The 144,179-nt window shown below is 42.8% G+C and overlaps 3 protein-coding genes across 10 annotated transcripts; 1 reads left to right on the top strand and 2 right to left on the bottom strand.

Moving 5' to 3' along the window:
* Nucleotides 1-14,096: 14,096 nt before the first annotated feature.
* On the bottom strand, nt 14,097-49,127 carry LOC110504037 (G protein-activated inward rectifier potassium channel 4). The gene is made up of 4 exons (XM_036961824.1): nt 48,726-49,127; nt 34,788-34,870; nt 29,728-30,601; nt 14,097-16,016 (listed from the first exon to the last, which is right to left on the bottom strand). Exons 2-4 carry the CDS (start codon nt 34,848-34,850, stop codon nt 15,658-15,660), a joined length of 1,296 nt encoding a protein of 431 aa, XP_036817719.1. The 5' UTR covers nt 34,851-34,870; nt 48,726-49,127; the 3' UTR covers nt 14,097-15,657.
* Nucleotides 49,128-56,395: 7,268 nt separating this feature from the next.
* LOC110504036 (ATP-sensitive inward rectifier potassium channel 1-like) lies at nt 56,396-61,396 on the top strand. The gene is made up of 2 exons (XM_021582835.2): nt 56,396-56,628; nt 60,166-61,396. Exon 2 carries the CDS (start codon nt 60,183-60,185, stop codon nt 61,281-61,283), a length of 1,101 nt encoding a protein of 366 aa, XP_021438510.2. The 5' UTR covers nt 56,396-56,628; nt 60,166-60,182; the 3' UTR covers nt 61,284-61,396.
* A 20,498-nt stretch (nt 61,397-81,894) lies between these two features.
* On the bottom strand, nt 81,895-116,321 carry LOC110504034 (Friend leukemia integration 1 transcription factor). Of its 8 annotated transcripts, none has more exons than XM_036961301.1 (10): nt 116,166-116,321; nt 113,503-113,618; nt 105,345-105,556; nt 104,829-104,983; nt 103,850-104,053; nt 97,357-97,425; nt 88,160-88,219; nt 86,343-86,402; nt 86,149-86,196; nt 81,895-84,480 (listed from the first exon to the last, which is right to left on the bottom strand). In XM_036961301.1, the coding sequence occupies exons 2-10, from the start codon at nt 113,572-113,574 to the stop codon at nt 83,951-83,953; spliced, it is 1,410 nt and encodes a 469-aa protein (XP_036817196.1). In that variant the 5' UTR covers nt 113,575-113,618; nt 116,166-116,321; the 3' UTR covers nt 81,895-83,950. The 8 variants fall into 8 exon arrangements, with proteins under 8 accessions (XP_036817196.1, XP_036817195.1, XP_021438506.1 ...); XM_036961300.1 differs by having other exon boundaries at nt 104,829-104,986; nt 116,166-116,320; XM_021582831.2 differs by having other exon boundaries at nt 104,829-104,986; nt 113,530-113,618; nt 116,166-116,320.
* Nucleotides 116,322-144,179: the final 27,858 nt, after the last annotated feature.

Raw genomic sequence — 144,179 nt, 5'->3', positions numbered from 1 at the left:
CAAACGCCTGAAGGTACCACGTTCATCTGTACAAACAATAGTACGCAAGTATAAACACCATGGGCCAACTCAGCTGTCATACCGCTCAGGAAGGAGACATGTTGTGTCTCCTAGAAATGAACGTACTTGGTGCGAAAAGTGCAAATCAATCCCAGAACAACAGCAAAGGACCTTGTGAAGATGTTGGAGGAAACATGTACAAAAGTATCTATATCCACAGTAAAACGAGTCCTATATCGACATAAACCGAAAGGCCGCTCAGGCAGGAAGAAGCCACTGCTCCAAAACCGTCATGAAAAAGCCAGACTATGGTTTGCAACTGCACATGGAGAAAAAAATCATACTTTTTGGAGAAATGTCCTCTGGTCTGATGAAACAAAAAATAGAACTGTTTGGCCATAATGACCATCGTTATGTTTGGAGGAAAAAGGGGGAGGCTTGCAAGCTGAAGAACACCATCCCAACCGTGAAGCACGGGGGTGGCAGCATCATGTTGTGTGGGTGCTTTGCTGCAGGAGGGACTGGTGCACTTCACAAAATAGATTGCAGCATGAGGCAGGGAAATTATGTGTATATATTGAAGCAACATCTCAAGATATCATTCAGGAAGTTAAAGCTTGGTCACAAATGGGTCTTCCAAATGGACAATGACCCCAAGCATACTTCCAAATTTGTGGCAAAATGGCTTAAGGACAACAAAGTCAAGGTATTGGAGTGGTCATCACAAAGCCCTGACCTCAATCCCATAGAAAGTTTGTGGTCAGAACTGAATAAAGTTGTGCGAGCAAGGAGGCCTACTAATCTGACTCAGTTACACCAGCTCTGTCAAGAGGAATGGGCCAAAATTCACCCAACTTATTGTGGGAAGCTTGTGGAAGGCCACCCGAAACAATTGACCCAAGTGAAACAATTTAAAGGCAATGCTACCAAATACTAATTAAGTGTATGTAAACTTCTGACCCACTGGGAATGTGATGAAAGAAATAAAAGCTGACATAAATCATTCTCTCTGCTATTATTCTGACATTTCACATTCTTAAAAGAAAGTGGTGATCCTAACTGACCTAAGACAGGGAATTTTTACTCAGATTAAATGTCAACAATTGTGAAAAACTGAGTTTAAATGTACTTGGCTAAGGTGTATGTAAACTTCCGACTTCAACTGTAGCTCCCTTGACTGGCCTGTAGAAGCGAAGTGTGAGGAGGAGTGGATCTAATCGGACACTGAAGTGGTTCAGAATCCTACTACACCGGCTCTGATGCTTGTCGGATGTGGCAGGGCTTGCAAACTATTTCAGACTACAAAGGGAAACGCAGCCGCGAGATGCCCAGTGACGCAAGCCTATCAGACAAGCTAAATGCCTTTTATGCTCGCTTCGAGCCAAGCAACAATAAAGCATGCATGAGAGCGGCAGCTGTTCAGGACGACTGTGTGATCACGCTCTCTGTAGTCAATGTGAGCAAGACCTTTAAACAGGTCGACATTCACAGGGCCGCAGGGCCGACGGATTACTAGGACGTCTACTCAGAGTATGTGCAAACCAACTGGCAAGTGTCTTCACTGACATTTTCAACCTCTCCCTGACCTACATGTTTCAAGTAGACCACCATAGTCCCTGTGCCCAGGAAAGAGAAGGTAACCCACCTAAATTACTTCCGCCTCGTAGCACTCACATCGGTAGCCATGAAGTGCTTTGAAAGGCTGGTTATGACTCACATCAACACCATCATCCCGTAAACCCTAGACCCACTCCAAATCACATACCGCCCCAACAGATCCTCAGATGACGCGATCTCAATTTCACTCCACACTGCCCTTTCCCACCTCGACAAAAGAAACACCTATGTGAGAATGCTGTTCATTGACTACATTTCAGCGTTCAACACCATAGTGCACACAAAGCTCATCACTAAGCTAAGGACCCTGGGACTAAACACCTCCCCCTGTAACTGGATCCTGGACTTCCTGACGGGCCGCCCCCAGGTGGTAAGGGTAGGCAACAACACATATGCCACGCTGATCCTCAACATTGGGGCTCCTCAGGGGTGTGTGCTTAGTCCCTTCCTTTACTCCCTGTTCACCTACGATTGAGTGGACAAGCACAACTCCAACACCCTCATTAAGTATGCTGAAGACACAACAGTAGTAGAACTGATCACTGACGACAATGAGACAGCCTATATGGAGGAGGTCAGAGACCTGGCAGTGTGGTGCCAGGACAATAACCTCTCCCTCAATGTAATCATGACAAATGAGATGATCATGGACTACAGGAAAAGGAGGGCCGAACAGGCCCCCATTAACACCGACAGGTCTGTAGTGGAGCGGGTCGAGAGTTTCAAGTTCCTTGGTGTCCACATCACCAACAAACTATCATGGTCCAAACACACCAAGAAAATGATGAAGAGGGCACAACAACACATTTTTCCCCTCAGAAGAAAAGATTTGGCAAGGGTCCTCAGATCCTCAAACCATTCTAATGCTGCACCATCGAGATCATCTTGACCGGTTGCATCACGAACTGGAATGGCAATTGCTTGGCGTCCGACCTTATGACACTACAGAGTGTAGTGTGTACGGCCTAGTACATCACTGGGGCCAAGCTTCCTGCCATCCAGGAACTATATACTAGGCGGTGTCAGAGGAACGACCCAAAAATTGTCAAAGACTCCTGTCACCCAAGTCATAGGCTGTTCTCGCAGCTACAGCATGGCAAGCGGTACCGTAGTGCCAAGTCTAGGTCCAAAATGGCCACCCACTCATTGTTTTTACTCTGCTGCTACTTGCTGTTTATTATCTATGCATAGTCACTTTACCCCTACCTACATGTACAAATTACCTCAACTAAACTGTACCCCCATACTTTGACTCGGTACTGTTATCCCCGTATATAGCCTCGTTATTGTTATTTTATTGTGTTGCTCTTTATTAAATTGTTTTACTTTAGTATATTCAATAAATATTTTCTTAACTCCATTTCTTAAACTACATTGTTGGTTAAGGGCTTGTAAAGTAAGCATTCCACGGTAGTTGCCGCATGTGACAATTGTGACAAAACATTTGACTTGATTTAATTTGACTCCTGGGCCATGATGAAAACGGTCAAGACATAGTGGGTATTGGGGATGTGTCGACAGCACTTCTGTTTGCAAGGGGATACTGTGATGAAACTGAGCCAAGCAACCAATTGTCTGTGAAACAGAAGGCAGCAGTCACATAACTTGAAGGATGTGAGAGGGAATGGATTGACTGGATCCCTGACACAGCAGAGTGAGGTGGACTGTATCGAGGACTCAGGACTCTTGGAAAGGGAGAAATACTTTGCCACTGTGAGAGTTGCTGGTGTCTCCTGGCCAGAAGCCAGTGTAAATCTCCTACCATGGCTGTGTCAGCAGTGGTTTCATACACATAGCTTGGTGTTTTATGTCCCCTCCACTCCTCCTTCACCAGTTTATGAAGAAACCAATGAAAGAATTGTAAAAATACTACTGGAAATTTCACAGAGTAACTAAATGTGTGTTTAAACGCTACTCATCCAAAAACACAGGTGTTGCCTGTCATAACCAGTTGATGTATGACATGCTGACATGCTGCACAATGTGTCCTAGTCACCAGGCTTCCACATGATCTCATCTCCTGACATGAGGATTTTGTTATGCTGCAGATGGCTCGCTGTACCTTGGCCCATATAATAACACATGACAGGAAGCTCCCCACTGGGAATATTCTTGGATTAAGAATGACACAGATATGAATTGGAGCATTGATATACTACACATTAGTAGGGTAACACACTATACAATGATTGTGTGATGTCAATATCCCTGGTTGTCAAATAGTAATATCTTCACCATCTTGATAAATTGCACAAGCCAAAAGCAGTAGTTTGGAGCAAATCATTTCTAATAGAAAAATCATAATTTCTTAATGTTCTTTTTTGGAGTAATACAAGCTCTTTTCAATGTCCCTAGAAATAAAATACACACTTTAATAAATGACTTGAGCTGGGCCATCTTCCTTGGAGGATTCAGCATAGTTTAATTGAACAACCCAATAGTCAAATGTCCATCCATCTCCACTCTACTGCCTTCCTCTACCTTGGTTGTGTCTCTGAGGAGAGAGAGGCTGTACTAGCAGAGAACAGCCAGCCAGCATACAGGGAGCCGTCCAACTGTAAGTAAAGAGGCCTTAAAAGCTCATTCCTTCTCAGTCACTCTGCAGAGGAAGGAACCACACTGGCCAGGTCAAATCGCAAAGCCAATGGATAACAATTATTACACATTCAAAGACACACTTCCCAAAGAAAAGTATAAAATGGTGGGTGTAAAGTAAATAACACAACATTATAAAATAGCATTTTGGGTTAAAATGATATGTCCTAGCGCTGAATGGTGGAAGTGAGTCACTACTGAGTGACAACAGCAGGAGTTTGAATTGTCAGGTGTCACTAACGATTGACATCAAAGTCCATTCAGTGTTGAAATACTTGGGTTTCAACTTGGATCTTCTATGGTTTCAAATGGAGGTTCTTTTGAATCTTTTGTGCAAACTTTGAAAAAAGCTTTTGAAGGAATTGACATTAAAAGTCCTCTTGTGTAAGTTATTTTCTTGTGTAATAGGCATCCAATAACAAAACAAAACAAACAGCTTTATGGAGAAAACTTTCCCCCACACCACCACCTCACGGTATAAATATTAATTCACTGCCTAATTAAAGATGGTTTTTGCACCATTTTTCAGATGAACTTATTATGAATTCTCACCTCCAGTGTGGTGTGGTACAGTACTTAGGAAATACCTTGGAAATACTGCATACTGCATTGAGCAAATTCAAGCAGTCAATACAGCCATCTGCATAAATGAATCCAGATTTAAAAGAAAGCCATTGAAAATGATCCTGTGAAAACATGAATCAACTGTAACAATGTCAAACTAAGCCCCTCTGCATATGGTTGCATAACTGAACACACACTCTCCATACATACTAGGTTAGGTCAGGACAGCAAGAACAGTGCAGTACCAAAACATCCCAAGAGGGTCTGCCTCTGTCTTCCTCATGGAGCACAATGCAAGTGCCTCGCTTTACGTCTCCAGAGAGGCCTGGGTTTCAATTAGACGATGCTACAGCACTGTGTGCACTACGTGTTAACAGAGCTTACTTTTCAAACCCGGTTTCATGTTAATCAGGCATCCAGTGTTGTCTGATCCTAGAGCGTGTAGGCTAAACAATAGGATCACAACACAACAGGAAGCTAAAGGTAAAGTGAATTGGATGTGGGAATAAGACTGTGGACTTGGCAAGGAACAGTAGAAGCTATCATTAACATAAATGCCTTCCAGTAGCAAGGTGCTCATTACCATGATCGAAAAGGCCAAATATACTGTCGTCTTAATACAATGCTGAAGGGTAGACAAACAAATCACATTGCACAGCGCAATTACAGATGCACTTACACGTACAACGTTTCATTATTACTACTAAAACATTAACTATGGACATGAAATCCAAGGCGTTTTCTGACACTTAACATATGACCCTGTGAGAAGCGTTAAGTATGCTGCAGTGAGGCTGTGACTGAGAACCATGGCTGCAGGCTGGAGGATGTCAGGGGAATCTGTGGAAAGGTCACAAGCCTGTACTTTCTCTCTTTGAGATGAACAGCAATGGAGAAGAAACTCACGTTAGAGAAAAATAAAGTGTGGTTGAGACTGAGGCTTACAACCTCCTTTGTTTAGTTGTATAGAGCAGTGACAATTGTGTGAGCAATTTCTCTTCCATCTTAGCTATGTATGTGTAAGTACAATTCACTATACTAGTGCTGACGATTGAAGGATGACATCCAGCGGGACCTTGCAGCATGCTTCTCTATACAAGAGTATTTGTGTAAAGGGACTAGGCAATACACATACGTACGCAGTCAATGCAGTACGTGCATACAGTCAATTCAGTGGCTAAGGAAAATGATGGTTCCGGTTGTTATAAATGTGTTCCTTGTCATCCGGCGCTTCCCTTATAATCCAAATGCAACATACAGCTAGAGGTTTATAGCCAGAGGAGTCTGCCAGGGTTCACTCACTGAGGATTTAATCGGATGATCGGATGAGTAATCACTGAACTTTCACTAGAGTTTTTCCACTCTGGTCACACTAACTTTAACTTCAATAGCCTTTAACCTGGCCTGACTTAACCCATCAAATTTTCCCAAATTCGAGATATCCTGCAACTATGTAATAATGGTATGAAACTCCACTGAACATAAAGGGCCAATTTTATTCCTGTAATTGGCAGAGTCCGGGAACCGGTCCAGAATACCCGTAACCCTAAAAGTTAAGAGACATTGTAGCTGTATGGATATGTGCCCCAATAGAGCAGCACAGTAGACAAGATATTCCGCTTAATAAAATCAATTATGGAGTGGTTTTTGCCTTATGCAGAATATATCAAGCTTAATGTTGTAATTTAAATGAAATATATTCTATTTATGAGAGACGGTAGGTGTCATTTTGTATGGGTGAGCAGAAAAGGGAATACTGTTAAACTCCTGCAGTAGTGTGGAGTGTAAGTCAGTAGGAGGAAAAACTGTTTAGTCATCCAGAGATGCGTCACGACAGTAGTGAGAGTGAGGACAGTATACCTCTTGTGTTTTACACTGTGTTTTAGTGTGTAGGTGGAAATGGGGAACACATAGTCATGGAGAAGAACAGTAAGGGAACACTAGTAAACAAATAATAGAGCAACAGAAGTGTGGCTCATATGGTCACATGTCATTTGATCCCTGCAGTTATTTAATACCAATAAATAGCTAATTGCAAAGTAGGCAGTACATATTATTTTACAATTAAAACTGGCCATGAAAATGGTACCTCAGGGCATACCCACTGGGCACACACTGATTGAATCAATGTCGTTTCCACATCCGTTCAATGAAATTACGTTGAACCAATGTGGAATAGACGTTGAATTGACGTCTGTGCCAAGTTGGTATTTTGTCAACAAGTTATTCAAGTGTTCTTTGCAGATAGCTAATCAGAATATTTTTGGACACAGTGGACATTATCCTACTGTAGAGGCCTTACTACAGGTACAACTACTGACTCAGTCCTACTGTATACTGTGGTGGGTGTTTTGATGTTTCTGAATCAGATCTTAAGTAACCCAGAACCATTAGCTTACCTTTCGAAGTCTGTTTATCAGATTCCGATGAACAAGAAATTTGCATCCCAACTGATTGTAGAGTTTTAATATTGGTATAGAAAACTGTTTCGGCGCAGAATCAAGCCCTGCAGAAGCTCAGAACTTTGTTACCACAAAGTATCTTTTGATGATAGAGCTTCAAGACACAACTAACTGAGGCCTCTACTTGGAGCCATTGCTTGGGCCTATTGATTTACCAGCACCATTGATGTAGGTTTTTCTCACTTTGAACAGAACACTCCCTCTTGAATCACAAGAGGCCTCCTATGACAAAAAGAAGAGGGTCCTATCCCATACATCATTCCAAATGTGTAGTGGCAAAATGAGAGAAGGTGATACTCGCGACTAGCAACTGGCTGGTGTGGGAGCACAGCATGAAGACTCAATAAATTGTTTGGATGGATGGCTGTATATTTGCATCTTACAGGGAAACTGTGTTATTCTGTTCGTCAGACGGTGGACAGTTCAAAAGAGGTATCGGCACAGGAGTGGACTCCTATCATTTTAATTGAGTTGATTCGATTAGAATCTGAGTGTGTTGTTTCTGCCTGTTGTTTAAATTAGCAAAGTGCAAAGAAATGTTCCTTCTGGTTTAGCGTGAGTTTCTACTTGAATTTGGTTAAATGGGCAGTGAATTCGCTCATACTTGGAGAACATGCTTCCAAGCTCCTGTGTGTATCAGACTCACATCGTTTTCTGTTTTAGAGATTAAACTGAAAACACGTGTAACCACATCAAGTCTTATTTAGTTGATAGTCATTTACTCTGTGTATTCTGTAATGTATCATGTATTTCATGTACACTGTCATTGTTTGAATGTTAATTATTTCATGACTAATAAATTCCATAAGTTAAATTGAGTAAATGCATTCCTCCATGTTCAGAATAATAATTTAATTGACTATATGCTCAGAATTGAGTAAGTCTATTGGTACATATTGTTTATACTACACATAGTACAGTAGGCTTGGGTTTCACTTTGATATTCCTGGTCTACTTGACTGAGTAAATTAATGTCAGAACATTGGTCGCCAGGATTAGCTATTTGTATCTAGCCTCTCAATAATTGCAAAACGGTGACACATGTTCATTATAGTCATACTGAGAGGTGATGAGAGGATTGCTACCTTGACTAGATCCTCGAGAGACGCACAAGGCCTGTTGCATTTATTCACAAAATAATAGAGTCAGATTGATGAATGTAGTTTATTAGTATATTCAACATAATTCTATAAATGTACACAAATCAAACTGGAAAGAAGGCAGCAGCTCCTGTTTTATTTACCATCGTTATAATCCTTCGACTTCAAGTTCATAAGGACATGTTTAACATGTTTTGCTTCATCCTCATTTGAATGTTCCTTCACTAAAGATGTCCAAATCATTAGGGAGATGTAGTCTTTTCTCCAATAACCATCTGGATGCCCTTTTCCTTAACTACATGTTATGGGACTAAAAAGCTCAGAGACAGAAGGTACTAGCAGACGGTCCTTTATTCTTTCCTGTCTAACAAACAAAAATTGCCGTCTGTCAGCGAAAGCATCACTCAAACTCTGCAGACATAAACTACATACATTTTGATTCAAAATGTAACTATTTGCGTTCCAAGCAGAAAAGGACGCATTTCATCAGGGGCACAATTTTTACTGGAAACGGGGAGGACATGTCCCCCCCACATTCTGAAATTGCACCCCCCCCCCCCCCCCCCCCCCCACAGTTTTATCATTGGAATGTGATGCAAAACAGGGCAATGGTGTGCTTCAGGACCATGCGGACACCTCCGAGCGGTCGGGTAGGCTGTTTGGAGTGCTTTCTTAACTGGATAATAAAAAAGAAAAAACATGTCCCTCCCCCACTTCTAAAACCAAAGTTGCACCCCTGCATTTCACTACCCATAAGCACCTCACATATTTTCTAGTGTAGTTAATAATGCCTAGCTACTGTACCTCCCCACCACATCAATAATGTTACAGGCTCAAGGTTAATCTAAATAAGCTCATGATCTGTCTTTCAGAGTTTGAGCTCATGCTCAGAGAAGTGCTGAAAAAGCCACAGAGCCCAAGACAAGTTTGCTGTTTATATACAATGTCCTCCCTCTGCAAAAAGGTATCTAATTCTCAAGTCTCAGTCAGAAAATGAAATACCACCAGCCCCAAGAAGATTTCAACCCTGCCATGAGGATTCAATCCCCACGGAAACAGATAAAGAAGTCCCTCTCACATGAAAAATATCATCTCACATTGCCTTTTACCCCAGTGGCTGATATCCCTACCTGTGGGTTGACTGTAGAGCTTGTAGTTCCATATATGATCATGTTCCTGGGGATGTACGGTCATGTAGCACAGCAGGTGACCCGCGCCTCACGACAGCTCTGTATGAGATGGCTCCCACTGCTAGGAGAAGGGGGCTGTGACATCCCATCAAAGCCCATCGCCCTGACACATCAAAGAGCCAGACCCAGGCTCTCTCTCGCCTTCGTGGCCCCTGGGTGAAGTCACAGGCCTGTATGATGGAGCGATAATCACATCCACCGGTGGTGCACTGCAACACTTGGAAGAGAACATTGAAACCAGGGGCTCAAAGAGGTAAATCAAACACGTTCACATTACATCTACACAGCCTTTACGCCAGCCAATTATGGGGGAGGTTGGATCAAACACATTCACATGACATCTACACAGCCTTTATGCCAGACAGGTATGGGGGGAGGTTGGATCAAACACATTCACATGACATCTACACAGCCTTTACACTAGCCAATTATGGGGGAGGTTGGATCAAACACATTCACATGACATCTACACAGCCTTTACGCCAACCAGTTATGGGGGAGGTTGGATCAAACACATTTACATGACATCTACACAGCCTTTACACTAGCCAATTATGGGGGAGGTTGGATCAAACACATTCACATGACATCTACACAGCCTTTACCTTTTCTCTATGTGTCAGGGGAGAAGCTCCAGGTGGTATCCGATTTTAAGTACCTTGGCATCATACTTGATTCCAACCTCTCTTTTAAAAAGCATGTGAAAAAGGTCATTCAAATAACCAAATTCAACCTAGCTAATTTCCGATTTATACGAAATTGTTTGACTACAGAGGTAGCAAAACTGTACTTCAAATCTATGATACTCCCCCACTTAACATACTGCTTGACTAGTTGGGCCCAAGCTTGCTGTACAACATTAAAACCTATTCAGTCTGTCTACAAACAGGCTCTCAAAGTGCTTGATAGGAAGCCCAATAGCCATCATCATTGTCACATTCTTAGAAAGCATGAGCTCTTGAGTTGGGAAAATCTTGTGCAATACACCGACGCATGTCTTGTATTCAAGATCCTTAATGGCCTGGCTCCCCCTCCACTCAATATTTTTGTTAAACAGAAAACCCAGACATATGGCAGCAGATCCACAAGGTCTGCCATGAGAGGTGACTGTATAGTTCCCCTAAGGAAAAGCACCTTTAGTAAATCTGCATTCTCTGTGAGAGCTTCCCATGTCTGGAATACACTGCCATCAGACACACATAACTGCACCACATATCACACTTTCACAAAATGCTTGAAGACATGGCTAAAGGTCAATCAGATTTGTGAACATGGTCCCTAGCTGTGTGTTGCCGCTTTCCATGTTGTCTGTTGTCTGTAGCTTGTGAGGTGTGGAAACACTTTGTTGCTTTTATGAATTTTGTCTTGCTGCTTTTTGTTTTATGTTGCTCTGTCTGTATGCTACGTCTTGCTTGTCCTATGTTGCTCTGTCTGTATGCTATGTCTTGCTTGTCCTATGTTGCTATGTCTTGCTTGTTCTATGCTGCTATTGTCTATATTGTAATTGTTTTTAATAACCTGCCCAGGGACTGCGGTTGAAAATTAGCCGGCTGGCTAAAACCGGCACTTTTACTGAAACGTTGATTAATGTGCACTGTCCCTGTAAAAATAAAAAAATAAACTCAAACTCAAACACTAGCCAATTATGGGGGAGGTTGGATCAAACACATTCACATGACATCTATACAGCCTTTACACTAGCCAGTTATGGGGGAGGTTGGATCATACATATTCACATGACATCTACACAGCGTTACTCTAGCCAGGTCTGGGAGGGAGGTTGGATCAAACACATTCACATGACATCTACACAGCCTTTACACTAGCCAGGTCTGGGAGGATCAAACACATTCACATGACATCTACACAGCGTTACTCTAGCCAGGTCTAGGAGGAAGGTTGGATCAAACACATTCACATGACATCTACACAGCCTTTACACTAGCCAGGTCTGGGAGGATCAAACACATTCACATGACATCTACACAGCCTTTACACCAGCCAGGTCTGGGAGGGAGGTTGGAGGAAGGGAATGATCGGATTGCTATGAGTAGACAGTTACCTAAAGCATATCAAGCTTAGTGATGCTCTTCTCTCTGGTTATGGTCTAAATATAACAAGCCTCATTGTAGGAGGTTATGGAAATGACTGTAGATATTTAGATCAGAGAAAAATAACACAAGACAATATGTCTACCAATTCGAAATGAATACATTGGCAGATACAGGCTATCTCTAAAAGTGGAGTGTGTGCGTGTGTTCCGTAGTGCGTGGGTGTTGTTCAGTGGGGTCAGAGATAGCGTCGGCCCACTCCATTGTTTTGGAACAGATGCCAAGTGAATTCCTCCTACTTTCTTTTCCCTAAGTTAAATTCTCTTGCTTAAACAGTATGTTCTGTTCTGGTTCCATGTTAGTTAATGGATGCTGCACTTATGTTCTTAATGAGCCGGTCTTGCCCCTTAGTCCAGGTATACTGTCCAAGAGACTTTTGCCTTATTTTTACAGTGTGTGTCCACAAGCACACACACACACACACACACACACACACACACACACACACACACACACACACACACACACACACACACACACACACACACACACACACAGTCTTCTATAGCTAATCTTTGGGGTCACTCAATTCAGTCCCATTCCAAATCCTATTTTCCCTTAACCCTAACACTAACCTTAACCCAAAAACCTAACTAACCCTAACTCTAAACCTAATTCTAACACTAACTAATTCTAACCTTAACCCTAAACCTCCTAGAAATACCATTTGACCTTGTTGGGACCAACAAAATGGCCCCAGTTGGTCAAATGTGTGTTAGTTTACTATTCTTGTGGGGACACGTCCGCACACGAACACGCACACACAGTCGCTCATGAATTTTCAGGACTTTTCGGGGAGTAAAAATGTATTCCTCATACAAAATCCTATTTTGCCTAAACCCAACCCCAACCCTAACCCTAACTCTAACCTTAACCCCAACTCCCTTAACCTATACCTATACCCAACCCCCTTAACCTATACCCTAACCTCAACCCCAAACCCAAAACCTAACCCTTAAAAAAGTCCTGACTTTTCAAAAATGTTCTTGTTTTCTAACCTTGTCAAGACATTAGGTGACTGGTCAGGACTTTTGTTCCTGATAATGTAGGAAAAAATATACACACACAAACACACACAGACACATGCAAACACACGCACACAGTTTCATGAAAACAGTAATGAATAATTTCATGAAACCTTTGTTTTGTCATCATTTCAGGTTATTCAAAGTCATATTAGAGGCCAGCAGATATTTGAAATTCGAGGTTCTGAATTATTAAAAAGCCCAGTCCATGAATAGCCTTGGCAATGAACTGTCAGGCATTTCTATGGGACCCAAGATTAAACCATGCAACCTTGTTTACAAGTTCGAACACTGGAACACTGGAATATGAGATACAATCTACACCTCGATTAGGATGATAGATATCCGCATTATTATTTTTGTGTAATTATTTCTATAAAGCCTACACTTTCTTGTTCTGAACATCTAACACCAGTGGGGCGGATGTTGCTTCATGACAATGATTGCAACAGCAGCTGCTCACCGATTTGACAGCTCCAACGTGCCAAAAGATCCTCTATGCGGGTGTTTACTATTCCTGGTTGCTTGATCTGATTGGCCTAGTGTTTGCTTTTAACCCAAGCAGAAATTTGATTAAGCAGAAATTTGATTATGTCAGTGACTTTTGTGATGGGTCTGTTCACTGTTAATAGCTGTGATATCTTCATAATCGCTTGGCAGGGGAAAACAATCTCCCAATACACTGAAGAAGCTGACTCAGAGACGGTGTTACACTGCTGGGTGGTGAGTATAGCTATTTCTGTTACCAGGGATTCTTACTCAATCGGAAATCATTTAGAAAGGCAACAGTGAATAAGCTGGGAATAATATAGCCAGGATTTGGCTCCTTTCCCTGGTACCCTATGACATTATGTTTTTGGTCAATAATGATGACAGAAGAACAGTATCACCCACATAGTTCTTGGCAGTCATACAAAAAATGGTGGTTCAATGCATGCTGTATTTACAGTACAGACGGTACTAAATTCATACATTGCCTTGGATTTCTATTTCTTGTTTGTACTGTATCATTATTCTCTACCAGCTGCCTGTGCTTAGTAGTGTGTTTGTGCCCAGAGCTTCTGTGCAAGATGAGATTGTTCCACACCAATTACAAATGGTTGCTTAAGTCTGTTTCTCATGATTCGATGCACCTCTAATCCAGTTGTCAGGTAGCATGTGTAAAAATCTCAACTATTTTACAGAGCCTTGGGTGAAATCAGGACTTGCTCATGCAGCAGCTTGTGCTGTATACTCTCACTTCCACTAGCTCTCTCTGTCAGGAAAATAACTCCTAACCACACATACTTACAGAGGACTAAATCAATTAACAAACTAACAAACACACACACACACACACACACACACACACACAGACAGTCAGACACAGACACCCACATAAACGTGCACACACACGCACACGGTTCTCTAACAGTAACATACTGTACTGTGCTTTTGGCCATATTAGGTTTATTCCAATGAGAACACACATAAAACAGATGACATTCCACCTATGGGAGAAGTTATTTTCTCTAATGATAAAGGATCTTTATGCAAATGGCATAAATATGATGCTACAATGTCACAGTGAAATAAAATACATTGTTGGGACAAGTGTTTGGAGAAATGCAAATAAATGTTATAGAAGGGGGAGAAGGGTTCAATTTAAGAGATTTGTCATCTTAGCTATCATCAATATATTGGTTTACAATATCTGTAGAAATTGTTCATTGTAGTTTGCATGCCTAGAAAATACCCTGTATTATTAGCAGTGTATTAAACTTGCTATGTCGAGGGGACAGTTCATTATCATGCAAGCTCTGTCATACACATCCTCAAAAGAAAAGTGTAGAAAATGTGACACACAGGACAAGCGACAGAGTCATACACTCTCTCAAGCAGAGACAACAGTAGCTAGCTGAGTCCAGACCAGGACTATGGGTAGAATAAAACTGAATCTGGACATCTGCAAAATCTGTGTACGCGACCAATACAATTGCATTTAATTTAGATTTGATTTAAACAGAACTAACCAAAGGTGAAATAAGACGAATAGCACAAAAAGCTTATGTCACAGTGCAGGGAAGAAATACTTATGAGCGTACATATCATTATAAACCTGCTTGTATCATCAGTAGCCTATACTCAACACCATGCACTAAAATATGCACCAGTCAGGGGCAGGAGGGGGGACAGGGATGGAGGGAAGGGGGGCATATCAGGGTCACAGGGCTTGTGCTTATGTATCATGAATATCAAAATGAGGTACTGCCCGTTCCTCTGGGTCCAATACTGAGGGACTCTCTGGGTTCTGTGTTTTGCTCTAGTATATTTGTCACACGTAATGCGATTAAGCATGACAGTGGAACCGCACGGGAGATTGGACAAAATACGAGGGTGATTGGACAAAGAGACAACGCTTGATCTATAGCGGCGAGCTGAACTGAGCTGAGCTCTACTTCCTGCCTACAGGTACGAAGGAGGGCTAAAGCGCGGCTGCGTACATATTGCCTTCAGTTAAGAGATTCCATAGTGGACTACTGTAATAACAAAGCGTGACGGGATTGAAGATAATGATCTGGTCCGCACATATTCTGTCGGAAGCGGAATCAACAATCTCTAAATTTAGGATATTGGATCATTTGTAAGCTGTGATATTTGTTCGTCATGGCTACCTGTTCCACTTCAGGTTATACAGTATATCACTTGAGCTATTACTACTGTAATGGAAATATGTGGTCGCCGCAAATATAAAAAGACAATACGACCAATCTGGAGCATATTATGTGTATTATGTGTTTGTATAATTGTGTATGTGTGTGCTTGTTTGTGTGTATTTGTGTCTGCAAAACAAATATATACTACAGATTGACACTCTAGAGAATTATTGCATGGGGAGGGGGGGGGGGGGGGGGTCTTTTATCTCCAAGCAATGCAATGGAACAAGCTGGCCATTGACTAAATGAGGCATAGTCTTTAGTAACTTTGTCTCTGGTTTGGCTTATCTGAAGTAGTCAGTCCAGTCCGGGCTGGTCTTCCAGAGCTGCAGCCGAGCCGTTGATCTCTCCCCTCTCCTCCTCCTCCCCCTTGTCCACCTCTTTGGTGAGTGGGTTGTGGGTGGACAGGGGTTCCAGGGTGTAGGGTTTGGGGGGCTCGGGCGTCAGCGAAGAGAGCGTGGGGAGCAGCTGGCCCTCTCGTAGCGTAGCAGCTAGCTCTTTAGCACTGCATGACGGAGTGTTGGTCTCGTAGATGTCGTGGAAGCTGTTGTAGTCCACCTCGTAGAAGCCCTTCTCCAGAGACAGGACCGGGGTGAAACGCCAGCCCCACAACACCTCTTTGTCCAGATAAGAGCTCCGGGCCTGGCAGGTCATCCCTGTTAACACACACAGACGCAATCACATGTGCACACACACAAACGCACACGCACACACAGAAATACACACACACGCACACACACACACACACACGCACACACACACACACACACACACACACACACACACACACACACACACACACACACAAACACAGAAAGGGAAAGCCAGATGGAGGGAGGAAGAGGAATAGTAAATTATTCACAAACAACACTCAACTCCAGAGTCAATAATGGTCTGAGGTCTCAGGATCAACAAACAGGGAGGATCAGTGAGAATAAGATATGAGGAGCATCAGGACTGAGAGGTCCAAGAAGATATGTTCCACCTGGGATTCTCTGTGTGTCTATGCTAATGTCCATACCTCTGGAGAATCTGTCTCATAACCTGATAGGAATCCAAAGTGTGCTCTACAAAGCATTGTTAGATCTCACGAACCATACAGCTTGCTGTAGTGTCCAACTTAATTGATGGGGAATACAGTATCTATCCAAATTGAGTATGTAGCATATACTGCCCTACCAAGCAAATGGGCAGTAACTGCACATTTGGTCCAAATTTTTTTTTATACATTTAAACCATGCTTTATCATGTGGACAAATATCCTGCCTCCATTGTGTTGTGTTATGGAGAAAATGGGGGGGGGGGGGGGGGGGGGTCATCACTTACGTCAGTTACTGCCTTTTACCTTGGTTTCACCGAGCTTTGCGCTGCAGTGTCTATGGTTTACCTTGGCACTATTGATTGTTCTTTGCTGATACGAGTATCAAACTATATGAAACTGACAGACATATACAAATAAATATCTGAACATAAGTTGGTGTAAAAACAAAATGTAATTGAAACGTATTCCAGTGGGTGTACCGAGGTCAAAGGTCATGTCAGAGGTCAGGGTCAATATGAATAAAAAATAAGACAACAAATAACCACATATCCAGTGATCTGCCTACAACTAATTTGGTTGGACAATAAAACAACTTTAAAGCCATTTTTATCAGTTCCACTCAATCAGCTGCTCTTTTTTTTGGTAGGGGTGAACACTGGAGGGTCCTCATGGTAATTGACAGCACACAGCGCCCTTGATAGACAATCAATTGATCTGAGAAGCCAACTGCTTCTTTAGGGAACTGGCATAGGATAATTTTTTCTTGGTGAATCACTGAATAAACATCTCTTGGTCTGTTGGGGAAAACAAAGACCCACCTATCTGCTGTGATCTAGTACTAAATAACAGCATCTTGAGGAGCCTGCTACACTCCTGCTGTGATTACATCAGGGCATAGTAAATCCATTACTCTGAGTGGGAAGAAGAAGACAAACACTGTCTATTCTATGGGAAGGTTAGAAAGATGCGATATGGTCCTGTTGACTCAGCCTGGTCTTATAGACAAGAAGTAACATCGTAAAGGTACAGCCGGGACACTCAAATTAGTATGATATGCTATGTTTGGTATGGTTGCATAAGACAGGTGATTACTTAAGGCAAAAACAAAGGTTGCTAGCGTTAGCCACCTAGCCACCTAGCTAGAATTCGTAACATATCATACATTCCATTTAGCAAATTTGAACCATCAAATCAAATCAAAGGTTATGTCACATGCACCGAATACAACAGGAAATACTTACTTACCCTTAACCAACAATGCAGTTCAAGAAATAGTATTAATAACAGTTTTACTAAATAAACTAAAGTAAAGAGTTGTACAATAAAATAACAATAACGAGGCTACAGTTGAAGTCGGAAGTTTACATGCACCTTAGCCAAATACATGTAAACACATTTTTTCATAATTCCTGACATTTAACCCTAGTAAAAATTCCCTGTCTTAGGTCAGTTAGGATCACCACTTTATTTTAAGAATGTGAAATGTGTCACGAGCGTTTGTAGAATTAACGGACCAAGGCGCAGCGTGCGTGGAGTTCCACATGTTTATTCAATGAAACTCACAAAAACAATAAAGAGTAATGAAACGTGAAGCAAATGCAGTGCTCAGAGGCACTACACAAAAACAAGATCCCACAACCTTAACTTTGTTGTGCTTAAGCCATTTTGTCATAACTTTGGAAGTATGCTTGGGGTCATTGTCCATTTGGAAGACCCATTTTGCGACCACACAGTTCTATTTTTGTTTCATCAGACCAGAGGACATTTCTCCAAAAAGTACAATCTTTGTCCCCGTGTGTAGTTGCCAACCGTAGTCTGGCTTTTTATGGCGGTTTTGGAGCATCGGCTTCTTCCTGCCTGAGCGGCCTTTCAGGTTATGTCGATATAGGACTCATTTACCTGTGGATATAGATACTTTTGTACCTGTTTCCTCCAGCATCTTCACAAGGTCCTTTGCTGTTGTTCTGGGATTGATTTGCACTTTTTGCACCAAAGTACGTTCATCTCTAGGAGACAGAACGCGTCTCCTTCCTGAGCGGTATGACGGTTGCGTGGTCCCATGGTGTTTATAGTTGCGTACTATTGTTTGTACAGATGAACGTGGTACCTTCAGGCATTTGGAAATTGCTCCCAAGGATGAACCAGACTTGTGGAAGTCTACAATTTTTTTTCTGAGGTCTTGGCTGATTTCTTTTGATTTTCCCTTGATGTCAAGCAAAGTACATCCACAGGCACACCTCCAATTGACTCAAATGTTTATATTTTATTTAACTAGGCAAGTCAGTTATGAACAAATTCTTATTTGCAATGACGGTCTAGGAACAGTGGGTTAACTGCCTTGTTCAGCGGCAGAATGACCGATTTTTACCTTGTCAGCTCGGGGATTTAATCTTGCAACCTTTTGATTACTAGTCCAATGCTCTAACCACTAGGCTAACTGTCCCTGATGTCCTTACACAGCACTCTGGTCTTGGCCATTGTGGAGAGGTTGGAGTCTGTTTGATTGAGTGTGTGGACAGGTGTCTTTTATACAGGTAACGAGTTCAAACAGGTGCAGTTAATACAGGAGGAATTCTTAAAGAAAAACGAACAGGTTTGTGAGAGCCGGAATTCTTACTGGTTTGTAGGTGATCAAATACATATGTCATGCAATAAAATGCTAATTAATTACTTAAAAATCATACAATGGGATTTTCTGGATTTTGTTTTAGATTCCGTCTCTCACAGTTGAAGTGTACCTATGATAAAAATTACAGACCTCTACATGCTTTGTAAGTAGGAAAACCTGCAAAATCGGCAGTGTATCAAATACTTGTTCTCCCCACTGTATGTAGGTAGGTGTAAAGTGACTATGCAGATACTATATACTATGTCTATACATTTTAAAAAATTGTTACATATTGTACGTTCAGTAAATTTATAACATGCTGTATAATATGGATTATAACTCGTGACATATATGAAATGTGTGGTGGACATCCACAAATTACGTACAGAATAAAACAAAATGCTCTGAAACCTGGTTGGTTGACTCTGAAACCAGTGTTTGTTCATGTTTCAAATTAAGCATTAAACCCACCTTATAATGTACAATGGATGTTTTTCCATACAATTTCAAAATCTAGGTTAACATGTGAATTATATGTGGGCTGAGTGTGCATTATACAAATGTGTCTGGACTACACGAGTAAACTATATGTGATTATTTCATGCAAATGTTACATTTTGTTACATAATACAACAACAATATAATATATTTGACATATTCATGAATCTGTTAGTAATTATTTTTTAAGTTTGACGTGCTCTTCTTTGAAATCGCACAGAAGGAGAGATATTGGGGAAGAATGTTCAGTAAACAGACAAAACTGTATTTTATCTCTCTCCCCACCCTCCCTCCCTTTCATATCCCTAGGACTAAGTTTCTTCTCTCTTTTAAAGCGATGCATACCCAAGGACATCTTTATATAGATTTCAACATTTACACAACAACAAAGATGTTGGATAAAGGAATAAAACAGGCATATTTGGTCTATAAATAAGGGGAAATTGTTTCATCCCCCAACTCTTCTGAGAACATTAAAAACAACAGCAGTGCATGTAGGCAACAATAAACACAACAGGAAGCTCTTTGATGACTAGGGTCTTTGGGCGTAGCAGCTCCACTAGCTACATCATTATCAGCAGGGCATTCTTATTTGTGATTAAACACAAAAATACTGTATATTCCACATTTCAAAAAATGACTTTGAAGTAAACCAGTGCATGTTGTTCACCACCGTTTTTCAACAGCTCTTCTCAGAGTTGGGATTGGAACAATCCATGGACTTTTATAACACTATGCCACGGGGGTCTCTACACACCCCTCCCACCCCTCCTCTCCATCCCCATCCACAGTCACTTCTCAGGGCCATCAAGCTTGAAGAGGCATGTGTGGGAGAGAGATGTCACCTCTCTGCAGCATTCATTTAGCATCCAGCAGCAGCACAACAGAGCCCATTCACCCACATACTGGACCTGGATCCCTCTTAAGCCTGGGAGTCAATAGAACACTGGAATGTGTTTCTGTCCCCTTAAAAACACTGGCCATCACCTCAAGGCCAGGGTTCCTCTGGCTATTTTTATCTAAAGAGCTGTGTGTGTGCTGCAGTGAGTTCAGCTGACACAATGGAACGCTCGTACGCGGGCACACATGCACACACAGCACTGGGTAACACAGTTTCTCTGGACCAAATAATATAGTCAGTCCACCCTCAAAACATTAGCTTGCTAGGGATTGTTTCATTATAATGTGTCCTATCTATAGCTACTTTATATACCATATTTAGCTGCTATTTATAAACGTTTTATAAAAATTACATATCAAATAGCCTAACTGTGGAAAAAAGTAGTCAGCTTGATGATATTTTCGACCACTATTTATTGTTGAATTTAGCGGGTTTTGTCTGGCTAATAGCCTACACAAATGGGCTGCAATAATCAAGGTAATTTAAATTACATTAAATTCAATCCAACTTGCTTTTTTTGTGTGCAAATGTTTTCACCGCTGGTTAAAGGTCCAGGTTGTGAGCAAGACTGTTTTCTATACTGAGTATTGCCAACCCAGAGAGTCTTTCCTGAGACATTATGGGCCTATGTCCATTGCACTACACACAATTTTAACTTAGTGTTGAATAATGCATCCCAAGAAATACCAGAGATAAGGGACTATTGATATTTGCAACCACACAATTCAAACACCGATTCACCAGTATGAATGAAATCAAGCCCTCAAGAACTGTTGTCCGCCAAGTATGATAACCTCCTTGCATCTGTTAATTTATTGGCTGTCCCGTGTCCAGACGACCTGTCCCCAGAGCTTCCTATACAGTTTATCTCATTCCATAACGTGTTGAGGCCAGCAATTAAAGAGAATGAGATGCTCAATTAAAGATCTTGCAAAACTACCGTATTTGAAGCACAACTCCCTTCTACCCAGTTTCCCTGATGGTGCTACTGCAATCCTGCTGTTTTCACCATCCCTGTAACTTCTACAGGGAGATTGTTTTCTAAACAAAACATCATAAAGAACTACCTAAGAAGCATTAGGCTCTCAGTCTGAAAATGAAAAAAATCACTTTCAAGGCCCAAGGCACTTTTCCAGTCACATTCCTGAAGCCCAAGAAACAAACACTTAGCTTCCTAGTACATATGGACATTAAACAGTTTTATGAATGACTTCTTGTAGGGTTACTATCAAAATGATTTAAAAAACAAAATAATAATAATAGACGTTGATGATAGGCTCGTGGGCCCCCCTGCCGTGCAGGGGCTGCGGGGGTGTCCGGTACGACAGTGACGCACACACACACACACACACACACACACACACACACACACACACACACACACACACACACACACACACACACACACACACACACACACAGAGAGAATGAAGGCTGGTAACACGATGCAGGCTGCACGGGGACACAAAACACCCTGTTTTCTCTTGTAAATTGCAATACCTGCCGATGTGTGTTTTCTGCTCAGTTTGTCAAGGAGGATTAAAAAATAAGCGTATTCGCTTAGCTAGGCTTGAATTGTAAATGGTAGAGGGTCTCATAAGATGTTGATTTGTGATACTGTATTTGAAGCAGGTTCTAATAAACAGTGTACTGACATATTAATAATGTGCTGAGAGAATGATAATCAGAGTATCTTACAAGACCATTTGATGTATTCCCTTTATATCTGTTGCTGTTGCATTGACAAAGACATGGATATAATATTATTTGACAAGATAAATCATCATCTTGTTTTCTAATTATCTGAAATGCTCAAGGTGAAAGAAATTACATTTGTCAGTGGTATAAGTGGCTGATTCAGTGTTTTTTTATCTTCAGGGTGGTAGGTTGTCAGTGATATAAGCAAATGTCAGATTTTATTTTTGTCACTGAGATTATGCTTATGCAATCAGATGCTTGCTGCAGGGCTATACATGTCCACGGTGCAAAAATGGTACATGAAAAGGGCAGTTTACTGTACTTCAAGAGATGGATATGTGTTTTGCATTGGGGGCTGTTTAGCATGCCCTCGGCTTGGCTATAGGAATGGATCCCACGAACCGTCCAGATGATTCCACTATTAATCAAAATCATTACGATTTTGTCAACAGCACATTAACTACAGTACAAGCCTAGTAATTTAGCACTACAGCAGAGAATGTACCCCATCTAGAAGCTATCTAGCCATAATAGAGCAGAATAACAAACTCATACATTTATAATGACAAGTGTGGACATAAATTCAAAAGTTGCTGCAGCATGGGGGTTACTGTAATGGTGTCTTTGACCTTATAATACATCCACTGGTTGTTAACTCTGAGTAACGAAATGAAAGTGAGCTATCATTACCCAGTCCAGGTACTGTGGGCTTCGATCCAACAGTGAGAGTTGTAGGCTTATGCTTTCTCTGGCTTATAGCCGACACCAAGATGACTGATCAATTGGGCCATTCGTCAGATGCAGTACTTTGTAATTTACACAAAGTCCACAAAATCAATGTCATTAGCAAGAGCCGACCATATTGATTTCCTCTCCTGCAGATGAACAACATTTAATGCAAAATGGTTGAAGGCCACAATTCCCAGGTCAGGAGAGGTCCTTCTGTTAATTCCTGTGAGAAACGCTTGTGATTGCTTGTGTAAGACCCCTTTAGTATCATGACATAGTGGAGGAGGGATTACTCAACGACCAGTGATTGTCATGACGACATGGGCCCATCGTGGCATGCTCCTACTGGTCAAGAGGAAAGCAATGCGATTTACTGCCTGAGTCTAGGCATCAGGCACGGTGTGAGTGTGAAGGTTGACTACTTGTGGTATGGGAAGAAAAATGAAATAAATAAAAATCCTAAAAGAACTAGAGCAGAAATGTTCAGATGCATGAAAAGCCGTGCCAGATCAAATTAGAGGTTGGAGATTTCTGTATTTTAAAAATAGGGGAAGATGAAACGTAAACTGAAAATCCTCTGTCCACCGATGAAAATATTCCTAATTATGCTACTATGTATTTCTTGTAGTCACTGCATTTACACTGTATTTACAAGATGGGGAGAGATACAGAGCATTCAGAAAGTATTCAGACCCCTTGATTTTTTCCACGTGTTATTACGTTACAGCATTATCTAAATTCTAAATTTGATTAAATCGTTTTTCCCCCCTCATCAATCTACACACAATACCCAATAATGACGAAGCAAAGACTGTTTTTTTTTAGAAATGTTTGCAAATCTATTAAAATGAAAAATAAACGGAAATATCACATTTACATAAGTATTCAGACCCTTTACTCAGTACTTTGTTGAAGCACCTTTGGCAACGATTACAGCCTCGAGTCTTCTTGGGTATGATGCTACAGTTTCTCCCATTCTTCTCTGCAAATCCTCTCAAGCTCTGTCAGGTTGGATGCACAGCTATTTTCAGAGCTCTCTAGAAATGTTTGATCGAGATGTTTGATCAGGTTCAAGTCCGGGCTCTAGCTGGGCCACTTAAGGACATTCATAGACTTGTCCCGAAGCCACTCCTTCGTTGTCTTGGCTGTGTGCTTAGTGTCATTGTCCTGTTGGAATGTGAACCTTCATCCCAGTCTGAGGTCCTGAGCACTCAGGAGCAGGTATTCATCAAGGATTTCTCTGTACTTTGCTCCCATCTCCGCAGAAGGACTCTAGAGCTCTGTCAGAGTGACCATCAGGTTCTTAGTCACCTCCCTGACCAAGGCCCTTGTCCCCCATTTGCTCAGATTGGGGTAGGGTCTTGTCCATTTTCTCTACGAAGAAGAAGCCTGCTCCGGCGGGAGAGGAAGAGGGACGGATAAATCCATCAGCTAGGGAGTCCCCAATGTAGGTATCCATAGCCTTGGTCTCCGGTCCCGAAAGAGAGTACAGACTTCCCCGGGGAGGCATGGTGCTAGATAGAAGGTCAATCCTGCAGTCATAGGATCAGTGGGGCGGAAGCGACGTGGCCCGGGCCTTGCTGAACATCTCCCAGAGGTCCTGGTGCTCCGCAGGAATGGCTGAGATGTCTGGGGCACCTTTCGAACCACCAGGAAGACGTCCCGGGCAGGTTGTGCAGACTTCAGGCAATGGCCGTGGCAGAACGGGCTCCAGCACATGATAGCACCAGTAGACCAGTTAATGAGGGGATTGTGTCATTGGAGCCAGGATAATCCCAATATCATGGGAATCAGAGGGGACTTGATGAGCAGGAACTGGATAGCCTCACTGTGGTTCCCTGATATCCGTAGGTGGATGGGAGTGGTGTTGTGGGTGACTCGGCCTATAGAGCGCCCGTCCAGTGCTCTAACATCCATGGGAATGGTGAGGGGCTGAGTGGGGATGTTCAGCTCGGACGCAGGGTAGCGTCCAAAAAAGTATTGTCTACCCCAGAGTCAATGAGAACCCAGAGAGATTTGGACTGGTCTCCCCACAGCAGAATGGCATGAAAAGGGGTGTGAGCAGGGGAAGCAGGAAGTCCTCCATTTAGCCCACCAGAGTCCTTGCTCCTACCGGTGAGCCTGGCTTCTTTAGAGGACAAGAGGATACGAAATGACCAAGAGTCCCCCTATACAGACAACTCTTTGTGTCAATCCTGTATTGCCGTTCCGCTGGTGACAGCCCAGCTCTGCCTAGTGGCATAGGCTCAGGAAGCGGTGACCCTCAGGGCAGGTCAGGAAGACTTTGGTCCTCTCGGCAATGAGACAGTCGGGAGCTTCCGGGTTGACTTGGAGGCAAGGTGGGTTCCCTGGGCGTGCAAAATCGAATTTCCTCTCCCTCCGTCGTTCCCGTAGTCGCCCATCGATTCAGATGGTCAAAGCGATGAGGGAATCGAGATCCATAGGTAACTCCCAAGCAGCAAACTCGTACTTGACCTCCTCCAAAACGAAGTGCAGGAACATATCAAACAGTGCTTTCTGGTTCCAAGCATTCTCCGCTGCTAACGTGCGCAAATCGACAGCATAGTCAGCCACACTGCAGGAGCCCTGCCAAAGCTGGATTAGCCTCTGTGCAGCTTCTCTCCTGGAGAACGGGGAGTGAAAAACCTTCTTCACCTCTGTCAAGAATTCCTCCAGACTAACACATACATTCCCATACAGCAGTAGCCCAGGTGAGAGTCATCCCGGGCATCAGCGTAATGAGATGGATCTCTCCAAGATTAAAGCATTCCGGGAGGGGGGCGGGCAAGCAGAGTTTATTACAGCAACAGAGCTAAGGTACCGGACAGCAGGCAGGCTCAGGGTCAGGTCAGGCAGAAGTCGGAAATTCAGATAGGGGCAAAGATACAAGACAGCAGGTTGGCTCAGGGTCAGAGGCAGGCAGAGTGGTCAGGCGGGCGGGTTCAGGGTCAGAACAGGCAAGGATCAAAAACCAGGAGGGTGAGAAAAAGAGAGTCTGGGAAAAACAGGAGCTGACAGGACACACACTGGTAAGCTTGACAAACAAGACGAACTGGCAACAGACAAATAGAGAACATAGGTATAAGTACACGGGATAATGGGCGACACCAGATCAGGGCGTGATAGTTAAGAGTCTTGCTCAAGGGCACATCGACACATTTTCCACCTAGTCTGCTCAGAGATTCAAACCAACAATTTTCAGTTACTGGCCCAAACCTTTTAACCACTAGGCTACCTGCATACACTTCAAACAGACATACCACAATGGGTTTCTTCACTGTACCCAAACCAAAACCAGATTTAATGAGTTGCTCAGTTATTTATAGAGCCATGCCATTGTGAAATGCTCTGCCGCAAGAGGGTACTCAGGCAAAAAGCATGTTTATTTTTACATTTTTTGAAGACAACTTGTAGCACAGCTCCCATCCTATTTCTACTGTATATAAGAATGCTAATATGTACACTACCGTTCAAAAGTTTGGGGTCACTTAGAAATGCCCTTGTTTTTGAAAGAAAAGCACATATTTTGTCCATTAAAATAACATAAAATTGATCATAAATACAGTGATGACATTGTTAATGTTGTAAATGACTATTGTATCTGGAAACGGCTGATTTTTAATGGAATATTTACACAGGTGTACAGAGACCCATTATTCACAGAACAGCACAAACTGGCTCTAACCAGAATAGAAAGAGGAGTGGGAGACCCCAGTGCACAACTGAGCAAGAGGAAAAGTACATTAGTGTCTAGTTTGAGAAACAGACTCCCCACAAGTCCTCAACTGGCAGCTTCATTAAATAGTACCCGCAAAACACCAGTCTCAGAGTTCCTCTGTGTTCTTTTGCCCATCTTAATCTTTTATTTTTATTGTCCAGTCTGAGAAATGGCTTTTTCTTTCCAACTCTGCCTAGAAGGCCAGCATCCCAGAGTCACCTATTCACTGTTGAAGAAACTAGCCACTAATGTGCTTGTCCTCTTGTGGTTACATGTGGTTACCTAGGTTACATAAATAGTCTCACAGCTAAATCCTTGCCCCTTTCAAACACAATTTTCTTGTTGTCTGCTTGATGTTGTCAATTTCAAAACTATATTTAAGAAAAGTATATGTCTAAATATGACTTTCAACATTGCCTGCTCCCGAGAGTTCTCTCTACTTCTAAAAACACGATATTGTAGAGCTTCCCTCATGTCCCTTTTCATTAAGGTGCTTGCAGCCACATGAGTGAGTGCTAGCTAGCTAGCTACCTATCGGAACATTAAGCTAGCCAAGATCAACAACACAAGCAAACAGACTATACTCACAAGTAGTGAGTGGAGTTACAAACAGATTATACTGTTAAATGTCTTAAAAAAACGATTTTCCAACTTTTTTTTAACTTCTCTCCATTAAATCGAGTTAATGAGGAAATCGACACCTTTGCAGCCTGAATGGAGAATGTTTTATATACAAACCGGTCCATGGGGATACGAATATATAGCAGGCTGCATTCATTTCCTTTGGGGACGGTAAGATGAAACGACTCAATATCGCCATCTGCAGGCCTTTGGGCTCAGCCATCAAGTAGTACAAAAATATAATTGTGTCATTGTAACTTTGTACTCCCTGACGAAGGCCATACTGCCAAAACATGTCAGAGTTTTAAAATATTTGTTCAAATCAAATTATAGTTTATTTGTCACGTGTGCCGAATACAGCAGGTTTAGGTAGACCTTACAGTGAAACGCTTACTTACAAGCCCCAACCAACAGTGCAATTTTTAAGTAAAAATATAGGTATTAGGTAAACAACAGATAAGTAAAGAAATTCAAAAAATGTAATATGACAGTGAAAATAACAGAAGCGAGGCTATATACAGGTGATACCGGTACAGAGTCAATGTGCGGGGGCACCGGTTAGTTGGGCTAATTTAGGTAATATGTCCATGTAGGTATAGTTAAAATGACTATGCATAGATGATTAACAGAAAGTACCAGCGTAAAAGAGGGGGATGGCGGGTGGGGGGTGGTGGGACACATTGCAAATAGTCCTGGTAGCCAATGTGTGGGGAAACCGGTTAGTTGGGCTAATTGAGGTAATATGTACATGAATGTCTAGTTAAAGTAACTATGCATAGATGATAAGCAGAGTAGCAGCAACGCAAAAGAGGGGTTGGGGGGGACGACACATTGCAAATAGTACCTGTTCAGGAGTCTTATTCCATTGAACATGCCATGCAAATAAAGGCATTGTAATTACACGAAGAGTGCCCTGTTTCTCCTTTCTTTAAAAAAAATTAACTTTCACAAGGAAGAAAAAACATGACCCTACTGAATAAAATAAGCAAGTGACCCGTATAATGCATCGTATTTAGATTAGTGCATTATAACCTGCCAGTATACGATGCGTAAGGCTTGCACGTACAGTGTTTATGAGTGAAATAATACACCACAGGAATATATTAGGACAAGCAAATAAGGAAGCCAGGACTCTACAAGTTCCTCTGCTACTATGATAAATAAGCAGATTTCCTCAATCAATATTCCATACAAGGATTTCCAAGGCTATCAGGAAGCTAGCTGGGGGATCTCGTGAATGCAATTAATTAAAAAGTCTCTGGGACGCAACTTCGGCATCTGCCCCTCATTAGGCATAGGATAGGTATTTTACAGCTTGAATTTAAATGTTGCAAGAGAAAAAAGTGAAATCTTCTTATCCTTAGACATCTGTATAAAACTGTGTTTTTGTGTTTTTGTGTTTCCAGAGAAGAGAAGGCGCTAATAATGCTTTGGCCAGGCCAATACTGTCTGAAACCCCCCTGGAGCGATTGCTTTCATCATTACACCGCCTCTCCCCAAATACAGACCGCCTCTCCCCAAACACAGACCAGCATAGGCAGCTAATGTTCTTTCCTTTTTGGAACAAACATCTCAAAGAGGTCTCTCTGATGCACCAACATAGGGTAGATGTGGGCCTAAGTGTGGATGTGGAAACATATGCATAACTGTAACAACCTTCCTAATAAAGACCCTACCCACTGTTTTTTTTGTGGTAATTTATCTTTGTAGAAAATTACAAGGATGGTCGTGGCAACAAGATATATAACCTATTGTCATGGATCCCTCCGGAAATGTCATTACGCACACCTGGTCCCTATTCCCATTTGATTGTATAAGTGTGCCCTTTGTTCACCATTGTCCTGTCGATTATTGTTCCAATGTCCGTTGGTCGTGTGAGTACCTGTGCTGTGATGTTTTGGCTTTCGTCCGACGTGTATTGTGCAGATGATTACGGGTCTCGTCCCATGTGATAATCATTGTGCGATTGCGTATTTTTATAGTGTTTGTTTGGTCTTTGTCCCCGTGCCTGTACATGGCACGCTGTAATTTGGGTAAATAAAAACCCCTGTTACGCATTCCTGCGCCTCCCTGTCGACCCTTTATACCAACGTGACACCTATGCTCTCAAAAAGTGTTGTTTCTATTTTTTTAATGGTCTTATGAAACTTATAACAGCCATATTGAGTTGGTGAATATATTTATTATATGCAGATCCGTACCACATGGTGCCTCTAGAAATTGTGTTTGTATGGGTTTGAAATTGTCTGGTTTGTAGAATGAAAGATATTACAATATCAATGAATATGAAGAACCTCAATGGATTAACTGAACAGACAATAGTTAAAATGGAATTGACCAAGGCCCAATCCAGAAACAACTCCTAGCTAGCCCCTACTCCCTATGCATTTGTGTAGGTGCAAAAAGATTGGACAATTCCACCAAGCCAATCAGAAGACAAGGTGGAGCTACTACCATATTGCTTATGCCTATCAAATTATTTCAGGTCTACATGAAGGGTCTATGGGCTAGGGGTCCTGCTGACCAATTAGCCTTGTTTCAAGAGGACGTACCTGTAGCTTCAACCATGCCCTCCAGGATGACCACAATCTCAAACTCCTCCTTGTCCATTTGGGCCTGGGACAGCTCCCAAAAGGGGCTCTTCTCGTTGATCTCGTGGGAGATTATGAGTGGGGACACCAGGAAGAGCCGGTCGTCTCCCGTGTCGAAACCGATGTTGATGTCCGTCTGGTTGAGAGGGATGAACTCCCCCTCCTTGGTCTGCTGTGAGCGGATCAGCTTGGCCCGGATGGAGGCCTCCACAATGTGGGAGTTGCGCAGGTCCCCGACTCTGAACATCAGACACAGCTTGTTGTCCCGCACAGAGATCACCGCCTTGTGGGAGAACATGAGCGTCTCGGCACGGTTCTTTGGCTGGGAGATCTTCACGAACATGCAGCCCACCATCATGGCATTGACGATGGAGCCCAGGATGGCCTGGATCAGCAGCAGGATGATGCCCTCAGGGCACTTCTCTGTGATGACGCGGTAGCCGTAGCCGATGGTGGTCTCCGTCTCAATGGAGAAGAGGAAGGCAGAGACGAAGCTGTTGAGGTTCTCTACGCAGGGGGTCCAGCCCTCCTCGTCGCTGTGCCACAGATCCCCTCGGATCAGGGCGATGATGTACCACAGCAGGCCGAAAAACAGCCAATTGACCACATAGACCAAAGTGAAAATGAAGAGGCTGAAGCGCCAGCGCAGGTCCACCAGGGTGGTAAACAGGTCGCTAAGGTAACGGTAGGTTTCCTGCACATTGCCGTGGTGAACGTTGCATTTGCCGTCCTTCTGGACGTAGCGTTGTCGGGGCTTCTTGATGGGGTCGGCGATGAGGTGGGTGCGCTCAGTGGAGATTTGGGCCTCCCGCATGTGTTTGGGAAGCTTTTTCACCTGGAGAGACAGAGAGGAATAGAGACAGTTCTGCTGAGATGTTGGTCACATTATCATCGTCTTCAAAAGTTAATGTGTGTAGTCAGGAGTGACCTGTTCAGGAAGAACTCTGTGCTCTCATTACAGTCTATTGCTAGAGGCCATTGTTTTCCTGGTCAGGTCAAAAGGTCAACAAAAACGTATGCCTCTATTCATGTGCAATGTCCTCATATTACCCTTGTTACGACAATGTGTGAAATGTCCTGATTTTACCCTTGTTGTTACAATATGTGACATTTCCTCACATTACCCTGTTGCTAAAATGTGTGAAATGTCCTCATATTACCCTTGCTGCTACAATGTGTGCATTATATTATGAGAAAATACACATTCTAAAGCTTTTAAGTAATTTCTTTGCATTCATCCTCAACCACCTTCAACTGCTACCCTCATTGACCACAAATAAACTGTAAGTCAATGCTACAGATACAGTTGAAGTCAGAAGTTTACATACACCTTAGCCAAATACATTTAAACTCAGTTTTTCACCATTTCTGATATTTAATCCTTGTAAAAAAAATCCCTGTTTTAGGTCATTTAGGATCACCACTTTATTTTAAGAATGTGAAATGTCACAATAATAGTAGATAGAATGATTTATTTCAGCTTTTATTTATTTCATCACATTCCCAGTGGGTCAGAAGTTTACATACACTCAATTAGAATAAGGTAGTATCACCTTTAAATTGTTTAACTTTGGCAAAACTTTTCAGGTAGCCTTCCACAAGTTGGGTGAATTTTGGCCCATTCCTCCTGACAGAGCTGGTGTAACTGAGTCAGGATTGTAGGCCTCCTTGCTCACACACACTTTTTATTCTGCCCACAAATTTTCAATAGAATTGAGGTCAGGGCTTTGTGATGGCCACTCCAATATCTTGACTTTGTTGTCCTTAAGCCATTTTGCCACAACTTTGGAAGTATGCTTGGAGTCATTGACCATTTGGAAGACCCCTTTTGCGACCAAGCTTTAACCTCCTGACTGATGTCTTGAGATGTTGCTTCAATATATCCACATAGTTTTCCTGCCTCATGATGCCATATCATTTGTGCACCCGTCTCTCTTGCAGCAAAGCACCCCCACAACATGATGCTGCCACCCCCGTCCTTCACGATTGAGATTTTGTTCTTCGGCTTGAAAGCCTCCCTCTTTTTCCTCCAAACATAATGATGGTCATTATGGCCAAACAGTTCTATTTTTGTATCATCAGACAAGAGGACATTTCTCAAAGTACAATCTTTGTCCCCATGTGCAGTTGCAAACCATAGTCTGGCTTTTTTTATGGCGGATTTGGAGCAGTGGCTTCTTCCTTGCTGAGTGGCCTTTCAGGTTATATCGACATAGGACTCATTTTACTGTGGATATAGATACCTTTGTACCTGTTTCCTCCAGCATCATCACAAGGTCCTTTGCTGATGTTCTGGGATTGATTTGCACTTTTCGAACCAAAGTACGTTCATCTCTAGGAGACTGAATGCGTCTCCTTCCTGAGCGGCATGACGGCTGTGTGGTCCCATGGTGTTTATACTTGCGTACTATTGTTTGTACATATGAACGTGGTACCTTCAGGCATTTGGAAATTGCTAAAAAGGATGAACCAGACTAGTGAAGGTCTACATTTGTTTTTTTTGAGTGCTTGAGTGATTGTAGCTGCACTGCTCCCCTAACATTGTGTGAGAGAGTGTCTCTCCAAGCACATGTTGCACCATGACTGTGGGAGGAAGAAGGAAGGGGAAAAAGGGAATAAAAGCAGAGAGAGAACATCGGGGTACAGGGCCTTTCTTCCTCACTGCTGGCCCAGCAGGCGATCTGGCTCCACAGCTGTGCCTCCCCTGTCCCTCGTGTCCCCCTATGGGACACTGGCAGGTCTGGATAGGAACATAGGAACACCCCACTGTCCCGTCTCTCTCAGCTCCTACTCTATCCCCCAGCACACACAGGCCAAGGGTACATTGGCACTCTGTATCCTGATCGGTGGAGACGACGAGCTCAGTTGTTAATTGAAATGTGGTATTGCCGTAGTGGTGTTGCCCCTCCTGTGCCCTCTGAAAATCAGAGTGTTAATACTCAAAATCAGTGTGTTAATCAGGCACCTGTGTTCACTGCTCACCCTCTCCCCAGAGTGGCGTGACATCCGAAACTGCCACACTACTCTTTTTTTTTTTACAACCTGTATTGAGTATTATTCAGCACCAGCTCCAACACTGAAATAATGGCCTCCGATTGAAGGAATTCAAATTAAAGACACAACCTTCAAAATGCATGCTATAGTCCTGCAGATGATTTAAATAAAGATCTGAATACTGTTGGCAGGTTTCCTTTGACCCAGGTTTATTCGACCAAAGCAATGCTCAAAATAAATCTTTGCAAAGTGTAGTGGAAGCAGAAGATATTGGGGAAATTTTGTTTAATTATGATGGCAACAGTGTTTTTTAAAATAAATTATGATTGACGAATACACAGGGCACGTGATATCAACACATAACTATGAAGCTCCACTCCACATTTAATTTTAAATGCCTACCTCCTGCTAAATCTTTTTTTCAGCTATAAAAATAAAGTTTGTTTGCAGGATCCTTGTCCTGACTTTCAACAATGGCTGATTTGCTTCGACTTGCTTTCTGATTTGCTGGACGCAAGTTTCCCCATCCAATAATGTCAGATCTACAGGAGTGTACGTTTCACCATGGCCTGGACTGTGACAATACATTGACACGAGAATTATTACAATATGGCAAATATTTGTGAATTCCTGGATTCTATCCATGCTGGCTTTTGCGGCCTACCTGAGACATGAAACAGATAGGTGGGAGGGCATACAGCCTGTCACCAATTTATTAATCCGCAATTTGCCTAAATGGGTAACGTAAACACATCAACCTCTTAATTTGTATTCAACACAGTTGTTTTTTTCTTAGGTGTGACGTCATTTCGGCCAGCTGTTTTTATAAACACAAGACAGCAGGCAATTGTTGAATCTGTTTTCTATGAAAATGTTCTAAATGTCGACAAAGAAAATCACTGGACAAGTTAATGTAAACATACACTGTAGCTACTGTTTGAAATTCTAGCTAGGGTCTCTTCATTGTAGTTCTATGTACACACACATTAGGAGAGTATTCCATGTATCAGATGTTGCTTTATTTCTGTACATATTGATCTTTCTCTATGGTAATTAGAGGTTTGACAGTGAAGTGAAAGACAATACCCATTGACAATTACAGCAATTAGTCACTCAATGACATTGGGATCTTTGACCTGTGTTTGGGAGAACGCATGGGTCACTTCAACATGTATTTCCTTGGGAGAAGGTAGCTTTTAGACCCCCTCCTACAACAAGATCAGTTTATGGTTCCTCAAGGACTTTAATTGTACATATGTGGGATCTTAATTTGAAACAGTTTGCTACAGCAGGAAAATAATCCTGCAGCAACAGGAAATGTGAATTATTATGTGATTAGAATGGACATTTTTAAACCTTCAACACACTACGTTTTAAATGTCCTGCATTGCAAGTTCTCCTGACAATGGACCTTTTTGTTTCTATTTGAGAATGTTGAAGAAATGTCTAATTGAGTGACTGATGAAGCCATCACAGACAGTGCTACAGTAGTTCAGCGAGCCCACGTTTGGCCATCCCAGAGTCAATGATGTCCGCAGTGCTGACACTTCATAAGCCAATTCATTAGCAATTGCTGTGTGCTGGTATTTTTCCACAGTTGGTTTGCCTCACCACACTCGGTTAGGAAGAATAAATGAAATCGTCTCTGGAATGAAGACAAATAACCTGGACTATTTCACCATCCATTATCAGGACGTGTGAGTCGTTTTCTCACAATCCTCTCCATGGTAGTGGGATGACCCATCCATCCATCCTCTTCTGCAGAGACAGACAGGCACACACACATGATCACCCTTCTTATAGGAAACTCATGATCCACAATGGTTCCCTCTCGTTCCCTTATATTTTTCCCTTACACCAGACACTTCCATCTTTTACCCCCCCTCTTTCTTTCCCTCTTCCTTGCTCTGCCCCCCCCCCCCCCCCCCCCCCCCCCCCCCCCACCCCTCTCTACCTCCCAGCACTGTTACACAGGACAATTGGGGGAGGGAGAGGGCTGTATGTGCGTATGGAAAACATGTTCTTACCGCTGTGGGTGTGACTCCTATCTCCATGTCGTGGTCCATGTGGACTTGAGAATCTCCTGCCATCCTCAGGTGGAGCTCACCACCTGTGGGGAGAGAGGGAGGTGGAGGTTCAACAAACTGTGAATCCCCCACTACACTATCTCCACTCAGCATTTCACTTTCATTAATGTTCAGAATTATGCATCAATCAACTCTCAACAATGGAGGATTTTTCACAAAACATCCCATAAGATCACTCAGGAACAATCCGGGATCAGGAAAATTTTGCGTAGTCAATACTACATTGCGTGATAACCCCGCAATAAATAGGTTTCTACACATATCATGTCAATCACTTTAATGAAATCAATACTACTATGCCAGTCATCTGTTTGAATAGGAGCCACTAATAACAGCGAGCCTGAGTCCTAACAATGCTTGCTCAGGTCTCCATTTTCATGTTAAATCTAGGCTAAAACACTATGTTCCAACAACCATACTAGCATGCCAATAAGAATACATAGCCAGTATATTAATGAATTCATTACTCCATGCTACAGTAGGTGATATGTGACGACAGTGAAGTCAGTAGTGAGGACATTAGAACAGATTCTCAGTTCATCATAATAAGACAGACCTTTCTCACCAACACAGAATGCTAATGTGTGGATTATCTCTAAACTCACATGGGAAATGGGACTCTGTTCAAAATGTGCATCACTCTGTTAGCTAATTTGTAATCTCTGAGTGAAGCAGTCTCAGCTGTCTGTAGCTACCGTGTTCAACCTTTGTTATCCCCCCGAGGAGGAGAGGAGGAGAACACATCAGTGCCAGTACGCTGCCTGGGCTGAACACCAACCCAACTGTTAAAAGCCCTGATGCTGCACGGACACGCTGACCATTACTTGAATCACAACGATCACCAGCCTGGACCTTTCACATTCTGTCCACAGCACATTTTAAAGCCTTAATTTTGTTGTTTAAACTTCCCATGTGACTACAATAATAGCTCTTTGGCTTTTTAAAATAAAGTAACACTATGAAAGGTGATTTGATGTAGTTTCGAAGACTTCTTTCGAACCCTAAATGTGGTTTCTTTGTTGCTATTTTAGGTATGTTGGTGTAATACAGTGATCTAGTGACAGACTGCAGTATCTGTGATCTGATTTTAAAGTGCTGGAAATTTTATTTTTAAACATCAATTACAATGACTCAAACTGACAGAGGGAAAAAAAAGAAAAAACAATATTTTGGCAATAGGATGAAATAACACATACAGGAAGTCAGAACTACAGATATGAGAGGCGGAGAGGGCACATCGATAGGGACTAATTTTAGCAGCAATTTCATAACAACACCTTTTCAGTTATATAAAAGCATAATAACTGATAGGGTCACTGGTGTTTGAAAATAAACCAATAGAGTGACAGAGAGTATGAACTGTGTGTTCCATAATCACCAATCAGAAGAGGTGTGGACTCGAATCGCATTACTTGGACTCAAGTCTGTCTCGAGTCACAAATTCGATGACTTGAGACTCGATTTGATAGAAAAAATATAACTTGATATTTGACTTGGACTTGGAGCGTCAAGACTCGGGACCCGACTTTGACTTGAGACTGTGGACTTGAAATTATCTGGCCACGTTTTGTCACTCAGTCTCCATGGATTACTCTCCTCACAGTCAGAGACTGTAGCCGCAGCATTCAGTTGCAAATCCAAAACAACTGCAACAGATTGGCTAGGGGAATGCATGCTCGGCCCTCTGATTGGACCAGAAAACTGTCAATCAACACAGGTCGGGTGAGATAGCGCAATGGTTCTCAAAGTGGGGAGAAGGTTTTTGGGGGGTTGCGAGTGTGAAACTGAATGGGAAAATACATATTTTTCATACATATTTTAATAGGTTACATGTAGCCTACCATTTGTATTTATATATACTACATGACCAGAAGTATGTGGACACCGGCTCCCGAAATCATGATCATTAATATGTAGTTGGTCCCCCCTTTGCTGCTATAAAAGCCTTCACTCTTCTGGGAAGGCTTTCCACTAGATGTTGGAACATTGCTGCGGTGACTTGCTTTCATTCAACCACAAGAGCATTACTGAGGTCGGGCACTGATGTTGGGCGATTAGGCCTGGCTCGCAGTCGGCGTTCCAATTCATCCCAAAGGTGTTCTCGACAAACCATTTCTGTCTGGACCTTGCTTTGTGCACAGGGGCATTGTCATGCTGAAACAGGAAAGGGCCTTCCCCAAACTATTGGTAAAATTTGGAAGCACAGAATCGTTGAGAATGTCATTGTATGCTGTAGAATTAAGATTTCCCTTCGCTGGAACTAAGGGGCCTAGCCCAAACCATGAAAAACAGCCCCAGACCATTATTCCTCCTCCATTGGGGCAGGTAGTCTTCTCCTGGCATCCGCCAAACCCAGATTTGTCCGTCAGACTGCCAGATGGTGAAGCGTGATGCATCACTCCAGAGAACGTGTTTCCACTGCTCTAAAGTCCAATGGCGGAGAGCATTACACCACTCCAGCTGACGCTTGGCATTGTGCATGGTGATCTTGAGCTTGTGTGCGGCTACTCGACCATGAAACCCATTTCATATATACAGTGCCTTGCGAAAGTATTCGGCCCCCTTGAACTTTGCGACCTTTTGCCACATTTCAGGCTTCAAACATAAAGATATAAAACTGTATTTTTTTGTGACGAATCAACAACAAGTGGGACACAAAAATGAAGTGGAACGACATTTATTGGATATTTCAAACTTTTTTAACAAATCAAAAACTGAAAAATTGGGCGTGCAAAATTATTCAGCCCCTTTATTTTCAGTGCAGCAAACTCTCTCCAGAAGTTCAGTGAGGATCTCTGAATGATCCAATGTTGACCTAAATGACTAATGATGATAAATACAATCCACCTGTGTGTAATCAAGTCTCCGTATAAATGCACCTGCACTGTGATAGTCTCAGAGGTCTGTTAAAAGCGCAAAGAGCATCATGAAGAACAAGGAACACACCAGGCAGGTCCGAGATACTGTTGTGAAGAAGTTTAAAACCGGATTAGGATACAAAAAGATTTCCCAAGCTTTAAACATCCCAAGGAGCACTGTGCAAGCGATAATATTGAAATGGAAAGAGTATCAGGCCACTGCAAATCTACCAAGACCTGGCCGTCCCTCTAAACTTTCAGCTCATACAAGGAGAAGACTGATCAGAGATGCAGCCAAGAGGCCCATGATCACTCTGGATGAACTGCAGAGATCTACAGCTGAGGTGGGAGACTCTGTCCATAGGACAACAATCAGTCGTATATTGCACAAATCTGGCCTTTATGGAAGAGTGGCAAGAAGAAAGCCATTTCTTAAAGATATCCATAAAAAGTGTTGTTTAAAGTTTGCCACAAGCCACCTGGGAGACACACCAAACATGTGGAAGAAGGTGCTCTGGTCAGATGAAACCAAAATTGAACTTTTTGGCAACAATGCAAAACGTTATGTTTGGCGTAAAAGCAACACAGCTGAACACACCATCCCCACTGTCAAACATGGTGGTGGCAGCATCATGGTTTGGGCCTGCTTTTCTTCAGCAAGGACAGGGAAGATGGTTAAAATTGATGGGAAGATGGATGGAGCCAAATACAGGACCATTCTGGAAGAAAACCTGATGGAGTCTGCAAAAGAACTGAGACTGGGATGGAGATTTGTCTTCCAACAAGACAATGATCCAAAACATAAAGCAAAATCTACAATGGAATGGTTCAAAAATAAACATATCCAGGTGTTAGAATGGCCAAGTCAAAGTCCAGACCTGAATCCAATCAAGAATCTGTGGAAAAAACTGAAAACTGCTGTTCACAAATGCTCTCCATCCAACCTCACTGAGCTCGAGCTGTTTTGCAAGGAGGAATGGGAAAGAAATGTCAGTCTCTCGATGTGCAAAACTGATAGAGACATACCCCAAGCGACTTACAGCTGTAATCGCAGCAAAAGGTGGCGCTACAAAGTATTAACTTAAGGGGGCTGAATAATTTTGCACGCCCAATTTTTCAGTTTTTGATTTGTTAAAAAAGTTTGAAATATCCAATAAATGTCGTTCCACTTCATGATTGTGTCCCACTTGTTGTTGATTCTTCACAAAAAAATACAGTTTTATATCTTTATGTTTGAAGCCTGAAATGTGGCAAAAGGTCGCAAAGTTCAAGGGGGCCGAATACTTTCGCAAGGCACTTTACATACAAAGGTATGTGGACAATTTTTTGCCATTTTAGCATTGACATGAAATCAGTCAAAACACCCCAAAACAAGAGATGGCATCAATAACAAGCTGAAACTAACTGAAACGAGTCACTTACGATTCCCCACATGGCAGTTTCTTGTCATTGTTGGTAGTTATCTGGCCATCCAGAATCACAACTCACAGACTTCTGCCCCATTGAAGTGTGCACATTGTTTTTGTTACATTGTCAGCTAATCCATCAATAAAATACCATTTAGAAATCTACTACTGAATCATCTATGCCGGAACAATAGGCTACCTGGCGATTTCATTGATAATTTTCATATTTCAGATAGCTTTAAGGGTAGCTGTAATATCTCACTGTCTTCAATATTATGGGATGAATATTGAACATATTCTGGTGAATTAAATACAGTATTTGTGAGGAAGAAAAGGGTTACCCAATTGACAAGGAGTATTCTGGAGAAGGACAGACCTTGAAAGGGATAGTGTTTGGTGTAGACAGACCATGCTTTCCATTCGATCCTGCAACCTCCACTGCATACAGGTAGGTTGGCCGTATGATTCTGCTTGCTCTGGCCTCCAGAGAAGTGACATGATATGCCTTATTGATATTGGCTGCTAAGATGAATGACTTTCAGCTCAAAATGCAGGTGTAAAACATGTACGTGCGTCACAAGCTTTTAACCACTGCTTTTTGGGGGTCAAGGGTCAAACATTTTGAGAGCCATTGAGCTAGCGAACAGATTGCTGATTTGCTATACAGCTATAGGATCAGATGCAGCACAAACATCACATTTTATGGAGAGGATTGCCATAAATAAATATGCAGCTCCAAAAATTGTTTGGTGATATTCACTGTTTACTTTGCAAGCTCACCAGCAATGGGGCATCAAGCAACAATTACTAGCGTACGCCTACTGGTCTTTTGGTGTGTCAAACATTTTTTGAAATTGATAATTTACTTATGAAGCTTGCATTTGGAATTTTTACATACATCAACATATGTTTCAGACAGAATAATGAAAAAAGCTATCTGGTAGTCTCAATAAATAGACAAAGATGTGTAGTTGAACAACTCATTGCATGTATAGCTTTTTCTTTACTTGACTAAACGATTTGCTCCAATGTATGATTGGACTTGACTCCAGACTCAACCCATTATTCTTTTATTTTACCAGGCAAGTCAGTTAAGAACAAATTCTTATTTTCAATGACAGCCGAGGAACAGTGTTGTTCAGCGGCAGAACGATCAATTTTTACCAGCTCGGGGATCTTGCAACCTTTTTTGATATTGCAACCTTTCGGTTACAGCGCTCTAACCACTAGGCTACCTGCAGCCCCATTCTACTTGGGACTCAACTTGAGACTCGGACCTTGTGACTTGAGACTTGCTTGTGACCAAAATAATAGTGACTTGATCCCACCTCTGCCAATCAGAGAACAATCACCAGATTTCTTCTACAACACCATCTGATTAGTCTCTGTCATCCTGCTCTGACATTGATCTGTTTTGATCAGTGAGATGGAAGGCAAGGCATCATGGAGAGAAATTGCAAAGCAGGGTGGAGGAATGAGGGCTCACGTCACACAGGAGATCCACGCAGGAATACAGTGTTGACATTGACGGGTTTAAAGCAAAGGGCAGAGTGACGTGACAGGCATCTGAGATGTAGAAAGACAGACAGACAGAGGAATACAAGACACACAAAGCCCCAGAAGAACCCTGGGTGAATGCATTATAGTGTCACCAGGTCCTGCTTTCCAAGTCAGTTTAGGCTTTCATGCATTAAACATCTCCCCAGTGACTGGTGAACCCAGGACCTGTGTGCATACTCTGCCTGCGTTTGATTGCCGCTTTGCTCTCGCTGCAGACTCACCAGCGGTTGTGCGAACACAGATTCCAGCTCAGTGTTTTATCTTTAAGAGGGTAACAAGCGTTTATCTTGTTACTTGAAGAGCGACAGGATGCTTTGGGTAAATTGTGTTTAGGCTCTGATAGTGTGAGCGCTCATCTGTCGTGTTTAGAGGCAGGGTGACAGTGGCAGAGAAGTAAACCTGCCCCCCCCCCCCCCCCCCCCCCCCCCCCCGCCCCCCCTCTGTCTATCTTTCTCTGTCTCTCGCTACAGCAGCTGTGTCAGGCTTCTGTAGTGTTTCCACCTGTATACTTTCACATTGTGTTTTTTGAGGACAGTCCAAGTCTTTGTTTGAGTTACACAAACAGCTATTGTAAGGTTGAATTATCTTAATTAAAGGCACTTCTAAAATGTATTCGATATCAGCCCTCAGTGCAGTTTGGAAAGGTGAGGGCTAGCCGTGAGGAGCCAGGTGGCCAGGCCAGGATGGGGCTTGTATCAATACTAATTACTGCTCCAATAACACGGCCGTCGCCCAGCAGAGTTAAACCGGCCTCTGGAGGACTGTAGTACAGAGGCCTTAGATTACCCCCTAATCATTACTCTGCCTGAGAAGACAAAGAACTTCATCAACAAGATAACTGAGTTTGGATCACTTTCTTTTCTCGATTAGCTTACATTTTCTCATAATTTGAAGGTAATCAAAGCTCTTTAAAAGAGCAAGTTTAGGGAGTCTGGGAAACAAACACATTTTCTGCCTAAAAATATCCATGAGACATGCATGTTTTGAAAATTGTTTCAAGATAGATCTGTGAACAAGCTACAGTATACCACGGTACTGTCCATTCCTCAAAGAATGATGAGTGCAGTGAGAAACTGCTAATTCCGCAGTAAACCTTCAGTTTACCATACAAATTCTGCTATGAGAGGGCAATCATCCATATATTCCGAGGTCATACAGAATCTTCACGTTTTCCACTGAAAGGCAATTCTGAGGAGACATCAAAACAGAGCACAGATCTGGCAGAGGAGAGGAGAGAGAGAGCTGAGTTTTAAACAGTATCTGCACTGGGAGGATCTGCACAATCAGTGCAGAAGATAGATATCTCCTCTAGTGGAATAATTTGCTCCAATGTCTCTTTCATCTCTGTAGCCCAGCATTGGGAGCGTACCGGAACTTTCTCTCAGCAGCGTCATGGTTACCAGGTTCTCATGCGTGCGTTCGTCTCAGGCTAAGACAAGTGGCCCACAGTGCAGCGCTTCGTCCCTATCTCTATGACACTTTGAGGTCGGGCAGGGCAAATGACTAAAAACGTCTCCAAAGCCTGCGGATGCCAGCCAGCTTGGCTCCAGGCCCAGACTGCCTTTTCCCCTCCCCATGGCTGATAGCCGGCCTTGAGAATATACAGTACATCTCTCACGGATCACCTTCTCCAGAGCAATAGACACTGCCTCAGCTAGATGTCCTGCCCACACTGGAGACTATTAGTCTAATGAATTGACAAAAGACAAATAAAACACCACACAGCCTCAGCCAGGAATAGCTGTCGCAAGTTGAGTCTCTGCTGCTTGCTCCAATCTCGTCCTCTCTCGCCCCTGCGCCAAGGGTACGTGTATTTATAAAAGTGATGCCCCAGACTCCCCAACACTGTTGAGTGATGCTGGACGGACTGAGCACCGGGCCAAGCCAAAAACACCCACTCTACTGGACCAGAGCAGTCCTACAGGAATGAATGTGGCGGGGGATGGGGGTTAAAGAGAGGAAAGGAGCACCAACACCCTGCAACACCCTGTCCCGCTTTTATCAGGTGGCTCGTCAGCCTCTTGTCATGATTTACAGCCCAGACCCCACATTTCCTCTCTCACAGCTCCATCGCTGTAGGAGTGAGAGAGTGAGGGATGGATGGACGAGAGGATGTAGAGAGCAGGAGATGAAGAGAGGAGGGGGTGCGAAGTGCATGCAGGAAGAGCCAAAGGTCACACAGACCTAATTAGAATTCCTGCGGCACCTCGCTCTGTCCTTGCTCCAGCCCTATCAGGAGGCCGTTCCACTCGCCACCACCATACCACATCATAACATCCATGGTGTCACTCAATAGGCCTTGAGCCTGTTATATTAAACATATGTCTCTTTTCTCTGTGTTAATGGGCTATGACTGAGGGCAACTTGTCACCTGGGTGATGAATAATCAAGCTTGCCTCCATAGATAGATGTGTATGCAAAGAAAAGCTCCTCTGGAGATGGTTAAGTCAACAGCATATTCAGTTATTTCACCTTAATGATAGCTTTGGTAGTAATTATGATTCTCCAGCATAGACACGACTACTGCTTTATACCACCGTCATATTATAGAACAAATAATACATTATTATTGTCATGTGAAAGGAAAGTGAAGATTATTGTCATTATCCTCTAAAAGTCAAATTATGTCAGCTAGATTGTTAAATACGTGTGTCAATCGACTCTTAAGGATTTGAATGTCATCAAGGCTGTTCTGAAGTAGATACAAATACAATGGTTTTATCCAAACGGACTTACGGAGAACACATACTGAGAAACGATTGATGCACCAGTCTCACCCTGAAAGATAAGGTTCAATTGACTTGATTACAAAGTGTAAATAGGATCATTTTGGTCATACAGTCAGTCGGATACAAAACAGACTTTGAAACGTAAAACAGGGTGGGTTTGTTTCCATCCTGCACACATGCCCACAGCTGGCAGCACACAAGTAATCATCAATTCGGAGCGCAGCTTTACACAACCCACTCGTAATGCCCGTGGATATTCCAATGGGGCTAGTTAGGGATAAAGGACATCACTGCTTTAATAAGGAGCTCTGTCTTTAAAACCTCAATGTCATCCCAGATTGTTCTCCAGTCAATGACACTGGACAGATTAGAGCACGGCCAACTATTACTCTCCTCCCACCTCCACCTCGGTAACGGCCAATTAACCTGGACAAGGAATGCTCTTCCCATTCTGTCTAGGTGAGTGGCTTTACAGGGAAGGAGAAAATTATTGTACTGCACTGCCAGACACGGTAGTAGAGACTGAAGGTGATCTGCTTGCTCTGTCTCTGCTGTACGAGGAGGTCTGGCTGTGGGCAGAGAGCTGAGGGGCATAGAGGACAAAAAGGTGATCCCTGCAGCTGCCCGACCTGCATCTGTTTACAGTCTGCTGGAGGTGCGTTTGATCTGCTTACAAGCAGCGTTGACTTCCAACTTTATGTTATGACAGAACCAGGCAATAGCAATAGACAGAGCATATATACTTTTACAAGGAAAACTCAAGGAAAACTCACCTTCATTAAACATGTACGATGTCACTTTTAAATACAGTATAAACACAGAGCTCTTTCCATTACCAATGGCCAAAGATTGCTGGAAGAATACCTTTAACATTCGAGTCATTTAGGAGACAGAGCAACTTACCCAGAGCAACTTACAGTACTGAGCATGTACATTCTTGTACTGGCACCCCGTGGGAATCAAACCCACAGATATCTAGTCAGTTGTACAACTGAATGCATACAACTGAAATGTGTCTTCAGCATTGAACCCAACCCCCTTGTATCAGAGAGATGCAGATGACTGCCTTAATCGACATCCACAGTGCCCGGGGAACTGCCTTGGTCAGGGGCAGAACAACAGATTTTTACCTTGTCAGCTTGGCGAATCAATCCAGCAACCTTTCGGTTACTGGCCCAACGCACCTACCCACCAGGCTACCTACCGCCCCATGCTCTACCAAGCATCATGCTCTACCAACTGAACCACACGGGACCCTCAATAATTTTCTTCCCGTGCAAGATTTGGAATTGTATTTTAACAGAACAGAGCTCAGTGTCGACTATATATTTCAATGACAGAACACGCTATAGGCTAGAGAAATTCTACAGTAGATCACTTTTTAATTCCGCTAACTAATTCAACAACACAACAGGTATCAGAAGAGAGCACTCCTTTCATCCACAGTTGACCATTACACAATATATAATATAGAGTATAGCTTTCTATTTTAATCATAAAGAATACAAGTTTAATACAACAAATTGTTCACGCTTGGCTAAGCTCCTGACACAGATGCATTGCTACAGTGCAACCGGAAAGTATTTAGACCCCTTAACTTTTTCCACATTTTGTTACATTGCAGCCTTATTCCAAAATAGATTAAAAAATAAATAAATCCTTATCAATCAACACACAATACCCCATTTTGACAAAGCGAAAACAGGTTTTAAAAAATCTTTGCTAATTTATAAAAAATGTGAAACAGAAATTCCTTATTTACATAAGTATTCAGACCCTTTGCTATGAGACTCGAAATTGAGCTCAGGTGCATACTGTTTCCATTGATCATCCTTGAGATGTTTCGACAACTTGATTGGAGTCCACCTGTGATAAACTCAATTGATTGGACATGATTTGGAAAGGCACACACCTGTCTATATGCATGTCAGAGCAAAAACCAAGCCATGAGGTCAAAGGAATTGTCTGTAGAGCTCCGAGACAGGATTGTATCAAGGCACAGATCTGGGGAAGGGTACCAAAAACTGTCTGCAACATTGAAGGTCCCCAAGACCACAGTGGCCTCCATCATTCTTAAAAGGAAGATGTCTGGAATCAACAAGACGCTTCCTAGAGCTGGCCGGCTGGCCAAACTGAGCAATATGGGGTGAAAAGCCTCGGTCAAGGAGGTGACCAAGAACCTGATGGTCACTCTGACAGAGCTCCAGAGTTCCTCTGTTGAGATGGGAGAACCTTCCAGATGGACAACCATCTCTGCAGAACTCCACCAATCAGGCCTTCATGGTAGAGTGGCCAGACAAAAGCCACTCCTCAGTAAAAGGCACATGACAGCCTGCTTGGAGTTTGCCAAATGGCACATAAAGACTCTCAGACCATGAGAAACAAGATTCTCTGGTCTGATGAAACCAATATTTAATTATTTGGCCTGAATGCCAAGTGTCATGTCTGAAGGAAACCTGGCACCATCCCTACGGTGAAGCATTGTGGTGAAAGCATCATGCTGTGGGGATGTTTTTCAGTGGCAAGGACTCGGAGACTAATCAGGATCGAGGGGTAGATGAACAGAGCAAAGTACAGAGAGATCCTTGATGATAAGTGTGCTCAGGACCTCAGACTGGGGTGAAGGTTCACCTTCCAACAGAACAACGACCCTAAGCACGCAGCGGGACAAGTCTCTGAATGTTCTTGAGTGGCCCAGCCAGAGCCCGGACTTAAACCCGATTAAACATCTCTGGAGAGACATGAAAATAACTGTGCAGCAACGCTCCCCATCCAACCTGACAGAGCTTGAGAGGATCTGCAGAGAAGAATAGGATAAACTCCCTAAAAACAGGTGTGACAAGCTTGTAGCATCATACCCAAGAAGACTCAAGGCTGTAATTGCTGCCAAAGGTGCTTCAACAAAGTACTGAGTAAAGTGTCTGAATACTTATGTAAATGTGATATTTCCGTAGTTGAAAAAAAAAAAATTGAGCAAAAAATACAAAAAACTGTTTTTGCTTTGTCATTATTGGGCATTATGGGCATTGTGGGACATTGTGGGGCATTGATTAGATTTTTTGTATTTATTTTTTATCCACTTTAGAATAAGGCAAGGGGTCTGAATACTTTCCAAATGCACTGTATAATATAAGCGGGGATGGGCTGCTTTTTAACTTATGTCTACCACCTGTACAGATGGATGGACTGGTCAGAATGAAGTGATGCCTATATGGATAGACTGGTCAGAATGAAGTGATGCCTATATGGATAGACTGGTCAGAATGAAGTGATGCCTATATGGATAGACTGGTCAGAATGAAGTGATGCCTATATGGATAGACTGGTCAGAATGAAGTGATGCCTATATGGATAGACTGGTCAGAATGAAGTGATGCCTATATGGATAGACTGGTCAGAATGAAGTGATGCCTATATGGATAGACTGGTCAGAATGAAGTGATGCCTATATGGATAGACTGGTCAGAATGAAGTGATGCTTATATGGATAGACTGGTCAGAATGAAGTGATGCCTATATGGATAGACTGGTCAGAATGAAGTGATGCCTATATGGATAGACTGGTCAGAATGAAGTGATGCTTATATGGATAGACTGGTCAGAATGAAGTGATGCCTATATGGATAGACTGGTCAGAATGAAGTGATGCCTATATGGATAGACTGGTCAGAATGAAGTGATGCCTATATGGATAGACTGGTCAGAATGAAGTGATGGCTATATGGATAGACTGGTCAGAATGAAGTGATGCCTATATGGATAGACTGGTCAGAATGAAGTGATGCCTATATGGATAGACTGGTCAGAATGAAGTGATGCCTATATGGATAGACTGGTCAGAATGAAGTGATGCCTATATGGATAGACTGGTCAGAATGAAGTGATGCCTATATGGATAGACTGGTCAGAATGAAGTGATGCCTATATGGATAGACTGGTCAGAATGAAGTGATGCCTATATGGATAGACTGGTCAGAATGAAGTGATGCCTATATGGATAGACTGGTCAGAATGAAGTGATGCCTATATGGATAGACTGGTCAGAATGAAGTGATGCCTATATGGATAGACTGGTCAGAATGAAGTGATGCCTATATGGATAGACTGAGAGAAAAAAACTGCACATTGTATCAAAAGGTCAAAAGGTCAAAAGGTGAGCATAGAATAAAATATGTGCTATGTGCTACTGGTCTGTACCATCCTTCTCCTGTAGCATTTCCCTGTTAGCCCTGCTTTTACACTGCTCAAGGGGAAATGTATGATCACGTACACATTCTGCATGAATACTGAACGCTACTACACCACCTCTGCATTCCCTGCTGAGGACATTCCCGGGAACACTGCGTAGGAAAAAAAATATTGTTGTCCATGGCCACAGACCTGATTGTCATGAAAGTTTTACAGTGACAACTCTCAAGATGTTTTGTGCAGGGTACACTCTTCCAGGACAGCCGATAACAGGAGAGCTTACGGAATCAGCAGACAATAGTATATCACAATGGCACTGAAATCAGACTCTCTAATGCCCGGCTCAGAGACACATCAATGGAATCAATACAAATGATTTGGTCAACATTTTTTGATAGTCTCTAATATTCCAGCGGAAAACTACAGCAAACAGATAATGGCCTCTCTCTATCCCTCTTTCTCTATCCCTCTCTCTCCACCATTCTGTAGCAAACCCCCACACTGTTGGCTGCTGCACTCGTAAAACTCCTGCATTGTACTATAGGACAATTACAGAGTCCTCTCACACCAGACAACTAGGCAGGCACACAAAGGCAGTAGCATCAGCAGCCTCTCACGGTGGTCTGACAGGGCTGAAAACCCATTGCTTTTTGATTACCTAGCCCTCGCATTGAGGGCAAACAAATGCATGGGTGATCTATCACTGCAGTGACATTAGTGATATAGAACCTAGGCAGGCTGTGATGGGACAGAGGTCGCAGGCAGGCAGGCATGCATGCAGGCAGGCAGACAGGCTAGCAGGCTGGAGGAATCTGAGGCAGCTGAGCTCCAGCACAACACACCGTATCAGTCTCTCTCTTGGGGAGCATAAGAGCCATACTATATGATTTTAATTAACATACACTCTTTGATCTGTCACGCGGCTAAATGGACGATGTCAAGGTGAAGAATTACGGAAGGTAATGACAGCACAGCACAGCACTGCATTCATAGGCAGATCGAACAACTCAGCTGCAGCCTGAGGGTACCCTATAACCACAGCGTTAGGCTTGCATCAGCGCTATACTTTCTCCACCCCTCTCTCTGCTCTGCTCTGTCCGTGTCTTCCCACTTTTCTCAGTGTAGCATGAGTCTTACCTTTAGGTGGCCACAAGAGTAGCTGGCAGGCTCCTGTTGAGGCATTTCACAGCTGCTGCTCTCCCCTGGACTCCACTCTCCTTCCCTTGCTTTGTTCAGCAGCCCTCCTGCCTCCCAGCTCTTCTCTTCTCCTCTTCACCGCTCTAGTCCTGTGTGTGTGTATTTTTGAGTGTGTGTTTGAGTGTGTATGAGGTAGAGAGGGAGAGCATTTGAATATGTGTGTGAGTGTTTCCTCCCCCAACCACCCCCCTCCCCCTCTTGCTCTTCTCTCACTTCCACACAGAGCTCTTGTCTCTCAGGATTTGTCCTTTACGTGTGTGTGTTTGTGCATGTGGTGTGTGTGTGTGTGTGTGTGTGTGTGTGTGTGTGTGTGTGTGTGTGTGTGTGTGTGTGTGTGTGTGTGTGTGTGTGTGTGTGTGTGTGTGTGTGTGTGTGTGTGTGTGCAGAGAGCGTCTATGTGTGTGTGCCTGCCTACCACATGGCTCGTTTCACTCTGCAGGCAAAGGCATAGAGGAATGAGCTTGGAAGAGAAAATACTGCGAGAGAGAGAGAGAGGATAGGGAAAGAGTGAGGGAGAGAGAGAGGATAGGGAGATAGAGGATAGAGAGATTGAAGGAGACAGTGAGGGAGAGAGAGGATAGGGAGAAAAGGGATAGGGAGACAGATTAGGGAGATAGTGAGGGAGAGAGAGAGAGAGAGAGAGAGAGAGGATAGGAAGAGAATGAGGGAGAGACAGAGAGATACGCCAAAGGGAAGTGCTGTATAATCAATTCCTCTAAAATTGCAGTTGAGGAAAAGGCCCTAAGGGCTTGAGAGAGAGAAGGAGACAAAGAGAGAGCGTGAGAGAGAGCGAGAGAGAGAGAGAGAGAGAGAGAGAGAGAGAGAGAGAGTATTAGCAGGAAGAGGTGTAGGTACAGTGAGAGGAGAGGAGAGGGAAGGAGGATCAGGGGAGCGAAGTTTGGACCTGGTGTTTACCCAACTCCAGAACCGTGGTATTATGTAAATGTGTTCTGGGTGACAATTGAGTTGCACTATTTTTGTTAGCTACATTGGATCCCAATAATAAACAGGAAAATACAGTACAAACATTTCCTTTCACACATCTCCTTCACAACCAGCTACCATCTGTCTGACCCTTTACTCAAGCCCTGTCCTCATTTACCTTGGACTGATGGGAGGTTGGGCCACAGGGTTGACGGATGTGTCCCTGGAAAATATTAATTACCCAGACTTAGGAGGCACAAAATTCTGAATGAGTGAGTCATTTATCTCCATTCCTTCCTTCCTTCCTTCCTTCCTTCCTTCCTTCCTTCCTTCCTTCCTTCCTTCCTTCCTTCCTTCCTTCCTTCCTTCCTTCCTTCCTTCCTTCCTCATTTACATTCCCCTGCCTTGTCCCAGAGTTCATTAGTTGTGATTGACACCTCAATGAACTGAAGTGTTACCAGGCAGAAGGACCAGGCAGGAGGATCAGGCAGGAGGAACAGGCAGTAGCAGAGCAGGGAAATCAGAGCGAGCCAAGGACTTACACAAATAATAAACTCCTCATCATGGAAGAAACAGGACTATGGAGTAAGGGAGGGAGGGACTGTAAGGGAGGGAGGGATTGCTTAAAAAAATCGAAATACTATTCCATAATCACTCTGCCTTGTTGGCTAACTAAATAGTGCAGCAGGTTTTAACTGCTTTTAAGGTACAGTACCTGCGTTAATGACTACAATATTTATCATTTTCACTAAATTATCATTTTCATATTAAGCAGAGAGGGCCAACATGAATAGCATAGTAATGATATATTCATAATGAAGCATATCAATTGGCGCCAGAAAATGATTAAATTATTAATTTATCGTCTGTGCTGGGACCGATTTGTTTAACTTCAATAAATCACCTTGTCAGCAAAGCAAACATTTTGGCATTCAGATCGTGTAGATCATTAGACCATCCATTTACCAGCCAACCATCAATATACAATGAGCAAAAATGTCAATGCAACATGTTGTGTTGGTCCTATGTTTCAGTTGGTCCTATGTTTCAGTTGGTCCTATGTTTCAGCTGAAATAAAATATCCCAGAAATGTTCCATATTGCACAAAAAGCTTGTTTTTCTCAAATAATGTGCACAAATTTGGTTACATCCCTGTTAGTGAGCATTTCTCCTTTGCCAAGATAATCCATTCACCTGACAGGCTTGGTATATTAAGAAGCTAATTAAACAGCATGATCATTATCCAGATGCACCTTGTGTTGGGGACAAAAAAATGGCAGTTTTGTCAGCATGTGTATGGGATCGTGTAGGAGAGCGGTTTGCAATTTGAGTGCACAGAGATACAGTGACGAGATCCTGTGGTTCATTTTCATGCCATTCATCTGCCGCCATCACCTCATATTTCAGCATGATAATGCACGTCCCCATGTCGCAAGGATCTCTGTACACAATTCCTGGAAGCTGAAAATGTCCCAGTTCTTCCATGGCCTGTACACTCACCAGACATCTCACTCACTGAGCATGTTTGGATGCTCTGGATCGGCGTGTACGACAGCATGTTCCATTTCCCGTAAATATCCAGCAACTTCACACAGCCATTGAAGAGGAGTGGTATAACATTCCACAGGCCACAATCAACAGCCTGATCAACTCTATGTGAAGGAGATGTGTCGCGCTGCATGAGGCACATGGTGGTCACACCAGATACCCACTGGTTGTCTGATCCACGCCCCTACCTTTTTTAAAAAGGTTTCTGTTACCAGCAGGTACATACAGTATCTGTATTCTCAGTCATGTGAAATCCATAGATTAGGGCCTATGAATATTTTTTCAAGTGACCGATATTCTTATCTGAACTGTGAAATCATTGAAATTGTTGCATTTTGAGTTTATATTTTTGTTCAGTACACGTACACATGTTTGATGCACTAACTAATTTATGGGAAAGATAACTTCTATTAGTGTTTAAATTATGAATTATTCTATGGTGTGTGGATCTACTTCTTTTATGAGGATACATTATTCATCTAGATCTACTCAAGCTCATGTCATGCGGTTTAATCCTATTGTTTAGGACATTTTCAGTTCCTCTATGGGGCTCTTAACATAAATCATAAAACGGGCCGATAAACGTTAACATTCCAGGACCACTGAACTATCTCTGACACCGCAGTTAAAAAGATTGTCAATGCTTTTGAAGAACTGGTTAGATTCTCCAACGTTCTACCTCCTATCAAGCACAATATTTAAACTGAGAGAACTGCAACAATTTCTTTGGAAGAGGTTTGGATTTCAACTTAAAAACAGGGAAGCAAGGATGCACTCTACTGGAAGACTAGACCATTTGCCCATGATGGTGTGTTGTGCGTGAGAAGGACAGCCCTGACACACAGACACTGTGTGGAGAGAAGCAGTAGCAGTAAACCATTGAAGAATTGCCCTGACTGCTGCAGTTCTCTGTGTGAATGTACAGTGTGTAAGTATCGCTGCACTGTTGTTGTAGAGGTGAATAACTACAACAGGACAGGCTGTGGCTGTTGGCTGGGCTGGAGAGTTAGGCTTGTTGTAAGCCATATCTTGTAACAGTGTTGTCTATACAAATGTTCATGTTGTCTGCTGGGAGGTCCTGTCATGCTTAGAGGGGAAAAAAACACTCCAGCCGGTGTTTGGTCTCTGGAAGTGGAACAGTGTTGGATTGGCACCAATGTCTGATAGTAATACCTCATCAAGCTGACCAGCCCTGTGGTTCTCAGGGAGGCCTGGCAGGGTTAGAAGGATCAGTACCTCCACTTTGTAGGCTCATTCTGACCCCAATCAGCCTCGTGTTGTGGTAGGGGAGTGAACGTAGGGGAGTGAAGTGCTGACAGAGAAAAATAACACAGGCTGAAAGGAAATGTTCAGCAGTGGGATAAGGTGGTCAGACAATGTTTCTATTATTTCACAACAACCAGAAATGGAAGCTTAAATGTAAAGGACTGTACCTGTAATTATAAATTAAATGGGAACTAACTATGGTGCGGTGTTATCTACAACAGCAGACGTGGCAAAACTAAACCAGACAGGGGGGACAATAGAAAGAGCTTGCAGAAGGCTTTAACTTAATGTTCTCTCTTACAAATGGTGCTCTTTCCACCTCTTAGTGTCACATAACATTCTACAGATGTAGGATCTTAATTTGAGCCTGTTTGCTACAGCAGGAAAATAATCCTACAGCAACAGGAAATGTGAATTGTTTTGTGGATTATAATTAATGGACATTTTTTTAGGGGTAGATACATTTTTTGTAAGGGAAAATCAAGTCAGAAAGTGAGAATCACAAACTTCAGAAGCTTTTTAAACCTAAAAAAAACGACAAGTTTTCCTGCATCAGGGTGATCAAATTAAGATCCTACATCTGTAAGAAATTACATTGGCACTCATACCATAACACACGCCACTGCACCCCTTATAGAACAGAACAGGATGAAAAAGGCCGCTCGAGAGAAAATAATAGATTTTCAGCTTTTCATAGGCTCAGATTTAATTTAGGCCTTTTCTTTCACTTCAGTGTAATTACTTTCTTCAAGCTAGACGGCTGCTTAATCGTCATGAAGTCTTTGGAGGGGAGGACATGCAAGGGGAGGACATGAGCTAGGTAATGCAAGACAAGGGAGGAAGAAACGCGCACGCACACACCCACACCTCCATGTGACCCTGAGAGTCTATACCTGCTCTTGTTAGATGCCAGCATGGTAACCAGCAGCCACAGCGTGTTTGAGGAAAGCCTGAAAGCCACATCAAGGTCTAACTGGAACAGTACCATTGACATGTACAGCCTCACCCACCTCATCCACACAAAGATATCACAGTATGTCTCTGTCCTACAATCATATTGATAAAAGCTTGCTTCTCTGAATGTTTAAATTTTTCTCATCTGTCAGCTAGAGGTGAGCATCGATGCGTGCAGACAATGAGGCAGCTACATGCCAAACAAATCATTTTGAAGGACTATTTGTGTGATCAAAAGCAGCCAATCATTTTTGAGTACGACCCAATTTTCCACGTCAGACATTTGAGAGCGTAGCAGCCTACCATTTCTGCCAGAGACTCTGCAGGGCAGACTGATGTTTGAGGAACTTGAATGTCCCTCAATATGATGACTGCAGAAAGCTTCCCTGTAGAGAAACGGACCCCTTGCTGAAAACCATCATGAAGAAGCCTAAATTATCCTCCAACTTGAATTAATTCCAAGTCTTTGTGGACTTCCTCTGACCTAATTTTTCGACCAAAACGTATAAACATTCCATGAAAAAGAGCTGAAAATCTAATTGATTGAGGGATATTGCAAAATGGGACAGCCGAGTGTTAAATTACGTAACGCATAAAAATCGTCTGTCCTCGGTTGCAACACTCACTACCGAGTTCCAAACTGCCTCTGTAAGCAACATCAGCACAATAACTATTCTTCGGGAGCATCATGAAATGGGTTTCCATGGCCGAACAGCTGCACACCAGCCTAAGATTTCCTATGCGCAACTCCACGTGCCGGCTGGAGTGGTGTAATGCTCACCGCCATTGGACTCTGGAGCAGTGGAAACGTGTTCTCTGGAGTGAAGAATCACACTTCACCATCTGGCTGATGAATCTTGATTTGGCGGATGCCAGGAGAACGCTCCCTGCCCGAATGCATAGTGCAAACTGTAAAGTTTGGTGGTGTAGGAATAATGGTCTAGGGCTGTTTTTCATGGTTTGGGCTAGGCCCCTTAGTTCCAGTGAAGGGAAATCTTAACTCTAAAGCATACAATGACATTCTCAACGATTCTGTGCTTCCAACTTTTTGCCAATAGTTTGGGGAAGGCCCTTTCCTGTTTCAGCATGACAATACCCCAGTGCACAATGCCAGGTCCATACAGAAGTGGTTTGTCGAAATCAGTGTGGAAGAACTTGACTGGCCTGCACAGAGCCCTGACCTCAACCCTGTCAAACACCTTTGGGATGAATTGGAACGCTGACTGCGAGTCAGGCCTAATCGCCCAACATCAGTGCCTGACCTCACTAATGCTCTTGTGGTCCCCAAAGCAATGTTCCAACATATAGTGGAAAGCCTTTCCAGAAAAGTGGAGGCTGTTATAGCAGCAAAGGGGGGACCAACTCCCTATTAAACGAGATGTTCGACGAGCAGGTGCCCACATACTTTTGGTCATGTAGTGTATTATTAACCTTATATTAAGGTAATGCTGGCTCATACATGCTTTTAACAGGTAATAAAGCAGTATAGCTTATACAGTTTCAGGAGTAATGCTGGGAAAGGTACATTCTTGTGTACTGGAGCCTCAGAGTGGAATGAGTTGCCTCTGCCCATAAAAACAACTTCCTCTCTGGGCAGCTTTAAAAATAAAGTACCAAACTGTTTGATGTCTTCTGTGCCCAAGTGAATGTGCCCTATGATGTAACTGCAGTGATGAGATGGATGTTTTTCTTCTTTGTTTTTATGTTTTATTATTTCAAGGTCATTCTGTGTGCAACTGTGTTTGATCTTGTCTTAAGAGGACCACAATGTAAATAAGTCCAAGATGTTATTGTGTGTTATCCTCTATGATTTTACTAATGTGCATGTATGGCTTTTTCAAGTTTTAGTTGTTAGTTGTTTAATAAACACAACTAAAAAATGACCTGGTTGTCCCTAGTTTCCCCAGCCACAAAGTCATAAACCTTGCCTATTTCTTCAATTTCTCTTAATGTCTCTTATTAAAATGTGATTTTGAACCTAAACCTAACCTTAACCTCACCGCTAACCTTATGCCTAACCCTAACCAGAAATGAAGACCAAAAAGCTAATATTTGTTTTAATTCATTTTTACGATTTTTACGATATAGACAATTTGGACTTTTTGGCTGTGGTAGCTAGTGGAAACCATTATACCTAGGAAGATGAAGTAATCATTTTTGTCAGCCATGAACCCTTCTTGTGTGTCAACAGACATGTAGACTTGGAAGATAAAAACACAACTTTTTCATGGAAACAATACGAGGTGAAAGACGACACAAACAGCAATTCACACCATGTCTACCCCCTACCCCACGCATTCACACATATCCTCCACGATCATGAACAAAGATAATACCAGTCTTACCCAAGAGAGCTATCTGCTATCTGATCTAGGACATGGTCTCTTTCTTTCATCTCGTTTCTCTGTGTTAGTCTAACCTACGCATGTTGCTAGGTTTACTTTTCCTTCACAATGGGGATGAGCTCACCAGGCCTAAGAAGTATTACAGTAATCTGTGAATAAGAAAAGGAGAAAGTGCAAGTCACAGCACTTCAGGAGCTGTGAGCTACGGGTAGATCAGGGGAGCTGTGTGACTGTGCGACTGTGCATCATAAATGCAGCATCACTGTTTGACTCAGGTTGACAATTCAATAGCAGATACAACTCAAATCCTATGTCACACGTCTTATCAGAAAATCTGTCCCTCGATTCAAGATCTTTATTTTTCCCAGTGTGTGTGATTGTGTATGTGTGTGTACAGTAAACAGTGGCACACAGCTTCCTCTTGATCTGAACATTGAGAGCCCTGCCCCAGACACAGGTGGTGTAGCAGGGGGTAGTCAGGCTGGACCTGGGTACCAGCGCAGTGTGGGGTAAACACATGCCCACTCAACAGCCCTGCTCGAGGGCTGTATGGGTAGCCTACTTCATGTTTGTGTGTGTGTAAACATCACCTGAAGTGATTCCAATCCCAACAGTACAAGGCTTTATAAAAGCACACACAGCTGTAGCACTGAGACACTACAGTTCAGAGGGCACACCATCAGAGACTGGCTGAGAGAGAGAGACAGAGACAGAGGTGATCCAGGGTGCAACACAGTTTCCACACTCACAGGAAAACTCAGTTTGAGTGAGGAGCTCATCTTCTGTAGTTGGACCATTATCATCCAGTGAGTACTTTGTATTTTCCTGTTATAACAACAGTGTAATTATAATATCTATCATGTTTAAATGTACCCACTTTGAGCCTAGGGTGAGCTTGTCGTGTTAGAGCTACTCTCTCCTACAAATATGTGATGCATATATTTTTAAATCGGCATTCCGTTAATGTTCTTCTTCCTTAATAAAAGAAGCGCTGCTTCCCAAAACACTATGAGTGAAAGTGTCATGTCTGCCAGTGAGCATATTGTATGTAGTATGACTGATATGACTCCACTCCTAACTTTGTGTGCACGTACATGTATGGGCTAGTTTGTCGTCTTGTAAATTGTTGAGGATCTTATCATTAAAAGGAAATGGTCTTGGGAAAATAAATATATATTTTTTTATATATTTTTTTGTTATTGTTATTACCTTTCTCACCAAAGGTAAAATAATTTGCGGACTTTCTGACCTCTCATTGCAGAAGCAAAGTATACAACATGTGTTTACATTTGTCAGTGTAAATATTGAGTGAAGTATCTAATTGGCTCAAACATTCAAATCTGAATAAGTGTAGTCAAAACATCGCAATTAATCACAAACTGATGATTACAAGGGTGGAAATGGTCCCTATTACCATGGCATTGGTTGCAGAGCAGTGTGTAATACGCCTAAATTAATTATTATAAGATTTCCTTGAGGAAACCATTCATTGTTGAAGAGTTATTACTGACAATGACAACTGAACCATACAATACTAATAAAAGTATCACTATTTCAAAAGTAAATTACTGAAAAGCATCAGCCAAGCATCGTATCAAAGTAAACCTAAAATGAGCTCAGCATTCATTACATCACGATACAGTAATGGGGAAGAAATAATGATTAGTGGTAAAATGCTTTGTGAGACCCAAACAAGAAAAGCTTCACAACAAAGCATGGTGTGTGATTATCGGGTTTTTGTTTGTGAAATACAATACAGGACGTTTCAAAGCTTTGAGCGTAGAAACAAACGCACAAGCTTACGGCACAAGCTTACGGCACTGGTCATTTTGTACACACCACCCCCTAACAAGCGCACCACCACCAAAATCAGTATTTGGCATAACTTGGCAGCAGGACAAGACCAATTTATTCAGAAAACTCCTATGCCTTTCATATTGCCAGAGGTCATCCATCAAATATTTATGTGCTATACCCTACCAGTGATCACTATGAAAGTGCCAGTTTATATGCAGCTACAGTTGAAGATGGAAGTTTACATATACCTTATACTTTAGAATAGTTTATTTCAGCTTTTATTTCTTTCATCACATTCCCAGTGGGTCAGAAGTTTACATACAGTCAAAGAGTATTTGGTAGCATTGTCTTTAAATTGTTTAACTTGGGTCAAACGTTTCGGGTAGCCTTCCTCAAGCTTCCCACAATAAGTTGGATGAATTTTGGCCCATTCCTCCTGACAGAGCTGGTGTAACTTAGACAGGCTTGTAGGCCTCCTTGCTAGCACACGCTTTTTCAATTCTGCCCACACATTTTCTATAGGATTGTGGTCAGGGCTTGTGAAGGCCACTCCAATACCTTGACTTTGTTGTCCTTAAGCCATTTTGCCACGACTTTGGAAGTATGCTTGGAGTCATTGTCCATTTGGAAGACCCATTTGCGACCAAGCTTTAACTTCCTGACTGATGTCTTGAGATGTTGCTTCAATATATCCACATAAATTTCCTGCCTCACGATGCAATCTATTTTGTGAAGTGCACCAGTCTCTCCTGCAGCAAAGCACCCCCACAACATGATGCTGCCACCCCCGTGCTTCACGGTTGGGATGTTGTTCTTTGGCTTGCAAGCCTCCCCTTTGCAAGCCTCCAAACATGACGATGGTCATTATGGCCAAACAGTTCTATTTTTGTTTCATCAGACAAGAGGACATTTCTCCAAAAAGTACGATCTTTGTCCCCATGTGCAGTAGCAAACCATAGTCTGGCTTTTTCATGACGGTTTTGGAGCAATGGCTTCTTCCTGCCTGAGCGGCCTTTCAGGTTATGTCGATATAGGACTCATTTTACTGTGGATATAGATACTTTTGTACCTGTTTCCTCTAGCATCTTCACAAGGTCCTTTGCTGTTGTTCTGGGATTGATTTGCACTTTTCGCACCAAAGTACGTTCATCTCTAGGAGTCAGAACGCGTCCCCTTCCTGAGCGGTATGGCGGCTGAGTGGTCCCATGGTGTTTATACTTTCGTACTATTGTTTGTACAGATGAACGTGGTACCTTCAGGCATTTGGAAATTGCTCCCAAGGATGAACCAGACTTGTGGAGGTCCACAATTTTTTTCTGAGGTCTTGGTTGATTCATTTTGATTTTCCCATGATGTCAAGCGAAGAGGCACTGAGTTTGAAGGTAGACCTTGAAATACACCCACAGGTACACCTCCACTTGACTCGAATGATGTCAATTAGCCTATCAGAAGCTTCTAAAGCCATTACATAATTTTCTGGAATTGTCCAAGCTGTTTAAAGGAACAGTCAACTTAGTGTACTTCTGACCATCTGGAATTGTGATACAGTGAATTATAAGTGAAATAATCTGTCTGTAAACAATTGTTGGAAAAATTACTTGCCAAAACTATAGTTTGTTAACAGGAAATTTGTGGAGTGGTTGAAAAACAATTTTTAATGACTCCAACAAGTGTATGTAAACTTCCGTCTTCAACTATATATGGTTGTAGTAGGCTAGATGATAATGGTTTTAGGGAAGTTATGGGGATCTGACTGATTTGGGTCAGTGTAGTGATATATTTCAACAATGACTTTCTTTCTGTAATGACTTCGGGTCTTAACTATGCCATGTGCCCAGGATTACAGGATTTAAGTGTGGATTAAAATGTGCAAGTGATGCATAGCAACTGCTAGTAACTAGAGCAACACTTTACAGTTAAGTAATAAGACTGAGGGTTGGGGCAGGTGAAATCATTTCATTGATCATAGACTGGCTGAGGCGTTTGTGCTACTAAGCTGTTTCAAATAATGATATTTTGATGAGAATTAAGGTCAGTGGGACTATTAACTTGTGTTTTACCTAATTAGTTTAATAACGATGTGTGAAATTAAGAATTAAAGAAGGTAAAACATTAACTTTTTCACAAGTCTGAATCCAAGAGTGAATGTTACACAACTCCATTCTCTCTTACAGCCTCTTATAGACCAATGCTTGGTTTGTCATTATCGCATTTAGAAAGTTGTGAAGGGCAGCTATTTCATCTGAAAAACAATGATTTCAAAGGATAAGGACATTATTAATCATTGAATTCTGGTTCATAATACTTGTTCCATTCAATTCAAAGCGTCCAAGAACCTTAAACAACTGGCATAGAGGGAGGGATTGGTTACAGGGTGGGATGCAGGTTAATCTTGGAAGATTAAACATATTAATGAAAACCCCCAGTATTCTGTATTAATAGTACTCAGTCTGTATACATCTAACAGTTTGTGGATGACAAGGATATTTGATTTATTTTGCTGGGTGTGTACTAAATTTAAATTAACACATTGTCCTCTCTAACAGACGACAGGAGCTAGAAAATGGTGTTTGGTATCCAGAAGCTCATCCAGGACCACCTGGTGGAGCGAAGAATCCGCAGAACTCGGCTGGTGACCAAAGATGGCCGCTGCAACATTGAATTTGGCAACGTCAAATACGGCAACCACTTTGCTTTCCTTGTGGACTTCTGGACGACCTTTGTGGAGTTCCGCTGGCGCTTTGTCCTTTTCTTCTTCATCACCTCCTTCACCCTGAGCTGGTTCATCTTCAGCCTGCTGTGGTTCTGGATTGCCCGGAACAACGGGGATCTGAAGTGGCAGAACCCCTCAAACGATCACACCCCATGTGTGTGGAACGTCGTCGGTCTCACTACAGCCTTCCTTTTCTCCCTGGAGACCCAGACCACCATCGGGTATGGTGTACGCGCCATTACCCCTCACTGTCCTGTTGCTGTAGCCCTTATCATTATCCAGACTCTCATAGGGGCCCTCATACACTGCTTCATATGTGGAGTCATCGTGTCCAAGATATCCCTCCCTAAGAAAAGGGCCAAGACCATCACATTCAGTGAGATGGCTGTCATCTGTCCTAAGAAGGACTTCCTTTGCCTCATGATAAGAGTGGCCAACTTACGCAAGACCCTGATGATCGGGAGCCAAATCTACGGCAAGCTGTTGAGGACAACCGTCAAGCCCGATGGGGAGACAATCATCATGGACCAGGTGAACATTGAGTTCCTGATGGACGCTGGGAAGGACAACCTCTTCTTTGTGTGCCCTCTCACACTCTACCATGTGATTGACAAGGCTAGCCCTTTCTTTGACATGGCAGAGGACACCTTCCGTAAACAGGAGTTTGAGCTGGTGGTATTTCTGGACGGCACAGCCGAGACCACCAGCTCAGCCTGCCAGGTCAGGACTTCCTTCATCCCTCAGGAGATCATGTGGGGTTACAACTTCCTGCCCATCATCTCCCGCAGTAAAGAGGGCAAGTACAGAGTGGACTTCTCCAACTTCTCCAAGGTGGTGGCGGTGACCACTGCACACTGTGCCTACTGCTTCCACAACATAGTAGGACACCACATCTCCTCCATTAATGGAATCGACAACGGTGGATTTGGAGTGATTGGTATCCTAGAATAACTTAATATGACCAAGTTGTGAACTTTTGGAGGAAAAATGTATAATATGTACAGTTGAAGTGGGAAGTTTACATACACTTAGGTTGGAGTCATTTAAAATAGTTTTTCAACCAGTCCACAAATTTCTTGTTAACAAACTATAGTTTTGGCAAGTCGGTTAGGACATCTACGTTGTGCATGACACAAGTAATTTTTCCAACAATTAATTACAGACAGATTATTTCACTTCTAATTCACTGTATCACAATTCCAGTGGGTCAGAAGTACACATTCACTAAGTTGACTGTGGCTTTAAACAGCTTGGAAAATTCCAGAAAATGATGTAATGGCTTTAAAAGCTTCTGATAGGCTAATTGACATCATTCGAGTCAAGTGGAGGTGTACCTGTGGATGTATTTCAAGGCCTACCTTCAAACTCAGTGCCTCTTCGCTTGACATCATGGGAAAATCAAAATGAATCAGCCAAGACCTCAGAAAGAAATTGTAGACCTCCACAAGTCTGGTTCATCCTTGGGAGCAATTTCCAAACGCCTGAAGGTACCACGTTCATCTGTACAAACAATAGTACGCAAGTATAAACACAATGGGACCACTCAGCCGCCATACCGCTCAGGAAGGAGACATGTTGTGTCTCCTAGAGATGAACGTACTTGGTGCCGAAAAGTGCAAATCAATCCCAGAACAACAGCAAAGGACCTTGTGAAGATGCTGGAGGAAACAGGTACAAAAGTATCTAGATCCACAGTAAAACGAGTCCTATATCGACATAAACTGAAAGGCCGCTCAGGCAGGAAGAAGCCACTGCTCCAAAACCGTCATGAAAAAGCCAAACAATGGTTTGCAACTGCACATGGGGGAAAAAATCATACTTTTTGGAGAAATGTCCTCTTGTCTGATGAAACAAAAATAGAACTGTTTGGCCATAATGACCATCGTTATGTTTGCAGGCTTGCAAGGGGAGGCTTGCAAGCCAAAGAACAACATCCCAACCGTGAAGCACAGTGCGGCAGCATCATGTTGTGGGGGTGCTTTGCTGCTGGATTGACAGGTGCACTTCACAAAATAGATGAAATCACGAGGGAGGAAAATTATGTGGATATATTGAGGCAACATCTCAAGACATCAGTCAGGAAGTTAAAGCTTGGTCACAAATGGGTCTTCCAAATGGACAATGACCCCAAGCATACTTCCAAAGTTGAGGTAAAATGGGTCAAAGACAACAAAGTTAAAGTGTTAGAGCGGCCATCACAAGCCCTGACCACAATCCTATTGAAAATGTGTGGGCAGAACTGAAAAAGCGTGTGCTAGCAAGGAGGTCTACAAACCTGACTCAGTTACACCAGCTCTGTCAGGAGGAATGGGCCAAAATTCACCCAACTTATTGTGGGAAGCTTGAGGAAGGCTACCCGAAACGTTTGACCCAGGTTAAACAATTTAAAGACAATGCTAACAAATACTGATTGAGTGTGCAGTATGTAAACTTCTGACCCACTGGAATGTGATGAAAGAAATAAAAGCTGAAATAAATCATTCTCTCTACTATTATTCTGACATTTCACATTCTTAAAATAAAGTGGTGATCCTAACTGACCTAAGACAGGGAATGTTTACTATGATTAAATGTCAGAAATTGTGAAAATCTGAGTTTAAATGTATTTGACTAAGGTGTATGTAAACTTCTGACTTCAACTGTAGATATACATACAGTAGGGTACGATATTAAATATACCCTTGATAAAGATGAGCAATATTGACTGTATAAAATAACTTTAAAAAACTGTGCTAAATTCAATCCAACTTTTTTTGAGGAAAAAACCCTATGCCAATATATCATGCTCAAGGAAAGCACCTCGGGATAACAAGGGCAGTAACTAGAGGGGATTCCATTGTCTGTTTTCAACACAGTAAAATCGGTCAATCGGCCTTCTCTGTTATAGCTACAGTATACTGGAATGCAATGCCCATGGACATGAGAAGCCGCAATGGTTATTGTATTTTTAAAATGTAATTTAAAACATGGCTCAAATCTATCCAAACCTGTACACATGAGTTATCTGTGGTTCCTCGTACGTAAGACGCCAATTGATGATAGTGTTGTTGTTGTTAGAATTATATATTATTGGATGTAATGTATTTGTATTTTGTATTACTTTAGTGAGAATTTGTATAGTGGCTGTGTAAAGACCCTTACATGTCCAGGGACTACGGGTGCAAATGAGCTTTTGACTAAACCCGGCCCATTTACATGGATGTTTCATTATTGTAATATTGATGTTGATTAATGTGCATTGTCCAATACAAATAAATAAATACAAATAAATACATTTCCACAACTGCTCAGAGAAAGATAATATATTTTTTCTCAATAAGTTACCAATAAGATTTTTATTTGGTCCCAATTCCTAGCATGCAATGACTACATGAAGCTTGTGACTCTACAGACTTGTTGGATGCATTTGCAGTTTGTTTTGGTGTGTAAGCGAATATTTTGAGCCCAATCAAAACGAATAGTAAATAATGTCTTGTGTCATTTTGGAGTGACGTTAATTGTAAATAACAATAGATTATGTTTCCAAACACTTCTACTGTACATGAATGTGGACGCTACCATGATTATGGATAATCCTGAATGAATCGTGAACAATGATGAGTGAGAACTTTACAGAGGATCGAAGATCATACCCCCAAGGCATGCTAACCTCTCGCCATTACCATCTTTGACACTCTGACCCTTTCCTTCGTTGGAGAGACTTAAAAAGCTGCAATATAATATGCCCTGCAGAGACATGGCTGGATGACTCTGTACATAGAACTCCATGCACTCCATGGTTTCTCCATGCAGTGGCACAATCGGACAAAGGTGGCCTAGAGTAAGTCCAAAGGAGGAGGGGTGAGTCTCTTCATGAACGTTGCTTCCAGTGTGAAGGAAATCTCAGGAAAGCTTTTGCTCACCTGATATAGAATACCTCATAGTAAGCTGCAGACACTTTTATCTACCAAGAGAGTTCTCATCCGTAATCATCACGGCTGTATGCATCCCTTCACAAGCCAACACCCCTCTGACATTTCAGCCGGAGCTTGTGACTTTCTCTTCCTCCTTCGGGTTCCTACGAGAGTGATAGCAAAAGACTTGAAAAGCAAAAAGAAAACACAAAATATGACAGGCAGTAATGCATTAAGCTATGCATATTCATATATAACAAAAACCGAAGTTTGATAACATGACGATTCCCACCTTCCTTAACCTTCGGGACACTGTTCTGCTGAGGTACACAAAAATGAATTCCCTAAAAACTTCCTCCTGCTTTCCCCCAGTCTTCCCTGTCAGGTAGAAGGTGGCCTCGGTCAATTAGATTCAGAGACAGGCTGCTGCCGGCCACAAATATATTTGCATATAAATCATTCCATCTAACCCAATAATTACTACTGCTTGGCCACTTATATAGTTACAAACATACTAAAATAGTGCTCAAGTCCATTTCCCTCATTTGGAACAATGATCACTCACATTTCACACAACCTAGAAACCTTATTGACTTTCACAGGGAAGAGAGAGAACACATGTTATAACAGTTTCACACCAACCTTGTTAAGAATGAGATTGGGGCAAGGACCACAAAGCCTCTACCGTCATCATCCCAATTATGGATAGCCCATGCTACAATCTAGTCGATTTTCTGATAACCTCCCTAGACTCAATGGATTTCCACAAATACTTAATTAGTTTCAAAAACCACCTGCAGGATAAGCAGTGCACCCTCCCTTCACTTTGTGCTCTCCTCACAGTTTAGGGGCAGCTGTCTCTCCTTCTCGCCTTTCCAAATCATAATTAGACCTATTGGTACAGTGGGGCAAAAAAGTATTTAGTCAGCCACCAATTGTGCAAGTTCTCCCACTTAAAAAGATGAGAGAAGCCTGTAATTTTCAACTACACTTCAACTATGACAGACAAAATGAGGAAATAAAATCCAGAAAATCACATTGTAGGATTTTTAATGAATTTATTTGCAAATTATGGTGGAAAATAAGTATTTGGTCAATAACAAAAGTTTATCTCAATACTTTGTTATATACCCTTTGTTGGTAAATGACAGAGGTCAAACGTTTTCTGTAAGTCTTCACAAGGTTTTCACACACTGTTGCTGGTATTTTGGCCCATTCCTCCATGCAGATCTCCTCTAGAGCAGTGATGTTTTGGGCTGTTGCTGGGCAACACGGACTTTCATCTCGCTCCAAAGATTTTCTATGGAGTTGAGATCTGGAGACTGGCTGGGCCACTCCAGGACCTTGAAATGCTTCTTACGAAGCCACTACTTTGTTGCCCGGGCGGTGTGTTTGGGATCATTGTCATGCTAAAAGACCCAGCCACGTTTCATCTTCAATGCCCTTGCTGATGGAAGGAGGTTTTCACTCAAAATCTCACGATACATGGCCCCATTCATTATTTCCTTTACACGGATCAGTCGTCCTGGTCCCTTTGCAGAAAAACAGCCCCAAAGCATGATGTTTCCACCCCCATGCTTCACAGTAGGTATGGTGTTCTTAGAGGGCTAACCCTTAGGGAGACATTCCGACCATACAGCTGACCTTATCTGATGAGATTTGTATTGAAGCAAAGACAAAAACAGAACAACAAAAAACAATCACAGCAATACACTTCTTCATATTTACCAGAATGTACATAATATAATTAAATCTCACCCAATGTATCTAGCCTTTCTGGTGAGGGTGATCAGGTCTCACCAGAAAGTCAGAACAGAGGTCATTCAACACCATTAAGTGAGTGTTCTTTCCCTTTTTTTCCCTGTACTTCAGACTCATTATTTAAAGACATTTCAAACATTCTGTGCACCAGGTTTACATTGGGATTTTCAGCACATTTCTTATCAAGAGAATGTATGTGTGCAACCAAAATTCGGACAATGGATACCTCAGAAAATTTCATTGGTGTGCCCTTTAAGGTACATCCTTTCTAACCTGTGAAGAACCAACTAATACCAAATAAATCACAAACAGTATTAACATCACTAACAAATATTCATAACAGGTGGGTTGTGTGTGGTAACACATAGGGCAAAAACAAACAAATGGCCAGGCCTTACTTGATTGGGAGCTGGGTACACTTATACTAATAGAACTGCAGAATTTTACTAACTGCTCTCCCAAAGCAATAGCCTCGGGAAACATTTCAAAGGGAGAGATATGGACACCCCATCCTCTTCTAAAAGAGAATATGTATATTTCGTTAGTTTTTACTTTGCCAAATCTTAATCAGCAACAAAAAGGTTTTAATTACAGACAACACAAAACATGATAACTTCTGTTCACAAGGAGGCCAGTGTGTGTTTTAATCTACCCCAACGTTTTTTTTACTCTGTGATTACAAAAATCGAGAACTATCAGGTTCTGAACAAATTGAATAAAAATATCAAACCAAGTTTATTCACCCACTGGGTCGTACAGCTGCAAAGACAAGACATGATTACACAAGCACAAATAAAGTTTTTATAACCTCCTAATAGGCGTGGTCAACTCCTTACACATCTAGACAACCAATACATCACTGTTGCTTGGCATGAATGTAATTGGTTTCTCTCACTGGTGTAGCCGCAGCCCTGAGTGTGGAAGTGTATCACAGTGCCATCTGTTTTGTCACCAAAGCCCCATATACGACCCACCACTGCGACCTGTATGCTCTCGTTGGCTAGTCCTCGCTACTTATTCGTCGCCAAGCCCACTGACTCCAGGTCATCTATAAGTCTTTGCTAGGTAAAGCTCCGCCTTATCTCAGCTCACTGGTCACCATAGCAACACCCACCCATAGCACGCGCTCTATCAGGTATATTTCACTGGTCATCCCCAAAGCGAACATCTACTTTGGCCGCCTTTCCTTCCAGTTCTCTGCTGCCAATGACTGGAACGAATTGCAAAAATCACTGAAGTTGGAGACTTACATCTCCCTCACTAACTTTAAGCATCAGCTGTCAGAGCAGCTAACCGATCACTGCAGCTGTACACAGCCCATCTGTAAATAGCCCATCCAATCAACTACCTACCTCATCCCCATATGTTTTTGTTTTTCTGCTCTTTTGCACACCAGTATTTCTACTTGCGCATCCTCATCTGCACATATATCACTCCAGTGTAAACAGCTAAATTGTAATTACTTCGCCACTTGTAATTACTTCGCAATAACTAATTACTTATTTATTGCCTTACCTCCTTACTTCATTTGCACACACTGTATACAGATTTTTCTAATGTGTTATTGACTGTACGTTTGTTTATCCGATATGTAACTCTGTGTTGTTGTTTTTGTCACACTGCTTTGCTTTATCTGGGCCAGGTCACAGTTGTAAATGAGAACTTGTTCTCAACTGGCCTACCTGGTTAAATAAAGGTGAACTAAAAACAAAAAAAATAGTACTGCAGTAGGAGAGTCGTTGTGGTGGGCCTCTCTGACCCCCTCCCAGAGGTTTCTTCTCACTTCATCTGTTGATTTGACCTCGAGAAACATTCCTCACTCCTCCCTACTTCCACAGCCAGCCTGCCTTATCAGAGACTTTCGCCTCCCTCATCAGAAACATGGAAGAGAAGATTACGTTTCTTAGTTCCACATCTACCCGTCATTGACCCCAACACATACATTCCATGTACATGTCAAGTATTTCACGAGTTCTAGTATAGCAACATGAATCAGTACATTTCAAGCTAGAACTTAACACTGCAAAGAGCTACAGAGGGTGGTGTGGACAGCCCAGTACATCACTGGGGCTGAGCTCCCTGCCATACAGGACCTCTATATCAGGCGGTGTCAGAAGAAAATGTCAAAGACTCCAGCCACCCAAGCCATAGACTGTTCACTCTGCTACCGTCCAGTGAACGGTACTAGAGCATCAGCTCTCAGACCAATAGGTTCTGAGACAGCTTCTACCCCCAAGCCATAAGAAGTAGAGCTCCAATCACCTCTCACTCACATGGCTGAATCACGTGATCGTGTCTTTCTCAGAGGCTACAAGTGAAGACAGACACATCGGGGACACAACTGCGCGCGTCCTTATCCAATTCCGAGGTGCATATTGAAGATATTGGAAGAACTGTCCACATTTACTTTTCGTCAGCCTACAAGATGAGTCAGCCTAACGAACAGCAAAAGCACTAGCCTATGTCAATCTACTATCCCCCATAGTGCAAAAGTCAACCTATTCTCTTCTGTGCGAGAAATAAATATTACAAACATAGTCTGGGAAAGTTGTAGGATGCGATAGATACCAAATTAATACAACTAGCATAAAAAAAATGTTTTACACCATGTGGCTGACGCAACAGATCAGAGCATTTAGCTTAAAATGTTGATAAACTATTAGGCTATTTCTTCACATTATATGCGCTGCAATAAACATTAATATAAGCACAATTGTTCCATTAGCAGAAAAACACCATTATCAAAAGTAATGTCATGCTTTCATTATAAAGTAGCATTTTTATGGTGAAAATTATCTTCCCCAAACTTGAAACTCATGTGCTGCTTATGTATGCCAGTTAAGCTCTACGGCCATTGTAAAGCGGATTAATGTGCCTAAATGTGCCTAAAGTTATTTGGCCACTTTAGTTGTGATACAAACCTTAGCAAAACATATAGGCCTATGGGCTAGGCAACATGAGGTGTGCGACTGTGATTAGAAAAAGTCTTTAAAAAAGGCATTGTGTGTATAATTAAGACAAAACAAAATGAAAATAAAACATGGATCGGTGGTGACTAGAAAGCCGGTGACGTTGATCGCTGAACGCACACGAACAAGGAGAGGGACCAACTTCGGCAGAAGTCGTGACACATTGTTTCTTCTGCTGGGCGTCATTCACAAGTGGTAATATATAATTCACAAGTGATAGGCTAATATTGTCACCAATCAGACTCTTCTTGATTTAATCTTGCCTTACATATGTACTAAATAATATATGTGTGCATTCTTTTGGGATTTAGAATGGACCATTATTATGCACCGGTCTCAAAACATGGGCAGCGGGAAAAATACATGTCATCTATGCACTTAAATAGCAAATTGCAAAACAGCAAAATGCAGTCACCACAACAACCCTAACCATAAGACTGCTAAAATAGTTAATTAATGGTTACCAGCACTATCTGCACTGAGCCTATCTTGCACTGACTCTATGCAGACTCAGAAGATACTGTATGTGCTAGCTGGGTACTGAGTGAAGGCCGATACATGCACATGATCCTACTGTATGTGGGTTATTAAATATATCTCTTGCATTAAACATCATATAATTGTGGAAAGTGTTGGCCCAGAATGTTGACCGTCACTGAAACTGCATTGTAAGTAGGCCTTTTTTTAAATATCCTATTTTCATTGGAAGGTTCTTTGATAGGACAAATGACAGCATCAGTTGGTGGTTGTATTTGATTAACGTTTATTGAAAAGGTAATGATTTCAGCAAACAAAAAAAGGCACCTACAGAGGACAATCATAGGTACAAGGCAAGCATTTCATCGTTTTCATTTTTTGTTTAAATTGACCTCGGGCGAATCGATGTAATCAGATCTGAATTACATAAAGCCTGGTCTCTGCTCCACTTCGTTGTGGAGTTCATCATAAACTTCCTTCACCATGGAATGGAGATTAGTCAGCTATCATTAGCATTATCTTTACATTATGATGGAAACCAGGTGAAGAACATCTCTCTTTGAACAATATCACACCGTTGTATTGGCTACGGAATAGCAAACTGTGCTTTCATTTTAGAAGAACAAAATTTTTTTTCAACCAACCTAAATTGTCAACACAGTGATAGCGTTTTAATAACACAAGAATTGAATGTGCTTCCATGCCAAATTGGCTACTGAACTTGAAGACAGAGCTGTCCATTGCTAAACGCTACATGCAATTCAAAATCCTTGGGACGTCCCTACCGCATTGAAGCTGAAATGTAAAATGGTTAATGTAAGGGTTAGGGTTAGGGTTAGGGAAGGGTTAGGGTAAGGTTTAGGTTAGAGTTTAGGGTTAGGGTTTAGGGTAGGGATGTTCCAAGGATCTCGGATAACACTGACATTGCTAAATAGTCTTTTTTTCCCGACTATGTGCACTTTATCGCAAAAATAAATGTTTTTGTGACTACTGAGAAAACAAATATAGGGCAGGGTTATTCAACCGGGAGGTACTGCAGTGGGTCCACAAAAATATATATACAGTATCAGTCAAAAGTTTGGACACACCTACTCATTCAAGTGTTTTTATTTATTTTACTATTTTCTACATTTGTAGAATAATAGTGAAGACATCAACATTTTGAAAAAACACATGGAATCATCACCAAAGAAGTGTTAAACAAATCAAAATATATTATAGATTTTAGATTCTTCAAAGAAGTCACCCTTTGCCATGATGACAGCTTTGCACACTTTTGTCATTCTATCAAAAAGCTTAATGGGGAATTTTTTATGTTTTGATTTTTATTTCACCTTTATTTAACCAGGTAGGCTAGTTGAGAACAAGTTCTCATTTACAACTGCGACATGGCCAAGATAAATCAAAGCAGTGTGACACAGACAACAACACAGAGTTACACATGGAATAACATGGAATAAACAATAAACAAGCCAATAACACAATAAACAAGTCAATGACACAGTAGAAAAAAATATACAGTGTGTGCAAAAGGCATGATGAGGTAAGCAATAAATAGGCCATAGTATCGAATAATTACAAGTTAGCAGATGAACACTGAATTGATAAATGAGCAGATGATGATGTGCAAGTAGAGATACTGGTGTGCAAAAGAGCAGAAAAGTAAAAGAAACGGTATGGGGATGAGGTAGGTAGATCGGGTGGGCTATTTACAGATGGATTATGTACAGCTGCAGTGATCAGTTAGCTGTTCAGATAGCTGATGTTTAAAGTTGGTGAGGGAAATATAGGTCTGATTTTTGCAATTCGTTCCAGTCACTGGCAGCAGAGAACTGGAAGGAAAGGCGGCAGTGTGAGGTGTTGGCTTTGGGGATGATCAGTGAGATATACCTGCTGGAACGTGTGCTACGTGTGGGTGTTGTTATTGTGACCAGTGAGCTGAGATAAGGCAGGGCTTTACCTAGCATAGACTTATAGATGACCTGGACCCAGTGGGTCTTGCAACGAATATATAGTGCGGGTCAGCTGACTAGAACATACAGGTCGTGGTGGTGGGTGGTAAAAGATGATTTGGTAACAAAATGGATAGCACTGTGATAGACTGCATCCAGTTTGCTGAGTAAAGTATTGGAAGTTATTTTGTAGATGACATCGCCGAAGTCGAGGATTGGTAGGATAGTCAGTTTTATTAGGGTAAGTCTGGCAGCGTGAGTGAAGGAGGCTTTGTTGCGAAATAAGAAGCCGATTCTAGATTTGATTTTGGATTGGAGATGTTTGATATGAGTCTGGAAGGAGAGTTTACAGTCTAGCCAGACATCTAGGTATTTATAGTTGTCCACATATTCAAGTCAGAACCGTCCAGGGTGGTGATGCTAGTCGGGCGGGCGGGTGCGAGCAACGAACGGTTGAAAAGCATGCATTTGGTTTTACTAGCGTTTAAGAGCTGTTGGAGGCCACGGAAGAAGTGTTGTATGGCATTGAAGTTCGTTTTGGAGGTTAGTTAGCACAGTGTCCAAACAAGGACCAGAAGTATACAGAATGGTGCCGTCTGAAGAAGAGGATCAGGGAATCACCAGCAGCAAGAGCGACATCATTGATATATACAGAGAAAAGAGTCGGCCCGAGAATTGAACCCTGTGGTACCCCCATAGAGACTGCCAGAGGTCCGGACAACAGGCCCTCCGATTTGACACACTGAACTCTGTCTGCAAAGTAGTTGGTGAACCAGGCGAGGCAGTCATTTGAGAAACCAAGGCTATTGAGTCTGCTGACAAGAATACGGTGATTGACAGAGTCGAAAGCCTTGGCCAGGTCGATGAAGACGACTGCACAGTACTGTCTTTTATCGATGGCGGTTATGATATCGTTTAGTACCTTGAGCGTGGCTGAGGTGCACCCGTGACCGGCTCGGAAACCGGATTGCACAGCGGAGAAGGTACGTTGGAATTCGAAATGGTCAGTGATCTGTTTATTAACTTGGCTTTCGAAGACTTTAGAGAGGCAGGGCAGGATAGATATAGGTCTATAGCAGTTTTGGTCTAGAGTGAAGAGGGGATGACTGCGGCAGTTTTCCAATCTTTAGGGATCTCGGACGATACAAAAGAGAGGTTGAACAGGCTGGTAATAGGGGTTGCAACAATGGCGGTGGAGCTGATTTGTACAGGACCAGGTTTTGCAGCTCTTTCAGAACATCTGCTATCTGGATTTGGGTGAAGGAGAAGCTGGGGAGGCTCGGGTGAGTAGCTGCAGGGTGGGCGGAGCTGTTGGTCGGGGTTGGAGTAGCCAGGAGGAAGTCATTGCCAGCCGTAGAGAAATGCTTATTGAAATTTTCGATTATCATGGATTTATCGGTGGTGACCATGTTACCTAGCATCAGTGCAGTGGGCAGCTCGGAGGAGGTGCTCTTGTTCTCCATGGACTTTACAGTGTCCAAAAACATTTTGGAGTTAGAGCTACAGGATGCAAATTTCTTCTTGAAAAAGCTAGCCTTTGCTTTCCTGACTGACAGCGTGTATTGGTTCCTGACTTCCCTGAAGAGTTGCATATCGCAGGGACTATTCAATGCTATTGCAGTCTGCCACAATATGTTTTTATGCTAGTCAAGGGCAGTCAGGTCTGGAGTAAACCAAGGGCTGTTCTTAGTTCTACATTTTTGGAAAGGGGCAGGCTTATCTAAGATGGTGAGGAAATTACTTTTAAAGAACGACCAGTCATCCTCGACTGATGGGAAGGGTCAATATCATTCCATGATACCCGGGCCAGGTCAATTAGAAAGGCCTGCTCCCAGAAGTGCTTTAGAGAGCGTTTGACAGTGATGAGGGGTGGTCGTTTGACCACGGACCCATAGCCGATACAGGCAATGAGGCCGCGATCGCTTAGATCCTGATTGAAAATAGCAGAGGTGCATTTGGGGGGCAAGTTGGTCAGGATAATGTCTATGAGGGTTCCCATGTTTACAGATTTAGTGTTGTACCTGGTGGTTTCTTTGATAATTTGTTTGAGATTGAGGGCATCTAGCTTAGATTGTAGGACTGCCGGGGTGTTAAGCATATCCCAGTTTAGGTCACCTAACAGAACAAAGTCTGAAGCTAGATGGGGGGTGATCAATTCACACATGATGTCCAGGGCACAGCTGGGAGCGGAGGGGGGTCGATAACAGGCGGCAACAGTGAGAGACTTATTTCTGGAGAAATTAATTTTTTAAATTAGAAGTTCGAACTGTTTGGGCATTGACCTGGAAAGTATGGCAGAACTTTGCAGGTTATCTCTGCAGTAGATAGATCAACGAAGTCAACAAATGGGGTTGCCTGGGGACACGCAGGGCCTGGGTTTACCTCCACATCACCCGAGGAACAGAGGAGGAGTAGGATGAGGGTACAGCTAAAGGCTATCAAAACTGGTCGTCTAGGTCATTTTAGAGCGTTGGGGACAAAGAATAAAAGGAGCAGATTTCTGGGCGTGGTAGAATAGATTCAGGGTATAATGTGCAGACAAGGGTATGGTGGGGTGCGGGTACAGAGGAGGTAGGCCCAGGCACTGAGTGATGATAAGAGAGGTTGCATCTCTGGACATGCTAGTTATACTGGGTAAGGTCACCGCATGTGTGGGAGGTGGGACAAAGGAGGTATCAGAAGTATGATGAGTGGAACTAGGGGTTCCATTGTAAACTAAAACAATGATAACTAACCTAAACAACAGTACACAAGGCATATTGACATTTGAGAGAGACATAAAGCGAGGCATAAAGCAATCACAGGTTTTGATTGGGAAAGCTAGCTAAGACAACAATGGGTAAGACAACAACAGCTAATCAGCTAAGACAAAAACAATAGGTAAAATGGCAATGAATAGGCAGAGAGGGTCGGTTATCTACACATGAGTTCGTGGGCTGGGGCCGACAAATAAACAAAAATAAACAGAATGGAGTACCGTGATTAATGTACAGTCCAGCAGGCATCAGCTATGTAGCCAAGTGATCATAGGGTCCAGGGGACAGCAATAGGGGGCGACAGGGTAGACTAGTTTTTTAGAGCGTTGGACTAGTAACCGAAAGGTTGCAAGTTCAAATCCCCGAGCTGACAAGGTACAAATCTGTCGTTCTGCCCCTGAACAGGCAGTTAACCCACTGTTCCTAGGCCGTCATTGAAAATAATAATTTGTTTTTAACTGACTTGCCTAGTTAAATAAAGGTAATAAAAAAATTAAAAAAATAAAAAAATAGATGGAACAGGGAAGCCGCTACTAACGGAGTAGTCGCTAATATGGTAGCACGCGGGCGACACAGCGTTTAAAGTTAGCAGCCCGGGGCTAGAATAATTACAAGTTAGCAGATGAACACTGAATTGATAAATGAGCAGATGATGATGTGCAAGTAGAGATACTGGTGTGCAAAAGAGCAGAAAAGTAAAAGAAACAGTATGGGGATGAGGTAGGTAGATCGGGTGGGCTATTTACAGATGGATTATGTACAGCTGCAGTGATCAGTTAGCTGTTCAGATAGCTGATGTTTAAAGTTGGTGAGGGAAATATAGGTCTGATTTTTGCAATTCGTTCCAGTCACTGGCAGCAGAGAACTGGAAGGAAAGGCGGCAGTGTGAGGTGTTGGCTTTGGGGATGATCAGTGAGATATACCTGCTGGAACGTGTGCTACGTGTGGGTGTTGTTATTGTGACCAGTGAGCTGAGATAAGGCAGGGCTTTACCTAGCATAGACTTATAGATGACCTGGACCCAGTGGGTCTTGCAACGAATATATAGTGCGGGTCAGCTGACTAGAACATACAGGTCGTGGTGGTGGGTGGTAAAAGATGATTTGGTAACAAAATGGATAGCACTGTGATAGACTGCATCCAGTTTGCTGAGTAAAGTATTGGAAGTTATTTTGTAGATGACATCGCCGAAGTCGAGGATTGGTAGGATAGTCAGTTTTATTAGGGTAAGTCTGGCAGCGTGAGTGAAGGAGGCTTTGTTGCGAAATAAGAAGCCGATTCTAGATTTGATTTTGGATTGGAGATGTTTGATATGAGTCTGGAAGGAGAGTTTACAGTCTAGCCAGACATCTAGGTATTTATAGTTGTCCACATATTCAAGTCAGAACCGTCCAGGGTGGTGATGCTAGTCGGGCGGGCGGGTGCGAGCAACGAACGGTTGAAAAGCATGCATTTGGTTTTACTAGCGTTTAAGAGCTGTTGGAGGCCACGGAAGAAGTGTTGTATGGCATTGAAGTTCGTTTTGGAGGTTAGTTAGCACAGTGTCCAAACAAGGACCAGAAGTATACAGAATGGTGCCGTCTGAAGAAGAGGATCAGGGAATCACCAGCAGCAAGAGCGACATCATTGATATATACACAGAAAAGAGTCGGCCCGAGAATTGAACCCTGTGGTACCCCCATAGAGACTGCCAGAGGTCCGGACAACAGGCCCTCCGATTTGACACACTGAACTCTGTCTGCAAAGTAGTTGGTGAACCAGGCGAGGCAGTCATTTGAGAAACCAAGGCTATTGAGTCTGCTGACAAGAATACGGTGATTGACAGAGTCGAAAGCCTTGGCCAGGTCGATGAAGACGACTGCACAGTACTGTCTTTTATCGATGGCGGTTATGATATCGTTTAGTACCTTGAGCGTGGCTGAGGTGCACCCGTGACCGGCTCGGAAACCGGATTGCACAGCGGAGAAGGTACGTTGGAATTCGAAATGGTCAGTGATCTGTTTATTAACTTGGCTTTCGAAGACTTTAGAGAGGCAGGGCAGGATAGATATAGGTCTATAGCAGTTTTGGTCTAGAGTGAAGAGGGGATGACTGCGGCAGTTTTCCAATCTTTAGGGATCTCGGACGATACAAAAGAGAGGTTGAACAGGCTGGTAATAGGGGTTGCAACAATGGCGGTGGAGCTGATTTGTACAGGACCAGGTTTTGCAGCTCTTTCAGAACATCTGCTATCTGGATTTGGGTGAAGGAGAAGCTGGGGAGGCTCGGGTGAGTAGCTGCAGGGTGGGCGGAGCTGTTGGTCGGGGTTGGAGTAGCCAGGAGGAAGTCATTGCCAGCCGTAGAGAAATGCTTATTGAAATTTTCGATTATCATGGATTTATCGGTGGTGACCATGTTACCTAGCATCAGTGCAGTGGGCAGCTCGGAGGAGGTGCTCTTGTTCTCCATGGACTTTACAGTGTCCAAAAACATTTTGGAGTTAGAGCTACAGGATGCAAATTTCTTCTTGAAAAAGCTAGCCTTTGCTTTCCTGACTGACAGCGTGTATTGGTTCCTGACTTCCCTGAAGAGTTGCATATCGCAGGGACTATTCAATGCTATTGCAGTCTGCCACAATATGTTTTTATGCTAGTCAAGGGCAGTCAGGTCTGGAGTAAACCAAGGGCTGTTCTTAGTTCTACATTTTTGGAAAGGGGCAGGCTTATCTAAGATGGTGAGGAAATTACTTTTAAAGAACGACCAGTCATCCTCGACTGATGGGAAGGGTCAATATCATTCCATGATACCCGGCCAGGTCAATTAGAAAGGCCTGCTCCCAGAAGTGCTTTAGAGAGCGTTTGACAGTGATGAGGGGTGGTCGTTTGACCACGGACCCATAGCCGATACAGGCAATGAGGCCGCGATCGCTTAGATCCTGATTGAAAATAGCAGAGGTGCATTTGGGGGGCAAGTTGGTCAGGATAATGTCTATGAGGGTTCCCATGTTTACAGATTTAGTGTTGTACCTGGTGGTTTCTTTGATAATTTGTTTGAGATTGAGGGCATCTAGCTTAGATTGTAGGACTGCCGGGGTGTTAAGCATATCCCAGTTTAGGTCACCTAACAGAACAAAGTCTGAAGCTAGATGGGGGGTGATCAATTCACACATGATGTCCAGGGCACAGCTGGGAGCGGAGGGGGGTCGATAACAGGCGGCAACAGTGAGAGACTTATTTCTGGAGAAATTAATTTTTTAAATTAGAAGTTCGAACTGTTTGGGCATTGACCTGGAAAGTATGGCAGAACTTTGCAGGTTATCTCTGCAGTAGATAGATCAACGAAGTCAACAAATGGGGTTGCCTGGGGACACGCAGGGCCTGGGTTTACCTCCACATCACCCGAGGAACAGAGGAGGAGTAGGATGAGGGTACAACTAAAGGCTATCAAAACTGGTCGTCTAGGTCATTTTAGAGCGTTGGGGACAAAGAATAAAAGGAGCAGATTTCTGGGCGTGGTAGAATAGATTCAGGGTATAATGTGCAGACAAGGGTATGGTGGGGTGCGGGTACAGAGGAGGTAGGCCCAGGCACTGAGTGATGATAAGAGAGGTTGCATCTCTGGACATGCTAGTTATACTGGGTAAGGTCACCGCATGTGTGGGAGGTGGGACAAAGGAGGTATCAGAAGTATGATGAGTGGAACTAGGGGTTCCATTGTAAACTAAAACAATGATAACTAACCTAAACAACAGTACACAAGGCATATTGACATTTGAGAGAGACATAAAGCGAGGCATAAAGCAATCACAGGTTTTGATTGGGAAAGCTAGCTAAGACAACAATGGGTAAGACAACAACAGCTAATCAGCTAAGACAAAAACAATAGGTAAAATGGCAATGAATAGGCAGAGAGGGTCGGTTATCTACACATGAGTTCGTGGGCTGGGGCCGACAAATAAACAAAAATAAACAGAATGGAGTACCGTGATTAATGTACAGTCCAGCAGGCATCAGCTATGTAGCCAAGTGATCATAGGGTCCAGGGGACAGCAATAGGGGGCGACAGGGTAGACTAGTTTTTTAGAGCGTTGGACTAGTAACCGAAAGGTTGCAAGTTCAAATCCCCGAGCTGACAAGGTACAAATCTGTCGTTCTGCCCCTGAACAGGCAGTTAACCCACTGTTCCTAGGCCGTCATTGAAAATAATAATTTGTTTTTAACTGACTTGCCTAGTTAAATAAAGGTAATAAAAAAATTAAAAAAATAAAAAAATAGATGGAACAGGGAAGCCGCTACTAACGGAGTAGTCGCTAATATGGTAGCACGCGGGCGACACAGCGTTTAAAGTTAGCAGCCCGGGGCTAGTAGAAGCGTCTGCTCTGACATCCGACAGAGGCTGGTTGAAAGCACAGTGGCTGGAGTATTCGTCGGCAGACCAGTCGTGGTGGTGCGGCGGGGCGCCGTGTCGACAAAGGATCGAAGCCAGATGGCAAAAGAGGTGTTGTAGTAATTGACTTTGCTAGCCGGGAGATGCACCTGGCTCATGGCTAACTTGTGCTAGCTTCGGGGCAGGGGCTTTAGCCACTATAGCCACTCGATAGCAGCGGTGATCTGGTGCCAAGGTCCAGAGCTTACGGCAAGGATCCGGTAGTGGATTCTAGCCGTGTTTGGGTGGAGTCCGGGTGAACAACTGAGTAGGCCCGGGAGGTGGGCCTGGCTCAGGGCTAGCTTCGGTACTGGGTCACTCGGTGGCAGCTATCTAGCTGTGAAGATCAGGAGTAATGGTTGTGGAGAAACCGATACTGGTAGGCTGGCAAGTATTTTCCAGGCTACAAAAGAAAGGGCTGGAATCTGTGCAGAAGGTAAACACGAGCACTGGACACCAGTGGAAAGCTGTCCTTTTGTCTGACGACTCCAAATTTGCGATTTTCGGTTCCAAACACTGTGTCTTTGTGAGACGCAGAGTAGGTGAATGTTTGATCTTCGCATGTGTGGTTCCCACAATTTTGGACCTTGCAGCCAGAACCACCTAGCCATCAAAGCTAACCAGCTAATTAGCTACTAGCTATTAGTCATTGTTAGCCACTGCTGGTTAAGTGTGTCTTGAATTCTAAATAAATCACAGACAGTGTCACCAGCAAAGCACCCCCACACTATCACACCTCCTCATCCATGCTTCACGGTGGGAACCAAACATGCGAAGATCAAACATTCACCTACTCTGTGTCTCACAAAGACACAGTGTTTGGAACCGAAAATCGCAAATTTGGAGTCGTCAGACAAAAGGACAGCTTTCCACTGGTGTCCAGTGCTCGTGTTTCTTGGCCCAAGCAAGTATCTTCTTCTTATTTGTGTCCTTTAGTAATGGTCTCTTTGCAGCAATTCGACCATGAAATCCTGATTCAAGCAGTCTCCTCTGAACAGTTGATGTTGAGATATGTCTGTTACTTGAACTCCGTGATGCATATATTTTGGCTGCAATTTGAGGTGCAGTTAACTCTAATGAACTTATCCTCTGCAACTGAGGTAACTCTGGGTCTTCCTTTCCTGTGGTGGTCCTCATGAGAGCCAGTTTCATCATAGCGCTTGATGGTTTTTGCGACTGCGCTTGAAGAAACGTTAAAAGTTCTTGAAATTTTACAGAATGACTGACCTTCATGTCTTAAAGTCATGATGGACTGTTGTTTCTTTTTGCTTATTTTAACTCTTCTTGACACAATATGGACTTGGTATCTTACCAAATATTGTCACGTTCTGACCTTAGTTCCTTTATTTTGTCTTTGTTAGTATGGTCAGGGCGTGAGTTGGGGTTTGCAGCCTATGTTCGTTTTTCTAGGTTGTGTTTATGTGTTTGGCCTGGTATGGTTCTCAATCAGAGGCAGATGTCGTTTGTTGTCTCTGATTGAGAATCATACTTAGGTAGCCTTTTTCCACCTGTGTTTTGTGGGTGAATATTTTCCGTTTCAGTGTTTGCACCATTCGGGACTGTTTCGGATTTCATTTTGATCCTCTTGTTCTTGTTTTTGTATGTTGTATTAATTCTCATTAAAATACATTATGGTTACGTACCACGCTGCGCATTGGTCCGATCTCTCCTACTCCTCCTCAGAAGAGGAAGAGGAAATCCGTTACAGCTATGTTCTATATACCACCCGTACCTTGTCACCACACAACTGATTGGCTCAAACGCAATAAGAACAAAATAAATGGGACTTAACTTTTAACATTGCACACCTGTTAATTGAAATGCATTCCAAGTGACTACCTCATGAAGCTGGTTGAGAGAATGCCAAGAGTGTGCAAAGCTGTTATCAAGGCAAAGTTTGGCTAAACATACAATTTATTTTGATTTGTTTAACACTTTTTTGGTTACTACATGATTCCATATTTGTTATTTCATAGTTTTGAAGTCTATTATTCTACAATGTAGAAAATAGTAAAAATAAAGAAAAACCATGGAATTAGTAGGTGCGTCCAAACTTTTGACTGGTACTGTATATATATTAAAAAAGTGATTTTGTGTATGTTTATATCAAATTTCCTACAGTAGATAAGAGGGGAACATCTTCTTTCTAATGATGTTAACTTTATTTCTCAAGTCCTAATATTGAGCTCATTACACTCACTGGAGTCTCTGACATAGGCTTTGAAAAAGCACCCACGAGAACGGGTCTTGGAAATAATGAAAAACTATCGACCAAATCTATTCACTTTAAAATTTTAATTACTTCTCCCTGACATTATCATTCACTAGGTGATAAGACAAGATGTGAAAAAAAAAGACTCCTGTTCGAGGCTGATTTACACAGTGAATTGCTTCGTCAATTGCATTGGCCTGTACTAGCCACATGGTGGCGACAGTGAAGTGTTTTTGCTCGTGGTAATTTGCATGACTGCAATTGTCGATATTAAAGGTGGTATGGGATGGATGTGATGGATGTTGCCTTCTCTGTTTAATGGTATACAATAAATGTTTATCATTCACAGAATATTTCACAGCTGTTTAAAATCCATGCAAATAATCAAGGCTTTCAATGGACATCACATAAAAAACTTGATATGGAAACTTATAGCCTGATGAGACCTGCATTGCTTGACCGACTGACATGATACATCGATAAATGAGTATGACAGTATAGGATAGGAAAGTGTTTCTCTCCTTTCTTTCTCTCTCTCTCACACACATGCACGCGTTGTCATTTTGTACGACTCAATTGTACGTAGGCTGATGGGGTACACTGAATACATTACTGTAAATAACCCAGTTATCATAAACACACTTGACATCCTCTATGATAACAAGAGGACAAAGGTCTCTCCTCACATCCATGTACCTCTCAAGTTGAGAAGAAATCACAACATACTCTTCTGAGGCACTTACATAACACCCCAACAACCCCAGTAGTCATCTGATATTGTTAGCACATGTATTGGGACTTGGGTCGATGTGTGTTGTCATTATACAGTATATAAGAAACATCAGAGAAACCAATAAAGTATTTCCTGTTACAATCTCGTCTCCACAGGAAATGTATTTTCTCATCAAATAATTTTGTATAACACTGAAATTATAAAAATGAATGAAATTGTGTTATAGTCTGGATAGTATTGCTAGTAATGATGATTACGTATTGATTGAAACAGAGCTACACATTAACTAGATTTCTTATAGTGATGCAGATTAGAGGAAAAATATACAAATTATGTTGTAACTTTGCCTAGTAGCTAAAGATCAGTATCCTACTTTCTGGCAGACAATGGACCAACAGAAGTAAATATGTTCAGAAGTAAAAACTTTTATTTTGTCAAATTTCTTTCCTATACAAAAGCCCTTTTTCAAAAGTTAGTACTTAATACATGGCAGGAATTACGATAATAATAAAATGGTTAATTGCAAAATTACATTTATATATTTAATATCCAAAATACATTGCATATACGAAGTAGCACAGCTCCCCTTTCATTGAACATTACTGTTTATGAGAGGTGGATGTAAAGGGTACATTTTAGATTATTACCTTCATGCTACATCTAACAAATTCCCTTTAATTCACACATCTAAAGCAATCGAGCTTAAAAGAGATGCTTGCTGTGAATATAAGGGGTGTCTGTGCTCTTTTGCATAATATACCAGGCCAATTTAAAGGCACAGACAAAAGCTGGCAATTTCTGGGTGGTTGGCTTAATGATATGAGACATGACAAGTATTGTTGGCCTATTTTAGAATTGAAAGCAACCAAAAGCATGGTATATACAGAATAACAGATTGACTATAAGTATAGGATTATGATTCAAGCAGGCATTTGTGGTTTTTGGTAATAACTAGCTAGAACAAATCTTGTGTTCACTCCAAGGCACTGAGGACATTACAAATTGAATTTCATAAAATAAAATAAAAATCATGTAAAAATGGACTGCCCAAATGTACAGATATAAAACGTTTAAAAATGTTGAACATACTATATATCAGTAACGGACTTAACAATGTTTGCATTTTTGACCGAGGTCAACTCGTATTAATTCTCTTGACTTTTTAAAACTGTCACATATGAAAATAACTCTGCATAATTTATACAGTAAGTTGCTTTAATGCCTAGTTGACCAATGTTTACAAAATAATAGAAAATAGGTCTGACGAACGCACAGCATTCGCGAATCTGAGGATTTCTACGTTTTCATCCTTTCTTACTTTATTGGTTTTGTTCTTTATTTAGTAAACCATTTATTTTCAAGAAGTAGTGAAACAAGTCCATATTCAGCTGTTTAAATACAATTATTTCTTTCATACAACAAACTTTAAACATCTGAAAATGCACGTTTTGAAATGGCAGTGCAGTATGAATGCACAGAGACACTTGACTGGCCTGGACAGACAAACAACTGTGATTGTCAAATTGAGGATGTGTTCCATGGACCAGAGGGCATTCACATTAATAATGACTTGGTCCAACAAAACATCTGGAAATGGAACGAACCAATGGCTGAAGAGGACAAACAGCATAGTTCCTATAACAACAGCCAACCGGTGTGTGGCCCCCTGAAAACATAGCTACAGCGCTTCACTTCCAACTCTGGTCTCCAATTCGCCAACTTCCAGTTTGGAGGATAAGATAAGTGTGAATCAATGGCATATTCCAGTTGCCAACATTTCATTTTCATTCAGTGCTGAGAAGTCCTTTTCTTTAAAGCCCTACCTATACCGGATGCAGATGGACGGACTGATAACAGAACATGAGACAGACGAACATGATGTTGATCTGAGACCCCATACAGGACTGGAACGAGGAACAAGGCAGGAGCTTTATCATATGAGGGAAATGTAGATTGAGACACATGGAGAATGGGTCCATGTCTGTGATCAGGCACAAAGTAGGTATGAGAGCCTCTATGGTCTCTCGATAAGGCTGCGTCTGTGTGGGTAACGTGTCTAGATTTTGGGGGCACTCTGAACTGGCCCATGGGTGCTGTTTTCAAGGGACACATGGCACAAAAAACACAGACAAACTGAAAAACTGAACAAAACAAACATGGAAACAGTCTCTTGTCTTGTAAATAAGTAGTACTCCATTTGGAACATCCAGTTTTTTTTATCCTTCAAACATTCCTTCAGTTAGATCTCTTCAGTTAGCTTTCTTCAGTTAGCTTTCTTCAGGTAGCTTTCTTCAGTTAGTTTTCTTCATCTTGCCAGTTAAGAGCAGACTTTGGGTCCAGGCGGAGAATCGCCCTTTCTCTCGGTCTTAGTTGGTTTGGTTTCATTGTGGTTTCAGATCAGCACTGGTGGGTTTGGTTGGGGGGAGAGAAGGTTGGGGAAGACGTCATGGTGCAGTGGGGTTTAGTAGTAACTGCCTAGGTGGGAGGGCACGTGGGAGTTGGGGTGGCGGGGGACGCTGTGGTTGGGGTAGATGCCCCCTGTAGGGGAGCTCCAGTACGGAGCAGTGGGTCCAAAGAAATTAGAAGAGGTGACGGGCATGGAGGGGGGATGTGGGGACACGAAGTTGACCTTCTGCTGGTGGGCATGGTAGGAGGGCACGTATGCAAGGTCCGAGGGGTACTTGTACATGGAGGACTCGGTGGGGTGGGGCTGAAGGGCCTGAGCGATACCGTGGAAGTCAAACTTGTAGGCGTAGCGCTTGCCGTGCACCTTGGTCATGATGTTCTTGTCGTAGTAGTAGCGCAGGGCGCGGCTCAGCTTGTCGTAGTTCATGTTGGGCTTGCTCTTCCTCTCGCCCCAGCGCCTCGCCACCTCGTCTGGGTCAGTCATCTTAAACTCTCCATTGGTGCCCTCCCAGGTGATGCAGCCAGCATTGGTGCTGTCTGACAGGAGCTCCAGCAGGAACTGCCACAGCTGGATCTGTCCTGAACCTGACCAGGAAACACACACACACATAGGTCAAATCAACAGCTGTTCTATCCCTGAACACCTAACAGCCGATTGATCAAAGACCCATAACTCATTATGTACAGTCGTGGCCAAAAGTTTTGAGAATGACACAAATATTAATTTTCACAAAGTTTGCTGCTTGAGTGTCTTTAGATATTTTTGTCAGATGTTACTATGGAATACTGAAGCATAATTACAAGCATTTCATTAGTGTCAAAGGCTTTTATTGACAATTACATGAAGTTGATGCAAAGAGTTAATATTTGCAGTGTTGACCCTTCTTTTTCAAGACCTCTGCAATCTGCCCTGGCATGCGGTCAATTAACTTCTGGGCCACATCCTGACTGATGGCAGCCCATTCTTGCATAATCAATGCTTGGAGTTTGTCAGAATTTGTGGGGTTTTGTTTGTCCACCTGCCTCTTGAGGATTGACCACAAGTTCTCAATGGGATTAAGGTCTGGGGAGTGTCCTGGCCATAGACCCAAAATATCGATGTTTTGTTCCCCGAGCCACTTAGTTATCACTTTTGCCTTATGGCAAGGTGCTTCATCATGCTGGAAAATGCATTGTTCGTCACCAAACTGTTCCTGGATGGTTGGGAGAAATTGCTCTCAGGGATGTGTTGGTACCATTCTTTATTCATGGCTGTGTTCTTAGGCAAAATTGTGAGTGAGCCCACTCCCTTGGCTGAGAAGCAACCCCACACATGAATGGTCTCAGGATGCTTTACTGTTGGCATGACACGGGACTGATGGTAGCGCTCACCTTGTCTTCTCCGGACAAGCTTTTTTCCGGATGCCCCAAACAATCAGAAAGGGGATTCATCAGAGAAAATGACTTTTCCGCAATCCTCAGCAGTCCAATCTCTGTACCTTTTGCAGAATAACAGTCTGTCCCTGATGTTTTTCCTGGAGAGAAGTGGCTTCTTTGCTGCCCTTCTTGACACCAGGCCATCCTCCAAAATTCTTCACCTCACTGTGCGTGCAGATGCACTCACACCTGCCTGCTGCCAATCCTGAGCAAGCTCTGTACTGGTAGTGCCCCAAATCCCGCAGCTGAATCAACTTTAAGACACGGTCCTGGCGCTTTCTGGACTTTCTTGGGCGCCCTGAAGCCTTCTTCACAACAATTGAACCGCTCTCCTTGAAGTTCTTGATGATCCGATAAATGGTTGATTTAGGTACAATCTTACTGGCAGCAATATACTTGCCTGTGAAGCCCTTTTTGTGCAAAGCAATGATGACGCCACGTGTTTCCTTGCAGGTAACCATGGCTGACAGAGGAAAAACAATGATTCCAAGCACCACCCTCCTTTTGAAGCTTCCAGTCTGTTATTCAAACTCAATCAGCATGACAGAGTGATCTCCAGCCTTGTCCTCATCAACACTCACACCTTTAGCTGCAAATTTCCATCATACAAACTGAAGCAGAAGACTTTGTGAAAATTAATATTTGTGTCATTCTCAAAACTTTTGGCCACGACTGTACTTACTGAACACTGCAATAAAGTAGAATGCAAATGTGCACAATTCTCAGCAGATTTTTTTTTTCAGAGAAATCCACCAAGGCCATAATGAAGCAATGTATGTTGGGAAATTTAGTTTACATCTGATATATGATTGGTCTCACACATCCTCCTGTACCTACCTGGGTTGGCCAGTCGACTGCTGGTGGGCCCCAGGATCTGGTAAGGATCTGTGGAGAGAGAGGTCTGTTAGTCTGTATGTATACTATACATTAGGCTGATCCTCATCCTTGTGAGATGGGTGTAACCAACTGCGGCTGTCTTAAGTGGAGCACACACACATGATGGTAGGAATGAGCAGGGTGAAATACATTACCTGGCTGAGGTCTGGGCTGTTCAGTGGACTTGGACACGTTCTGTGTGACCACCGGCGAGCCTGAAGAGGGAGAGTTTAGGAGGGGAAAGAAACAGGAGGGAAGAAAGCCAGTTGGGCGGTCATGGATAAACCACAGTACACATCTTAATGGCATGTCAGCCCCGTTCCAAAGAAAACAGGCCAGTAACTGGTGGCTAGGGTAAGTGCTTAAAGTTCACAGATTTCAGGGTTGACGACTGAGGATTTAATCATTGGTGGTTTGCCTTGCATGCTTGGGTTGAGTGGGCTCTCACACGACTCTCTATGAGCTAGGGAAGAATGTAAAGTGCATTAGGAAAGTATTCAGACCCCTTGACGTTTTCCACATTCTGTTAGGTTACAGCCTTATTCTAAAATGGATTACATTGTTTTGTTCCTCATCAATCTACACACAATACCCCATAATGACAAAGCAAAAACACGTTTTTTTAAATGTTTGCTAATTTATAAAATACAAGCTTGGCACAACTGTATTTGGGGAGTTTCTCCCATTCTTCTCTGCAGGTCCTCTAAAGCTCTGTCAGGTTTGATGGGGAGCATTGCTACACAGCCATTTTCAGTTCTCTCCAGAGATGTATGATCGGGTTCAAGTCCGGGCTTTGGCTGGGCCACTCAAGGACATAGAGACTTTTCCCGAAGCCACTCCTGTGTTGAATTGGCTGTGTGCTTAGGGTCATTGTCCTGTTGGAAAGTGAACCTTTGCCCCAGTCTGAGGTCCTGAGCGCTCTGGAGCAGGTTTGTCAAGGATCTCTCTATACTTTATTCCATTCATCTTTGCCTCGATCCTGACTAGTCTCCCAGTCCCTGTCGCTAAAAAACCCATCCCCACAGCATGATGCTGCCACCACCATGCTTCACCGTAGGGAGGGTGCCAAGTCTCCGCCAGACGTGAAGCTTGCAATTCAGGCCAAAGAGTTAAATCTTGGTTTCATCAGACCAATCTTGTTGCTCATGGTCTGAGAGTCTTTAGGTGCTTTTTAGCAAACTCCATGCAGGCTGTCATGTGCTTTTTACTGAGAAATAGCTTCGTCTGGCCACTCTACCATAAAGGCCTAATTGGTGTAGTGCTGCAGAGATGGTTGTCCTTCTGGAAGGTTTTCCCATCTCCACAGAGGAACTTTAGAGCTCTATCAGAGTGACCATCGGGTTCTTGGTCACCTCCCTGACCAAAGCCCTTCTCACCCGATTGCTTAGTTTGGCCGGGCGGCCAGCTCTAAGAAGTCTTGGTGGTTCCAAAATTCTTCCATTTAAAAATGGTGGAGCCGGGCCTCCCGGGTGACGCAGTGGTTAAGGGCGCTGTACTGCAGCGCCAGCTGTGCCATCAGAGCCCTGGGTTCGCGCCCAGGCTCTGTCGTAACCGGCCGCGACCGGGAGGTCCGTGGGGCGACGCACAATTGGCCTAGCGTCGCCCGGGTTAGGGAGGGCTTGGTCGGTAGGGGTGTCCTTGTCTCATCGCGCACCAGCGACTCCTGTGGCGGGCTGGGCGCAGTGTACGCTAGCCAAGGTGGCCAGGTTTGTTTATAAGCATTTGAAAAAGTTTCTAAAAACGTATTTTTCCTTTGTCATTATGGGGTATTGCATGTTGATTGCTGAGGAAATTGTTTTATTTAATCCAATAAGGCTGTAACGTAACAAAATGTGGAAAAAGTCAAGGGGTCTGAATACTTTCCGAAGGCACTGTATGTGATGATGCATGATGAGTTGGACCATATGCTAATTCCTTGTGTGGTTAGGCTACAAGTCTTTCTGCGACTCAGTAAAGCAAAGCGCTTGCTTACCTTTTCCACTGTGCATGTTGTTCGACCATCCAGTCCGCCGTACAGCATCATATGAAGGGTCTGAGAAGTGGAGAGCGACAAAGAGAGATTTGTCAACATTAAACACTCTACTGCACTTCCTAACATTTAATATCGAAGTATTGCATTTATTTATCCTATAGATGAGTTGGCTGACATCGTATACGAAAATGATGCCCACGCATCGATGAGGCAGAAGGCTGTGGGGTGTTATGACTCTGAATGGTCAGATAGCTAGCAACAATTACAAGAAGCTGCCATGTGGGGAACCGTTTGTGGCTCGTTTTAACTCAGTGTAACTTGTTTAATTTTTAATTTTCAAAAACAGGGAGCCGAACCAGCGACCTATCGGTCACCGGCCCAAGCTCCCAACCGCCAGGCCATCAACCATCCAAGATCCCCCTACAGTTACGTGAGAGCTGCCCCTTAACCATTCGAACCCCCCCGAATAAAACAACAACCTCTCCCTCGACACCCCTCCCGCCCCCGCCCCCACCCCCAAACCTTGCAGACTGAATATAGTTTACATGTTGTCAACAATCTAGGCCAACCCAATCTTTTTTGCCTCATGGTTGCGCACAAGTCGGTTTTGTTGCTAAACAATCAAGCAGCCTATGCACGAGTGGGAAATTAACTGATTCTAGCTTGAGAAGATGAACCCTCCACTTCATCTCATAATATACACTAGTCCTGAATTAAAATGTGGTAGTGTCTCTTTTTGGTATGTGGCTGTGTATGTTCTAGGCTGTGCTCTCTACCTCCCCACCTGCAAGCGAACCCATCTCAGGAACACAACTTGGCTTTAAACAAGCAACGAGATTGTCACGGAAATAAGGCAGAGTAGTGATGCCAAGAGCTGGCTATAAAAAGGTTTGCCTGCCTATCCAAGCCCTGTCCAAGAAACCTTGTGCAGCAGGATATCTGGCCACGGTTATGTGGGTTTATCTGACATACAACTATGTCTCAAAACTAAAGGAACCAACAAGATGTCTTCGATGAAATGACAGTTTCATGAGCAGGTTGCACCATGGTGACCACAAACGGGAGGGGAAAATACACACAAACTGACACACAAACAGACAGATAGACATTCTAGTAGTTTATGATTGTAAGATGCTGCAACTGGAAAGAATTGCCTTACGTTTGTGAGGTTCCCAACTGATTGAATGCTGTCTGGGTACCTGAATTGCTACCAGTTGTAATCAATCTCCTTGACGTGCAGATAAAACAAGATGCATATTTTCTCCATCAAGGCATCAAAAACAGTACTGCACATTCCCATCTAAATTGAAAGTAGATGCAATTTCACCTTCATTTGGCTGGCAACGACTATAGCAACCCTGACATTTAGCTTTGTTATCGGCTAAGACTGTACCACATGCAAAGAGTCACTAGACAGGAGGACATATAACAGCCAGTGAAGCAAGACACACATCTAACAGATGTAATTTCCTACTAATATTACATAAGCTGATATAATGTCTTACTAATATTACATATAGCTGATGTAATGTCTTACTAATATTACATATAGCTGATATAATGTCTTACTAATATTACATATAGCTGATGTAATGTCTTACTAATATTACATATAGCTGATATAATGTCTTACTAATATTACATATAGCTGATGTAATGTCCTACTAATATTACATATAGCTGATGTAATGTCCACTAATATTACATATAGCTGATATGTCTTACTAATATTACATATAGCTGATATAATGTCTTACTAATATTACATATAGCTGATGTAATGTCCTACTAATATTACATATAGCTGATATAATGTCTTACTAATATTACATATAGCTGATGTAATGTCTTACTAATATTACATATAGCTGATATAATGTCTTACTAATATTACATATAGCTGATGTAATGTCCTACTAATATTACATATAGCTGATGTAATGTCCACTAATATTACATATAGCTGATATGTCTTACTAATATTACATATAGCTGATATAATGTCTTACTAATATTACATATAGCTGATGTAATGTCCTACTAATATTACATATAGCTGATATAATGTCTTACTAATATTACATATAGCTGATGTAATGTCCTACTAATATTACATATAGCTGATATAATGTCTTACTAATATTACATATAGCTGATGTAATGTCCTACTAATATTACATATAGCTGATATAATGTCTTACTAATATTACATATAGCTGATATGTCTTACTAATATTACATATAGCTGATGTAATGTCTTACTAATATTACTTATAGCTGATGTAATGTCTTACTAATATTACATATAGCTGATATAATGTCTTACTAATATTACATATAGCTGATGTAATGTCCACTAATATTACATATAGCTGATGTAATGTCCTACTAATATTACATATAGCTGATATAATGTCTTACTAATATTACATATAGCTGATGTAATGTCCACTAATATTACATATAGCTGATGTAATGTCCTACTAATATTACATATAGCTGATATGTCTTACTAATATTACATATAGCTGATATGTCTTACTAATATTACATATAGCTGATGTAATGTCCTACTAATATTACATATAGCTGATGTAATGTCTTACTAATATTACATATAGCTGATGTAATGTCCTACTAATATTACATATAGCTGATATGTCTTACTAATATTACATATAGCTGATATGTCTTACTAATATTACATATAGCTGATATGTCTTACTAATATTACATATAGCTGATATAATGTCTTACTAATATTACATATAGCTGATATAATGTCTTACTAATATTACATATAGCTGATATGTCTTACTAATATTACATATAGCTGATGTAATGTCCTACTAATATTACATATAGCTGATGTAATGTCCTACTAATATTACATATAGCTGATGTAATGTCCTACTAGTCTTCCATCATGTTATAATGACTACATTAATATTTTTAATGTTTCAAATCTCATGATGTCACCACTGTTTTTATGTTTGGTCACATAAGTGGTGCTCATATAAGCCCCTGCTGAGCTCAACATGCAGTTAAGAGACACCGCAGGTGTCTAATGTGAAGACTTAAGGCTCTAAATCATGTGTGTCACGCTACATATACAGCCAATGGGACAGCTAGAACTTAACATGCTTCACCGTGGTGATGCAGACACCCACCTATTACAGGAGGGTTTGTCACAACTAGCTCCGTCTGACTCATCAGTGACCTCCGCATCTACAACTGGTTGAGAGCCATGTCATGGCTTCTCAAAACATTATCCAACACTGCCCTCTCGTGGTCAGAAACATGTCATTTCCTATAAAACAAACATTTGGAAATGCAGACCGTCCACTGGTTTACTTCAACCAACATTGAATAAATCAAAATGCACATCTACTTTAGTGTTGAGTACTTCTCAACCACAAACTTGATTTAAAGCTGTAATAAAAAATTAAAAATCAGGCTTTCTAAGAAGCAATGTCACTAGAACTTGTTTTATTGTCTAACATAAATTACATATCTACAATAAAAATAATTACAAACAGTGTATTTAATCACACTTTCACAGGATGTTATTTCAACTAATTTCCTTTTGCTCATGTGTGTTTGTGCTTTATAAAACCGTCCTTCAGCAGAAACATTTCCCTAAAAAGAGATTTCATGAACATCTCACTCTTTCTGCTTTTTAAACTATTAACCCCAGAGTTGACTCAATGGGCCTGAACCTGGAAGAACTAAACAAAGAGTGGGTCTCTCTTTTCTCTCACTGTCAGATGGGTCTGGGGTAGGATGGAGGGAGCTGGGTGGAGTGGTAGAGAAAGAGGGGGAGGGAGAAGAGAGAAGTCAGAGAGAGAGTGATAGAAGAAAGAGTGAGAGAGAGAGAGACAGAGTGAGAGAGGAATAACAGTCGGGTGGCCGTCGCTCAGCAGAGGCTGTCAGGTCCAATCTGCAGTGGGCTGGTGGGATAGCCAAGTAGCAACGACTGGGGGAGAGTCCTCGGAGAGTTGCGTTTCCTGCTTGCCTTGCCTGCAGACAACCTCTCTTTGTTTTACTAGCCCTTTTTTCCCCTCTCCCGCTCCCCCTCCTCTGCGAAAAAACACACAGGGGCTACCTCCTTCCAAGAGAAGGGTCACAAACAGAAGGGGGAGAGAGAGAGAGTGCGAGAGACAGATACAGAGAGAGAGAGAGAGAGAGAGACAGAGAGAGAGAGTGAGAAACTCAAGAGACCCAGACAGACGAAACACAATGTTGGAATCTGAAAAGAAAACAATGGCGTTGAATCCCGCTACTGTCTGATAAAGAGCAGAGGAGGTGGTTGGATAGACTACACTCGGCTCCACTATGTAGCCTTTAGACATGAGAGAGGGTCACATCCCTGCAATATCCTCATATTAAGGGTTCACCGCTATAGACAGTGGGGAAGTTCCTATTCCTGATTCGATTAGGGTCTGAGTCAGACCAGAAGGGCAGGGGTGGACATGAGACCTATGCGGAGCACCATTCAGCAGAGTAGACGAGAGGAGACGGAAGGTGAGGAGGAAGGGAAAGGGGAATACTTAGTCAACTGGATGATTTCAAACTAAATGTGTCTTCCAGATTTAACCCAACCCCTCTGAATAAGAGAGTTGCGGGGGGCGCCTTAATCGACATCCACTTCATCGGCAAACGGGGAGCAGTTGTTGTGGGGGTTAACTGCCTTGCTCAAGGGCAGAAGAGGAGAGGAGAGGAGAGGAGAGGGTACGAAAGGAGTAGAGAGGAAACGAGAAGAGATGATAGGAAAGGGGGAAGCCAGGCAGACAGACTGGGAAGGACGACCAGAGTCCAGATGAGCACACCAGGTCAGGAATACAGTCAGCCATGCAAACTCAACAGACACCCCAGAAGTATGGAGCCTCTCTCTCCCTCTTTTTCCAGGCCCTCTGAGTAGAGCCAGTTTCCACTCTGGGCTGGGGTGTGGTGCAATGCTTGCTCCTCCTGGGAGACCTGACTGCAGACCAGCTATTCAAAACAAGGGCTGAGCACCAACGAGAGAGAAGCATAGTCATGGACCGCTTTTAACCCACAGTCTAAGCCAAAGACAGACTCAGACAGAGCAGGGCTCTTTATACTGTATGCAGGTGCTTTAAAAGCCATCTGTGTGAGAAAGGAAAAGAGCTGACTATATGAGCTTGGCAGAGGCAGCTGCCAAGCTTTAGCAGACACAATGTACATACAATGGATAGAGTACTGTATGTATGCTTGGCTATACAACCAATGTAAATCAGCAGTTCTCCACTTGGGAGGCCATAGAGGGAAAGATAAAAGACAAAGAATAGCCCATCAATCGCTAAAGCTTCCCTCTCTGTGACTACTGAGGAGCCATGTGGTAAATCACTGAATCTCCAAACTATCTCCCTGTACCCTTTAGCTCAACACACAGGCAAGCAAGCACATGAACACACGCACACACACTTTTCATGGCTGCTGCATTCCATGTTTTATATGCTCACTTTTATTCATAACATTGGTTTTTACATCAGACAGTCTGGAAAAGATTTGGAGGTCTCCTGCTGAATAACGGTGCTTACTATACCCTGACAGAGCTGAGATGGTATGTGACCCTTTTCTACAGGCAATATGACTGTGAACATCTGGCGATAGAAAGTTGATAAAAGTCTCAATACTGGCATTTCTTGAAGAAAAAGGCTTTTATGGAATTTTGGTTGTGACTGAGTTTGGATTAGGAGAAGAAGGAGCACTATTATGGTAGCCACTTCTCTGTGTTGGGGAAATGGTGTTGAGGGGAGTTGACCTGCTGGATCTGCCAGTCCAAATACCTGCCACTGAGAACCAGGAAGACGGGGTCAGAGGTGACACTGCAGAATCTTAGCGCCCATGTATTTTGTCTATGTCTATTGTCTAAAAAAACCCTGAATAAAATCATTCAGAAACATAAAGTATCTCATCGAGCACGCCCATGATGATATGAACCAGGGTGAGAACAGTGTAACTCAGCCTAGTCTCTTCCTCTCTTCCCAGCTAGATATGCCCTTTTCCTGTGAGCCAGGCTATCAGTGTTATTGCAACCTGTTCTCATGTACTGTATATGGTGGTGACTTCACAGTCCACATGTAAAGGATATGTACTTCATCTCACAGACACTAACACAGGCTTAGGCGGGTCTGACACACCAAGTCTGGAACCAATAGGATCCTGAACAGCTTCTACCCCAAGCCATAAGACTGCAAAAAATGTAGTTAAATAGTTAACCAAATAGCAACCTCTGCAGTGGTCCTTTTTGCAATTACTTTTTTGACTCATAACATACGCTACTGCTACTGTTCACTATCTGTCACTTTATTCCTTGTTGCAGTGCATTAGGAAACTATTCAGACCCCTTGACTTCTTCCACATTTTGTTATGTTACAGCCTTATTCTAAAACTGATTAAATCGTTTTTTTTCTCTTCATCAATCTACCCCCAAAATGACAAAGCAAAAACAGGTTTTTAGAAATTTTTGCAAATGTATTCAAATTAAAAAACTGAAATATAACATTTACATAAGTATTCAACCTTTTACTCAGTACTTTGTTGAAGCACCGTTGGCAGCAATTACAGCTTCAAGTCTTTTTGGGTATGATGCTACAAGCTTGGCACAACTGTATTTGGGGAGTTTCTCCCATTCTTCAATGCAGATCCTCTCAAGCTCTGTCAGGTTGGATGGGGAGCGTTGCTGCACAGCTATTTTCGGGCCTCTCCAGAGATGTTTGATCAGGCTCAAGTCTGGGCTCTGGCTTGGCCACTCAAGAACATTCTGAGACTTTTCCAGAAGCCACCAAGTTGTCTTGGCTGTCTTGGCTGTGTGCTTAGGGCCGTTGTCCTGTTGAAAGGTGAACCTTTGCCCCAGTCTGAGGGCCTGAGCACTCTGGAGTAGGTTTTCATCAAGGATCTCTCTGTACTTTGCTCCTTTCATCTTTCCCTCGATCCTGACTATTCTCACAGTCCCTGCCGCTGAAAAACATCCCCACAGCATGATGCTGCCACCACCACAAAGGGTTCAATCTTGGTTTCAGCAGACCAGAGCATCTTGATTCTCAAGGTCTGAGAGTTCTTTAGGTGCCTTTTGGCAAACTCCAAGCTGTCATGTGCCTTTTACTGAGGAGTGGCTTCCATCTGGCCACTCTACCATAAAGGCCTGATTGGTGTAGAGCTGCAGAGATGGTTGTCCTTCTGGAAGGTTCTCCCATCTCCACAGAGGAACTCTGGAGCTCTGACATAGGGACCATAGAGTTCTTGGTCACCTCCCCTTCTCACCTGATTGCTTAGTTTGGCCAGACGGAAAGCTCTAGGAAGAGTATTGGTGGTTCCAAACTTCTTTCATTTAAGACCTCACAGCTTGGTTTTTGCTCTGACATGCACGGTCAACTGTGGGATCTTATATAGACAGGTGTGTGCCTTTCCAAATCATGCCCAATCAATTTACCACAGGTGGACTCTAAGTTGTAGAAACATCTCAAGGATGATCAATTGAAACTGGATGCACCTGAGCTCAATTTCAAGTCTCATAGCAAAGGGGCTGAAAACTTGTGTAAATAAGGTATTTCTGTTTTTTATTTGCAATAAATTTGCAAAAGTTTCTAAAAACCTGTTTTTGCTTTGTCATTATGGGCGTAGATTGATTAGGACATGTTTTTATTTAATCCATTTTATAATAAGGCTGTAATGTAATAAAATGTTGAAAAAGTCAAGGGGTCTGTATACTTTCCAAATGCACTGTACATGTACATATCTACCTCACTTACGTCATAACCCTGCACATTGACTCGGTAATGGTACCCCTTGTATATAGCCAAGTTATGATTACTCATTGTGTGTCTATTATTAATTTTATTATTATTCTGTGTTTTACTTTTCTATTATTTCTCCATTTCCTTTCCCTCTGCATTGTTGGGAATGCATTGGTAAACCTGTCATTTACGAAGCATGTGACAAATAAAATGTGATTTGATAAATGTCACTGCAAATGCGCATTTGACAAAGTGTCTCCTCAGAGTGGCACAGCGGTCTAAGGCACTGCATCTCAGTGCTAGAGGCGTCACTACAGACCCTGGTTCGATTCCAAACTGTATCACAACCGGCCGTGATTGGGAGTCGCATAGGGCGGTGCACAATTGGCCCAGCGTCGTCTGGGTTAGGATTTGGCTGGGGTAGGTCGTCATTGTAAATAAGAATTTGATCTTAACTGACTTGCCTAGTTAAATAAAAAACATTCAGAGTTATTTATGGATCATAAAGTCACATTTTAGCTGTCTGCAAAAAACCCTGTCTTCCAGACTGATCAGTGTATCTGATCGGAGAGAATGAACATGTCTCATCAACACCACAGAACACTAATCTACATGTTAAAACAATGAACAGTGCCCTACAATGCTCAGTGTAACAGTTGCCCTCCAAAACCTGCACAAATACACACATCAACCGCCAAAAAAACTTTCCTCCCTACCACCACGTGTTCCCTCTTAGATTGAGTCAAAGTTGTGACAACAAAAACAACTCATCTCCCTTTCTGTCTCCTTTCTGTCTCTGTTTACATTGTGGCTGACCCACCTGTCCTTTAAGTACACCGCTCCACAAAAATGACCTTATTTAGACGTGCTATCTCACTGAGCCCCCCCACCCTATCCTCCTATATCTCCCCCTGTGGATGGGGAGGTTAGCCACGGCATGCCTTTTGTTTTGCTAATTCCCTTCCATTGTAAGGTGGCCCTCGCTTTCCTCCATGTGCAGGTAGGCCATGAATAGCACAGACTGGGGTAGCGCTGCCTGATATTATTCCCCTGTACAAAAGATACACCTGTCAATAGCTGTGTCTCTGCTTGGTGCTGCCAGGACCTGGGCCTGTTCTCCTCTGTGGCAGCAGAGAGGGAGCTGGCACTCACACTGAGACCACCGTGCGCTGAGGGGCTGGCAGACAGAGCGGAGTGTGCTGGCTAAATGATGCTGGCTAAATGATCGTGCTAAATGAGAACACTCTTTCTTGTCCTCTCTCACATTCTCTCTTTCGCTCTCGCTCTCTCTCTCTCTCACTCTCTCACTCTTTCAGCATATACCTGGCTCTCTTCAAAAAAGGAAGCATAGACCCCTATAAAAACACCTCTGAAATAGAAAACTGTTGCCCATATTTAACATTAGCAGTAAGGTTTTAGAAAATAATGCTGTCCTACCTTCTTTGGCAGCCAGGCGTGGAGACTGGTCCGTGTGAGATGGAGTGTTGTAGGATAATGATGAGCTACCTGCAACACGCCAGATGGGCACAACGTCAGAGCTGTATGATCAAAAAATGTTTACAGTTATCTGTGCATAGGGCAAGATTCATAAAATATACTGGCTAATAGGTTATATAGTATAGAAATGCATCAAGAACTGCAACACTGCAGGTTTTTTCACACTCAATAATTTCCAATAAAGGTATATCAAGAATGGTCCACCACGCAAAAGATATCCAGACAACTTTACACAACTAGGGGAAGCATTGGAGTCAACTCAATATTAGGAAGGTGTTTCTAATGTTTGGTATGCAGTGTACAATGCTATTAGCTGTGAGTAGAAACACTGGCCAATACCCAGTAGGTGGCAGTAAGAAGATCCTTGATTAGTGTAAGTAGATCTCAATTGCCTTTAATTTGAGATGCCTCTGAAAAGTATACTTAAAAACTGCCCATGGTACATTGTAAACAATCAATCCATTCTATCCAATAAAGAATCGACCCAGCAATATTTTTTATATGTAATCCTTTAAACTCAGAATGCTGTGCTGAGTCAACAATTCCACCACAAACCTCCTGACTATTAAAGTCCAGAAACCAAGACTATTTATAATAGCATAATGGCTAGCTTTTCATTTTACCTTATGGAGCAGAACTGTGCTCTGCATTCCTCTGCTTACACAGGCACCCTGGGCGGCACCAAAATGCTCTCTTAACTTTAGCTGCCCCGACGCATAAATCAGAGTGGAAAAACAGAACAAAAATGCACTGGGAAAATACCAGTACTAGTACTACTATGGGGAGTGTAAAATTTAAGACAAAGACTACTACTATTGGGAGTTGCTGGTTAGGAAGGAACTCTATGAGTTTTTCTGAATGGGCAGGAGACGGAGAGATGAATAACAGTATAGGCTACAGCTTGGGAATGCAGGATGCCTTTGCTCATTTTGGAGGGGGGGGGGGGAGTGGGGGGGAGTGGGGGGGCCCACAGCAATGCAGACCTGGGGTCTGTTTCTTGGCGGGTTGGCGGAGGGAGGCGGGAGGCGGGGGCTCTACACACATATTCTAACCCCCACCCTATCCCGCAACACCACAGCCCACACCACCCCCAAGGCTCTGGCCCTGGTTTGGACCTGGGGCTGGTGAACAGGGGCAGCATTGTGTGAGGCAGGATCCCTGCACAGCAATCAAACGCAGCTCCCCATACAAAAATTATTCCACACTCTCAGTGTAAGCGCACGGGGCAGGCACGGCACCAACCCATCTCCAGGGTGAGAGAGAGAATAGTAAAAAGTAGTAGAGAGAGAGAGAGACGGGGTTAGGGTTAACTACTGCCCTACTGGGTTCCACATGGGGGCCGCCCCAGACAGGCAGAGCTGCTGAGAAAACAGATTCAAAAGAGAACACTGGGACCGCTATTAAAAGGACGGGAGAGAGAGAGGGAGCAAGGGAAAGAGGGAGAAAGAGAAAATGGGGAGCGCCAACACTGACACTTTGGGCAAGGGAGGCTTGGCTAAACCGCCTATTTATTTGGACGTGCTCTTCCCCCTCGAAAACACATCCCAGTAATCTGACTGTGCAGTGGAATGACTGGCTGATGTTCAGCCTCCTCCAACCGAGCCACATCTGCCAAAAGTCTGTACTTCTATTACATAATACCTCCAATAGCAGTGTTTTGTTTTCTTTCTTTTCTCTAAATGATGAGTCTAAAACGCTTCCTGCCCCTTCATCCTCCATCTTGACACACCATAATATTGACAGACATCCTTCTGAGATGGTTAGACGTCATTGACCTTTGCTAAGCCCTGGCCTGATGTTGATCCTACCAAGCTAAAATCTATACTATCCCCTCACACATGTATACCCTTTTCTCTATCAACAAACCCCTCTCAAGTCCCACACCCCCTCAAACATGTACATACCCTTCTCTCCATCAACAATCTGAAGGGCACCCACCTGGGCGATGAGGCCACTGCCCCTTAAAGGAGGCCTAGGAGACCCCAGTAATTAGACTACATTAGCCCGGTTCCCTGACCAACGCCAAACCAACCAGAGGTGCTGTGTAATGGTACCTAACAGCTAACAAGAGGCAGCCAGGCCTCTGAGCCCCTCCACTGCAGTGCTAATCTGCCAATAGAAATAACTAATGCAGGAGGAGCTCCATAAAAACTTTAAAAAAGAGAGAGAGAGAGAGAGAGAGAGAGAGAGAGAGAGAGAGAGAGAGAGAGAGAGATTGGGAGTAACTTGCTGCGAAGGAGAGAACTCCAGATCTCCTTTTCCTCTGCAGCCTTCAGCCCAGATGTTTATGGTCTGCATAAACTATTGAGGTTTTGAGAATGTCCCACACTCGAGTGGGCTGCACCAGCAGCAGCAGTAGGATCAGGAGCAGAGGCAGCCCGGGAGGCTGGGAGCCCAGACTTATCACTCTGTAAATCCTTCCAGCCACAGTCAGCCACACAGAGCAGACCAGACCATAGCAGGGACACCTGGGAAAGAAAGCAATGCAGCTATTCTCCTATGGCACTCAATCAGAGCCACTTCAGGCTATTTCCATGCACTTCAATAAAAACTCCCACTCTTTCATTCTCTCTTTTTCTCTCTCTCCCCCCTTTCTCCTGTCTCTGTGTCTGAGGATACAGTCTCTCCTTGTTGGAGGTTTCACTGTGCTGTGCTTGGTTCGTTCCAGCACATGTGGTATCAAACCGACCTACATGGGTGCAATAAAGCAAACAGTCCGCAGTCCCTCCCTGACAGACTAATTTGAACAAATTCTCAAATTGCGCCCCAAATTGAAAGCACATTGGAGAATGGGAGGCCATCGCGTAGAAAATCTGGATAAGTGACCAACAATGGGGCCAAAATAATGCACAGGCAACCACCCTTATTACTGTTCGCAGCTGGAGACAGAGATTCAGATATGTGCAGAATGCCTTGCTGGCATAAACTTTTATATGTGTATGACTAAGACAAAAGAGACAGGCGTGTGTTTTTACTTTTAGCGTATAGCCGCAGGGAGGGGAAATGTCCCTGCCCTGCTCGGGCCTACTGTGAATAAGCTTAATGACAGTGAAGAATGTTAATCAGAGTTTCAATAAACAGACCCCAAAGTAACACACATGATGTACACAGATGTGTATGAAATTATTCCAGCTCGTCGAGGACAGACTGTCGTCAGGTTGGGAGGAGAGTGGAGAGGCGGAGGACGGGAGAGGGTGAGGCATCAGACGGCCTGTAATCACTAAAAACTTCCAGGGCCTGCTTCTCCCTCTCCTGTGTGTCTGAGTCGGAACCGAGAGCTTAGCCCCGCTCCACCTCTCCTCGTGAGTGAAGCCAGAGGTCTGCGTTCTGGATGGGCTAGCTCCGTGTCTGTGATTGTGTTTGTTTGTGCTGCAGGGGGAAGAGATCGGCTTCAGTTTCATATCTGCGGCCCTGAGGTCAGGGTAAACCCTGGAAAGTCCCCACACTCTTACAACGTCGTGCCTTAACTAACACAGTTCCTCCCACCTCAACGCGAGCTCACCGCCCCGCGTCAATATACGCCCTAATGCTGCTCATTTCTCAAAAGGCCTGCCACTGGTCAGCCTGGCACGGGACGAAGAGAGAGCATTTGTCTCCTGGCTTGGGAAGGAGTCCAAAGCAATTTCAATACCCGAGCCGAGGATTCCGAAGCATCTCTTCTGTTTCCAAAACACACAACAACTAAATCAAAAGAATGGTGGCGGGGGTAGAGCCGCAGTGCAGGACGCCTAAGCCAGGCTAAGTCCCGCGGCAACCATTCCTAATGAAAACTGCTCTGCTGAGAGTAAGAGGGCCCAGCGGCGGTCATTCAAACACATAGAGCCTCCAGTCCATGCTGCATTGTAACACAATGGGGCTGTTATACTCACAGCAGCCATCCCTATTCCCTGGGCCCAGATGCCACGCACAGCACAGAGAAAACTGTTGACACCCACAGAATAATGTTCCCATTACATCACAGCAAGACCCATCACAATTTTTAGGAGAAACTTTCAAATGAGTCAGCCATTAGGGCTCCACCCTGCTCCATGTCATGACGCTTTGCAGCTGCTATTCTTGCTATACAGTACAGTGCAAACAGCAGAGGATAACTGTCATACATAGAGGGTGGGATATCCATGGAAATATTAACTGGTTTACTGAAATAACTGATGTTATGGATGGCCTCCAACATTATGGCTTAGTATGTTTTGTGATGGCCATCCACCAACTCCATTAAGTGCAGTGGATGTCTATAAAACCTGAACTCTATAGCACAGAATGGTACACAGTTCCAGATAATCTCCACGAGATGCCAGATGCTGCCTGTCCTCCTGGTATCTTGCTTATAGATTGCATTTGCATATTGGTGCAGCAAAACCTTGTTTCTTTATAGTCGTGTCTCGCTGCCAAAACGTGTGAGGTCGTAATGTACAAAAGGCCTTCCAATTAATCAGTAAAGCTGCCTCCATTGTATATTACAGATACACTTCCTGTGCTCTGCTGAACACACAGACCTCACTCACTCGCGTGATTCCTGAGGCAATGCACCTGGGCTTCATCTTACTGTGGCCTATGTGGAATAAGGCAATCCTGAGTGGAGGGAGAGCGGGTTACAGTCCAGAGATGATGGTTATCTACAGGGAAAAAACTCTTAAGTCCTCATGGCTGGAATAGCTGTATGTGCCAAGGCCCGCAGGGCGGCCATTTTGGAGAAATGGGGTCCAGTTTTCCAGTAAGGCTGTATCATTGTCTGGCGACTGTAACATGATGACTATGGTGACAAAACACAGTGAGTCATTTAATTTCCCTTGGTTCGGCATACTCTGTTCACATCCAAAAGCACGGGCGATGCCCTGAGAAACAGAGACTGAAATGTCTGTGCTATTTAAGCCTCCTCTACACTATATGAAAAACCAATCCAGGCAAAAGACCAATGTAAAACATTCAAAGTGGGTAAACCACGTTTTCTGGCATTCTCACATGGCCGGGTGAACGAGATTGGACGTATGTCAATGTCAGAATGCAGTACAAACTGGCTAATGGAAGAGACAGAGAACTTCTGTTCTGTTATTGTTTGTTACCACACTGAGAATAAAGATGATTGAGAAACTAGCGTCTTACTATCCATCACTGACATATACTGAAAAAATACATGAACGCAACATGCAACCATTTCAAAGATTTTACGAAGTTACAGTTCATATAAGGAAATCAGTCAATGTAACCTATGGATTTCACATGAATGGGAATACAGATATGCATCTGTAAATACTGTAAATACCTTAAAAAAAATAAGGGGCGTGGATCAGAAAACCAGTCAGTATCACGTGCAGTGCGACACATTGCATAGATTTGATCAGGTTGTTGTGGCCTGTGGAATGTTGTCCCACTCCACTTCAATGGCTGTGCGAAGTTGCTGGATATTGGTGGGAAATGGAACATGCTGTCGTACACGTGTCTGGTGTGTATGCAGGCCATGGAAGAACTGGGACATTTTAAGCTTTCAGGAATTATATACAGGAGGCCGTGCATTATCATGGTAAAACGAGGGGATGGCAGCAGATGAATGGCATGACAATGGGCCTCGTCAGGATCTCGTCACGATATCTCTGTGCGTTCAAATTGCCATCGATACAAAACAATTGTGTTCATTGTCCGTAGCTTATGCCTACCCATACCCCCACCGCAACCATGGGGCACTCTGTTCATATATATATATATATATATATATATACATAACCTTTATTTAACTAGGCAAGTCAGTTAAGAACAAATTCTTATTTACAATGACGGCCTACCCCGGCCAAACCCGCCCGATCACGGCCGGTTGTGAAACAGCCCGGGATTGAACCAGGTCTGTAGTGATGCCTCTAGAACTGAGATGCAGTGCCTTAGACCGCTGAGCCACTCAGGAGAAGACGTTGTTCATAACGACATCAGGAAAACACTCGCCCACACGACGTCTGCGAATGTGAGGCCGATTGGACATACTGCCAAATTCTCTAAAACAAGACAGCTTATGGTAGAGAAATTAACATTAAATTATCTGGCAACAGCTCTGGTAGACATTTTTGCAAAAAGCATGCCAATTGCACGTTCCCTCAAAACTTGCGACATCTCTAGCATCGTGTTGTGTGACAATAGTGCACATTTTAGAGTAACCTGTTGTCCCCAGCAAAAGGTGCACCTGTGTGATGACCATGCTGTTTAATCAACTTATTGATATGCCACACCTGTCAAGTGGATGGATTATCTTGGAAAAGGAAAAATGCTCGCTAACAGGGATGTTAGCAAATTTGTGCACAAAATTTGAGAGAAATACGTTTTTTGTGCTTATGGAACATTTCTCTGATCTTTTATTTCAGCTCCTGAAACATGGGACCAACACTTCACATGATGTGTTTATATTTTTGTTCAGTATAGATCAATTCAAATGGCTGCCAGAACTTACTTTCCCTGAGGTAATTGAGATGAGAGAGTAGGACTTCAGCGTTGTACATGGTGGTCAGTCGGAGGAAGTCGTCCTTGCTCATCTTACACAGTTCCTTGCCGTCTGTGTTCTGGAACATGGCCGTGTCCATCTCCAGCAGGCCGTACTCCTTGATGGCCCACTCTAGCCACTGGCGGACATGATCCTGAGACCACAGCGACGGATCTGGAGAAATACAAGAAGACAGAGGTAGTGTATACAGCACGGGACAATCTAGTCTTTTCACAGTGATTGAGAATGCATTTCAAGTTTTGGTCTCATAATTATTTCCAAATTATGGCTAATGTATCCATTCGTTATTTTCACTTGTTTATTTAACTAGCTATTCATTCATCCATCTTTCAGTGAATGTATCCGACCCATCCTTTCCCAGATTGTGTAGCCTATGTAATACTTTGATGGAGTGAAATCATACACCTGCATCTATTCTACAGTATATCTGATGTACCATCAATCGCTTCCAAGACCATCAATCGCTTCCATCAATCGCTTTCGTTTCCCAAAGCATTTATCCCTCATAAATAATACTCTGTAATATGTGGATCAATTTGCCAATGTAAAGAGCTCTTTGACTGAACAGACCTCTGTTGCCTGTACTTGTTTAGTCGTACTCCCATGAGTAAACTAAAACATGACTAACAAAAGCATGAAAGAGCCTTCACCCGTGACATAGCTAAATACATCCGGGGCTAATAAAAACATTTCTACAACATCAGAAAATGTATGCCAATTAAGAGCATGTTTATAGGCCCTCCATTTGACTAGGAAGAAAAATTACTAAGAAATAAACCTTTCTCGCAGCCTGGAATGTAGAGTCATAGTACTTATAGGTCTAGTTATTGAGCAATTAATAACATCGGAAATAAAGAAAAAACAACATGTTATTTTCATTCATTATAAAGAAATACCATGCGGTTTATATTATAGAAGTCATTGTTACCTGCGGGGACGATGACTCTCCTCTCATTGGTGGTCATGTTGGGGGGCGGAGCGTTCTTCTCGTCCATGTAGCTTCCGTAACTCATCTGAGATGTGTCATTGCCCCCCACCAGCTTGTTGCATTTACCCCCCACACTGCAGTCCACTGGGGACTCCCTGCTGCACAGACACACAGTGTCAGTGTCAGAGAGAGACCAGAGATCCTTATATTGGCTCTAAGCAGATGAAAATGGTTTGCAATATAGACCAACCACAGGGCCAATGGAGCAGAACTTGAGCTAGCCCAATGAAATGTAAGTGTCAGGTGAGTTAGTGGTAGATGAACAGCTCACTTTCTGCAGAAGGTGGACAAAAATTATATTTCACTGAGCACAAGCAATTGTTATGATCAACTATCCTTTTGAATCTAGACTAATCTAGGGAACATCAACTCAAATCAGCAGAGACGAAGACATACTACGACAAGACATAAGAGCTGGAGTCTAGTGAGATGGACTGTGCATACTGCTGAACATACCTGGATCCATTGATGTGGTCATACTCTCTCTTGACGTTCACTCGGACTGGCTGGTTAATCCACTCTTGCTGAGGGGGTAATGGGTTGATTTTGTGGGGCTGGACGTAGTCCTGTGTACCAGATGCAGTCATGTCTGTCTTGGGTAGAGGGGCAGCAGCAGCGTAAGGAGGCTCAAACAAGGACTGGTCTTCACTCACCACTGACAGTGCCTCCTGCAGGCCAGAGGAGGAACAGGTTATAGCGGGGCACCTCTAGAACAACAGAGAGAACCTGTGATCTCACAACTTCAATCTCTCACTTGTTGTAGATCCATTTTGTTTACAGTAATTATGTGCAGTTATGTGTCATATCGCAATCTGGCATCCAAAGGGGTTTGTGTATACAGTGATTGGGCCTATGTAGCAACTACAGCTTCCTGTTGATGTTACCATGACTTCAAACATGACTAAAATCCTGATGACTACTATGCACAGCAAGATCTAGTCTGCGTTTTCCTTCCACAGAGAAGGAACAGCAGATGAAGAATCAACAGGAACAGCAGGGGGGTAAGTTCTACATTGACCCCAGTGCAGTGGCTCCACTGGAACTCTCCTCTGTCTGTGTCCACGTGTTCTGTCTCATGTCTGGTAACTGATACATGGAATACATATCAGATCTATCATTGCCAGAGATGTATATGGGCTAATGGGAATACAATACTTGCTATTCCAATGATCTGACATGCAACAACCTATACACAGAGCCAAAGAGATGTACAGTATTTATGAGACATGCAGGTAAACGGCTATGCCTGTATAGACTGTGGCAGCCTTTTAGCTAAATCCATTTTAAAACCTCTGTTTACTATGAATGAAGGAGCTGGTGAGTTCTGCCTTGCCTCAGCTCTGTCAATGACACATTTTAGTGAAACAAAGCAGCAGCAACAGAGACAAACTGATCTAGAGTCATTACAATTAAGCTGTTTCAAGGATTAGGCTCATGTCTGACACACATCTGATCTGGTAGCCTCTGATGTCACAGATTACACAGATGTCTGTAATCTTGAGGGATTATAGATATTTTAAAAGATAACATCCTAGATCAAGACAAATATGTGCCATTAGCACAGTTCTTACCCCGTCGAAGAACAAAGTACTGTATGTATGCAACAAAACACGTCTGACTGTTCACGAAATAGCAAACATGGATCAAAAAGGCTACAAGGGCTAGATTTCAAAAATCTAATCAAATTGTATTTGTTATATGCGCCGAATACAACAGGTGAAATGCTTACTACAAGCCCTTAACCGGAGCCAATGAGTCCTAACAAGTGAAAAAGTTAAGCAGAGTTTTCCCTGTGGACTGGAGTTGCAGTGATACATACAGTGGCCAGTCTGCTGTTTACAGCCTGTGTACTCATCTCCTGAGAAGTCTAATCTTGGGATGGGGATTTCTATCTACACCGCTAATCAGAATAATACGGCATATTCACATACAGTACAGTACTTTCCAGCAAACTAATGCTTCAATGTACATTCACTAACACTGACTGTATGTGCCTGTAATGTGCCACCGGTTCTAAACTGACCAAGGCGACAGCTTTTAAGGCCATTCATTGGGAGGGCTGGATGGATGATACTTTGTGACAGCATCTGATAATGCCCTCAGAGTTGGACAGACATGCCAGTGATTTCATCAGTCAAACCATCATAGCTGCACACTAGCAGTCTGGTAGCCATATGCCCTATCAGAGAAGTCTATACAGAAGCTAGCCTGGTCTGTGGATGATATGTTGAGAGCAGTGAGGGAATGTCTCAATGTCTCCTGATAAGGGCAGCTCTGCTGTTATGGCTGTTGCACGTTACATTTACACTGACATATCAGCATGTGCCTATCAAGATGACAGGTTTTTTTTAAATAATGTGAGTGTATGCACTTCCAAACAGACAATCTAAAACACCAGTCTGAGTCTATTTGAAATGTGTGTTCTTTATCAATGTGGAACACACACACTGCCAATGGTAAGGGTGCGACAGAGATAAAGTTAATTTATCTACACTCATTGATCTACACTCTTCTCTCCTGAACATCTTGTGCTAACATCCCTTCCCATGTAGACTATTCAAGTAGCCTACAACATAATATTCACTGGGAACAAACAGAAAGGCACTCCAAGCCTTGCATTCTCTAAATGATTTACAGTACTTTTCAATGATTATGTGGTACCATATGATGCCATTATGAACTCAACATAGGTTCATGTTGCTCAAAACCCTCATTTATAAACTAACAGGTCTTCCTAAACTCTTCTTGGGAAACTGTGACAGTGGAAGTTGCCACGTGCCTGGGCCACCACAGATGCCTTACAGCCAAACGGCCTGGATCACAAATGCCTCACGATGCGTGCCAGTACCAAGTGCCAGTACCCAGTACACCACTTCCATCCAGACTGCACACGTCTATTGTGTCCTCCACACACACCCATCAGCAATGCGATTCAGGAGGCATTCCTGCCCTTTGTTTGAGGAGGAAAGGGAAACCTGTCAGGAAACCAGATTGTGGAGAACAGGAAGCTCTCATGGCTCGATACCCCCCCCCCCCCCCTTTGATGAGTAAAGTCTGAATACAGTTTGTAGCCAATCAAATACACACACAGTGCATGCACAGTCCTGATACATTCATAATAATATATTAATTATTGCTGTTATATTATTGTTATATAGTCATCATTGTTATACATCATCACAATTTATCAGAATATTAACAATCATTTCACAAGGCCTAAATGTTTCTATTTGTGCATGTTTGTGTATTAAACAATCACAAACCATTCGGGTGAAAATTATTTAATATTAATTAAATTTTTCTGTGCAGTCAAAGCTTATACCGTTCCAAAATTTACACCACACCCAGCCGCTACTTCAACCACACAACCCCGCTTCTTTCAACATCCAAAGAAAACACATTGGCAGAACAATACGTTTCCATGGGTATTATAATAGCCCAGTTAGTTAGAAATAAGAGCAGAATAACTATATTTGACAATCGGCTATGTCTACTCAAAGTCAAGACACAATACCGTGGTGCGAAATGCAGTGACCTAACCAACAAACATCTGCATAGCCATGCATCTGGAATTTCAATACATGGAGGACCGTGCTTGAATACCCGTCCCTCAAGACTAAAATATGAGCGCTCCCTATTATGAATGACCTTCTGTGTTCAATTTAAGTATAACTACCCAGGTAAGACTATGAGCCTTTTGTTATTCATGAATTACAAGAAGGAGGGATATGTGCAGTTTTCGCTTCTAAATCACTCCGTGATATTTCCAAATGACATTCTGGCTATTGATATGGCTATTAAAAATGGCAAGTGTTCAACACTCGTTTTACAACCGAAAATATGCGTTAAAAAGCTATGGTTTTACGCATGGATTCTACTTCCTTGTACACCATCAGTAACGTTTTGAACCACGAACTGTGAGAGGATTCCCGGGCACCGTGCCACCACAATTGCGCAGCCACATCTTTGACACACCATACCTTACAAAGAAACGCACGTTCATCTAACCGCACAGCAATATATCGCCTACATATTGCGTAATCCCTAGCCAACACTATTTCAACTGGAGACAAATAATTGTTCTCCATTTTGATATATAATACATACTTTCCACTGAATAAAATTAGCACTTTGTTTAGTTGCAGATGTGCATCTACGCGCTCGTTCCAACATTGAACGCATATATCGAGTCTAAACGTTTCTTATCCAACCAAAGCTTATTTTCCCTTTCAACGTTTCCTAACGGAAAAGGAAACTTCGGGATAAATAGTAAAAAAAGAAGGACATCTGGTTACCGCTTTCGGAGCAAAAACAAAACGTTCATTGCCCAACATTGTAGGCTACTGCTCACAGACATAGCAACTCATGCTAAAATGAGGCGCAACTCCGAAAAGCAAAGCTCTCACAAATTCGTACACCCAGTCTTCCACCCTTACCTTAATAGTTCCGTCCATTTTGCGCAATTTTCAGCGAACCCCAACAATATTCCAAACATGACACGCTCCTGAATTAATTCCAGTCCCCGATATGTCGCAGAGAGAAAGAGACAGTTACCGGATGGTTTTTTTCTCTACATTTGGGAAGTGAAGTCACCGCTTTGAGAAGGAAGCTATGTGTGTCACTGCAAGCCCTGCCTTCATTGCAGCTCCAAAAAGCAGGATACTTGTCCCAAAGAGATAAGCAGGGAAAACAATTGCGTGTTTCCTCCGCTGTTAATGTTTTTACTCTGAAATATTTACAGAATGGTTGCCAGCGTTGTGCACATGTTGTTGTAGGCTACATTTGTGTCATTTTTTATACAAACGTCACAGACACTGGCGAATGAGTTTGTTTCAACAATACCATCAATATACATGTATTATGTTAAATTCATTTGCCGATGAAAAAGTAACAATTTAAACTGGTATAGACTGTTATGTGATTCCATAATGTTGAATAATCTCCTCATTGCTTTTAATACAATGCGTCCATTTCCCCCCCTTGATTTTACTTTAGCCTAATTCATCCCCTGCTCTTTTAACATCTTATATTCGCGTTTCCACTGCGAGATGGAGATATAAAATAGAGTTTCACTTTCAAAGCAGACAGATGTTTTCCTCGAGAGTGCTGATGAAATTGACTGTAAATCAAACCAAGAGGAACAAGAACTTGAACTACCTGTGGCAAGGGTTGATGCTCTTTGTTATAGCTTTCCAAGCCTCAGTGACGTTTTCCTGAAACACCATTAATAACATCCAAGCACGCAGCGCCCCAGATCAAGGTCCGCTCTACACGTGTGCGTCTGCTATCCAACACAGTAGGGAATTATGATGGATTGTAGGCTTATATTTCCAAATATTGCAAAGGGGAACCCCCTCTCTAAATATGTTTGGAGTTTAGTTCATGAATAAATGTGTGTGGTTTTCATTAATGTAATGATGAAGTATACCTACTCCCATGATATGTTATTACATTGCTATTACATGTTATTACATTATTATAGGCTTCTATTATTATTATTATTATTGTATTATTAGGTCTAGGCTATAGTTGAACTAATTTCTTCCTTAGGTTCCTGGAGCCATGGACAAACATCTCCTGTCCCCACCCCCAACCATTTTTCCTCTACCTTTGGAAATTGCCCTCATCAATTCAGACACAATTTCAGCTCAGATGCTAGACATGGAGCCAGCTCTGAACGTGACCAGACCAATAGGGCTCTGCCTGAGGGAGCGGCAAGGCCACAGAGCGGCCAAACCGAGCCTGCGCTGCTGCGACTGACAGACGGGCCGGTCTGTCTGCTCTCGACTTGGGGGTCTGTTGCGGGAGAGGCCCCCTCGAGACCACCACATCTGGATCCTGCTTGGGGTCAAGGCTTCTCCTGCCTGAGGCCAGTTCAGCTTCGTGTAATTAAGGGAGACACCTTGTTTAACTATTTAGTGGCCGTAACTTTTTCTAATTCAACATTCCACTGTTTTGGTTTTGTATTGGATTTCGTTAATTTTAGTTCAAAATAAAAGTAGGGCGAATGATGTCATGGTATAATATTCATTATAGATTCTATCCATTTTAATCCAGTTTGCAATAGCAGAGGGCAATAGCATGGCTTAACTTTTAGAAAATAATAGATGTTTATTATTTTAAATAGCCTATTGACTAGTATGCCTAATAGTGAATGTCTGTCATTTTCTGGGCCATATAAGTAGGCCTATTTCCAATATGCCTAACAACCCGTAGAACGCTAACACAATCTTGTGTGATTTGTTGACAGCTGGGGTTACTTGAGGAATAATGTGACCAAACTCTGAAATCACCTGCCAATATTGATTGAGTTGGTCATAGAGGCACAGTAAGCGAGGCAAATCACTAAAAAAAACTAAAGACTAAGTAAGAGCTAGGCTATCGCTAATCAAATTACTCTCGCCATTACGCACGAAACATGCAGGTTTATGCAAAGAGAGAAAAGCTATCCCGGGTTCCGCCAAGGCCATAATGAATACTGTGGTAACAAACATTTTCGGAGGCCAATAAGCAGATGCAAGTTGGTTTATATAGCGAACCACATAACATCTGGCTTGACGCTGAAACTTGACAGCCAGACATTTCTTACCACGAGCTGTGGGAAGCCATAGCTCCTCCATTGGATAATACAAGAAGTGGGTGGATACTACTAGTTTCAGTTTTTAAATAGTTGCCCTTTTGCTCATCGTGAATTTACAGCACTTCACCACTTCACTTGCTTACAAGTGCGCAAGAATAGCCTATATAGGCCTAAACATCTCCATAATGTAATCAAATGATCTAAGAGTAAATTATAACGGCGATGATTATGCCGGTATTATTATAGATATTCATCATAATTATTAGTCAAGATTATTAGCATACTGAAAGGCCTTTGTTTATATTGTTCGTGAACAAATATTAATTAATAAAAGACCAAACAAACGTTAGGCCTACAAAATTCCACTTCTATAAATTAATTTATGTGACAAACCTTTTTGGCCTATTATTTTAACCACTAGGCTTACATAGCCATAGATATGGATCGGCCATTTAAGATTGTTCATTAGACTTCAGAGTTCTGGTAAGCCCCTTCCCTCTCTCGGCAAAAAGAAAAACAAGTAAAATACTCAGGGCAAAAAGCAGAGACTGCAGCATACAAGACCTAACTGTCTGGTCCCTTGCTCGGGGCCATAATTAATTTGAGATTTATTTTTATTGGAGAGCTCGAGCCTCGCCTGGCCTTAACCTAACAAAACAAATGCTAGACCATGGATTCGCTTGAATGAAGCAGCATATTTATTTAAAATTTGCCTTGAGGCGTGCCTGGTTCACATTCTAACCAATATCTTGCCCGAAAATGCAAAATAATTAAATGAACGTTTCGATTAAAACGAGGGCAATGCGATATTCATTGACCTGACCTACTTTGTCTGAAATGTGGGTTGCTTAAGGAATCTTAAGCATTCAGTGGTTAACCAAAGAGTACTTCGCACAGGTTCTTGGATTGGTTTCCCAGTCATTGCCCCTTTGTCTTATTTAGGGAGCAAAAAGGGTAATTTCAAAACACATTTTCTCCTCAAACATTCCTTGCTGTTCAAGTCTCCCAAAACAAATCGTGAATTGTTCAGAGGACTCAAGCAATGTGGCCAGTGAAAATTAAGTCTTTCTGCAGAGCGCTACAAACGTTATGACTGTATGAAAAGAGCCCTTATATGCAAAGGGAAATAAGTCGCCAAAACATAACAAGTCACTCTTGGAATATTTTGATTATAAAGATATTATGAATGGCTTGACTAAGCACAATTGTTCATTTTCACAAGCAGACATGCTCCGCCTATATGCAATTGGTCTTCAACCAATGATCTATGAAAGATATGGCATCACATTTCCAATAGTATTTTAAAACAGCCTGACTCACATAATAGCCTGGCGAAATGTTTATGTGTTATGATGAGCACTCAACAGGCAGAACAATGACAAGGCATATACACTCACACAACACATTCCCATAAAACATGACGTCTGCACGTACCCTGATAGTTTTCTAAAGTCAGATTATGGCATGTCCGGGATTGGGCAGTTTAATGTGGGATTTAAGATTAACAATGGGAATGCATATTTCGTTTCAAACAAATCGTCCCAAGGCCTACACATTGTCCGCTTGCAAGAATTACACGCTGTACCATGTGATTCAATGCACAGAGTTTTAAACCTGAAAACCAGATGTCCACTATTTGCTTTGTTTACATTCTTTGAGATTGTGGCGGAGAGAGAACAAAAACTGCATGATGTCAAATATAATAATGTGCTATACCGGTCCCGCAAAGATATTAAATCAAACTTGATGTCCAGATAGATTAACAGAATCACATTATACAGTAGACTACCATACAATGTTTGAATACAGGACTATTCTGCAGAACGGTTATAACATGATAACAACAATGGAATAGAGAGAGGCAATTGTGCCTAGATTTAATTGATAGGATACCTATTCAATATACCTCTCATATTATGCGTAAGGTAGGCATACCGATAGAGATTTAAAAAATGACAACCAGATGCAAATTATTCGCAAAGTATCCTCATGAATATAAAATTAGGGACGACCCAGAACGTCCACCAAAATTACCTGCTCGAAGAGACGATGTTGTCTTACCTTGACATAAGACGAAGTGTCAGGCACGGTCTGAAACATGTTCATAGAACCGAGAGGGCCGAGAGGTGTTCAACAGTGTTCAACGGGCCCTGGGGAGAGTAGAGGAATATTAACACAAAAATAGGGAAAAACTGAAAGAGTGAAATATGTTATAAAATAACAATGCATTAAAATAATTATAACACAAATAAATAGATTCATAAAACATATTCATAATATGCTAATATTGTGCATAACAATACTTATAATAATGTGCATATTGATCATCAATTGTGGTTCAATGCATATGATAATAATTAATTATGTAATAACAGTGTAATGACAAATAAGGCCTATAGTGTGGAGAATAATACATGTTATGTCATGCCAATATGTCACGTCTAAATAGCTATGATAGCTATGTCTGATTGGTGGAAGAATGACTCCGCTTCCTATTGGTAAAAGAGCTACAGTAGGCTTGACGTAACACTGGGATAACAAACTTTCCTGACCACTCGTTCAGTAATGCAATCGACCATTAACAACCTCTCTTCATAATGGACTAGCATCCACACAGCCAGCATTCAAGCATCATTCATCAATTAACTCATACTTCTTCGACTCTTTTGTTAGTTCATTTTTTTAATGTTAAATTAAATATGCAAACTTTTGTGCATTTTCAATGGCTGTGATCTCCTGAAAATATTCCCTTCAGGCTAACAGTCCAGTTTTCTGCACTCTGGGTGTTATCAAATTAGTTTATTTAGATATTTTTTCAATTCGCCCTCAAGTAAAATTCTTTATTTATATAGACTTTAGCCAAGTCTCTAAGCCTCAGACCACATATTGTGGTTTCAATTAAATAAACAATTTGAAAACCTTTTTACGTTCGGAAGCCTTTTGCTATTGTTCATGCTGTTGTGATATCAGGGTAAATTATGGAAACAATTATCAATAACCACCACAGCTAGAGAGCGATCCCAGGACCGCGCACGAGCACCTTGCGGTTTTGTGAATTGCGTTCCATTCGGTGCAACCACTTCCACTGAAATAAGGAATAGGGTCAGATTTGGTTCGTAGGCCCACTGTAAGTTATTGGACACAGACTTGATTCATTCAGACATGTGACCTTCCTTGCCGTGTTGTTTCCTTCGTCACATATTTGGTGGCGCAATGATAATCTAACAACCAATCACATATTATCATGCATGATACCACTGTTCATGATAACCAGAACCACTACCATGGTTGACTGACTTTAACTTTCTCGATAGACAACTCATGTGGAGAAAGCAGGGCAGCAGAGCCCCAACCCCAACCCCCATCACGTTTCTCCCTAAAGCTTACCACATATTGAAACACTTTTCGCTTTAATAAGTGCAGTTTACAAAGTCTAGGGTGAAAGGGCAGCTCGAGGACGGTGTCTTTAGCGGTTCCCTCAGTGTGCAATTATCAAGAAGGCTGGCACATGCAGCATTTAACATTCCTAACATCAAGCAAATTACACTGAGACAAACACTGGTCTCCAGAACGAGTGGATAATGAAAACGAACTTTTTATTGTCAGTGCAAAGATTGCGGCCAAAGACTCATTAATTTCGACTCACATCCACTGACAGGAGACATTCACTGTCATTGTGAAAACGGGGAATACCGAAAGGTAAAGTATAAATTGTCACTATAGGCCTAAAATGCATTGTGCAGGGCCCCCAAATCCACAGCGGCATTATGTTAAAAATAATCACATGTTCAAAATACGATGAAAACAAATGGACCACTAAACATCCAGATTTCATGTTATAGCAATCTCTAAACAAATAAATACATGTAAAACACACGGACTGACTAGTGTCTGATCAGATATTTTATAGGCCCACAATCACATATTTTATAGAATGCTTTCACGTTTGGCTGAAATGTTTTGGTTATTGAATATCTGCCTCAGCACCGGCCACTGATACATTATCCAAGAGGCTTATTTATGATCGTGGCAGGATTTATAATTGTAGGGGACCAACAAGTTTCGTATTTTTAGCTCCTGTAGGCAAACTTTAGGCTCGCCTCATAAAGTTTCCCAAATGCATCCAATTTCTAAATGGTAAAAGAGCATAGAATTCCGCATATGTAGCCAATTAGCCGACTCGCGGCTCAGGAGGACTGTTGAATAACTGCAGTGACTTTCCTCGGAGACAGCCCGTGGACTGGAAACCTCTAGTGTTACATTTTAAGCATATTACCTTGTACGAGAGCTTGCTGTTATCCATCATACACGAGAACGAACTGATTTCCCCTAATCTTTGCACTTCTTTCTAACCACAGTTTTCACTCATCAAGCAACCACGAAAGCAAGTTATATTAGGACAAACTAAAACACATTTCGAAAACAAACATGACTTGTAAACGAAAAATAAACCAAATGTAATTTTTTATCAGATGATAGCCTGCAAAACATTTGTTTAATCTAAATGGAAACCAGACTGGCATTGAATCTTGATAAATTAGATAGTTTTATGAAAAGGCAGGCTACATTAATCCAGAATTAGTAACAAAACAGTGGAATTGATTTATGGTCACCAAACACACAGCATACACAGAGGTTTGTGGCTGGTTAGAATAGCCTACGGGTCGCAATCTTACAAATGTAATTTCCTCACTCACCTGTCGTTATGTTGTCAGTCGTCTATTATTTCAGTTTAATTATTCCCCAATTTAAATAATTTGTCCCGTCTATTCAAAGTCGTTACCATGGATGACAGTAAGTTATTTTGAGAAGGTGTATGGAGCGCGGGGTGTATGAATGGGAATGTTACTGTGATGAGAGAGCCGCCAGTCGGCAACCAATGGGAAGTGAGTGAAAAAACTCCCCTCGGGTTTAGTGTGAGAGGGAGCCGGAGTTGCAAGTCAAATGAACCATGAAATAAGGAAAATCGTGTAGGAAATAGAAACAGCACCATAAAAAAGGCAAATAGTCAGAGGTACTTTTAAATTGGAAAAATAATAGGGCCGAATGTCCTTCCGCCGCCCTTTCGGGGGATATTGAAGGCCACCAAGTGTTTTTAGGACAAATAAATAGGCATTTCTACACACCTGTCCACGTAGGCTATGTTTACGTTATGAATACAACAGGACATCGAGTGAACTTTTGTACAAAACTTAAACAAAATGCTTTATCAAAAGAAATATCATGCCAACATTGAAACCACAAATGAGATCTTAATGATATCAACCATATGAAACCTTTCTGTTGTTAAACATAATGTGTTATTTTCAAACACAGAAAGTGATAACATAATGTCTGATGGAATAAGTTATATTTCCCTTTACGTGTTTACAACAGTACAGTCCGATTGAATTAAATGTAAAACCTTTAAAAAATCTAAATTTCTCTTATTTTACTTTGAAATGTCTCCAACAATGGAGATATTCTTGTGATAATTCCCGCATGAATAATTGCAGCCATAGCAGGATCCGCGCTTCGTGGCCTCCTGACAGAGACACGTGTCTCCAGTGAGTTTGTTTTTCCTGTTCAGTTGACCCCACTCAGTTCAGTAACTTCATTTCCTACACAGTGCCCTTATCCTCCACCCAAGAGTCCCTCAAAGGATGTTGGGCAATTCACAGGGAGAAAAGTTGCCCAAGCATAGGATTTTACAGCCTCATTAAGGTCATCATTTAACGCAGGACAACCAAAGTGAAATTGAGAAGCTTTCAGTTATCTACATATGTCTTAGGTATAGGCACTTTGCCTAACCCATGCATCAATACTCTGTATTGGATGCATGTTGTAGCCTAGGCCTATGGGTCAAAGCTGGTAGATTATTGTAGTACCATGGCTGGTGTGCACTGATGTGGTCAAGGTGTTCCTATTAAAAATAGCATCAGTTGCTACATGATTGTGCTTCTACAGAACAATGACCCGAAATTCTAACATCCGTTAACTGACAATGTTCTCAACTTCTCAATACTGTTTCCTTCTGTTCCATGACAGGCTACAGTCATATTCCAGTAGCCTTCTTTTAAGACAATCTGTTGAGCATCTGTTGATTTTGTAACAGATAACTGAAGTGTGGAACCATACAGGTGGGGGGGATCATTAAAAAACAAAGCCCACAAAACATACACATGACTTCAACATTGTAAAGTTGGTGACGCATTCACATCCAAGAGCCTCCTAGCAGGACACCAGGAAAAGAAAACAGTGGACTGACTAGTCTACCTATAGGAATTCCAGTTAAAATGGTGAGGAACTTTGACATTTTGAAATCTGCAATATAAGTCAACCTAATGACAGAAATGGGTAATGGCATTCATGACTGATGCTACTGTTATAGCGGGACAGTTTATAGCTAATATGGTAACTTTATTTTCCTTTTTAGAAGACCAATGGGTACCCTGTGATAGAGTGGATTTTTACATTCCCATCCAGATGTTTTGTGTGAGCTATTTCAATGGTTAAAACATGGGTAAAGGATTTGGCTATTGATAAAGAGGCTATTGATTGAGATAATATCTGGAAGAATATATTTCACTTATCAAAGAACTCAAATCATCAATTTATTTATTTTAAGCTCTGTCATAGGTCGCAATGGACACCACTGGTAAGATTGAATGCAAAACAGGCTCCAAGCTCAAATTGTGACCTATGTTCCCTCAATAGGACACTTGGCACATATAAACATATGATTTGGGATGGTCCTGAGGTTTATGAGTTTTGGAGGAAAAGGTCATCTATTCTTTCTGATATGATTGATAAAATTGTGACCAAAGACAGTACAGTATGAAAATAGGCTAAAACTGCTTCTCCAATAGAAATCCCAGGTCACACTTCTGGTCGACGTAATGGCAAAGTTGGCTAGCTAAGCTCATGCATAGAAACACGTCGTCGGGTGTAATGGTCGTTTCGTGCCTGACTGCGCAAAGGCAGGCCGTCAAATCAAAAGCACTACTTCAATATAAAGTTGTTTTTGACTAAAATCTAAAAGTGTCAGTTTGTCTCTTTCACAAGGTTGGAGTAATAACATGCTCGACTACTTAAGACACTGGCTCGTATCTAGTTTCTGCCTTTAGATAGAGAGAAAATGTACAACTAAGAAATCATTTTTCACTTCTCTCATTGACTTCTCAACCCCAAACCCAGGCTTGGTCTGATTGGTCTGTTTCACAAGCGTTCCCCGAAATCTCGCAACATTGCACCTCTGGGATTAGAAACCCTTGAACAAATTCCTTTGTTACTTTAAAGGACAATTCAAACATTTTCAACTTCATATTCATCATGTCCAGCACCACCCTAACATCAACATACTGTATGTGAAAATTGTGCGTTTCTATGTTTTGCAGTAAAAAAAAGATAGAAGATAAGTGTTTCCAATGACATCATCAGTGTGATTCATGTGATTTTAACCAGTTACTAGTAGGCATTGCCTACTAATTGCCTACTAATTGGTTGATGATGTCACTGGAAACACTTATCTTCTATCTTTTTTTTACTGTAAAACATAGAAACGTGCCATTTTCACATACACTGAGTATACAAAAACACCTGCTCTTCCATGACATAGACTGACCAGGTGAATCCAGGTGAAAGAGATGATCCCTTATTGATGTCACTTGTTAAATTCACTTCAATCCGTGTAGATGAAAGGGAGGAGACAGGTAAAAGAAGGATTTTTAAGCCTTGAGAACATTGAGACATGGATTGCGTATGTGTGGCATTCAGAAGGTGAATGGGCAAAACAAAATATTTAAGTGCCTTTGAATGGGTATGGTAGTAGGTGCACCGTCTTTTGTCAAGAAATGTAATGCTGCTGTGTTTTTCATACTCAACAGTTTCCCGGGTGTTTCAAGAATTGTCCACCATCCAAATGACAACTAGCCAACTTGATACAACGGTGGGAAGCATTGGAGTCAACATGGGCAAGCTTCCCTGTGGAACGCTTTCGACACCTTGTAGAGTCCATGTCCTGAAGAATTGAGCCTGCAACTCAATATTAGGAAGGTGTTTCTTATGTTTGTTATACTCACTGTATGTTAATGTTAGGGTGGTGCTGGAGTTGTAGTTCCAAGTATGTATCTGAATGAGAAACAATGGAAAGTTTGCCTGGCTGGGTTGATTGCTGTCAAAAGACCTGTTGTTCAGTGCTGGTTGCCACCACATGACCTTCATATAAGGAAATGGTTTGTAAACTTTCAGGACGTGGTTATGTTAGAGTTATCCACTGCCCGCGTGCACAAAGCCAAACATACTACTCTGGAAACGTGGAAAGTTTCTGCTTCAGAAATCTCTGAATTCCTTGAGATGGTGCAGGTGTGGGATAAAAATGCTTTATTGATGTTGTTATACTGGTCATAAATCTTACTGTGTGTACATTTTATTTAATTGTAGTGTTGATTTGTTATTTTTTTAAATTCATTTTCTTCTGTGTGTTTTCTATATTAAACTCTTAAACTTTTAAATAAAGAAACGTCCTCTCACTGTCAATTGAGTTTATTTTCAGCAAACTTAACATGTGTGAATATTTGGATGAACATAAGATTCAAACAACTGAGACATAAACTGAACAAGTTCCACATACATGTGACTAACAGAAATTGAATAATGTGTCCCTGAACAAAGGGGGGGTGGTCGAAATCAAAAGTAACAGTCAGTATCTGGTGTGGCCACCAGCTGCATTAAGTACTGTAGTGCATCTCCTCCTCATGGACTGCACCAGATTTGCCAGTTCTTGCTGTGAGATGTTACCCCACTCTTCCACCAAAGCATCTGCAAGTTCCCGGACATTTCTGGGGGGAATGGCCCTAGCCCTTGCCCTCCGATCCAACAGGTCCCAGACGTGCTCAATGGGATTGAGATCTGGGCTCTTCGCTGGCCATGGCAGAACACTGACATTCCTGTCTTGCAGGAAATCACGCACAGAACGAGCAGTATGGCTGGTGGCTTGTCATGCAGAAGGGTCATGTTAGGGTGAGCCTGCAGGAAGGGTACCACATGAGGGAGGAGGATGTCTTCCCTGTAATGCACAGCGTTGAGATTGCCTGCAATGACAACAAGCTCAGTCCGATGATGCTGTGACACACCGCCCCAGACCATGACAGACCCTCCACTTCCAAATCGATGCCACTCCAGAGCACAGGCCTCGGTGTAACGCTCATTCCTTCGACAATAAACACAAATCCGACCATCACCCCTGGTGAGACAAAACCGCTACTCGTCAGTGAAGAGCACCTTTTGCCAATCCTGTCTGATCCAGCGACGGTGGGTTTGGTAGGGACCTGCCTTACAACAGGCCTATAAGCCCTCAGTCCAGCCTTTCTAAAACTATTGCGGACAGTCTGAGCACTGATGAAGGGATTGTGTGTTCCTGGTGTAATTAGAGCAGTTGTTGTTGCCATCCTGTACCTATCCCGCAGGTGTGATGTCCGGATGTACCAATCCTGTGCAGGTCTTGTTACACGTGGTCTGCGAGGACGATCAGCTGTCCGTCCTGTCTTCCTGTAGTGCTGTCTTAGACGTCTCACAGTACGGACATGGCAATTTATTGCCCTGGCCACATCTGCAGTCCTCATGCCTCCTTGCAGCATACCTAAGGCACGTTCATGCAGATGAGCAGGGACCCCGGGCATCTTTCTTATGGTGTTTTTCAGAGTCAGTAGAAAGGCCTCTTTAGTGTTCTAAGTTTTCAGAACTGTAACCTGAATTGCCTACCGTCTGTAAGCTGTTAGTGTCTTAACGACCGTTCCACAGGTGCATGTTCATTGTTTATGGTTCATTGAACAAGCATGTGAAACAGTGTTTACAATGTAAACCCTTTACAATGAAGATCATGAAGTTATTTGGATTTTTACGAATAATCTTTGAAAGACAGGGTCCTGAAATAGGGACGTTTTGTTTTTTGCTGAGTTCATGTGTTGACCGAGGTTGGGGATTGGGTGGGGCCGTAAGGGGTATTTTTGGGGATGGGGTTGTGAAAGAAGGGGGAACATTTGTGTTGTTTTGGATTGATTGCATTGCCTATGTGACACAGTAAAAACAATGGTTCTCAAAAAAGAAGACCTATAGGTATGCTCATCTGATTCTGAATCAGAGAGATGCCATCCAATCTGCCTTCCAATCTAACGTCAGAAAGTTTAAAAAAAAATATTAAAAAAAACTCACAGGTACCATTGATTAGATTTTCACTTGTAAGCTAGTTTTGGTGTTACAGCTACATGATCTGCATATTTGTAATTGTTACAGTAGCTAGACTTTAGCTTTCTCTTTGTATCTCTTGGCTCTAGCCATTCTCTCTGTCTTGCTCTATAAAAAAACATGTATGCATTCCGGTCTGTGCCACATCTCCATTCCACTGGCAGGCCCTCTGACTGGTGTTAACATCATGGGTTGTTCCAAAGTTCCACACCCTCTCCTGGGATTCCACCAAAACAGTTGTATTTCGGACTTTGTGGCAGCAACGTCGTACAGACATCTCTGATTACATCGACTGGAGTAAATTAAGCCCCTTACTGACTCTGAACTGTAATTCGTTATTTATTTAGTTGGAGGAGCTACCAGGAGAGATAATCTGGATATTGAGATAGAAACAGGGCTGCAATGGGAGCTAACTCCTCAGGGGCAGAGAAAATTGGAGCGTGGCACCAGGCACAGCAAGGCAGGGCGGAATTTGACATCTTTTCACGCTAGCCCCCGTCAAGCCCAGATGCAGTGTAGTTAAACCCAAAGACCCAAACTTTAAAACCGTGACTTCTGGGGAGTTCTGGTCCTAGGAGGGGGGTAAGGAGGGAGTGGGTAGAGGGGGGGCTATAGACTATGAGTAGAGAAGACTATAATGCCTATATAAGTCTCACCAATCCTCTTTTCATAAAGGACTGTTGCAGATGAATGTGTAGAAGAACAATGCTCCAGATTCATGGTATGCAATATAAATTCATAGACGATGAGAGGAAAATGCCCCCATCAATCCCACCCTGTGTAATCAGAGACACACTCGCGTGTGTCATAATAATTTGCGGAGGGAAGTATTAAATTAAAGCGCTGCAGTCCTTTCATGAGGCAAACATTTCTGAAGGTAATGGCATCCCTGATGTGTTGCCACTCATCACGCTCTGAGAGTATCAATAATACACCCTCTTTGACCTCATGGAGAAATGAGAAGTCCTTTATAATGAAGGCCTCGCTGGCTGCTGCCCAGAGGGTTATCTTTCAGACAGCAAATACAAGCTCTCATTATACACAATATGTTCTGGTATGCTTTTCATGAAAATCACTGAAAGTGTGTGTGTGTTGATTACATGCCTTACCATTGTCTCACCACACCTTAAACGTGTATCCCACTTGTAATCAAATAGTACTTACCCTGTGTGTTTACGTTTCTCTGTGTGAGTACAAAAGTGTAAAGAAGGCTGCCATTATTCCTTACTGCACATGGGAACCAAGGTGCTGTTCACTTTACACAAATACTCAAAATAGTAAAACACAAGGGGATTCATCCTTGTACAAACTACATGGGGATGGAATAAAGCCTTCAAAAATGCCTATACTCCATGAAAAAAAAGGAGGGAGCGAGCAGTAGAGAGTAATGCCATTTAGAAAGCCTAAATCATCCCTGGACTATAAATCTACTGACCGCTCATCATTCAACAGCATTTAAAAAGCCCTTAAAGAAAAACACAGAATGAAATGAATATGCTGTCACCTCTAATTTTGATCTAGCTGCTTTGCTCCATAAGACTTGTGTTGTTCCCTGGAAGGCGGCTGAAGGCAGTAGGGCTCTCAGGTTTACCGTGCCATACATTCTCAGGCATTTACTTTGAGGCCCCTGTCCCCCCCAGACATGTCTGACAGCCTGAACTCTCTCGATGTGGGCTGTTCACCAGACTACAAAAATCATTCATCTGTGCCTTCAGACAGTCAAATCTGGATCTAATAAAGGAACCCACTATTGATCCCCTTCCTTTAGGAGTCATTCAACCTCAGACCACTAGAGGGCTCTCTGGTCCAAGCTAGAGCAACTTACCTAGCTAGCTCTGTGTCTTAAACATCTTACAAGGCATGTTGATGAGAAGAAGCATGTCCTAAGACATGCATTTATATATTTGAACAATATGTTTAGTTCCATTGGCAGATCTTCAGGAGACTTGATAATACATTACTATATCCTTAGCTACTAAGCCTATATCCTTTCACTTATTATACCCCATCTCTCTCTCTCTCTCTCTCTCTCTCTCTCTCTCTCTCTCTCTCTCAAAAAAAAAGTGTGAACGGGTAAACAGACGGTGCAGTTTACTGATGCCAAGCATTGTTTTTCCAAAACGCTGAGTGAAATGAAAATCAGCCGCAACAACAACACACATCCTTCCAGAGGACAGGGCTCAAAAACTTCAAAGAGGAGAGAGCGAGAAATACACATTTTATCTAGATTTTCTCATTGCCTTAGAGCACACAAAAACTATACCTCCCTCAGCCAAAACATCAGCACCACAGGTAACTTCCACAAAGCTGTGAACGATCTGAGAGATAAGACAAATACATCACATAGGGAGAGACAGACCTAGAGTCCCTTCAGCAAGATGGTCCTAGGGCTCTGATCACAAACACAAACATACCTCACAGAGCCCCAGGACAGCAACAGAATTAGACCCAACCAAATCATGAGAAAACAAAAATATAGTTATTTGACACACTGGAAAGAACCAACCAAAGAACAAAGCAAACTGGAATGCTATATGGCCCTAAACAGAGAATATTTCAGTCTTCTGTAATGTATATAAAGTGTAATATTGGGATGTAAACTCAAAGTTGACCCTGATTTAGCCCACTTCAGTAAAAGGTTCAACCAAAAAACAGAGCAAACTGGAATGATATTTGATCCTAAACAGAGAGTACACAGTGGCAGAATACCTGATAACTGTGACCCAAAATTAAGGAAAGCTTTGACTATGTACAGACTCAGTGAGTATAGCCTTGCTATTGAGAGAGGCCGCCGTGGGCAGGCCAGACTCTCAAGAGAAGAAAGGCTATGTGCCCACTGTCCACAAAATAATGTGGAAACCGAGCTACAATTCCTAACCTCCTGCCAAATGTATGACCATATTAGAGACACATATTTCCCTCAAATTACACAGACCCACAAAGAATTTAAAAATTCATCAACTGCCATATCCATTAGGCGAAGTACCACAGTGTGCCATCACAGCAGCAAGAATTGTGACCTGTTACCACAAGAAAAGGGCAACCATTGAAGAACAAACACCATTGTAAATAAAACTCATATTTATGTTGATTTGTTTTCCCTTTTGTACTTCAACTATTTGCACATTGTTAGAACACTGTACATAGCCATACTATAAGATTTGAATTGTCTATTGCTTTGATACTTTTAAGTGTGTTGTTTACTGTTTATTTCACTTTTGTTTATTATCTATTTCACTTGCTTTGGCAATGTAAACATGTGTTTCCAATGGCAATACATCGCTTTGAATTGAATTGAGAGTGAGAGAGAGAGGTTGTGTTTGTGTGCAATTATAAGGGCAGTGCCCCAAACGCCTGGGCAAAACCACTGCATTCCTGCATGCCTCTTAAAGAGACAGTGTCACTGTCATCATATGTATATCTGTTGAATAAAGTTTTAACATATTGTGCTGTTCTCTGGGTCTGACTGCAGGATACGTTGAAGCCAGTAGGTGGCCATACTAGTTATTATAATGTGCTTTGTGTACGTAAAGACAATGTATTCAACACAGTGCTTGATTACATATCCACTTCAGTCATTTGGTGTAAATTGTTTTGGGGAAAGATAAATAGAGTCCAATTCAGAACATGCCTGAATCAAAGTTCTCAGCTTGAGCAGGTCTTGTGAAAAAAACGTTTATTCAAATGTAATCTGCCACTTCAAACCGTATAGCACTTCTTCACTTTACCATGCTACTGAGAGGACTGGCTTGGAAATGGCTGTAGTATGGTGTTCCACTGATAGAGGGCACAGTTGAGCTTAGGAACAGACTGAGAACCTCATGTAAGTCTATTCACGATTATTAGTAAGCTAGTAACCAGAGGACCATTAAAAGGAATACAGAAATTGACTGCAATGAATTGGAACAAACATCAAACTTGTTCAACACGCACTAACTTCCAAAACATTTAGACGTTGAATAATTTAGGCAAACTGACAACTTGGCCAGGTCGCAGTTGCAAATGAGAACTTGTTCTCAACTAGCCTACCTGGTTAAATAAAGGTGAAATAAATAAGATTTACAGCAGAGAAGAATCCAATTTTACTGGATTTGTTCAGATACCAATAGGAAAGACATTGGGTTAGAGTTGAGTACCAAACATGTCCAGAGTTCAGAGTTTGGTCACAGGTGTTCTTGACAGTCAGTGTTATGACATACTGTTGGGAAATGGAGAACTGAATATACAGTGCCTAGCGAAAGTATTCGGCCCCCTTGAACTTTGCGACCTTTTGCCACATTTCAGGCTTCAAACATAAAGATATAAAACTGTATTTTTTTGTGAAGAATCAACAACAAGTGGGACACAATCATGAAGTGGAACGACATTTATTGGATATTTCAAACTTTTTTAACAAATCAAAAACTGAAAAATTGGGCGTGCAAAATTATTCAGCCCCCTTAAGTTAATACTTTGTAGTGCCACCTTGCACATCGAGAGACTGACATTTTTTCCCATTCCTCCTTGCAAAACAGCTCGAGCTCAGTGAGGTTGGATGGAGAGCATTTGTGAACAGCAGTTTTCAGTTCTTTCCACAGATTCTCGATTGGATTCAGGTCTGGACTTTGACTTGGCCATTCTAACACCTGGATATGTTTATTTTTTAACTATTCCATTGTAGATTTTGCTTTATGTTTTGGATCATTGTCTTGTTGGAAGTAAAATCTCCATCCCAGTCTCAGGTCTTTTGCAGACATTCTTCCAGAATGGTCCTGTATTTGGCTCCATCCATCTTCCCATCAATTTTAACCATCTTCCCTGTCCCTGCTGAAGAAAAGCAGGCCCAAACCATGATGCTGCCACCACCATGTTTGACAGTGGGGATGGTGTGTTCAGCTGTGTTGCTTTTACGCCAAACATAACGTTTTGCATTGTTGCCAAAAAGTTACATTTTGGTTTCATCTGACCAGAGCACCTTCTTCCACATGTTTGGTGTGTCTCCCAGGTGGCTTGTGGCAAACTTTAAACGACACTTTTTATGGATATCTTTAAGAAATGGCTTTCTTCTTGCCACTCTTCCATAAAGGCCAGATTTGTGCAATATACGACTGATTGTTGTCCTATGGACAGAGTCTCCCACCTCAGTTGTAGATCTCTGCAGTTCATCCAGAGTGATCATGGGCCTCTTGGCTGCATCTCTGATCAGTCTTCTCCTTGTAAGAGCTGAAAGTTTAGAGGGACGGCCAGGTCTTGGTAGATTTGCAGTGGTCTGATACTCCTTCCATTTCAATATTATCGCTTGCACAGTGCTCCTTGGGATGTTTAAAGCTTGGGAAATCTTTTTGTATCCAAATCCGGCTTTAAACTTCTTCACAACAGTATCTCGGACCTGCCTGGTGTGTTCCTTGTTCTTCATGATGCTCTCTGCGCTTTTAACGGACCTCTGAGACTATCACAGTGCAGGTGCATTTATACGGAGACTTGATTACACACAGGTGGATTGTATTTATCATCATTAGTCCTTTAGGTCAACATTGGATCATTCAGAGATCCTCACTGAACTTCTGGAGAGAGTTTGCTGCACTGAAAATAAAGGGGCTGAATAATTTTGCACGCCCAATTTTTCAGTTTTTGATTTGTTAAAAAAGGTGAAATATCCAATAAATGTTGTTCCACTTCATGATTGTGTCCCACTTGTTGTTGATTCTTCACAAAAAAATACAGTTTTATATCTTTATGTTTGAAGCCTGAAATGTGGCAAAAGGTCGCAAAGTTCAAGGGGGCCGAATACTTTCGCAAGGCACTGTACATGCAGTTGCGAATTTAGCATTTAGAAGACAAGGCACGACTCGACAAGGCAATTACCTACAATATAGTAACTACCAAAACAATGGAAACACTTGAGTAAATGAGGGATACAAAGTATATTGAAAGCAGGTACTCCCACAAAGGTGTGGTTCTGGAGTTAATTAGGCAATTAACATCCATTCAAATCCAATTTTATTTGTCACATGCGCCGAATACAACAGGTGTTCAAAAAATATGACCAATGGAAATGTTTCTTTTCTGAATACAATTATTTTGGGGGGATTAATTGTCTTTGTTTTGCTGCAGTGTATATCCAGCAGAGCATGTGGGGATGAGTGCATGCCTTGTGGTGCCTCAATAAATGAGTAACAAGAAGACAAATTAAATCAAATCAAATTGTATTTGTCACATGCGCCGAATTCAACAGGTATAGATAGGCCTTACCATGAAATGCTTACTTACAAGACCTTAACCAACAATGCAGTTCAAGAAATGGAGTTAGGAAAATATTTACTAAATAAACTAAAGTAAAAAATGAAATCAAAGTAACACAATAAAATAACAAGGCTATGGACAGGGGTACCAGCACCGAGTCAATGTGCGGGGTTTAGATTAGGCGAGGTAATTGGTACATGTAGGTAGGGGTAAAGTGACTATGCATAGATAATACACAGCGAGTAGCAGCAGTGTAAAAACAAAGGAGATGAGGGGGAGGGGGAGGGGGGTCAACGTAAATAGTCTAGGTGGCCACTTGATGAATTGTTCAGCAGTCTTATGGCTTGGGGGTCGAAAATGTTAAGGATCCTTTTGGACCTAGACTTGGCGCTACATTACCCCTTGCTGTGCGGTAGCAGAGAGAAAAGTCTGACTTGGGTAACTGGAGTCATTGACAATTTTTAGGGCCTTCCTCTGACACTGCTTGGTAAAAAGGTGCTGGATGGCAGGAAGCTTGGCCCCAGTGATGTACTGGGCTGTACGCACTACCCTCTGTAGCGCCTTACGGTCGGATGCCGAGCAATACCAGTTGGTGATGCAACCGGTCAGGATGCTCTCGATGGTACAGCTGGATAAATTTTTGAACATCTGGGGACCCATGCCTAATCTTTACAGTCTCCTGAGGGGGAAAAGGCATTGTCGTGCCCACTTCACAACTTTCTTGGTATGTTTGGTCCATGGTAGTTTGTTGGTTATATGGACTCCAAAGAACTTGAAACTCTCCACCGCTCCACTACAGCCCTGTCAATGTGAATGGGGGTGTGTTTGGCACTCCTTTTCCTGTAGTCCACAATCATCTCCTTTGTCTTGCTCACGTTGAGGGAGAGGTTGTTGTCCTGGCACCACACTGCCAGGTCTCTGACCTCCTCCCTATAGGCGGTCTCATCGTTGTCGGTGATCAGGCCTACCACCATTGTGTTGTCAGCAAACTTAATGATGGTGTTGGAGTCGTGCTTGGCCACGCAGTCGTGGGTGAACAGGGAGTACAGAAGGGGACTAAGCACGCACCCCTAAGGGGCCCCCATGTTGAAGATCAGCGTGGCAGGTGTGTTGTTGCCTACCCCTTACCACGTGGGGGTGGCCCATCAGGAATTCCAGGATCCAGTTGCAGAGGGAGGTGTTTAGTCCTAGGGTCCTTAGCTTAATGATAATCTTTGTGGGCACTATGGTGTTGAACGCTGAGCTCTAGTCAATGAACAGAATTCTCACATAGGTGTTCCTTTTGTCCAGGTGGGAAAGGGCAGTGTGGAGTGCGATTGAGATGGTCCGTGCATGCGCCGAGTACAAATCCTGGTAATCCATCTGGCCCCGCGCCCTTGTGAATGTTGACCTATTTAAAGACCTTGCTCACATCGGCTATGGAGAGCGTGATCACACAGTCGTCCAGAACAGCTAATGCTCTCGTGCGTGATTCAGTGTTGCTTGCTTCAAAGCCAGCATAAAAGGCATTTAGCCTGTCTTGTAGGCTCACGTCAATGGGCAGCTAGTGGCTGAGTTTCCCTTTGTAGTCCTTAATAGTTTGCAAGCCCTGCCACATCCAACGAGTGTCATAGCCGCTTTGCCTGTTTGATGGTTCATCGGAGGGTATAGCAGGATTTCTTATAAGCATCCGGATCAGTGTCCCGCTCCTTGAAAGCGGTAGCTCTAGCCTTTAGCTCGATGCAGATGTTACCTGTAATCCACAGCTTCTGGTTGGGATATGTACATATGGTCAGGAAGACGTCGTCGATGCACATATTGATGAAGCCGGTGACTGTGGCGGTATACTCCTCAATGCCAAATTCTAGTTTGGGCTAGCAAAACAGTCCTGTAGCATCCGCGTCATCTGACCACATCCGTACTGAGCGAGGTTTTGAGGTACTGATTTAGGCTTTGCCTGTAAGCAGGAGTCAGGAGGATAGAATTATGGTCAGATTTGGAGGGTGAGGGAGAGCTTTGTATGCGTCTCTGTGCGTGGAGTAAAGGTGGCCTAGTTTTTTTCCTTCTAGTTGCACATGTGACATGCTGGTTGAAGTTAGGTAAAACCAAATTAAGTTTGCCTGCATTAAAAGTCCCTGGCGATTAGGAGCACAGATTCTGGATGAGCATTTTCTTGTTTGCTGATGGCCTTATACATCTAGTTGAGTGCAGTCTTTGTGCCAGCATCGGTTTGTGGTGGTAAATAGACGGCTAAGAATAATATAGAAGAAAACTCTCTTGGTAGATAGTGTGGTCTACAGCTCATGAAGTACTCTACCTCAGGTGAGCAATACCTTGAGACTTCTTTAATATTCGGCATCGCTCACCAGCTGTTATTGACAAACACCCCCACCCCTCATCTTGCTGGACATAGCTGTTCTGTCCTGCTGATGCACGGAAAACCTAGCCAACTGCATATTATCTGTGTCATCGTACAGTCACGACTCAGTGAAACATAAGAAATTACAGTCAATTTGGTAGGATAGTCTCGAACGGAGCTAATCCAGTTTATTCTCCAGCTATTGCATGTTGGCCAATATAACGGATGGTAGAGGCGGACAAATTCTAACAAGGCGCCCTGATCTTCGCCCGCCGTTTTTTCTTCACGCAAATGAAGGGGATTTGGGCCTGGTCTCAAAAAAGTATATCCATTGCGTTAAAGAAAAAATGTAAGAAAAAATCTTCGTCCAGTTGCAGGTGAATAATCGCTGCTTAAAAAAATAATATGATTTCACCTTTATTTAACCAGGTAGGCCATTTGAGAACAAGTTCTCATTTACAACTGTGACCTGGCCAAGATAAATCAAAGCAGTGCGACAAAAACAACACAGAGTTACACATGGGATAAGCAAACGTACAGTCAATAACACAATATAAAATCTATATACAGTGTGTGCAAATGTAGTAAGATTAGGGAGGTAAGGCAATAAATCGGCCATAGTGGCGAAATAATTAAAATTTAGAAATTAAACACTGGAGTGATAGATGTGCAAGTATAGAATACTGGGGTGCAAAAGAGCAAAAATAAATAACAATATGAGGATGAGGTAGTTTGGTGGGCTATTTACAGATGGGCTGTGTACAGGTGCAGTAAGCTGCTCTGACAGCTAATGCTTAAAGTTAGTGAGGGAGATATAAGTCTCCAGCTTCAGTGATTTTTGCAATTAGTTTCAGTCATTGGCAACAGAGAACTGGAAGGAAAGGCGGCCAAAGGAGGAGTTGGCTTTGGGTATGACCAGTGAAATATACCTGCTGGAGCGCGTGCTACGGGTGGGTGTTGCTATGGTGACCAGTGAGCTGAGATAAGGCGGTGCTTTACCTAGCAAAGACTTATAGATGACCTGGACCCAGTGGGTTTGGCTACAAATATGAAGCAAGGGCCAGCGAACGACAGCATACAGGTCGCAGTGGTGGGTAGCATATGGGGCTTTGGTGACAAAACGGATGGCACCGTGATAGACTACATCCAATTTGCTGAGTAGAGTGTTGGAGGCTATTTTGTCAATTACATCACCGAAGTCAAGGATCAGTAGGACAGTCAGTTTTATGAGGGTATGTTTTCCAGCATGAGTGAAGGATGCTTTATTGCGAAATAAGAAGCTGATTCTAGATTCAATTTTGGATTGGAGATGCTTAATGTGAGTCTGGAAGGAGAGTTTACAGTCTAATCAGACACCTAGGTATTTGTAGGTGTCCACATATTCTAAGTCAGAACCGTCTAGAGTAGTGATGCTAGTCGGGCAGACGGTGCGGGCAGCGTTCGTTTGAAGAGCATGCATTTCATTTTACTAGCATTTAAGAGCAGTTGGAGGCCACGGAAGGAGTGTTGTATGGCATTGAAGCTCGTCTGGAGTTTAGTTAACACAATGTCCAAAGAAGGGCCAGAAGTATACAGAATGGTGTTGTCTGCGTAGAGGTGGATCAGAGAATCACCAGCAGCAAGAGCGACATCATTGATATATACAGAGAAAAGGATCGGCCAGAGATTTTAACCCTGTGGCACACCCATAGAGACTGCCAGAGGTCCGGATAACAGGCCCTCCAATTTGACACACTGAACTCTATCTGAGAAGTAGTTGGTGAACGAGACGAGGCAGTCATTTGAGAAACCAAGGCTGTTGAGTCTGCCGATAAGAATGTGGTGATTGACAGAGTCGAACGACTTAGCAAGGTCGATGGAGAAGGCTGCACAGTACGGTCTTTTATCGATGGCGGTTTTGATATCGTTTAGGACCTTGAGCGTGGCTGAGGTGCACCCATGACCAGCTCGGAAACCAGATTGCATAGCGGAGAAGGTACGGTGGGATTCGAAATGGTCGGTGATCTGTTTGTTAACTTGGCTTTCGAAGACTTTAGAAAGGCAGGGCAGGATGGGTATAGGTCAATAACAGTTTGGGTGTCTCCCCCTTTGAAGATGGGGATGACCGCGGAAGCTTTCCAATCTTTAGGGATCTCAGACGATACGAAAGAGAGGTTGAACAGACTAGTAATAGGGGTTGCAACAATTGCGGCAGATAATTTTTAGAAAGAGAGGGTCCAGATTGTTAGCCCAGCTAATTTATAGTGGCCCATATTTTCAGCTCTTTCAGAACATCAGCTATCTGGATTTGGGTGAAGGAGAAGGGCGGGGGCTTGGGTAAGATGCTGTGGGGGGTGCAGAGCTGTTGGCAGGGGTAGGGGTAGCAAGGTGGAAAGCATGGCCAGCTGTAGAAAAATGCTTTTTGAAATTCTCGAATATCGTGGATTTATCGGTGGTGACAGTGTTTCCTAGCCTCAGTGCAGTGGGCAGCTGGGAGGAGGTTCTCTTATTCTCCATGGACTTTAGTGTCCAAAAATGTTTTGGAATTTGTGGTACAGGATGCAAATTTCTGTTTGAAAAAGCTAGCCTTTGCTTTCCTAACTGACTGTGTATATTGGTTCCTAAGTTCCCTGAAAAGTTGTATATCGTTGTCACACTTTGACCATTATTTGCGTTGTTTGTTTCTATGTTTTGTTTGGTCAGGGTGTGACATGAGCGGGCATTCTGTTGCATGTCTAGTTAGTCTGTTTCTATGTGTTTTGGCCTGATATGGTTCTCAATCAGTGGCAGGTGTTTGTCGTAGTCTCTGATTGGGAACCATATTTAGGTAGCCTGTTTTGTATTGTGGTTTGTGGGTTATTGTCTATGTTATGTTGCATGTTAGCATAGTGTTTCATTAGCAGTCACGTTCGTCTTATTATTTTGTATAGTTTGTCCAGTGTACTTCGTGTTTTTTGTCAATCATTAAATCATGCATTCACACCACGCTGCGCTTTGTTCTCCCCTTTACGACGATCGTAACAGAATAACCCACCAACAATGGACCAAGCAGCGTGGTAACGGCCAGCAGCAGCAGCAGCAAAGGACGCAGGACTCATGGACTTGGGAGGAGATTCTGGACGGCGAAGGACCCTGGGCACAGCCAGGGGAATATCGCCGCCCCAAAGCAGAGCTGGAGGCAGCGAAAGCAGAGAGGCGCCGGTATGAGGAGGCAGCACGGCAGCGTGGCTGAAAGCCCGAGAGGTAGCCCCAAACATTTATTGGGGGGAGGCACACAGGGAGTGTGGCGAAGCCAGGTAGGAGAACTGCGCCAACTTCCCGTGCTTACCGGAGAGAGAGAGGAACCGGGCAGGCACCGTGTTATGCGGTGGAGCGCACTGTGTCTCCGGTGCGTGTGCATAGCCTGGTTCGGTACATTCCAGCTTCTCGTATCGGCCGGGCTAGAGTGGGCATCGAGCCAGGTGCCATGAAGCCGGCTCTACGCATCTGGTCTCCAGTGCGTCTCCTCGGGCTTGCATACATGGCACCAGCCTTACGCATGGTGCCCCCGGTTCGCCAGCACAGCCCGGTGCGGACTATTCCACCTCGCCGCACTGGCCTGGCTACGGGGAGCATTCAACCAGGTAAGGTTGGGCAGGGTCAGTGCTCAAGATCTCCAGTGCGCCTTCACGGTCCGGTCTATCAGGTGCCACCCCCCCACACCAGGCTGTCTCTCCGTCTCGTCCCTACAGGTGCTCCCGCCTGTCCAGCGCCACCAGAGTCTCCCGTCTGTCCTGAGCCGCCAGAGTCTCCCATCTGTCCTGAGCCGCCAGAGCCGTCAGCCAGCCAGGAGCCGCCAGCCAGCCAGGAGCCGCCAGCCAGCCAGGAGCCGCCAGCCAGGAGCCGCCAGAGCCGCCAGCCAGCCAGGAGCCGGAAGCCAGCCAGGAGCCGCCAGAGCCGCCAGCCAGGAACCGCCAGCCAGCCAGGAGCCGCCAGCCAGCCAGGAGCCGCCAGAGCCGTCAGCCAGCCAGGAGCCACCAGAGCCGTCAGCCAGCCAGTAGCCGCCAGAGCCGTCAGCCAGCCAGGAGCCGCCCCTTAGTCCGGAGCGGCCCCTCAGTCCGGAACTGCCCCTCAGTCCGGAGCTGCCCCTCAGTCCGGAGCTGCCCCTCAGTCCGGAGCTGCCCCTCAGTCCGGAGCTGCCCCTCAGTCCGGAGCTGCCCCTCAGTCTGGAGCTGCCCCTCAGTCCAGAGGCACTACTCAGTCCAGTCAGTGGGGCCTTTAATTAGGGACTTCGACCCAAGGTCGGAGGCGAGGTTCGCCACTCTAAAGAGGCCCTTGAAGAGGGAAATGACTATGGTGGAGTGGGGTCCACGTCCCGCGCCAGAGCCGCAACCGCGGCCAGATGCCCACCCAGACCCTCCCCTATAGGTTTAGGTTTTGCGGCAGGAGTCCGCACCTTAGGGGAGGGGTACTGTCACATTCTGACCATTATTTGCGTTGTTTGTTTCTATGTTTTGTTTGGTCAGGGTGTGATATGAGTGGGCATTCTATGTTGCATGTCTAGTTAGTCTGTTTCTATGTGTTTTGGCCTGATATGGTTCTCAATCAGTGGCAGGTGTTTGTCGTTGTCTCTGATTGGGAACCATATTTAGGTAGCCTGTTTTGTATTGTGGTTCGTGGGTTATTGTCTATGTTATGTTGCATGTTAGCACTGTGTGTCATTAGCAGTCACGTTCGTCTTATTATTTTGTATACAGTGCCTAGCGAAAGTATTCGGCCCCCTTGAACTTTGCGACCTTTTGCCACATTTCAGGCTTCAAACATAAAGATATAAAACTGTATTTTTTTGTGAAGAATCAACAACAAGTGGGACACAATCATGAAGTGGAACGACATTTATTGGATATTTCAAACTTTTTTAACAAATCAAAAACTGAAAAATTGGGCGTGCAAAATTATTCAGCCCCTTTACTTTCAGTGCAGCAAACTCTCTCCAGAAGTTCAGTGAGGATCTCTGAATGATCCAATGTTGACCTAAATGACTAATGATGATAAATACAATCCACCTGTGTGTAATCAAGTCTCCGTATAAATGCACCTGCACTGTGATAGTCTCAGAGGTCCGTTAAAAGCGCAGGGAGCATCATGAAGAACAAGGAACACACCAGGCAGGTCCGAGATACTGTTGTGAAGAAGTTTAAAGCCGGATTTGGATACAAAAAGATTTCCCAAGCTTTAAACATCCCAAGGAGCACTGTGCAAGCAATAATATTGAAATGGAAGGAGTATCAGACCACTGCAAATCTACCAAGACCTGGCCGTCCCTCTAAACTTTCAGCTCATACAAGGAGAAGACTGATCAGAGATGCAGCCAAGAGGCCCATGATCACTCTGGATGAACTGCAGAGATCTACAGCTGAGGTGGGAGACTCTGTCCATAGGACAACAATCAGTCGTATATTGCACAAATCTGGCCTTTATGGAAGAGTGGCAAGAAGAAAGCCATTTCTTAAAGATATCCATAAAAAGTGTTGTTTAAAGTTTGCCACAAGCCACCTGGGAGACACACCAAACATGTGGAAGAAGGTGCTCTGGTCAGATGAAACCAAAATTGAACTTTTTGGCAACAATGCAAAACGTTATGTTTGGCGTAAAATCAACACAGCTGAACACACCATCCCCACTGTCAAACATGGTGGTGGCAGCATCATGGTTTGGGCCTGCTTTTCTTCAGCAGGGACAGGGAAGATGGTTAAAATTGATGGGAAGATGGATGGAGCCAAATACAGGACCATTCTGGAAGAAAACCTGATGGAGTCTGCAAAAGACCTGAGACTGGGACGGAGATTTGTCTTCCAACAAGACAATGATCCAAAACATAAAGCAAAATCTACAAAGGAATGGTTAAAAATAAACATATCCAGGTGTTAGAATGGCCAAGTCAAAGTCCAGACCTGAATCCAATCGAGAATCTGTGGAAAGAACTGAAAACTGCTGTTCACAAATGCTCTCCATCCAACCTCACTGAGCTCGAGCTGTTTTGCAAGGAGGAATGGGAAAAAATGTCAGTCTCTCGAAGTGCAAAACTGATAGAGACATACCCCAAGCGACTTACAGCTGTAATCACAGCAAAAGGTGGCGCTGCAAAGTATTAACTTAAGGGGGCTGAATAATTTTGCACGCCCAATTTTCAGTTTTTTATTTGTTAAAAAAGTTTGAAATATCCAATAAATGTCGTTCCACTTCATGATTGTGTCCCACTTGTTGTTGATTCTTCACAAAAAAATACAGTTTTATATCTTTATGTTTGAAGCCTGAAATGTGGCAAAAGGTTGCAAAGTTCAAGGGGGCCGAATACGTTCAGTGTACTTCGTGTTTTTCGTCAATCATTAAATCATGTATTCACACCACGCTGCGCTTTGTTCTCCCCTTTACGACGATCGTGACAATCGTGGGGGCTATTTAATGCTAATGCAGTATGCCACAGGATGTTTTTGTGCTGGTCAAGGGCAGTCAAGTCTGGAGTGAACCAAGGGTTATATCTGTTCTTAGTTCTGTTCTGATATTCGGTCATAAGAGACGGTACTAGGAACATTATGTACAAAATAAGTTACAAACTTACAAAAACACACAAATAGCACAGTTGGTTAGGAGCCCGAAAAACAGCAGCCATCCCCCCGGCACCATTATTGTCACGCCCTGACCTTAGAGCTTTTTATGTCTCTATTTTGGTTTGATCAGGGTGTGATTTGGATGGGCATTCTATGTTCTTTTTTCTATGTTTTTGTATTTCTTTGTTTCTGTCTATCGTTGTCTCTGATTGGGAACCATACTTAGGTAGCTTTTTCCCACATGGGTTTTGTGGGTAGTTAATTTCTGTTTAGTGTTTGCACCTTACAGAAAGAACTGTTTCGGTTATTCTCTTTGTTATAGTGTTCAGTTTTAATAAAGAAAGCATGAACGCTTACAACGCTGCACTTTGGTCCGATGATTCCTTATCCGACGACGACGAATACCGTGACAATTATCCATTGGGCAGGCAATTATTTTGGCTACCATGGCTATACCCCCATAGGATGACAATACCCCCATCAACATGGAAAGAATGGTCACTGAACGGTTTGATGAGCATGAAAACGATGCCGTGGCCGTCTCAGTCACCAGATCTCAACCCAAATTAACAATTATGGGAGATTCTGGAGTGGCGCCTAAGACAGCATTTTCCACCACCAAAACACCAAATTATTGAATTTCTTGTGGAAGAATGGTGTCGCATCCCTCCGAAAGAGTTCCAGACACTTGTAGAATCTATACCAAGGTGCATTGAAGCTTTTTTGGCTTGTGGTGGCCCAAAGCCCTATTAAGACACTTTCTGTTGGTGTTTCCTTTATTTTGGCAGTAATCTGTATGTTCACAAACACAAAACAGTAAACATATAGAATAAAGTGGTTTGCTGACAGTAACTGGTGGGCCCCCCTGGCCCGCACAGACGGTCCTGGTGGTAAGGGGAATGATGAGAGGCCTATATTAAACACAGAACAACCACAATGCCAGGACAACAACCTCTCCTTCAAGGTGATCAAGACAAAGGAGATGATCGTGGACTACAGGAAAAGGAGGGCCGAGCACACTCCAATTCTCATCGACAGGGCTGTAGTGGCGAAGGTTGAGAGCTTCAAGTTCATTGGTGTTCACATCACCATCAAACTATCATGGTCCAAACACACCAAGACAGTCATGAAGAGGGCATGACAACGCTTATTCCCCTCAGGAGACTGAAAAGATTTGTCATGGGTGCTCAGATCCTTAAAAAGTTCTACAGCTGCACCATCGAGAGTATCGTGACTGGTTGCATCACCGCCTGGTATTGCAACTGCTCGGCCTCTGACCGCAATGCGCTACAGAGGGTAAAACGTACGGTCCAGTACATCACTGGGGCCAAGCTTCATGCCATCCAGGACCTCTATACCAGGCAGTATCAAAGGAAGGCCCAAAAAAATTGCCAAAGACTCCAGCCACCCATTTTTTTTACTTTAGTTTATTTAGTAAATAACTCTTATTTTTCTTAACTGCATTGTTGGTTAAGGGCTTGTAAGTAAGCACTTCACGATAAGGTTTACACCTGTTGTATTCAGCACGTGACAAATAACATTTGATTTGTCACCTAAAACCTTCACAAACTTTTACAGACGCACAATTGAGAGCATCCTGCCGCCCACAACTGCAGGGCCCTCCAGAGGGTGGTGCAGTCTGCACAACACATCACAATGGGCAAACTACCTGCCATCCATGACACCTAAAGCACCCGATGCCACAGGAAGGCCAAAAAGATAATCAAGGACAACAACCACCTGAGGCACTGCCTGTTCACCACGCTTCCATCCAGAAGGCGAGGTCAGTACCGGTGCATCAAAGCTGGGACCGAGAGACTGAAAAATAGCTTCTATCTCAAGGCCATCAGACTGTCAAACAGCCATCACCAACACAGAGAGGCTGCTGCCTACATACAGACTTGAAATCATTGCACACTTTAATATATGGATCACTAGTGACTTTAATAATGCCACTTTAATAATGTTTACATATCTGGCATTACTCATCTGATATGTATATACTGTATTTTGTACCATCTATTGCATCTTGCCTATGCCACTGTCATTGCTCATCCATATATTTATATATTATTATTCCATTCCTTTACTTAGATTGTGTGTATTAGGTAGTTGTTGTGGAATTATTAGATTACTTGTTAGATATTGCTGCACTGTCGGAACTAGAAGCACAAGCATTTCTCTACACTCGCAACACCATCTGCTAACCATGTGTATGTGACCAATAACATATGATTTGATTTGAACCCTCTGAGTCTTCACAATCAGCAACAGGGCAGGAGAGAGAGAGAGAGTAATGGTCTATGCCTAAACCACACAAAAACAATACTAGACACTATGGAAGAACGTTTTTACTATCTCATCCTGGAATATACAAGGTCTGAGGTCATCTGCCTTTGGTTGCCCTCTAGGTTACAGAGAGCTTGTAGTTCCATCCACCGGGTGTTACACAGGGAGTATGATAATTTGGTAAAGATCAGACTTAACCCACTCCATTAAATTAATCAAAATAGGAACATTTTACGTTTGGTTATGAATTAAAAAGGAAACAATCTCAACAGAGAAATGTTTAATTCACTGTGCTACCTACATCCTTCCACTAGAATCCCCATACTTTAATGAAGAAAGCTTCTCCATCCTAGACGGGGAGTTCAACCTTTTCCAGGCATGGTGACATGTACTTGCCCGTGGTGACCTAAACGCCAGAACTGGACAAGAGCCTGACACCCTCAGCACACAAGGGGACAAGCACGCACCTGGAGGTGACAGCATCCCCTCCCAAATATGCCTCCCATGACACAACTACAACAAAACAAGCAACAAAAAATGGGTCACAGCTCTTGCATCTCTGTCAGTACATAGTCAATGGTAGGCTTCGAGGGGACTCTTACGGTCAGTACATCTACGGTTCATCCCGTGGCAGTACTACTGTAGATTACGTTACCACTGACCTCAACCCAGAGTCTCTCAGAGCGTTCACAGTCAGCCCACTGACACCCCTATCAGATACAGCAAATCACTGTCTACTTGAACAGACCAATACTCCACCATGATGTATCGAAGCCAAACAAACTGTATGTTATTAAAACATGGGTAGAGTAGACAACCTACCAAAAAACAATTGGCCAACAAATCCAATCGATCCTAGACATCTTCCTAGACAAAATATTTCCCTGCAATATTGAAGGTGTAAATTTATCAGTAGGAAACCAGAACAGTATATTTTACCTATCAGCTAAGATTCAAATTAAAAATATTATAGCAGAAAACCAAACAAAACTAACAATGAGAAATGGTTTGATAAAGAATGCAAAAACCTAAGAAAGAAATTCGGAAAACTATTCAACCAGAAACACAGAGACCCAGAAAACCAGAACCTACACCTACACTATGGGGAAACACTAAAACAGTACAAAAATACACTAAGAAAAAAGAAGGAACAGCATGTCAGAAAACAGCTCAATGTGATTGAAGAATCCATAGAATCAAATCACTTCTGGGAAAATTGGAACACACTAAACAAACACCACAAAGAGCTATCTATCCAAAATGGAGATGTATGGATATTTTACCTTTATTTAACTAGGCAAGTCAGTTAAGAACAAATTCTTATTTTCAATGACGGCCTAGAATGGGTTAACTGCCTTTTCAGGGGCAGAACGACCCTATCGGGGATATGAAGTGGCAACGTTCCGGTTACTAGTCCAACGCTCTAACCACTAGGCTATCCTGCCGCCCCATGTATGATGTATGGATAAACCTCTTCTCCAACCTTTTCAGCCATATAACAAAGAACAAAAAGAAAACACATATACTGTACATGATCATTTGCAAAACTTAAAATCAGCTATTAAAGAATACCAGAACCCACTGGATTCTCCAGTTACATTGGATGAGCTACTGGACAAAATACAAATATTCCAACCCAAAAGGGCCTGTGGTTTGATGGTATACTAAACGAAATTATAAAATATTCCGACCAGAAATTCAAATGGATTATTCTTAAACTCTTCAACATTATCCTCAGCTCTGGCATCTTCCCTAATATTTGGAACCAAGGTCTGATCATCCTAATTCACAAAAGTAGAGAAAAAGTCAACGCCAATCATTTCTGTGGAATCTGGATCAACAGTAACCTCGCGAAAAATGCTCTGCACTATCATCAACAGCAGACTCAAACTTCAAACTGCCCTGGTAACTTCCACAAGGGGTAACTTCCACTTGTACCAAAATATTGTATGATATACCAGGTATACACCCTGCCCACCCTAATTGACAAACACACTGTCGTCACGACTTCCACCGAAGGTGCGGCGCTCGGCGGTCGTAGTCACCGGTCTACTACCTGCCACCGTCTTGATTGTTTTCACCTGTATCTTATTTGTTGTTAATTAGGAGCTATTTAAACTCCCAGGTCCCGCCTGCTTTTGTGCGGGCTTATCCTTTATGCCAGTGGTGTATTATTGTTTTGCGCTTACGTGTTTGCTGTCGGTTATCTTCCCTGGTTCGGGGACTTATCGTTTTTTTTGTCATTTTGCCTGGTTGTTGGCTGGACCCAGCTGAATAAAACATATTCATTGGAAGCACTGCTCTCTGCACCTGACTCCACACCCACCACTCCTAGGGATCCGTGACACACACAAAACAAAACAAAAGCAAAGTCTTCACATGCTTTGCTGATTCCAAAAAAAGCGTTTGACTCAATTTGGCATCGGGGTCTGCTATACAAATTGATGTAAGTGGTGTTGGTGAAAAAAACATATGATATTATATAACCAATGTACAAAAACAACACATGTGCAGTTAAAATTGTCAATAAACACACAAAATTCTTTCCTCAGAGCTGTAGGGTGAGACAGGGATGCAGCTTGTGCCCCACCCTCTTCAACATATTCAGTATATTAATGAATTGGCAAGGGCATGGGACAGTCTGCAGCACCACACCTCACCATACTAGACTCTGAAGTCAAATGTTTACTGTTTGCAGATGATCTGGTAATTCTATGGGCGCCAGGTAGCCTAATGTTAAGAGCATTGGGACAGTAACCGAAACGTCTCTGGATCTAAATTCACGAGCTGGCAAGGCGGAATTTGTTTTTGGCTATTCTGCCCTTGAGCAAGACAGTTATCCTCCAACAACTGCTCCCCGGGGGCCAATGATGTCGATTAAGGCAGCCCCCCACACCTCTCTGATTCATAAATGCGGAAGACACATTTCGGTTGAATGCATTCAGTTTCCCTTTCTGTCCCCAACCAAGGAGGGCCTACAGCAGCTCACAGATTCTGCCAGACTTGGACCCTGATGATTAATCTCAGTGCGACAAAAGTAATGTTGGTCCAAAAAAGTTCTGTTGGAAGGACAACAACTACATTTTTTTAACAAGACACTACTGCCCTAGAGCACACAAAGAACTGTACCTACATTGGCCTAAACATCAACAGCACTGGTAACTTCCACAAGGGGTAACTTCCACAAGGCTGTGCACGATCTGAGAGACAAGGCAAGAAGGACTTTCTATGCCATTAAAAATAACATAAAACTCGACATCCCAATTATGATCTGGCAAAAAATACTTAAATCAGTTCTAAAACCCATTGCTCTCTATGGTTATGAGATCTGGGGTCCAATCACCAACAAAGAAATCACAAAATGGGACAAACACCCAATTGAGACCGCATGAAAAATTCTGCAAAAACATTATTGTACAACGTAAAACCCCAAACAATGCATGCAAAGCAGAATTAGGATGGTACCAACTAATTAACAAATCCAGAAAAGCAATGCACACACATTCCACCACAAATCAAATGTATTTATATAGCCCTTCGTACATCAGCTGATATCTCAAAGTGCTGTACAGAAACCCAGCCTAAAACTCCAAACAGCAAGCAATGCAGGTGTAAAAGCACGGTGGCTAGGAAAAACTCCCTAGAAAGGCCAAAACCTAGGAAGAAACCTAGAGACGAACCAGGCTATGTGGGGTGGCCAGTCCTCTTCTGGCTGTGCCGGGTGGAGATTATAACAGAACATGGCCAAGATGTTCAAATGTTCAGAAATGACCAGCATGGTCCAATAATAATGAGGCAGAACAGTTGAAACTGGAGCAGCAGCACGGCCAGGTGGACTGGGGGCAGCAAGGAGTCATCATGTCAGGTAGTCCTGAGGCATGGTCCTTGGGCTCAGGTCCTCCGAGAGAGAGAAAGAAAGAGAGAATTAGAGAGAGCACACTTAAATTCACACAGGACACCGAATTGGACAGGAGAAGTACTCCAGATATAACAAACTGACCCTAGCCCCCCGACACAAACTACTGCAGCATAAATACTAGAGGCTGAGACAGGAGGGGTCAGGAGACACTGTGGCCCCATCCGAGGACACCCCGGACAGGGCCAAACAGGAAGGATATAACCCCACCCACTTTGCCAAAGCACAGCCCCCACACCACTAGAGGGATATCTTCAACCACCAACTTACCATCCTGAGACAAGGCTGAGTATAGCCCACAAAGATCTCCGCCACGGCACAACCCAAGGGGGGGGGCAACCCAGACAGGATGATCACATCAGTGACTCAACCCACTCAGGTGACGCACCCCTCCCAGGGACGGTATGAGAGAGCCCCAGTAAGCCAGTGACTCAGCCCCTGTAATAGGGTTAGAGGCAGAGAATCCCAGTGGAAAGAGGGGAACCGGCCAGGCAGAGAAAGCCCTCACCTACAGAGGTGAACCTAGAAAAGAATCCCATCAGCCAGCTTATTCTGGGGCTCTGTTCACAAACACAAACAGACCTCACAGAGCCCCAGGACAGCAACACAATTAGACCTAACAAAATTATGAGAAAACAAAAAGATCACTATTTGACACACTGGAAAGAACCAACCAAAAAACTGAGCAAACTGGAATGCTATCTGGCCCTGAACAGAGAGTACACAGTAGCAGAATACCTAACCACTGTGATTGACCCAAAATTATGAAAATCCTTGTTTATATACAGACTCAGTGAGCATAACCTTGCTATTGAGTGAGGCCGCAGTAGGCAGATGTGGCTCTCAAAAGCAGAAAGGCTAAGTGCCCATTGCCCACAAAATGAGGTGGAAACTGAGCTGAACTTCCATACTTTGGGGCAGCAGGGTAGCCTAGTGGTTAGAGCATTGGACTAGTAACACAGCAGCAAGATTTGTGACCCTTTGGCATGAAAACATAACTACCAGTGGAGCACAAACAACACTGTAAATACAACCAATATGAATCTGTTTACTTATCTTCCCTCACTATTAATACCACAACTGTCACGACTTCCTGCTCGGCGGTCGTCGTCACCGGTCTACTAGCTACCACCGATCCCTTTTTCCTTTTCTG

Source organism: Oncorhynchus mykiss, chromosome 24, assembly GCF_013265735.2.
Source record: "Oncorhynchus mykiss isolate Arlee chromosome 24, USDA_OmykA_1.1, whole genome shotgun sequence".
NCBI lineage: Eukaryota > Metazoa > Chordata > Actinopteri > Salmoniformes > Salmonidae > Oncorhynchus > Oncorhynchus mykiss.
This window is presented reverse-complemented; position numbering and strand designations above follow the sequence as displayed.

Coding starts and splice junctions, on each gene's coding strand:
- LOC110504037 (XM_036961824.1), bottom strand. CDS start 34,850: ATGGCAGGAGATTCTCAAGTCCACATGGACCACGACATGGAGATAGGA. Junction 30,602..34,787: donor TAGGAGTCACACCCACAGCG/GTAAGAACATGT, acceptor CTGTCTCTCCAG/GTGAAAAAGCTTCCCAAACA. Junction 16,017..29,727: donor GGGCATGGTTGAAGCTACAG/GTACGTCCTCTT, acceptor GTGTGTTAACAG/GGATGACCTGCCAGGCCCGG.
- LOC110504036 (XM_021582835.2), top strand. CDS start 60,183: ATGGTGTTTGGTATCCAGAAGCTCATCCAGGACCACCTGGTGGAGCGA.
- LOC110504034 (XM_036961300.1), bottom strand. CDS start 113,574: ATGAACATGTTTCAGACCGTGCCTGACACTTCGTCTTATGTCAAGGTA. Junction 86,197..86,342: donor ACAGCCCAGACCTCAGCCAG/GTAATGTATTTC, acceptor CTCTCTCCACAG/ATCCTTACCAGATCCTGGGG. Junction 84,481..86,148: donor CAGTCGACTGGCCAACCCAG/GTAGGTACAGGA, acceptor TTTCCTGGTCAG/GTTCAGGACAGATCCAGCTG.